This window comes from Pseudophryne corroboree, chromosome 7 (assembly GCF_028390025.1).
Source record: "Pseudophryne corroboree isolate aPseCor3 chromosome 7, aPseCor3.hap2, whole genome shotgun sequence".
Classification (NCBI taxonomy): Eukaryota; Metazoa; Chordata; class Amphibia; order Anura; family Myobatrachidae; genus Pseudophryne; species Pseudophryne corroboree.
The window spans coordinates 356,396,637-356,540,815 of record NC_086450.1 but is presented as its reverse complement, the minus strand read 5'-3'; the positions used below and the strand labels follow the sequence as shown (position 1 = coordinate 356,540,815).

Sequence of the window (144,179 nt, the reverse complement as noted above, 5' to 3'; positions counted from 1 at the left end):
CTGACACACACATATATATATACACACACTGACACACATATGTACACTGATATACACACACATGTATATATATATATATATATATATATATATACTGACACATATGTACACTGATACACACATATATACAGTGTGATAAACACACATATATACACTGTGATTGTATATCTAGACACACATATATACACTGTGATAGACACGTACTGTATAGACACTGTGACACACTCATACACTGAGATACACACACACTGACATATACATATATACACACACACACACACACACACACACACACACACACACACACACACACACACACACTGAGACACACCTATATACACTGTGATAGACACACATATATACACTGTGATAGACACACATATATACACTGTGATAGACACGTACTGTATAGACACTGTGACACACTCATACACTGTGAGATACACATACATACTGACATATACATATATACACACTGTCACACACACACACACACACACACACACACACACACACACACACACACACACACACACACACTGAGACACACCTATATACACTGTGATAGACACACATATATACACTGTGATAGACACGTACTGTATAGACACTGTGACACACTCATACACTGTGAGATACACACACATACTGACATATACATATATACACACTGTCACACACACACACACACACACACACACACACACACACACACACACACACACACACTGAGACACACCTATATACACTGTGATAGACACACATATATACACTGTGATAGACACGTACTGTAGAGACACTGTGACACACTCATACACTGTGAGATACACACACATACTGACATATACATATATACACACTGTCACACACACACACTGAGACACACCTATATACACTGACACACTCACATATACTGTCACACACATATATAACTGATACACACATATGTAAACTGTGATACACACACATATATACACTTTGATACACATGTATGTACACTGTGACACACACATATACGCTGGTATACACACATACTGTCACACCCACATACACTGACACACACACACACACACACACACACACACACACACATATTCAATGGTGGGAACTGTCCGGTCAGCGGTGAGGTCACCCGCGGTCAGCGGCTGACCGCGGGTAACCCCACCGCTGACCGGAAAGTTCCCACCATTGAAACTAATGGAGGGAGCTGTGCGATGCGCTTCTGTCACTTCAGACGCGCACAGAGCCAATCAGGTGAGTGCCACGGAGTGGCGCTTCCTGATTGGCTGAAGAGACACTTCTGTGACAGCTGTCACGGGGGTGTCTCTGCATTCGTGGAAAGGGGTCCCATGTGTAAACATGGGACCCCTTTCAGTCCGTTTGGTCCGGGTGTTCGGTTTGTTGTTTTGCCAAGTACGTGGATTATAATCTGGACCCTGGATCAGGTGAGTATAATTATCTTTTATTTTCAGGTACCCGTGGATTCTACTTGGAGAAGAGGACCGACTGCTTCGTGTCAACATAGGTAAGTATGTGTGTGTCGACATGTGTGAAATAAAGTTTTACTGTCATGGTGTGTGTCTCCTGATTTCATTTGGGTATTTTTTTCCCATTAGAACTACAGGTACAAGCGGGCCCGTTTTTCTCCCAAACTTGTGGTTCTCCAAGTACCAGCTTGCGGGGGAGGCTTGCTGGGACTTGTAGTACTACTGCAAAAAACAATATTCTTTCCATTTTCTCAAGGCTATCAGCCCCCCATCCGCAGCCTTTGGATGGGGGGGACAGCCTCGGGCTTCACCCCTGGCCCTTGGGTGGCTGGGGGGGGACCCCTTGATTGAAGGGGTCCCCACTCCCCCAGGGTACCCCGGCCAGGGGTGACTAGTTGGATATTTAATGCCACGGCCGCAGGGCACTGTATAAAAGTGACCCCCGGCTGTGGCATTATCTGTCCAGCTAGTGGAGCCCGATGCTGGTGTAAAAAATACGGGGGACCCCTACTCTTTTTGTCCCCCCGTATTTTTTGCACCAGCACCAGGCGCAGAGCCCGGTGCTGGTTTTAAAAATACGGGGGATCCCCTGTCCGTTTTTTCCCCGGATTTTTAGAACCAGGCCCTGCTCGAAGAGCCCGAGGCTGGTTATGCTTTGGAGGGGGGACCCCACACAATTTTTTTTCGGGTTTTTCCCATTCCATTTAAAAAAAAAAAATAATAATAATAATAATAATAATAATAATAATAATAATAATAATCTTTTTAAAAATATATAAATAATACTTGTGCCTCCAAAAAAGACAAACCAAGTACCTAATCCCTTCTAATATAAATAGATATGCTATTACCAAAAAAAAAACACCAAAAAAAAAAAACATGTTTTTAAAATTTTTTATTAGATTCCGCCAGAAAACTGTGGTGGATTGAAAATGACCGAAACCGAAACGTTAAGCTGTCAGAACAGGGTCACGTATGTTCTTGATTTTTGAAAAGTCCTAGAGTGCCGCCTATCGTTTGTGATATGTTTGCTTTTTGAAGCTCAGGAGGGCACCAGGCAAGCTGTACATTTTACTACATTGGGAGTGCCGAATATCTACATCTGGTATATATATATATATATATATATATATATATATATATATATATTTGCCTTGGCAGCCCAACCATGCTGGTATCCATAGTTCAGTATAAAAATAAGTAAATCTAATAAATGTATGGTGGTGAAAGAAAAGCCCAGTTTCACTGAAAGAAAGACACTTCTGCATGTTTTGAAATGAAAAAACAAAACAAAACTGAAGAACTGTAGGCAGGCACTGTCCGCCTACTTCGGTGACATCACAAGTTGGACAGAAGTTGGAAGGTTGGTTGGTCTGATGAAAAGTTGGTTAGATGTGTGGAGCACTGGTGAAAAGTTGGTGAGATGTGTGGGGCACTGTTTTAGTTGAACAGACAAGTTGGATGGTTGGAAGTTTGGAGTGTTGGAGAAAAGTTGGTCTGATGTATGGCTAGCTTTACTGTAGAGAGTGAACATACTCTACACATGGATAGAAACATAAGCCTGTTTTGTCTGCATACATAGGGTCTAATTCAGAGCTTTACACAAACCTGATTTCACAGCTGCGTGCTTATCGGCAGTCTACACATGCATCTTGCAATGGTGGTCACAGTTAAAATATATTTGCAATTTGATTGTCAGTAAGGGACTGTTTGGCATAGTTAATAGGGAATGGCAGAAAAAATGCAGGCGTGTCGCAACCGTTTTTGGGGCATTCTTGAAGCTGTGTCAGCGATCCCGTATCCAGCTGCAATTTCATCATCATCTTACCTCCTGCTGCCAATCTGCACAAAGGATTGCTCCCCTACCGGATGTTCGCCCCTTTCTGCAGTTCGTTATCCGTGTCCAACCTCCATACGTCTATCCGGTGGCTCCATGGGACTTGGTTCTAGATGCTCTTCAGCAGCCTTCGTTTGAACCCTTGGAGTCAGTGGATCTGAAATGGTTGACAGCGCAGACCTTATTCCTTCTGGCCAACGCTTCTGCCAGGCGGTTGTCGGACTTTCCTGTCTCCCTCCTTTCCTGATCTTTCATCCGGACAGGGCTGTCCTCCGTACTTGGCCGGGTTATCTCCCTAAATGGTCTCCCGTTTCCACCTTAATTAAGAAATTGTGGTTCCAGCCTTTGTTTCACCACATTTCTCGCAAGGGGACATTTCTTTGGATGTGATCCGAGCTCTCCGTCTTTATTTTGATCGGACCAGTGTTTGTGTAATGTTAATCTATCCTAGTGGTGCCATGTGAGTTATATAGATGTAGCTGCTTGTGATGGGGGTGTGGCTTCCTGTTCAACTTGCCTTGTTCAACATGACTACTTGGAACTAGCATGCAGTGTTTGTCTTCATTTAATACATCTGAAACAACCAGTTCCGTTAGGAAATCAGATTTACTATTCATCCTCTATGGTTTTCACAAAATGTGGTTGGCCAGCTAACAAACAAACTGGCCAGATGGATTTGAATGACTTTCGCACAAGCATACATTCAAGCTGATCTTCCAGTACCAGCTTCCATCTCAGCTCATTCTACTCTCTGTGGGACCTTCATGGGTGGCACGTTCGCTGAACAATTGTGCAAGTCTGCTACGTGGTATTCCATCCACACTGTTCGTAGGTTTTATGCCATTGATACATTTGCCTCCCAGGATGCTTCATTTAGATGCCAGATTCTACTATCCACTCAGGAGCGTCCCTACCCTTGATGTACTGCTTTAGGACATCCCCGATGTTATCCCTGTGGAGCCTTATGGAACCCGAAGAAGAAAAGGAGAGTTATGGTAGACTTACCGTTAACACACTCTTCGAGGTCCATAGGGTCCACAGGGCTCCCACACTGACGCACTTGGCCTATATGCGTTTTTGGCTGGGTCAGTGGTTCCCTTCACCTGTCTGTGAGTGTGTTCTGATGTGTACCATATCGATCTTCTCTCCTATCCTCTTCCTGCTTTGGGCTTGTTAACAAAACTGACCTGCCTGAGCATGGAGGCGGGTATAATGAGGAATGGCCGAGGAATCCTGGGAAATCTGAAAGCTTAACTGTTTGGTACCTGGACCTGATCCATTACCTACAACCCCGATGTTATCCCTGTGGACCCTATGGTCCTCGAAGAAAGACAGTTAAGTCTACCATAACACACACACACGCACGCACGCACGCACGCACACACACAGCGAACAGATAGTCTCCGCCTACAGGGGGAGTGTATTTTAGCTGTGCAAGTGTGCAAACGCATGTGTAGCAGAGCTGTACAAACAGATCTTGTGCAGTCTCTGCGCAGCCCAGGACTTATTCAGCCACTGCGATCACTTCAGCCTGTCCGGGACCGGAATTGACGTCAAACACCCTCCCTGCAAATGCTTGGACACGCCTGCGTTTTTCCAACCACTCCCTGAAAACGGTCAGTTGCCTCCCACAAATGCCTTCTTCCTGTCAGTCACCTTGCGATTGCCCATGGAATTGCTTTTCTCGCATCATTCCGTCGCAGGCAGTTGTTCCCCTATTGCTCAACGGCGCATCTGCGCATTGCGGTGCATACTCATGCGCGGTTCAGACCTGCTCTCAGGCTGCACGAAAACGCAGCCTAGCGATCAGGTCTGAATTACCCCCAATGAACGCTAAATTTCAATGGCTAAAAGACATGAGAGTACAATGCTGTGTAAGCAACAGTGCTGTGTAATACTCTGCAGTCATGCACTGACACCACCTGAGAACACATATATTTCTTCCTAGCCATAAAATAGCCGTTTAACAGCAAATAATCCCATTAGCAAATAAATCAGAGGTTTTTAAATGAGTGCAGGCATTTTAAATACCCTAATTCTTCTTGTAGTAGTTTATGCTCAGTTTCAGTGATTAAACAGCTGGTGGAACTGGAACAGACAATCTTATGTAACTAAACGTATCCTGTTAATTGCAGCCACTGCAGAAGATATACTGTAATACTAGAGATGAGCGCCTGAAATTTTTCGGGTTTTGTGTTTTGGTTTTGGGTTCGGTTCCGCGGCCGTGTTTTGGGTTCGAACGCGTTTTGGCAAAACCTCACCGAATTTTTTTTGTCGGATTCGGGTGTGTTTTGGATTCGGGTGTTTTTTTCAAAAAACACTAAAAAACAGCTTAAATCATAGAATTTGGGGGTCATTTTGATCCCAAAGTATTATTAACCTCAAAAACCATAATTTACACTCATTTTCAGTCTATTCTGAATACCTCACACCTCACAATATTATTTTTAGTCCTAAAATTTGCACCGAGGTCGCTGTGTGAGTAAGATAAGCGACCCTAGTGGCCGACACAAACACCGGGCCCATCTAGGAGTGGCACTGCAGTGTCACGCAGGATGTCCCTTCCAAAAAACCCTCCCCAAACAGCACATGACGCAAAGAAAAAAAGAGGCGCAATGAGGTAGCTGTGTGAGTAAGATTAGCGACCCTAGTGGCCGACACAAACACCGGGCCCATCTAGGAGTGGCACTGCAGTGTCACGCAGGATGGCCCTTCCAAAAAACCCTCCCCAAACAGCACATGATGCAAAGAAAAAAAGAGGCGCAATGAGGTAGCTGTGTGAGTAAGATTAGCGACCCTAGTGGCCGACACAAACACCGGGCCCATCTAGGAGTGGCACTGCAGTGTCACGCAGGATGTCCCTTCCAAAAAACCCTCCCCAAACAGCACATGACGCAAAGAAAAAAAGAGGCGCAATGAGGTAGCTGTGTGAGTAAGATTAGCGACCCTAGTGGCCGACACAAACACCGGGCCCATCTAGGAGTGGCACTGCAGTGTCACGCAGGATGTCCCTTCCAAAAAACCCTCCCCAAACAGCACATGACGCAAAGAAAAAAAGAGGCGCAATGAGGTAGCTGACTGTGTGAGTAAGATTAGCGACCCTAGTGGCCGACACAAACACCGGGCCCATTTAGGAGTGGCACTGCAGTGTCACGCAGGATGTCCCTTCCAAAAAACCCTCCCCAATCAGCACATGATGCAAAGAAAAAGAAAAGAAAAAAGAGGTGCAAGATGGAATTGTCCTTGGGCCAGAACAGACAATCTTATGTAACTAAACGTATCCTGTTAATTGCAGCCACTGCAGAAGATATACTGTAATACTAGAGATGAGCGCCTGAAATTTTTCGGGTTTTGTGTTTTGGTTTTGGGTTCGGTTCCGCGGCCGTGTTTTGGGTTCGAACGCGTTTTGGCAAAACCTCACCGAATTTTTTTTGTCGGATTCGGGTGTGTTTTGGATTCGGGTGTTTTTTTCAAAAAACACTAAAAAACAGCTTAAATCATAGAATTTGGGGGTCATTTTGATCCCAAAGTATTATTAACCTCAAAAACCATAATTTACACTCATTTTCAGTCTATTCTGAATACCTCACACCTCACAATATTATTTTTAGTCCTAAAATTTGCACCGAGGTCGCTGTGTGAGTAAGATAAGCGACCCTAGTGGCCGACACAAACACCGGGCCCATCTAGGAGTGGCACTGCAGTGTCACGCAGGATGTCCCTTCCAAAAAACCCTCCCCAAACAGCACATGACGCAAAGAAAAAAAGAGGCGCAATGAGGTAGCTGTGTGAGTAAGATTAGCGACCCTAGTGGCCGACACAAACACCGGGCCCATCTAGGAGTGGCACTGCAGTGTCACGCAGGATGGCCCTTCCAAAAAACCCTCCCCAAACAGCACATGACGCAAAGAAAAAAAGAGGCGCAATGAGGTAGCTGTGTGAGTAAGATTAGCGACCCTAGTGGCCGACACAAACACCGGGCCCATCTAGGAGTGGCACTGCAGTGTCACGCAGGATGTCCCTTCCAAAAAACCCTCCCCAAACAGCACATGACGCAAAGAAAAAAAGAGGCGCAATGAGGTAGCTGTGTGAGTAAGATTAGCGACCCTAGTGGCCGACACAAACACCGGGCCCATCTAGGAGTGGCACTGCAGTGTCACGCAGGATGTCCCTTCCAAAAAACCCTCCCCAAACAGCACATGACGCAAAGAAAAAAAGAGGCGCAATGAGGTAGCTGACTGTGTGAGTAAGATTAGCGACCCTAGTGGCCGACACAAACACCGGGCCCATTTAGGAGTGGCACTGCAGTGTCACGCAGGATGTCCCTTCCAAAAAACCCTCCCCAATCAGCACATGATGCAAAGAAAAAGAAAAGAAAAAAGAGGTGCAAGATGGAATTGTCCTTGGGCCCTCCCACCCACCCTTATGTTGTATAAACAAAACAGGACATGCACACTTTAACCAACCCATCATTTCAGTGACAGGGTCTGCCACACGACTGTGACTGATATGACGGGTTGGTTTGGACCCCCCCAAAAAAGAAGCAATTAATCTCTCCTTGCACAAACTGGCTCTACAGAGGCAAGATGTCCACCTCATCATCACCCTCCGATATATCACCGTGTACATCCCCCTCCTCACAGATTATCAATTCGTCCCCACTGGAATCCACCATCTCAGCTCCCTGTGTACTTTGTGGAGGCAATTGCTGCTGGTCAATGTCTCCGCGGAGGAATTGATTATAATTCATTTTAATGAACATCATCTTCTCCACATTTTCTGGATGTAACCTCGTACGCCGATTGCTGACAAGGTGAGCGGCGGCACTAAACACTCTTTCGGAGTACACACTTGTGGGAGGGCAACTTAGGTAGAATAAAGCCAGTTTGTGCAAGGGCCTCCAAATTGCCTCTTTTTCCTGCCAGTATAAGTACGGACTGTGTGACGTGCCTACTTGGATGCGGTCACTCATATAATCCTCCACCATTCTATCAATGTTGAGAGAATCATATGCAGTGACAGTAGACGACATGTCCGTAATCGTTGTCAGGTCCTTCAGTCCGGACCAGATGTCAGCATCAGCAGTCGCTCCAGACTGCCCTGCATCACCGCCAGCGGGTGGGCTCGGAATTCTGAGCCTTTTCCTCGCACCCCCAGTTGCGGGAGAATGTGAAGGAGGAGATGTTGACAGGTCGCGTTCCGCTTGACTTGACAATTTTGTCACCAGCAGGTCTTTCAACCCCAGCAGACTTGTGTCTGCCGGAAAGAGAGATCCAAGGTAGGCTTTAAATCTAGGATCGAGCACGGTGGCCAAAATGTAGTGCTCTGATTTCAACAGATTGACCACCCGTGAATCCTTGTTAAGCGAATTAAGGGCTCCATCCACAAGTCCCACATGCCTAGCGGAATCGCTCCGTGTTAGCTCCTCCTTCAATGTCTCCAGCTTCTTCTGCAAAAGCCTGATGAGGGGAATGACCTGACTCAGGCTGGCAGTGTCTGAACTGACTTCACGTGTGGCAAGTTCAAAGGGCATCAGAACCTTGCACAACGTTGAAATCATTCTCCACTGCGCTTGAGACAGGTGCATTCCACCTACTATATCGTGCTCAATTGTATAGGCTTGAATGGCCTTTTGCTGCTCCTCCAACCTCTGAAGCATATAGAGGGTTGAATTCCACCTCGTTACCACTTCTTGCTTCAGATGATGGCAGGGCAGGTTCAGTAGTTTTTGGTGGTGCTCCAGTCTTCTGTACGTGGTGCCTGTACGCCGAAAGTGTCCCGCAATTCTTCTGGCCACCGACAGCATCTCTTGCACGCCCCTGTCGTTTTTTAAAAAATTCTGCACCACCAAATTCAAGGTATGTGCAAAACATGGGACGTGCTGGAATTTGCCCATATTTAATGCACACACAATATTGCTGGCGTTGTCCGATGCCACAAATCCACAGGAGAGTCCAATTGGGGTAAGCCATTCCGCGATGATCTTCCTCAGTTGCCGTAAGAGGTTTTCAGCTGTGTGCGTATTCTGGAAAGCGGTGATACAAAGCGTAGCCTGCCTAGGAAAGAGTTGGCGTTTGCGAGATGCTGCTACTGGTGCCGCCGCTGCTGTTCTTGCGGCGGGAGTCCATACATCTACCCAGTGGGCTGTCACAGTCATATAGTCCTGACCCTGCCCTGCTCCACTTGTCCACATGTCCGTGGTTAAGTGGACATTGGGTACAACTGCATTTTTTAGGACACTGGTGAGTCTTTTTCTGACGTCCGTGTACATTCTCGGTATCGCCTGCCTAGAGAAGTGGAACCTAGATGGTATTTGGTAACGGGGGCACACTGCCTCAATAAATTGTCTAGTTCCCTGTGAACTAACGGCGGATACCGGACGCACGTCTAACACCAACATAGTTGTCAAGGCCTCAGTTATCCGCTTTGCAGTAGGATGACTGCTGTGATATTTCATCTTCCTCGCAAAGGACTGTTGAACAGTCAATTGCTTACTGGAAGTAGTACAAGTGGGCTTACGACTTCCCCTCTGGGATGACCATCGACTCCCAGTGGCAACAACAGCAGCGCCAGCAGCAGTAGGCGTTACACGCAAGGATGCATCGGAGGAATCCCAGGCAGGAGAGGACTCGTCAGAATTGCCAGTGACATGGCCTGCAGGACTATTGGCATTCCTGGGGAAGGAGGAAATTGACACTGAGGGAGTTGGTGGGGTGGTTTGCGTGAGCTTGGTTACAAGAGGAAGGGATTTACTGGTCAGTGGACTGCTTCCGCTGTCACCCAAAGTTTTTGAACTTGTCACTGACTTATTATGAATGCGCTGCAGGTGACGTATAAGGGAGGATGTTCCGAGGTGGTTAACGTCCTTACCCCTACTTATTACAGCTTGACAAAGGGAACACACGGCTTGACACCTGTTGTCCGCATTTCTGGTGAAATACCTCCACACCGAAGAGCTGATTTTTTTGGTATTTTCACCTGGCATGTCAACGGCCATATTCCTCCCACGGACAACAGGTGTCTCCCCGGGTGCCTGACTTAAACAAACCACCTCACCATCAGAATCCTCCTGGTCAATTTCCTCCCCAGCGCCAGCAACACCCATATCCTCCTCATCCTGGTGTACTTCAACACTGACATCTTCAATCTGACTATCAGGAACTGGACTGCGGGTGCTCCTTCCAGCACTTGCAGGGGGCGTGCAAATGGTGGAAGGCGCATGCTCTTCACGTCCAGTGTTGGGAAGGTCAGGCATCGCAACCGACACAATTGGACTCTCCTTGTGGATTTGGGATTTCGAAGAATGCACAGTTCTTTGCTGTGCTGCTTTTGCCAGCTTGAGTCTTTTCATTTTTCTAGCGAGAGGCTGAGTGCTTCCATCCTCATGTGAAGCTGAACCACTAGCCATGAACATAGGCCAGGGCCTCAGCCGTTCCTTGCCACTCCGTGTCGTAAATGGCATATTGGCAAGTTTACGCTTCTCCTCCGACAATTTTATTTTAGGTTTTGGAGTCCTTTTTTTTCTGATATTTGGTGTTTTGGATTTGACATGCTCTGTACTATGACATTGGGCATCGGCCTTGGCAGACGACGTTGCTGGCATTTCATCGTCTCGGCCATGACTAGTGGCAGCAGCTTCAGCACGAGGTGGAAGTGGATCTTGATCTTTCCCTAATTTTGGAACCTCAACATTTTTGTTCTCCATATTTTAATAGGCACAACTAAAAGGCACCTCAGGTAAACAATGGAGATGGATACTAGTATACAATTATGGACTGCCTGCCGAGTGCAGACACAGAGGTAGCCACAGCCGTGAACTACCGTACTGTACTGTGTCTGCTGCTAATATAGACTGGTTGATAAAGAGATAGTATACTCGTAACTAGTATGTATGTATAAAGAAAGAAAGAAAAACCACGGTTAGGTGGTATATACAATTATGGACGGGCTGCCGAGTGCCGACACAGAGGTAGCCACAGCCGTGAACTACCGCACTGTACTGTGTCTGCTGCTAATATATAGACTGGTTGATAAAGAGATAGTATACTCGTAACTAGTATGTATGTATAAAGAAAGAAAAAAAAACCACGGTTAGGTGGTATATACAATTATGGACGGGCTGCCGAGTGCCGACACAGAGGTAGCCACAGCCGTGAACTACCGCACTGTACTGTGTCTGCTGCTAATATAGACTGGTTGATAAAGAGATAGTATACTCGTAACTAGCATGTATGTATAAAGAAAGAAAAAAAAACCACGGTTAGGTGGTATATACAATTATGGACGGGCTGCCGAGTGCCGACACAGAGGTAGCCACAGCCGTGAACTACCGCACTGTACTGTGTCTGCTGCTAATATATAGACTGGTTGATAAAGAGATAGTATACTCGTAACTAGTATGTATGTATAAAGAAAGAAAAAAAAACCACGGTTAGGTGGTATATACAATTATGGACGGGCTGCCGAGTGCCGACACAGAGGTAGCCACAGCCGTGAACTACCGCACTGTACTGTGTCTGCTGCTAATATATAGACTGGTTGATAAAGAGATAGTATACTCGTAACTAGTATGTATGTATAAAGAAAGAAAAAAAAACCACGGTTAGGTGGTATATACAATTATGGACGGGCTGCCGAGTGCCGACACAGAGGTAGCCACAGCCGTGAACTACCGCACTGTACTGTGTCTGCTGCTAATATAGACTGGTTGATAAAGAGATAGTATACTCGTAACTAGTATGTATGTATAAAGAAAGAAAAAAAAACCACGGTTAGGTGGTATATACAATTATGGACGGGCTGCCGAGTGCCGACACAGAGGTAGCCACAGCCGTGAACTACCGCACTGTACTGTGTCTGCTGCTAATATAGACTGGTTGATAAAGAGATAGTATACTCGTAACTAGTATGACTATAAAGAAAGAAAAAAAAACCACGGTTAGGTGGTATATACAATTATGGACGGGCTGCCGAGTGCCGACACAGAGGTAGCCACAGCCGTGAACTACCGCACTGTACTGTGTCTGCTGCTAATATATAGACTGGTTGATAAAGAGATAGTATACTCGTAACTAGTATGTATGTATAAAGAAAGAAAAAAAAACCACGGTTAGGTGGTATATACAATTATGGACGGGCTGCCGAGTGCCGACACAGAGGTAGCCACAGCCGTGAACTACCGCACTGTACTGTGTCTGCTGCTAATATAGACTGGTTGATAAAGAGATAGTATACTCGTAACTAGTATGTATGTATAAAGAAAGAAAAAAAAACCACGGTTAGGTGGTATATACAATTATGGACGGGCTGCCGAGTGCCGACACAGAGGTAGCCACAGCCGTGAACTACCGCACTGTACTGTGTCTGCTGCTAATATATAGACTGGTTGATAAAGAGATAGTATACTCGTAACTAGTATGTATGTATAAAGAAAGAAAAAAAAACCACGGTTAGGTGGTATATACAATTATGGACGGGCTGCCGAGTGCCGACACAGAGGTAGCCACAGCCGTGAACTACCGCACTGTACTGTGTCTGCTGCTAATATATAGACTGGTTGATAAAGAGATAGTATACTCGTAACTAGTATGTATGTATAAAGAAAGAAAGAAAAACCACGGTTAGGTGGTATATACAATTATGGACGGGCTGCCGAGTGCCGACACAGAGGTAGCCACAGCCGTGAACTACCGCACTGTACTGTGTCTGCTGCTAATATAGACTGGTTGATAAAGAGATAGTATACTCGTAACTAGTATGTATGTATAAAGAAAGAAAAAAAAACCACGGTTAGGTGGTATATACAATTATGGACGGGCTGCCGAGTGCCGACACAGAGGTAGCCACAGCCGTGAACTACCGCACTGTACTGTGTCTGCTGCTAATATAGACTGGTTGATAAAGAGATAGTATACTCGTAACTAGTATGTATGTATAAAGAAAGAAAAAAAAACCACGGTTAGGTGGTATATACAATTATGGACGGGCTGCCGAGTGCCGACACAGAGGTAGCCACAGCCGTGAACTACCGCACTGTACTGTGTCTGCTGCTAATATAGACTGGGTGATAAAGAGATAGTATACTCGTAACTAGTATGACTATAAAGAAAGAAAAAAAAACCACGGTTAGGTGGTATATACAATTATGGACGGGCTGCCGAGTGCCGACACAGAGGTAGCCACAGCCGTGAACTACCGCACTGTACTGTGTCTGCTGCTAATATAGACTGGTTGATAAAGAGATAGTATACTACTAATATTATATATACTGGTGGTCAGGTCACTGGTCACTAGTCACACTGGCAGTGGCACTCCTGCAGCAAAAGTGTGCACTGTTTAATTTTAATATAATATTATGTACTCCTGGCTCCTGCTATAACCTATAACTGGCACTGCAGTGCTCCCCAGTCTCCCCACAATTATAAGCTGTGTGAGCTGAGCACAGTCAGATATATATATACATTGATGCAGCACACTGGGCTGAGCAGTGCACACAGATATGGTATGTGACTGAGTCACTGTGTGTATCGTTTTTTTCAGGCAGAGAACGGATATATTAAATAAAACAAACAACTGCACTGTCTGGTGGTCACTGTGGTCGTCAGTCACTAAACTCTGCACTCTCTTCTACAGTATCACAGCCTCAGGTCAATCTCTCTCTCTCTCTCTCAACCCTAATCTAAATGGAGAGGACGCCAGCCACGTCCTCTCCCTATCAATCTCAATGCACGTGTGAAAATGGCGGCGACGCGCGGCTCCTTATATAGAATCCGAGTCTCGCGAGAATCCGACAGCGTCATGATGACGTTCGGGCGCGCTCGGGTTAACCGAGCAAGGCGGGAGGATCCGAGTCTGCTCGGACCCGTGAAAAAAACATGAAGTTCGTGCGGGTTCGGATTCAGAGAAACCGAACCCGCTCATCTCTATGTAATACAACATCAATACTTTATTAAAGTAATTAAGAACGATGGAAGTGATTCAGTTCCATTATTTGAGACATGGCATAAATAAAATGATTGAGAAAGATCTTTAGCCTACAGTATTTTATCTGGCAGGGCTCACATCTAACACAACAAAATAGTCATCCAAACTAAGGGGGTAATTCAGACCTGCAGTCAGAATACCTCCCTCTGCGTTTTCCCACACACTCCTTGAAAATGTTCAGTTGCCACCCACAAATGCCTCTTCCTGTCAATCTCCTTGCGATCGCCCATGCGTTCGGAAGTTTCGCACCATCCCGTCGCTGACCGGCGATCCCTGTTGCTGTGGTTCGTCACGCCTGCGCATTGAGGTTCATGCCAGTCCAGATCTGAGGAGCTGTGAGAAAACACAGCCTAGCGATCAGGTCTGAATTACCCCCTAAAACTCCCAAAGGACACAGCACTGATCTGTGCCTCCGATGCAGCACAGATCCTTTTATACATAACCTCCCCATGCTGGTGCTGTCACTCTGACCTGTTGGGAGTGTAAATCTGGGTACACACTTAGCGATATTCGAACGTTTGATTGAACGGCCAATATATCACGAGCTGGTCATTGGCTGTGTACACACAGTATGTCTGTTAATTATATTTCTCTTACTTCCTAGAGCAGGCATTCCCAACCACGGTCCTCAAGGCACACCAACAGTGCAGGTTTTAGTGATATCCAGGCTTCAGCACAGATGGTTAAATCAAAATAACTGAGGTACTAATTAAGTCACCTGTGTTCAGGCCTGGATATCACTAAAACCAGGACTGTTAGTGTGCCTTGAGGACCGAGGTTGGGAAACACTGTCCTAGAGGATGCTGGGGTCCACATTAGTACCATGGGGTGTAGACGGGTCCACTAGGAGCCATTGGCACTTTAAGAGTTTGAGAGTGTGGGCTGGCTCCTCCCTCTATGCCCCTCCTACCAGACTCAGTTTAGAAAATGTGCCTGGAGGAGCTGGTCACAGCTAGGGGAGCTCTACAGAGCTTTTTTAGTAAAAGAGTGGCGGTGGACACCCTGGTGACTCCGTGGGTGTTCCAGTCGGTGTACGTGTTTCTTCCACTTCCACTCATTCCAAGGATTCTCAAACTCATAAAGAGAACAGGAGTTCAGGCAATCCTCATTGCTCCGGACTGGCCAAGAAGGGCTTGGTACGCGGATCTTCTGGATTTACTGCAAGAAGAGCCGAGGCCTCTTCCTCTTCGGGAAGACCTGCTGCAGCAGGGGCCGTACGCCTATCAAGACTTACCGTGACTACATTTGACGGCATGGAGGTTGAACGCATGATACTAGCTCGGAAGGACATTCCGAACAAGGTTATTCCTACCCTGATACAGGCTAGGAAAGGGGTAACGTCTAAACATTACCATCGAATTTGGATAAAATATGTATCTTGGTGTGAGTCCAAGAAATTTCCTGTGGTGGAGTTTCAACTGGGACGGTTTCTCCTCTTCCTACAAGCTGGTGTGGATATGGGCCTGAGGTTGGGATCTGTGAAGTATCCAGATTTCGACCCTATCCATTTTCTTCCAAAAACAATTGGCTGCCCTCCCTGAGGTTCAGACCTTTTTGAAGGGAGTTCTGCACATCCAGCCTCCCTTTGTACCGCCTATGGCACCTTGGGACCTTAACGTGGTGTTGCAGTTCCTCCAATCAGACTGGTTCGAGCTTCTAAATTTCTTACGTGGAAGGCTGTCACGTTGTTGACTTAAGCTTCTGCTAGACGTGTGTCGGAGTTGGGGGGCTTTGTCCTGTAAAAGCCCATACTTGATCTTCCACGAAGATGGAGCTGAGCTCCGGACACGTCAGCAGTTTCTTCCGAAGGTTGTGTCGGCATTTCATATCAACCAACCTATTGTGGTGCCAGTGACTACTGACTTCTCAATTTCATCAAAGTCCTTGGATGTTGGAAGGGCTCTTAAAATCTATGTGAAGAGGAATGCTTGTCACAGGAAATCGGACTGTTTGTCCTGTATGATCCCAAGAAAATTGGGTGTCCTGCTTCTAAGCAGACTATCTCTCGCTGGATCAGGTTCACTATCCAGCATGCGGATTCTACGGCAGGTTTGCCGTGTCCTACGTCTCTTAAGGCCTACTCTACTCGTAAGGTGGGGTCTTCCTGGGCGGCTGCCCGGTGTGTCTTGGCGTTACAACTTTGCCCCCGGGGTGTCTTGGCGTTACAACTTTGCCGAGCTGCAACTTGGTCTGGGTTGAACATGTTTGCAAAGTTCTACAAGTTCGATACTTTTGGCCTCTGATGATCTGAAGTTCAGTTACTCAGTTCTGCTTGAGCCTCCGCGCTCTCCCTCCCATTCTGGGAGCTTTGGTACATCCCCATGGTAATAATGTGGACCCCAGCATCCTCTAGGATGTAAGAGAGAATAGGATTTTGGTTACGTACCGGTAAATCCTTTTCTCGTAGTCCATAGAGGATGCTGGGCGCCCGTCCAGCGCTTCGTTTTCCTGCAATTGTTATCTGGTTCAGTACAACTTTGTTTTTAGTTAAGTACTGCATTGTTACTTGTTTTCAGCGGTTGCTGAGTTTTTAAGCTAAGTTAGCTTGATGTGCCTTGTATGTGTGAGCTGGTATGAATCTCACCACTATTTGTGTTAAATCCTTCTCTCGAAGATGTCTGTCTCCTTGGGCACAGTTTCTAGACTGAGTCTGGTAGGAGGGGCATAGAGGGAGGAGCCAGCCCACACTCAAACTCTTAAAGTCCCAATGGCTCCTGGTGGACCCGTCTATACCCCATGGTACTAATGTGGACCCCAGCATCCTCTACGGACTACGAGAAAAGGATTTACCGGTAGGTAACTACCATCCTATTTTAATTACCTACCGGTATATCCTTTTCTCGTAGTCCATAGAAGATACTGGACACCCGCCCAGTGCTTCGTTCTTCCTGCACTGTTACTTGGTTAAGTAATGTTGGTTCAGGCGATGCTGTTTCAAGTTTGATTAGCATGGCTTTCCTCTTGTTGTGTGTGTGTGCTGGTTCGGAATCTCACCACTATCCTTATCTATCCTTCTCTTAAAGTATGTCCTTCTCCTCGGGTCTGGTAGTCATAGAGGGAGGAGCCATAAGAGGGGCATAGAGGGAGGAGCCAGCCCTCACTATCAAATTCTTAAAGTGCCTATGGCTCCTAGTGGAGCCGTCTATACCCCATGGTACTAAATGGACCCCAGTATCCACTACGGACTACGAGAAAAGGATTTACCAGTAGGTAATTAAAATCCTTTTTTTTTTTTTTTTTTAACAGACATATTGCATTGGCTGAGGCAGCGTCCACCCGGCTCCAGCAAGCGAGGTCCCGCTTGCTGGAGCCGGGTGGACGCTGCCGTGAGGTCTGGCAGCGGTGCCCCATCCTCCTGCTAAGCTGTGCTGTAGCTGCTTGGTTCCTGCTCTCCCCCGTCTCCTCCTCTCAGCTCCCTCATCTCAATCCAACTTTTTTTTAAATTGGATTGAGATGGTCGTTAGGCCGTTCACTGAATAGGTCCTGTCGAATCCATCCGACAATTTCATGTCGGAATGGATCCGAGTTTAATTGAATATACCCCCTAGGGCCCTTTGACATAGAGTCAGCCTGCAAACCTAACATATTTAACATACAGCGGGCGGAGCTTAGCCGGTCATCTCAGCATTTACAGCACTGAGCAGGGCCGCATCAGAGGCGGGACAGGCAGAGAAAGAGGCGGATTATTGCCCTCAGCACCAGCATTTTGACAGCATCAATCCGGGGAAGCATAGAGGTGCGCCCTGAAAAAGATTGGCATTATTCTTTAAATTCCGTGATGAAGCACGGGTATTCAGCTAGTAGGACATAAAACGTAGCAATCATCAATCAGTGATCAAAAAGTCAGAGCTGTTTGGAAATATGCAGGAGGAAGAGTAGTAGCAGGAGGCATTGATGGTAAAGCACTGTTAATGTATTTTTTTTTTTTTTTTAAATAATGTTTATTGCTTTTTCATAAATGAGGTAACAAACATTTGCAAAAGACAGTATATGGACCAACATGGTCAAGTACAATTAGCAGCGTTTGGGTCAAATAATAAAGTCATAAACGAAACATACAATTGTATTGTGAGATACCCAGTGAAATATAAAGTAGGCTGCAAGTCCATACACTTCTAAAACAGACATCTAAAATCAACATAACAGGGTATAAAGTCAGAAAAAGAGAAGGAATGGGGAAAAAGGTGTGGGGGGGATGAGGGAAGGGCGGTCAACCGAGCAATCTCATGACATACAGGAGCCAGTACCATTTAGAATCAACATTCTATGGAAGTATTCCTAAGGAAGAAGGTCATAAATTGATAAACCGTACATAAGAGATTGGCAGGAATCTCACAGAATGAAACTAGCAGAAGGAGACATTACTAGGTAGTAATATGTTAATTACAAGTTAAGCAGCATTTTCCTATGTAAATACCAGTCTGTGGAATCAAATCGGGCAAAAATCTGGCCTTGAGATACATGTGGAAGAGTACTAATATAAGGGTTCAATTTTTTGTAAAATTTTGCTACGCCACCTTCCGAATCAGCCATGGTAGAAAAGCGATCTATAAACAGAATCTTAAGAAGCGTGGCATGTACTGCTGATAGGGGTGTAGTATGGTATGTCGGCGGCCGGGCTCCCGGCGACCAGCATACCGGCGCCGGGAGCCCGACCGCCGGCATACCGACAGCGTGGCGAGCACAAAATCTGTCGGTATGCCGGCTGTCGGGTTTCTGGCGCCGGTATACTGTGCGCCGGGATCCCGACAGTCGGCAACCTGAAGACCACCCGCTGATAGAGTTGGAGCGTGTTTAGAATGATATTTCTGGAGAATAATCTTTTTTGCAATGGTAAGAGTCAGGAATGGGTAGAGGTGCGAATGGGATATGCCCAAGTTCCAACTGTTAATGTATTTTATTTTAATAGGAGTTTGGGGGGCCCATGTGCTTTGGTAGTTACCCACTTTACCACAACATCAACCCTGATATGAAGATTATTTTATTTGCCATCTTTGTAATGTTGGATCCTGATTGTTTAAACTATAGATTATGTGGCATTTGCCCAGTATATCTGAATGAATGCACTGAGCTATCTACATTAATATTTAATATCCGTTTTAATGTTTAGACATATTCAATAGCAGAGCTATGAGCGATGGAACCAATTAGTGCACCCAATGTAGTAAATATTTATAATGTAATACTGCAGTCGTAAGTAGACAGTGTGGTAATAAATAGGAGTCTGCTTATTTACTGCAGAGAATGAGATTATGTCAGCTCTCAGTCCATCTGGTATTATCACTATAATGTAGTGAGACGGAATTATTTAAATGAGATAAAGGATTGACGGCACATTGAGAGCAACATTCTCTGCTTTGTAGTAAAGTGTCCAGACCCCTTTATCGCCCCGTCATGCACTTATAATAGAAGGCACTTTCTCTCTTCCATTTGTGCTACTATGGGGAAATGCATTTCTAGTTGTCCTGTGACAGGTAATAAAACTCCAGAGCTGCAACTAGAGGGGGGGTTAGGGGGGCACGCGACCTGGGCGCGGAAAAGGAGAGGGCGCCGGCGCGAGGCAGTAAGCGGGAACTACCACTCGTAGTGCAGGACGGTGCAGGGTTGAAGAGGCGCCGTCCCACTCAGCTGCGCTAGGACGCTTTCCGGCGTAGAGGCTAGAGCAGCTTCACGGAAAGTAACAAAGCCGTCGCCTCTGCCAGCGCTGTGTGTGTGACTGACAGCACGCTTCGGAAATGGAGAGGAGGGGGCCCTGACGGACACAGCAGATCAGCACTAAAAGTAGGTAGGGAGAGGCGGGCAGCTATATATGTACAATATGTGTGTGTGCAGTGTACTTTAACCTAATGTGTGTGAGCAGTGCAGTGTAACCCTGTGTGTGTGTGTGTGTGTGTTGAAGCAGTGCAGTGTAACCCTGTGTGTATGTGTGCTTGAACAGTTCAGTGTAACTCTGTGTGTATGTGTGTTGGAGCAGTGCAGTGTAACCCTGTGTGTGTATGTGTGTTGGAGCAGTGCAGTGTAACCCTATGTGTGTGTGCATGTGTTGGAGCAGTGCAGTGTAACCCTGTGTGTGTATGTTGAAGCAGTGCAGTGTAACCCTGTGTGTATGTGTGTTGGAGCAGTGAAGCGTAACCCTGTGTGTGAGTGTGTGTGCTGGAGCAGTTCAGTGTAACCCTGTGTGTATGTGTGTTGGAGCAGTGCAGTGTAATCCTGTGTGTGTATGTGTGTTGGAGCAGTGCAGTGTAACCCTGTATGTATGTGTGTATGTGTGTGTGTGTGTGTGTGTGTGTGTTGCAGCAGTGCAGTGTACTGTGTATTATTGATGGTGTGTACATGTATGGGAGGATGTATTTCTGTATAACGGGGCGGTGGGGGGTGGCACCAAATGACGGTCTTGCCCCGGGTGACAGAGACCCTAGTTTCGGCCCTGAAAACTCAAACACACAAAAATAAAATGTAATAAAGAAAACTAGGTGTAGATTTATTTTATTATATTTTACAAAGACCTGTAGTAGATCTACAGGGCTACACCGACATAGGTGCCGCCACACAGTGCGCAAAACCTGAGTGGGCATCACGGTTGTAGATGCTTGACTGACTGTCTACCCTGCTGCCAACCGGTCTTCCAGACCTTTTCTCGCATTTATCCTGGTTATTTAGAACTTTAATGCAGGCCTCCTTTTTATCACTCCATGTTATAACTACACATTCGCCAAATACCTGATATTGGGCCTAATTCAGGTTGGATCGCAAATCGCGATCCAACTGGAATTTTTGCGGTCGGCCCGTACTGAGCATGCACTTTCTGCAGGGGACTCCAGAAAATGTGATCGCCTCTGTCTGTCAATTAGGCAAAGGCGGTCGCGGGGCAGGCAACGCTCCGTTTCCAGGGAGGAGACGGAGCGTTGCAGGGGCGGTGCGTCGTGAACGGGGGGGCAGAGGCGTACAAATGGGGGGGGGGGGGGGTGTCGGGGGCATGATTGCGGCAGCTACGTGACGTCATTTCTGCTTGTTCAGGGGCCGGTCAGCATGCTGGTCGGCCCCCAGCATGTGATCCAGAGGATAACAAATTCTGCTGATTAGCTGAATTTGCTGTCCTTGCTGAATGAGGCCCATTATCTTTCACAAAGATTTAATAAAATGTATTAATTCTATTATATTTTACTTCGTTAATCACCACTTTTACAGCCTGTATTTTAACCTGGGGTTACATTGTGTTTGTTTTTTTCTGCAGAAAGGTAAATTAATAGCGTGATAATTAGAGTACTGTGGTGAGAAAGAGTTGAATTAGCCTGGGAGCTGAAGGACACTGGGCCTAATTCAGATGTGGTTGTTCTTGCTTCTGCTGTTGCTATCTTTTGCTTTACGCAACTGCGATTATTTGCTGATATGGGGGGTAATTCCAAGTTGATCGCAGCAGGAAATTTTTTAGCAGTTGGGCAAAACCATGGCCCTCATTCCGAGTTGTTCGCTCGCAAGCTGCTTTTAGCAGCGTTGCACACGCTAAGCCGCCGCCTACTGGGAGTGAATCTTAGCATAGTAAAATTGCGAACGAAAGATTCTCAAAATTGCGATTACACACCTCTTAGCAGTTTCTGAGTAGCTTCAAACTTACTCAGCATCTGCGATCAGTTCAGTGCTTGTCGTTCCTGGTTTGACGTCATAAACACACCCAGCGTTCGCCCAGACACTCCTCCGTTTCTTCAGCCACTCCCGCGTTTTTCCCAGAAACGGTAGCGTTTTTTTCGCACACACCCATAAAACGGCCTGTTTCCGCCCAGAAACACCCACTTCCTGTCAATCACATTACGATCACCAGTACGAAGAAAAAACCATGAGTAAAATTCCTAACTGCATAGCAAATTTACTTGGCGCAGTCGCACTGCGGACATTGCGCATGCGCATTCGCGACTAATCGCTCCGTTGCGAGAAAAAAATAACGAGCGAACAACTCGGAATGACCCCCCATGTGCACTGCAGGGGAGGCAGATATAACATGTGCAGAAAGAGATAGATTTGGGTGTGGTGTGTTCAATCTGCAATATAAATTGCAGTTTAAAAATAAAGCAGCCAGTATTTACCCTGCACAGAAACAAAATAACCCACCCAAATCTAACTCTCTCTGCACATGTTATATTTGCCTCCCCTGCAGTGCACATGGTTTTGCCCAACTGCTAAAAAATTTCCTGCTGCGATCAACTTGGAATTACCCCCATGGGCAGAAGCTAACCTGAGTATAGCGACGTCTACTGCTGTCACATCATTTTTGTCAGACGGCATATAACTGCTGATACATCGATATCATTGTCGCAAATCAGGTCATGTAGCAGATTCTGAGTAGCTCTGAAGACGCACAGGTGGAGCTGTTTTCCTGGGACACAGGAGGCTCTCCTGTAGCAAGTAAGTTGGCAACTGCTAATTTATATACACCCAGAAAAGGCTGTCTCAAAGGCCATGACACACCTGCGTTTACCCGACCACACCCTATTACTAGAGATGAGCGCCTGAAATTTTTCGGGTTTTGTGTTTTGGTTTTGGGTTCGGTTCCGCGGCCGTGTTTTGGGTTCGAACGCGTTTTGGCAAAACCTCACCGAATTATTTTTGTCGGATTCGGGTGTGTTTTGGATTCGGGTGTTTTTTTCCAAAAACACTAAAAAACAGCTTAAATCATAGAATTTGGGGGTCATTTTGATCCCAAAGTATTATTAACCTCAAAAACCATAATTTACACTCATTTTCAGTCTATTCTGAATACCTCACACCTCACAATATTATTTTTAGTCCTAAAATTTGCACCGAGGTCGCTGTGTGAGTAAGATAAGCGACCCTAGTGGCCGACACAAACACCGGGCCCATCTAGGAGTGGCACTGCAGTGTCACGCAGGATGTCCCTTCCAAAAAACCCTCCCCAAACAGCACATGACGCAAAGAAAAAAAGAGGCGCAATGAGGTAGCTGTGTGAGTAAGATTAGCGACCCTAGTGGCCGACACAAACACCGGGCCCATCTAGGAGTGGCACTGCAGTGTCACGCAGGATGGCCCTTCCAAAAAACCCTCCCCAAACAGCACATGACGCAAAGAAAAAAAGAGGCGCAATGAGGTAGCTGACTGTGTGAGTAAGATTAGCGACCCTAGTGGCCGACACAAACACCGGGCCCATCTAGGAGTGGCACTGCAGTGTCACGCAGGATGGCCCTTCCAAAAAACCCTCCCCAAACAGCACATGACGCAAAGAAAAAAAGAGGCGCAATGAGGTAGCTGACTGTGTGAGTAAGATTAGCGACCCTAGTGGCCGACACAAACACCGGGCCCATCTAGGAGTGGCACTGCAGTGTCACGCAGGATGTCCCTTCCAAAAAACCCTCCCCAAACAGCACATGACGCAAAGAAAAAAAGAGGCGCAATGAGGTAGCTGTGTGAGTAAGATTAGCGACCCTAGTGGCCGACACAAACACCGGGCCCATCTAGGAGTGGCACTGCAGTGTCACGCAGGATGGCCCTTCCAAAAAACCCTCCCCAAACAGCACATGACGCAAAGAAAAAAAGAGGCGCAATGAGGTAGCTGACTGTGTGAGTAAGATTAGCGACCCTAGTGGCCGACACAAACACCGGGCCCATCTAGGAGTGGCACTGCAGTGTCACGCAGGATGTCCCTTCCAAAAAACCCTCCCCAAACAGCACATGACGCAAAGAAAAAAAGAGGCGCAATGAGGTAGCTGACTGTGTGAGTAAGATTAGCGACCCTAGTGGCCGACACAAACACCGGGCCCATTTAGGAGTGGCACTGCAGTGTCACGCAGGATGTCCCTTCCAAAAAACCCTCCCCAATCAGCACATGATGCAAAGAAAAAGAAAAGAAAAAAGAGGTGCAAGATGGAATTATCCTTGGGCCCTCCCACCCACCCTTATGTTGTATAAACAAAACAGGACATGCACACTTTAACCAACCCATTTCAGTGACAGGGTCTGCCACACGACTGTGACTGATATGACGGGTTGGTTTGGACCCCCCCCAAAAAAGAAGCAATTAATCTCTCCTTGCACAAACTGGCTCTACAGAGGCAAGATGTCCACCTCATCTTCACCCTCCGATATATCACCGTGTACATCCCCCTCCTCACAGATTATCAATTCGTCCCCACTGGAATCCACCATCTCAGCTCCCTGTGTACTTTGTGGAGGCAATTGCTGCTGGTCAATGTCTCCGCGGAGGAATTGATTATAATTCATTTTAATGAACATCATCTTCTCCACATTTTCTGGATGTAACCTCGTACGCCGATTGCTGACAAGGTGAGCGGCGGCACTAAACACTCTTTCGGAGTACACACTTGTGGGAGGGCAACTTAGGTAGAATAAAGCCAGTTTGTGCAAGGGCCTCCAAATTGCCTCTTTTTCCTGCCAGTATAAGTACGGACTGTGTGACGTGCCTACTTGGATGCGGTCACTCATATAATCCTCCACCATTCTATCAATGTTGAGAGAATCATATGCAGTGACAGTAGACGACATGTCCGTAATCGTTGTCAGGTCCTTCAGTCCGGACCAGATGTCAGCATCAGCAGTCGCTCCAGACTGCCCTGCATCACCGCCAGCGGATGGGCTCGGAATTCTGAGCCTTTTCCTCGCACCCCCAGTTGCGGGAGAATGTGAAGGAGGAGATGTTGACAGGTCGCGTTCCGCTTGACTTGACAATTTTGTCACCAGCAGGTCTTTCAACCCCAGCAGACCTGTGTCTGCCGGAAAGAGAGATCCAAGGTAGGCTTTAAATCTAGGATCGAGCACGGTGGCCAAAATGTAGTGCTCTGATTTCAACAGATTGACCACCCGTGAATCCTTGTTAAGCGAATTAAGGGCTGCATCCACAAGTCCCACATGCCTAGCGGAATCGATCCCTTTTAGCTTCTTCTTCAATGCCTCCAGCTTCTTCTGCAAAAGCCTGATGAGGGGAATGACCTGACTCAGGCTGGCAGTGTCTGAACTGACTTCACGTGTGGCAAGTTCAAAGGGCATCAGAACCTTGCACAACGTTGAAATCATTCTCCACTGCACTTGAGACAGGTGCATTCCATCTCCTATATCGTGCTCAATTGTATAGGCTTGAATGGCCTTTTGCTGCTCCTCCAACCTCTGAAGCATATAGAGGGTTGAATTCCACCTCGTTACCACTTCTTGCTTCAGATGATGGCAGGGCAGGTTCAGTAGTTTTTGGTGGTGCTCCAGTCTTCTGTACGTGGTGCCTGTATGCCGAAAGTGTCCCGCAATTTTTCTGGCCACCGACAGCATCTCTTGCACGCCCCTGTCGTTTTTTAAAAAATTCTGCACCACCAAATTCAAGGTATGTGCAAAACATGGGACGTGCTGGAATTTGCCCATATTTAATGCACACACAATATTGCTGGCGTTGTCCGATGCCACAAATCCACAGGAGAGTCCAATTGGGGTAAGCCATTCCGCGATGATCTTCCTCAGTTGCCGTAAGAGGTTTTCAGCTGTGTGCGTATTCTGGAAAGCGGTGATACAAAGCGTAGCCTGCCTAGGAAAGAGTTGGCGTTTGCGAGATGCTGCTACTGGTGCCGCCGCTGCTGTTCTTGCGGCGGGAGTCCATACATCTACCCAGTGGGCTGTCACAGTCATATAGTCCTGACCCTGCCCTGCTCCACTTGTCCACATGTCCGTGGTTAAGTGGACATTGGGTACAACTGCATTTTTTAGGAGACTGGTGAGTCTTTTTCTGACGTCCGTGTACATTCTCGGTATCGCCTGCCTAGAGAAGTGGAACCTAGATGGTATTTGGTAACGGGGGCACACTGCCTCAATAAATTGTCTAGTTCCCTGTGAACTAACGGCGGATACCGGACGCACGTCTAACACCAACATAGTTGTCAAGGACTCAGTTATCCGCTTTGCAGTAGGATGACTGCTGTGATATTTCATCTTCCTCGCAAAGGACTGTTGAACAGTCAATTGCTTACTGGAAGTAGTACAAGTGGGCTTACGACTTCCCCTCTGGGATGACCATCGACTCCCAGCGGCAACAACAGCAGCGCCAGCAGCAGTAGGCGTTACACGCAAGGATGCATCGGAGGAATCCCAGGCAGGAGAGGACTCGTCAGACTTGCCAGTGACATGGCCTGCAGGACTATTGGCATTCCTGGGGAAGGAGGAAATTGACACTGAGGGAGTTGGTGGGGTGGTTTGCGTGAGCTTGGTTACAAGAGGAAGGGATTTACTGGTCAGTGGACTGCTTCCGCTGTCACCCAAAGTTTTTGAACTTGTCACTGACTTATTATGAATGCGCTGCAGGTGACGTATAAGGGAGGATGTTCCGAGGTGGTTAACGTCCTTACCCCTACTTATTACAGCTTGACAAAGGGAACACACGGCTTGACACCTGTTGTCCGCATTTCTGGTGAAATACCTCCACACCGAAGAGCTGATTTTTTTGGTATTTTCACCTGGCATGTCAACGGCCATATTCCTCCCACGGACAACAGGTGTCTCCCCGGGTGCCTGACTTAAACAAACCACCTCACCATCAGAATCCTCCTGGTCAATTTCCTCCCCAGCGCCAGCAACACCCATATCCTCCTCATCCTGGTGTACTTCAACACTGACATCTTCAATCTGACTATCAGGAACTGGACTGCGGGTGCTCCTTCCAGCACTTGCAGGGGGCGTGCAAATGGTGGAAGGCGCATGCTCTTCACGTCCAGTGTTGGGAAGGTCAGGCATCGCAACCGACACAATTGGACTCTCCTTGTGGATTTGGGATTTCAAAGAACGCACAGTTCTTTGCGGTGCTTTTGCCAGCTTGAGTCTTTTCAGTTTTCTAGCGAGCGGCTGAGTGCTTCCATCCTCATGTGAAGCTGAACCACTAGCCATGAACATAGGCCAGGGCCTCAGCCGTTCCTTGCCACTCCGTGTGGTAAATGGCATATTGGCAAGTTTACGCTTCTCCTCCGACAATTTTATTTTAGGTTTTGGAGTCCTTTTTTTACTGATATTTGGTGTTTTGGTTTTGACATGCTCTGTACTATGCCATTGGGCATCGGCCTTGGCAGACGACGTTGCTGGCATTTCATCGTCTCGGCCATGACTAGTGGCAGCAGCTTCAGCACGAGGTGGAAGTGGATCTTGATCTTTCCCTAATTTTGGAACCTCAACATTTTTGTTCTCCATATTTTAATAGGCACAACTAAAAGGCACCTCAGGTAAACAATGCAGATGGATGGATTGGATACTAGTATACAATTATGGACGGGCTGCCGAGTGCCGACACAGAGGTAGCCACAGCCGTGAACTACCGCACTGTACTGTGTCTGCTGCTAATATATAGACTGGTTGATAAAGAGATAGTATACTCGTAACTAGTATGTATGTATAAAGAAAGAAAAAAAAACCACGGTTAGGTCACTGGTATATACAATTATGGACGGGCTGCCGAGTGCCGACACAGAGGTAGCCACAGCCGTGAACTACCGCACTGTACTGTGTCTGCTGCTAATATATAGACTGGTTGATAAAGAGATAGTATACTCGTAACTAGTATGTATGTATAAAGAAAGAAAAAAAAACCACGGTTAGGTGGTATATACAATTATGGACGGGCTGCCGAGTGCCGACACAGAGGTAGCCACAGCCGTGAACTACCGCACTGTACTGTGTCTGCTGCTAATATATAGACTGGTTGATAAAGAGATAGTATACTCGTAACTAGTATGTATGTATAAAGAAAGAAAAAAAAACCACGGTTAGGTCACTGGTATATACAATTATGGACGGGCTGCCGAGTGCCGACACAGAGGTAGCCACAGCCGTGAACTACCGCACTGTACTGTGTCTGCTGCTAATATATAGTCTGGTTGATAAAGAGATAGTATACTCGTAACTAGTATGTATGTATAAAGAAAGAAAAAAAAACCACGGTTAGGTCACTGGTATATACAATTATGGACGGGCTGCCGAGTGCCGACACAGAGGTAGCCACAGCCGTGAACTACCGCACTGTACTGTGTCTGCTGCTAATATATAGACTGGTTGATAAAGAGATAGTATACTCGTAACTAGTATGTATGTATAAAGAAAGAAAAAAAAAAAACCCACGGTTAGGTCACTGGTATATACAATTATGGACGGGCTGCGGAGTGCCGACACAGAGGTAGCCACAGCCGTGAACTACCGCACTGTACTGTGTCTGCTGCTAATATATAGACTGGTTGATAAAGAGATAGTATACTCGTAACTAGTATGTATGTATAAAGAAAGAAAAAAAAACCACGGTTAGGTGGTATATACAATTATGGACGGGCTGCCGAGTGCCGACACAGAGGTAGCCACAGCCGTGAACTACCGCACTGTACTGTGTCTGCTGCTAATATATAGACTGGTTGATAAAGAGATAGTATACTCGTAACTAGTATGTATGTATAAAGAAAGAAAAAAAAACCACGGTTAGGTCACTGGTATATACAATTATGGACGGGCTGCCGAGTGCCGACACAGAGGTAGCCACAGCCGTGAACTACCGCACTGTACTGTGTCTGCTGCTAATATATAGACTGGTTGATAAAGAGATAGTATACTCGTAACTAGTATGTATGTATAAAGAAAGAAAAAAAAACCACGGTTAGGTCACTGGTATATACAATTATGGACGGGCTGCGGAGTGCCGACACAGAGGTAGCCACAGCCGTGAACTACCGCACTGTACTGTGTCTGCTGCTAATATATAGACTGGTTGATAAAGAGATAGTATACTCGTAACTAGTATGTATGTATAAAGAAAGAAAAAAAAAACACGGTTAGGTGGTATATACAATTATGGACGGGCTGCCGAGTGCCGACACAGAGGTAGCCACAGCCGTGAACTACCGCACTGTACTGTGTCTGCTGCTAATATATAGACTGGTTGATAAAGAGATAGTATACTCGTAACTAGTATGTATGTATAAAGAAAGAAAAAAAAAACACGGTTAGGTCACTGGTATATACAATTATGGACGGGCTGCCGAGTGCCGACACAGAGGTAGCCACAGCCGTGAACTACCGCACTGTACACTGGTTGATAAAGAGATAGTAGTATACTCGTAACAACTAGTATGACGACGGTATAAAGAATGAAAAAAAAACCACGGTTAGGTGGTATATAATACAATTATGGTTGGACGGACTGCCTGCCGAGTGCCGACACAGAGGTAGCCACAGCCGTGAACTACCGCACTGTACACTGGTTGATAAAGAGATAGTAGTATACTCGTAACAACTAGTATGACGACGGTATAAAGAATGAAAAAAAAACCACGGTTAGGTGGTATATAATACAATTATGGTTGGACGGACTGCCTGCCGAGTGCCGACACAGAGGTAGCCACAGCCGTGAACTACCGCACTGTACACTGGTTGATAAAGAGATAGTAGTATACTCGTAACAACTAGTATGACGACGGTATAAAGAACGAAAAAAAAACCACGGTTAGGTGGTATATATTATAATACAATTATGGATGGACGGACTGCCTGCCGAGTTCCGACACAGAGGTAGCCACAGCCGTGAACTACCGCACTGTACACTGGTTGATAAAGAGATAGTAGTATACTCGTAACAACTAGTATGACTATGACGACGGTATAAAGAAAGAAAAAAAAAACCACGGTTAGGTGGTATATAATACAATTATGGATGGACGGACTGCCTGCCGAGTGCCGACACAGAGGTAGCCACAGCCGTGAACTACCGCACTGTACTGTGTCTGCTGCTAATATAGACTGGTTGATAAAGAGATAGTATACAATACTACTAATATACTGGTGGTCAGGCACTGGTCACCACTAGTCACACTGGCAGTGGCACTCCTGCAGCAAAAGTGTGCACTGTTTAATTTTAATATAATATTATTTATCATGTACTCCTGGCTCCTGCTATAACAACCTGCAGTGCTCCCCAGTCTCCCCCACAATTATAAGCTTTATATACAATACATTGATGTGCAGCACACTGGGCTGAGCAGTGCACACAGACTGAGTCACTGTGTGACTGTGTATCGTTTTTTTCAGGCAGAGAACGGATATATTAAATAAAACAAACAACTGCACTGTCTCTGGTGGTCACTGGTCACTGTGGTCGTCAGTCACTAAACTCTGTCTGCACTCTGCACTCTCTTCTAATCTACAGTATCACAGCAATCTCTCTCTCTCTCTTCTAAATCTAATCTAAATGGAGAGGACGCCAGCCACGTCCTCTCCCTATCAATCTCAATGCACGTGTGAAAATGGCGGCGACGCGCGGCTCCTTATATAGAATCCGAGTCTCGCGAGAATCCGACAGCGTCATGATGACGTTCGGGCGCGCTCGGGTTAACCGAGCAAGGCGGGAAGATCCGAGTCGCTCGGACCCGTGAAAAAAAAAGTGAAGTTCGTGCGGGTTCGGATTCAAAGAAACCGAACCCGCTCATCTCTACCTATTACCACCTCCAAACATTGGCCTTCATTCCGAGTTGTTCGCTCGCTAGCTGCTTTTAGCAGCATTGCACACGCTAAGCTGCCGCCCTCTAGGAGTGTATCTTAGCTTAGCAGAATTGCGAACGAAAGATTCGCAGAATAGCGAAAATAATTTTTTTAGCAGTTTCTGAGTAGCTCCAGACAACCTCACAAATAGTGATCAGTTCAGTAAGTTTCGTTCCTGGTTTGACGTCACACACATGCCCAGCGTCATGCCAGCCACTCCCCCGTTTCTCCAGACACTATCGCGTTTTTCCCTGGCACGCCTGCGTTTTTTCGCACACTCCCAGAAAACGGCCAGTTTCCGCCCAGAAACACCCACTTTCTGTTAATCACACAACGATCACTTCAACGAGGAAAATTCTTCGTTCGGCCGTGAGTAAATCTACTAAGTTTTGTGTTAAAATACTAACCGCATGCGCACTGCTAACCATGCGCATTCGCATTTTTGCCTTAATCGGCAACGAGCGAACAACTCGGAATGACCCCCATTGTCTTCCTTTCACTCACTTTGCAACTATTTCCTCATTGCGCAATTGCATGTCACTTGTGTTTGCACCCTGCGGCTCAGGTGCATGCGCAGTAAGAAAACAACAGCCGATATGCGTATAATAGCTGCTTTGAAACCACACCTGAATTAGGCCATCTGTAACAGTGGTGCAGATTTTTTTCTTTTTTTTGTGCTTGGAAAAATACATACACATGTATAGAATTTGTCATCCAAAAATAGCTGCTATTATTAGTTATTTATTTATAATGGTAATGTTTATGTAATTTCAAAACCCATATACCCCTTTCACATTGCCAATGCCGGATCCCACCTGGGAATTGGAAACTGGTCCGACTCCTTACCTGGTGGGACCCAGCATTGGACAATAACTGCTGGCTTCCCATTGCCATAGCAGCAGGAAATTTTTTAGCAGTTGGGCAAAACCATGGAGGTCATTCCGAGTTGTTCGCTCGCAAGCGGATTTTAGCAGATTTGCTCATGCTAAGCCGCCGCCTACTGGGAGTGAATCTTAGCATCTTAAAATTGCGACCGATGTATTCGCAATATTGCGATTACACACCTCGTAGCAGTTTCTGAGTAGCTCCAGACTTACTCGGCATCTGCGATCAGTTCAGTGCTTGTCGTTCCTGGTTTGACGTCACAAACACACCCAGCGTTCGCCCAGACACTAGGGATGTGCACTTGAAATTTTTCGGGTTTTGTGTTTTGGTTTTGGGTTCGGTTCCGCGGCCGTGTTTTGGGTTCGACCGCGTTTTGGCAAAACCTCACCGAATTTTTTTTGTCGGATTCGGGTGTGTTTTGGATTCGGGTGTTTTTTTCAAAAAACCCTAAAAAACAGCTTAAATCATAGAATTTGGGGGTCATTTTGATCCCAAAGTATTATTAACCTCAAAAACCATAATTTCCACTCATTTTCAGTCTATTCTGAATACCTCACACCTCACAATATTATTTTTAGTCCTAAAATTTGCACCGAGGTCGCTGGATGACTAAGCTAAGCGACCCTAGTGGCCGACACAAACACCTGGCCCATCTAGGAGTGGCACTGCAGTGTCACGCAGGATGGCCCTTCCAAAAAACACTCCCCAAACAGCACATGACGCAAAGAAGAAAAAAAGAGGCGCAATGAGGTAGCTGTGTGAGTAAGATAAGCGACCCTAGTGGCCGACACAAACACCTGGCCCATCTAGGAGTGGCACTGCAGTGTCACGCAGGATGGCCCTTCCAAAAAACACTCCCCAAACAGCACATGACGCAAAGAAGAAAAAAAGAGGCGCAATGAGGTAGCTGTGTGAGTAAGATAAGCGACCCTAGTGGCCGACACAAACACCTGGCCCATCTAGGAGTGGCACTGCAGTGTCACGCAGGATGGCCCTTCCAAAAAACACTCCCCAAACAGCACATGACGCAAAGAAGAAAAAAAGAGGCGCAATGAGGTAGCTGTGTGAGTAAGATAAGCGACCCTAGTGGCCGACACAAACACCTGGCCCATCTAGGAGTGGCACTGCAGTGTCACGCAGGATGGCCCTTCCAAAAAACACTCCCCAAACAGCACATGACGCAAATAAAAATGAAAGAAAAAAGAGGTGCAAGATGGAATTGTCCTTGGGCCCTCCCACCCACCCTTATGTTGTATAAACAGGACATGCACACTTTAACCAACCCATCATTTCAGTGACAGGGTCTGCCACACGACTGTGACTGAAATGACGGGTTGGTTTGGACCCCCACCGAAAAAGAAGCAATTAATCTCTCCTTGCACAAACTGGCTCTACAGAGGCAAGATGTCCACCTCATCATCATCCTCCGATATATCACCGTGTACATCCCGCTCCTCACAGATTATCAATTCGTCCCCACTGGAATCCACCATCTCAGCTCCCTGTGTACTTTGTGGAGGCAATTGCTGCTGGTCAATGTCTCCACGGAGGAATTGATTATAATTCATTTTAATGAACATCATCTTCTCCACATTTTCTGGAAGTAACCTCGTACGCAGATTGCTGACAAGGTGAGCGGCGGCACTAAACACTCTTTCGGATGATAAGGAGATGAAATTAATATATATATATATATATATATAATATCACTAGTACTGCAGCCGGACAGGTATATATATTTATTATGTAATGACTGATGACGGACCTGCTGGACACTGTCAGCTCAGCACCACCGCAGACTGCTACAGTAAGCTACTATAGTAGTATGTATAAAGAAGAAAGAAAAAAAAAAAAACCACGGGTAGGTGGTATACAATTATGGATGGACGAGCGACTGCCGACACAGAGGTAGCTACAGCCGTGGACTACCGTACTGTGTCTGCTGCTAATATAGACTGGATGATAATGAGATGAAATCAATATATATTATATCACACTAGTACTGCAGCCGGACAGGTAGATATATTTATTATGTAATGACTGATGACGGACCTGCTGGACACTGTCAGCTCTGCAGCACCGCAGACTGCTACAGTAAGCTACTATAGTAGTATGTATAAAGAAGAAAGAAAAAAAAAAAAAAACACGGGTAGGTGGTATACAATTATGGATGGACGAGCGACTGCCGACACAGAGGTAGCTACAGCCGTGGACTACCGTACTGTGTCTGCTGCTAATATAGACTGGATGATAATGAGATGAAATCAATATATATTATATCACACTAGTACTGCAGCCGGACAGGTAGATATATTTATTATGTAATGACTGATGACGGACCTGCTGGACACTGTCAGCTCAGCACCACCGCAGACTGCTGCAGTAAGCTACTATAGTAGTATGTATAAAGAAGAAAGAAAAAAAAAAAACCACGGGTAGGTGGTATACAATTATGGATGGACGAGCGACTGCCGACACAGAGGTAGCTACAGCCGTGGACTACCGTACTGTGTCTGCTGCTAATATAGACTGGATGATAATGAGATGAAATCAATATATATATATATAATATCACTAGTACTGCAGCCGGACAGGTATATATATTTATTATGTAATGACTGATGACGGACCTGCTGGACACTGTCAGCTCAGCAGCACCGCAGACTGCTACAGTAAGCTACTATAGTAGTATGTATAAAGAAGAAAGAAAAAAAAAAACCACGGGTAGGTGGTATACAATTATGGATGGACGAGCGACTGCCGACACAGAGGTAGCTACAGCCGTGGACTACCGTACTGTGTCTGCTGCTAATATAGACTGGATGATAATGAGATGAAATCAATATATATTATATCACACTAGTACTGCAGCCGGACAGGTAGATATATTTATTATGTAATGACTGATGACGGACCTGCTGGACACTGTCAGCTCAGCAGCACCGCAGACTGCTACAGTAAGCTACTATAGTAGTATGTATAAAGAAGAAAGAAAAAAAAAAAACCACGGGTAGGTGGTATACAATTATGGATGGACGAGCGACTGCCGACACAGAGGTAGCTACAGCCGTGGACTACCGTACTGTGTCTGCTGCTAATATAGACTGGATGATAATGAGATGAAATCAATATATATTATATCACACTAGTACTGCAGCCGGACAGGTAGATATATTTATTATGTAATGACTGATGACGGACCTGCTGGACACTGTCAGCTCAGCAGCACCGCAGACTGCTACAGTAAGCTACTATAGTAGTATGTATAAAGAAGAAAGAAAAAAAAAACCACGGGTAGGTGGTATACAATTATGGATGGACGAGCGACTGCCGACACAGAGGTAGCTACAGCCGTGGACTACCGTACTGTGTCTGCTGCTAATATAGACTGGATGATAATGAGATGAAATCAATATATATATATATAATATCACTAGTACTGCAGCCGGACAGGTATATATATTTATTATGTAATGACTGATGACGAACCTGCTGGACACAGTCAGCTCAGCAGCACCGCAGACTGCTACAGTAAGCTACTATAGTAGTATGTATAAAGAAGAAAGAAAAAGAAAAAAACCACGGGTAGGTGGTATACAATATTATATATATATTATATACAATTATATATATATATATATTAAACTGGTGTTGACTGGTGGTCAGGTCACTGGTCACACTATCAGCAACTTGCAAGTAGTACTCCTAAGCAGACAATCACAATATATATTATACTGGTGGTCAGTGTGGTCACAATGGCAGTGTGGCACTCTGGCAGCAAAAGTGTGCACTGTACGTTATATGTACTCCTGAGTCCTGCTCTCAGACTCTAACTGCTCCCCACTGTCAGTGTCTCCCCCACAAGTCAGATAATATACAGTCACACTATCTATCACTTCAGCAAGTAACTAGTACTCCTCCTAATGCTCCCCAAAATTACTACTATGTCTCTCTCTACTGTCTCACTCTCTTCTCTATAAACGGAGAGGACGCCAGCCACGTCCTCTCCCTATGAATCTCAATGCACGTGTGAAAATGGCGGCAACGCGCGGCTCCTTATATAGAATCCGAGTCTCGCGATAGAATCCGAGCCTCGCGAGAATCCGACAGCGGGATGATGATGTTCGGGCGCGCTCGGGTTAACCGAGCAAGGCGGGAAGATCCGAGTCGCTCGGCCCCATGTAAAAAAACATGAAGTTCGGGCGGGTTCGGATTCCGAGGAACCGAACCCGCTCATCCCTACCAGACACTCCTCCGTTCCTCCGGCCACTCCTGCGTTTTTTTCCGGAAACGGTAGCGTTTTTTCCCACACGCCCATAAAACGGCCTGTTTCCGCCCAGTAACACCCATTTCCTATCAATCACATTACGATCGCCAGAACGATGAAAATGCCGTGAGTAAAATTCCTAAGTGCATAGCAAATTTACTTGGCGCAGTCGCAGTGCGGACATTGCGCATGCGCATTAAGCGGAAAATCGCTGCGATGCGAAGATTTTTACCGAGCGAACAACTCGGAATGAGGGCCCATGTTCACTGCAGGTGGAGCAGATATAACATGTGCAGAAAGAGTTAGATTTGGGTGGGTTATTTTGTTTCTGTGCAGGGTAAATACTGGCTGCTTTATTTTTACACTGCAATTTAGATTGCAGATTTAACTCACCACACCCAAATCTATCTCTCTCTGCAAATGTTATATCTGCCTCCCCTGCAGTGCACATGGTTTTGCCCAACTGCTAAAAAATTTCCTGCTGCGATCAACTTGGAATTACCCCCTTTGTTAGCAGTTGGGTAAAAGCATGTGCACTGCAGGGGAGGCAGATATAACATGTGCAGAGAGAGATAGATTTGGGTGTGGTGAGTTCAATCTGCAATCTAAATTGGTTGCACACATGGTTGCAGTTTGGGAAAATTCTCTGGATACAACTGTGGGTCCTCTTTGGGAGTTCCAGTACTCTATTACAATTATTGATCCTTTTCACTGGATATATCTTTTGATACTTCTGTATACATTTATAAAAATTTCAAACTCAGCGTACTGAACTATCCCATTTGTTCAGGTGGATTCACCACTAAAGATATAAAGGCTCTAAGCAGGGTCTGAATAAGAAGTTATTCTTAAGAAGTATTTATTTCTCATAAGATGAGCCTATTTATATTTAAAGGTGGCTCATAATATCATTTATGCAGAATCACTGATATAAGATTTATTCCTACTAGAAATAATAAAAAAAATTGTTGCCCCTGATGAAGTCTAATAGACGAAACTCATTGGTTTTGTCAGCCATTAGCTAGTGATCCGGTTGGTGGAAATACTCCCTTTGTTGAGCTCACACCTTTTTAAGGTGAGGGAGTCTACATATCCATAACACTTACTGGACACTTTTTTGCTGATGGAATTATTAAAAAATGGTTTCTGTATAATATCTTTGAAAGATCTCATGTAAACGATTTTTATGAATATTTTGTTATTAAATATGTTATTCTAATTGGCCTTGGGCCATTTGTTTGGGTGACTTTCTGGTGAGGGGTTATCCATTTTAGGAACCCAGAAAATTACGTCCTGCACAGTATAAGATATACCCACTGGGAAGGATTTCCGTCAAATCTATACAATCAATACAGCGCACTCAGGAATTGATTTTTCTGTTCTATGTTAATTTGAGATTTGGCAACGGAGATCTCACCTGTGGTGCTGCTTTCCTTTTGAGCGCAAGATAAAGATATTTGTGTTGTGTATATATATATACTAGGTGCTTCATCGCGCCCTACGGGCGCTCTTCACACCGTCGCAAGGGGCTACGCCCCCTTAACCCTTGCATGCCTTTCTGGGGTTCAATATTTGTATTATATAAAGTATTACCTGCATTCCTTTGTTAGTGGTTAAATATTGCACAATGAAAGGGCGTGCGATGGTGAAGGAGGCGCAGCCCCTTGCGACGGCGTGAACAGCACCTGCAGGGCACGATGTACAGAATGTAGCGGGTGCGGGGAGGACTGCGGATGGTGTCTGTAGATGCTGCAGGTGGAGGGGGGGCATAAGTGGGGGTGGGGCCCGGATGGGGAAGAGTCGGGAGGTGCTGCGGGTGGGGGAGGGGCAGAGGAGTGGGGGATGCAGATTGGGGAGGGGTCCGGAGGCACTGCAGGTGGGGGAGGGGCAGGGGTGCCATGGGTGGGAGAGGGGCAGGTGTGGGGATGTTGTGGAGGGGTGAAGGGTTCCGGAGGTGCTGTGGGATGGGAAGGGGCGGGAGTGCCGAGGGTGGGGTAGGGGACCGCAGGCGCCATGGGTAAGGGAGGGGAAGGTGCGGGTGGTGCGGCGCATAGGGAAGGAGGTCCAGAGGTGCTGCTGGTGGTGGAGGGGCAGGTGCGGTGGTGCCATTGGTGGGGGAGGGGTGGGTGAGGGGGGGACCGCGGATGGAGGAGGGTGTCTGCAGATGCTGCGGATGGAGGGGGGCAGGTGTGGGGGGAGACATATAAAGGGGGTGGATGGTAGAGGGGGCCTGGAGGTGCTGTGGGTGGTGAAGGGGCGGAGGAGTGGGAGCCGCGGGTGGTGTAGGGGGTCTGGAGGCACAGCATGGGGGGGAGGGGTGGAGGGGAAGGTGCGGAGGTGTGGTGCATTGGGGAGAGGTCTGGAGGCGCTGCGGGTACTGTACCTGCCAAAAAGGTAGTTGGAGGGTATGCAGTAACAGGGCCAGGACAGGGGTGACAGGGTCAGAACAGGGTTGACGGGGCCAGGACAGGGGTGACAGGGTCAGAAAAGGGGTGACGAGGCCAGGACAGGGGCGACGGGGCCAGGACAGAAATGACAGGGACAGGATAGGGGTGACAGGCCAGGGTAGGGGTGGCAGGAACAGGACAGGGGTGACAGGGCCAGTATAGGGTTGACAGGGCAAGCACAGGGGTAACAGGGCCAGGATAGGGGTAACAGGGCCAGCATAAGGGTAACAGGGCCAGCATAAGGGTGACAGGGCCAGCATAAGGGTGAAAGGGCCAGGATAAGGGTGAAAGGGCCAGGATAAGGGTGACAGGGCCAGGATAAGGGTGAAAGGGCCAGGATAAGGGCGTCAGGGCAAGGCCAGGGGTGACAGGGACATGACAGAACACAGGGCACGGGAGAGATTGGTATTAGGAACAAAACAGTGGTGACAGACAGATGTGTCTTACCGGAGTCACTGCTGCTGGCTGCTGCTGTTCCACTCCAACCTGTTGGGATCTGCTGCTGGTGGAGACTTAGCATGGCTGACTCTCTGAGGCTGGAGTCCTGCTTCCTCTGCCCGTCCGCATCCCTCCCCCCCTCCTCAGTCACACACCGCAGACTTCGCGCAGCTGCCGGGCACTGTGGTAAGGGGAGACTGGGAGTGACTGGTTAGCCCCCAGGAGATGCTGCGGCTGGAGGGAGGAGGGGGTCGGAGCCTGCAAGCAGCTCGGACTTCTGCAGCGTTACCCGCCGGCTAAAGTGTGTGAAGGAGCTGGGCGCACCTCACTGTGGGTGGCAGCGCTGCAGCTAGCGGTGGGGTTGCCGGGGCTGGAGATAACAGAGGCAGTACGGAACCTGCACAGCGGCAGGTGCCCCACAAAACTGCAGCTAAGAAGCGTGGAGTGTGCCAGAAAGTGACGCTCCTCCGCGCCAGAGAGGGGGGGGGGGGTCAAGCACACAGTGAGCCGGTGCCCGTCTGTCTGTACGGCATACCCCCTCACACACCCCCATACCTCCCAAATGTCCCGATTTTCGCGGGACAGTCCCATTTTTTTGGGTCTGTCCCGCTGTCCCACCCGCGGGTCGCAGTGTCCCGCGGTAACGGGGGGGGGGGAGGTCAGTTGGAAAGCTCCTGTACTCGCTGTTCTGCTTAGCAGAGCAGCGGTGAATAGTGGAGACAGGGGGTATGGATTAAGGGGGGGCTCCAGCAGCAGAGCCGGATTAAGGGGGGGGCAGGGGGTACGTACCGTTGGCCCCACAGTTTTAGGGGGCCCCCCGGCTCGAGTAGCTCTGTCCCAGCTCAGAAGCCCCCCCCCGTCCTGCCAGCAACAACGGCAGCATTGTGCTACTGTCAGCACACGCTGCTGCGTGTTGGCAGGTCTGTGGTGTTGCAGGGAGGCAGCAGTCTCCCTGCTTTCTTCTGCCTGTGCGGGTGTGTAGGTGGGAGCGACCACCCCCTCTGGATTTACCCCTAGCTGAGGGGCCAAAATTCCATTAAAAAACAAACGAAATTTGGGTAAGGGGGCGTGGCCTCGCGTCCCGCGATTAGGCCACGCCCCCAGCCCACAGCAGGCACAGCAATGAGATAGGGCTCCCCTGTCTCAAGTGCCCTGGCCCCCCCCGGACTCATAATCAGCCCCTGGGGGCATGCCAGCAGCTCACAGAGCGCTGGGCATGCGCCCTCATTGACGAAAACGGGGCCCTCCCGTGAAGCCACGCCCCCTTTTCGCCGAGTGTGTGTCCCTCCTTCTGTCTGAAGAAAGCTCCTGCAGAAAGCTGGGAGGTATGCACCCCTGCCTGTGCCATGCTCATACTATCTGCTTCTGCTCCTAGTCTCCTGTAGATTTGGCCAGATCTGTGACTCATTTGACTAACTCCGCCCACTGTTGTGACTCCGCCCAGCGTTAGCAAATGAATCACAAAGTCACAGATCTGGGCTATTATATAGGAGATATATATATATATATATATATATACAGCGACTCCTAGCATGCAGCGGCACTCAGGGAAAAAAACTTATGGGTATTCCAAACAAGTGGTATTTATTCCATGGTAATAAAAAACAGATCCAACGTTTCGGGGTGCTAACACCCCTTTGTCAAGGTGAACAAAACAGAAGTGAGTGATAAAACAGTGTGCTTACCTTTATAGCTGAAAGGGCGAGCGGCATACACACGGAAGGTTGCCATGGGAACCAGGACGTCTGATGACGCGACGCCGGAATATGTGACCGGAGTCTGCACACTACGTCACCGCACTCACGAGCAGGGCAGGTAGTTCAGAACTGTCCCTGATAATGTTGCTGCACTTCCCGTTCGTGGGATTTCCTCACCCCTTTCAGCTATAAAGGTAAGCACACTGTTTTATCACTCACTTCTGTTTTGTTCACCTTGACAAAGGGGTGTTAGCACCCCGAAACGTTGGATCTGTTTTTTATCACCATGGAATAAATACCACTTGTTTGGAATACCCATGAGTTTTTTTCCCTGAGTGCCGCTGCATGCTAGGAGTCGCTGTATGTACTACAGATTCCAGAGGGCACCGGGGCCGCGTTTATCATGAAGGGTGAGTGCCAATCCGCTGCTGCATATATATATATATATATATATATATATTAGAGATGAGCGCCTGAAATTTTTCGGGTTTTGTGTTTTGGTTTTGGGTTCGGTTCCGCGGCCGTGTTTTGGGTTCGAACGCGTTTTGGCAAAACCTCACCGAATTTTTTTTTTGTCGGATTCGGGTGTGTTTTGGATTCGGGTGTTTTTTTCAAAAAACACTAAAAAACAGCTTAAATCATAGAATTTGGGGGTCATTTTGATCCCAAAGTATTATTAACCTCAAAAACCATAATTTACACTCATTTTCAGTCTATTCTGAATACCTCACACCTCACAATATTATTTTTAGTCCTAAAATTTGCACCGAGGTCGCTGTGTGAGTAAGATAAGCGACCCTAGTGGCCGACACAAACACCGGGCCCATCTAGGAGTGGCACTGCAGTGTCACGCAGGATGTCCCTTCCAAAAAACCCTCCCCAAACAGCACATGATGCAAAGAAAAAAAGAGGCGCAATGAGGTAGCTGTGTGAGTAAGATTAGCGACCCTAGTGGCCGACACAAACACCGGGCCCATCTAGGAGTGGCATTGCAGTGTCACGCAGGATGTCCCTTCCAAAAAACCCTCCCCAAACAGCACATGACGCAAAGAAAAAAAGAGGCGCAATGAGGTAGCTGTGTGAGTAAGATTAGCGACCCTAGTGGCCGACACAAACACCGGGCCCATCTAGGAGTGGCACTGCAGTGTCACGCAGGATGTCCCTTCCAAAAAACCCTCCCCAAACAGCACATGACGCAAAGAAAAAAAGAGGCGCAATGAGGTAGCTGACTGTGTGAGTAAGATTAGCGACCCTAGTGGCCGACACAAACACCGGGCCCATTTAGGAGTGGCACTGCAGTGTCACGCAGGATGTCCCTTCCAAAAAACCCTCCCCAATCAGCACATGATGCAAAGAAAAAGAAAAGAAAAAAGAGGTGCAAGATGGAATTGTCCTTGGGCCCTCCCACCCACCCTTATGTTGTATAAACAAAACAGGACATGCACACTTTAACCAACCCATCATTTCAGTGACAGGGTCTGCCACACGACTGTGACTGATATGACGGGTTGGTTTGGACCCCCCCCAAAAAAGAAGCAATTAATCTCTCCTTGCACAAACTGGCTCTACAGAGGCAAGATGTCCACCTCATCATCACCCTCCGATATATCACCGTGTACATCCCCCTCCTCACAGATTATCAATTCGTCCCCACTGGAATCCACCATCTCAGCTCCCTGTGTACTTTGTGGAGGCAATTGCTGCTGGTCAATGTCTCCGCGGAGGAATTGATTATAATTCATTTTAATGAACATCATCTTCTCCACATTTTCTGGATGTAACCTCGTACGCCGATTGCTGACAAGGTGAGCGGCGGCACTAAACACTCTTTCGGAGTACACACTTGTGGGAGGGCAACTTAGGTAGAATAAAGCCAGTTTGTGCAAGGGCCTCCAAATTGCCTCTTTTTCCTGCCAGTATAAGTACGGACTGTGTGACGTGCCTACTTGGATGCGGTCACTCATATAATCCTCCACCATTCTATCAATGTTGAGAGAATCATATGCAGTGACAGTAGACGACATGTCCGTAATCGTTGTCAGGTCCTTCAGTCCGGACCAGATGTCAGCATCAGCAGTCGCTCCAGACTGCCCTGCATCACCGCCAGCGGGTGGGCTCGGAATTCTGAGCCTTTTCCTCGCACCCCCAGTTGCGGGAGAATGTGAAGGAGGAGATGTTGACAGGTCGCGTTCCGCTTGACTTGACAATTTTGTCACCAGCAGGTCTTTCAACCCCAGCAGACTTGTGTCTGCCGGAAAGAGAGATCCAAGGTAGGCTTTAAATCTAGGATCGAGCACGGTGGCCAAAATGTAGTGCTCTGATTTCAACAGATTGACCACCCGTGAATCCTTGTTAAGCGAATTAAGGGCTCCATCCACAAGTCCCACATGCCTAGCGGAATCGCTCCGTGTTAGCTCCTCCTTCAATGTCTCCAGCTTCTTCTGCAAAAGCCTGATGAGGGGAATGACCTGACTCAGGCTGGCAGTGTCTGAACTGACTTCACGTGTGGCAAGTTCAAAGGGCATCAGAACCTTGCACAACGTTGAAATCATTCTCCACTGCGCTTGAGACAGGTGCATTCCACCTACTATATCGTGCTCAATTGTATAGGCTTGAATGGCCTTTTGCTGCTCCTCCAACCTCTGAAGCATATAGAGGGTTGAATTCCACCTCGTTACCACTTCTTGCTTCAGATGATGGCAGGGCAGGTTCAGTAGTTTTTGGTGGTGCTCCAGTCTTCTGTACGTGGTGCCTGTACGCCGAAAGTGTCCCGCAATTCTTCTGGCCACCGACAGCATCTCTTGCACGCCCCTGTCGTTTTTTAAAAAATTCTGCACCACCAAATTCAAGGTATGTGCAAAACATGGGACGTGCTGGAATTTGCCCATATTTAATGCACACACAATATTGCTGGCGTTTTCCGATGCCACAAATCCACAGGAGAGTCCAATTGGGGTAAGCCATTCCGCGATGATCTTCCTCAGTTGCCGTAAGAGGTTTTCAGCTGTGTGCGTATTCTGGAAAGCGGTGATACAAAGCGTAGCCTGCCTAGGAAAGAGTTGGCGTTTGCGAGATGCTGCTACTGGTGCCGCCGCTGCTGTTCTTGCGGCGAGAGTCCATACATCTACCCAGTGGGCTGTCACAGTCATATAGTCTTGACCCTGCCCTGCTCCACTTGTCCACATGTCCGTGGTTAAGTGGACATTGGGTACAGCTGCATTTTTTAGGACACTGGTGACTCTTTTTCTGAGGTCTGTGTACATTTTCGGTATCGCCTGCCTAGAGAAATGGAACCTAGATGGTATTTGGTACCGGGGACACAGTACCTCCAACAAGTCTCTAGTTGGCTCTGCAGTAATGATGGATACCGGAACCACGTTTCTCACCACCCAGGATGCCAAGGCCTCAGTTATCCGCTTTGCAGTAGGATGACTGCTGTGATATTTCATCTTCCTCGCAAAGGACTGTTGAACAGTCAATTGCTTACTGGAAGTAGTACAAGTGGGCTTACGACTTCCCCTCTGGGATGACCATCGACTCCCAGCGGCAACAACAGCAGCGCCAGCAGCAGTAGGCGTTACACGCAAGGATGCATCGGAGGAATCCCAGGCAGGAGAGGACTCGTCAGAATTGCCAGTGACATGGCCTGCAGGACTATTGGCATTCCTGGGGAAGGAGGAAATTGACACTGAGGGAGTTGGTGGGGTGGTTTGCGTGAGCTTGGTTACAAGAGGAAGGGATTTACTGGTCAGTGGACTGCTTCCGCTGTCACCCAAAGTTTTTGAACTTGTCACTGACTTATTATGAATGCGCTGCAGGTGACGTATAAGGGAGGATGTTCCGAGGTGGTTAACGTCCTTACCCCTACTTATTACAGCTTGACAAAGGGAACACACGGCTTGACACCTGTTGTCCGCATTTCTGGTGAAATACCTCCACACCGAAGAGCTGATTTTTTTGGTATTTTCACCTGGCATGTCAACGGCCATATTCCTCCCACGGACAACAGGTGTCTCCCCGGGTGCCTGACTTAAACAAACCACCTCACCATCAGAATCCTCCTGGTCAATTTCCTCCCCAGCGCCAGCAACACCCATATCCTCCTCATCCTGGTGTACTTCAACACTGACATCTTCAGTCTGACTATCAGGAACTGGACTGCGGGTGCTCCTTCCAGCACTTGCAGGGGGCGTGCAAATGGTGGAAGGCGCATGCTCTTCACGTCCAGTGTTGGGAAGGTCAGGCATCGCAACCGACACAATTGGACTCTCCTTGTGGATTTGGGATTTCGAAGAATGCACAGTTCTTTGCTGTGCTGCTTTTGCCAGCTTGAGTCTTTTCATTTTTCTAGCGAGAGGCTGAGTGCTTCCATCCTCATGTGAAGCTGAACCACTAGCCATGAACATAGGCCAGGGCCTCAGCCGTTCCTTGCCACTCCGTGTCGTAAATGGCATATTGGCAAGTTTACGCTTCTCCTCCGACAATTTTATTTTAGGTTTTGGAGTCCTTTTTTTTCTGATATTTGGTGTTTTGGATTTGACATGCTCTGTACTATGACATTGGGCATCGGCCTTGGCAGACGACGTTGCTGGCATTTCATCGTCTCGGCCATGACTAGTGGCAGCAGCTTCAGCACGAGGTGGAAGTGGATCTTGATCTTTCCCTAATTTTGGAACCTCAACATTTTTGTTCTCCATATTTTAATAGGCACAACTAAAAGGCACCTCAGGTAAACAATGGAGATGGATACTAGTATACAATTATGGACTGCCTGCCGAGTGCAGACACAGAGGTAGCCACAGCCGTGAACTACCGTACTGTACTGTGTCTGCTGCTAATATAGACTGGTTGATAAAGAGATGTCTATGTAACTATGTATGTATAAAGAAGAAAGAAAAAAAAACCACGGTTAGGTGGTATATACAATTATGGACGGACTGCCTGCCGAGTGCAGACACAGAGGTAGCCACAGCCGTGAACTACCGTACTGTACTGTGTCTGCTGCTAATATAGACTGGTTGATAAAGAGATGTCTATGTAACTATGTATGTATAAAGAAGAAAGAAAAAAAAACCACGGTTAGGTGGTATACAATTATGGACGGACTGCCTGCTGAGTGCAGACACAGAGGTAGCCACAGCCGTGAACTACCGTACTGTACTGTGTCTGCTGCTAATATAGACTGGTTGATAAAGAGATGTCGTAGTAGTATGTATGTATAAAGAAGAAAAAAAAACCACGGTTAGGTGGTATATACAATTATGGACGGGCTGCCGAGTGCAGACACAGAGGTAGCCACAGCCGTGAACTACCGTACTGTACTGTGTCTGCTGCTAATATAGACTGGTTGATAAAGAGATGTCTATGTAACTATGTATGTATAAAGAAGAAAGAAAAAAAAACCACGGTTAGGTGGTATACAATTATGGACGGACTGCCTGCCGAGTGCAGACACAGAGGTAGCCACAGCCATGAACTACCGTACTGTACTGTGTCTGCTGCTAATATAGACTGGTTGATAAAGAGATGTCTATGTAACTATGTATGTATAAAGAAGAAAGAAAAAAAAAACCACGGTTAGGTGGTATACAATTATGGACGGACTGCCTGCCGAGTGCAGACACAGAGGTAGCCACAGCCGTGAACTACCGTACTGTACTGTGTCTGCTGCTAATATAGACTGGTTGATAAAGAGATGTCGTAGTAGTATGTATGTATAAAGAAGAAAAAAAAACCACGGTTAGGTGGTATATACAATTATGGACGGGCTGCCGAGTGCCGACACAGAGGTAGCCACAGCCGTGAACTACCGCACTGTACTGTGTCTGCTGCTAATATATAGACTGGTTGATAAAGAGATAGTATACTCGTAACTAGTATGTATGTATAAAGAAAGAAAAAAAAACCACGGTTAGGTGGTATATACAATTATGGACGGGCTGCCGAGTGCCGACACAGAGGTAGCCACAGCCGTGAACTACCGCACTGTACTGTGTCTGCTGCTAATATATAGACTGGTTGATAAAGAGATAGTATACTCGTAACTAGTATGTATGTATAAAGAAAGAAAAAAAAAACCACGGTTAGGTGGTATATACAATTATGGACGGGCTGCCGAGTGCCGACACAGAGGTAGCCACAGCCGTGAACTACCGCACTGTACTGTGTCTGCTGCTAATATAGACTGGTTGATAAAGAGATAGTATACTCGTAACTAGTATGTATGTATAAAGAAAGAAAAAAAAACCACGGTTAGGTGGTATATACAATTATGGACGGGCTGCCGAGTGCCGACACAGAGGTAGCCACAGCCGTGAACTACCGCACTGTACTGTGTCTGCTGCTAATATAGACTGGTTGATAAAGAGATAGTATACTCGTAACTAGTATGTATGTATAAAGAAAGAAAAAAAAACCACGGTTAGGTGGTATATACAATTATGGACGGGCTGCCGAGTGCCGACACAGAGGTAGCCACAGCCGTGAACTACCGCACTGTACTGTGTCTGCTGCTAATATAGACTGGTTGATAAAGAGATAGTATACTCGTAACTAGTATGACTATAAAGAAAGAAAAAAAAACCACGGTTAGGTGGTATATACAATTATGGACGGGCTGCCGAGTGCCGACACAGAGGTAGCCACAGCCGTGAACTACCGCACTGTACTGTGTCTGCTGCTAATATATAGACTGGTTGATAAAGAGATAGTATACTCGTAACTAGTATGTATGTATAAAGAAAGAAAAAAAAAAACACGGTTAGGTGGTATATACAATTATGGACGGGCTGCCGAGTGCCGACACAGAGGTAGCCACAGCCGTGAACTACCGCACTGTACTGTGTCTGCTGCTAATATAGACTGGTTGATAAAGAGATAGTATACTCGTAACTAGTATGTATGTATAAAGAAAGAAAAAAAAACCACGGTTAGGTGGTATATACAATTATGGACGGGCTGCCGAGTGCCGACACAGAGGTAGCCACAGCCGTGAACTACCGCACTGTACTGTGTCTGCTGCTAATATATAGACTGGTTGATAAAGAGATAGTATACTCGTAACTAGTATGTATGTATAAAGAAAGAAAAAAAAACCACGGTTAGGTGGTATATACAATTATGGACGGGCTGCCGAGTGCCGACACAGAGGTAGCCACAGCCGTGAACTACCGCACTGTACTGTGTCTGCTGCTAATATATAGACTGGTTGATAAAGAGATAGTATACTCGTAACTAGTATGTATGTATAAAGAAAGAAAAAAAAACCACGGTTAGGTGGTATATACAATTATGGACGGGCTGCCGAGTGCCGACACAGAGGTAGCCACAGCCGTGAACTACCGCACTGTACTGTGTCTGCTGCTAATATAGACTGGTTGATAAAGAGATAGTATACTCGTAACTAGTATGTATGTATAAAGAAAGAAAAAAAAACCACGGTTATGTGGTATATACAATTATGGACGGGCTGCCGAGTGCCGACACAGAGGTAGCCACAGCCGTGAACTACCGCACTGTACTGTGTCTGCTGCTAATATATAGACTGGTTGATAAAGAGATAGTATACTCGTAACTAGTATGTATGTATAAAGAAAGAAAAAAAAACCACGGTTAGGTGGTATATACAATTATGGACGGGCTGCCGAGTGCCGACACAGAGGTAGCCACAGCCGTGAACTACCGCACTGTACTGTGTCTGCTGCTAATATATAGACTGGTTGATAAAGAGATAGTATACTCGTAACTAGTATGTATGTATAAAGAAAGAAAAAAAAACCACGGTTAGGTGGTATATACAATTATGGACGGGCTGCCGAGTGCCGACACAGAGGTAGCCACAGCCGTGAACTACCGCACTGTACTGTGTCTGCTGCTAATATAGACTGGTTGATAAAGAGATAGTATACTCGTAACTAGTATGTATGTATAAAGAAAGAAAAAAAAACCACGGTTAGGTGGTATATACAATTATGGACGGGCTGCCGAGTGCCGACACAGAGGTAGCCACAGCCGTGAACTACCGCACTGTACTGTGTCTGCTGCTAATATAGACTGGTTGATAAAGAGATAGTATACTCGTAACTAGTATGTATGTATAAAGAAAGAAAAAAAAACCACGGTTAGGTGGTATATACAATTATGGACGGGCTGCCGAGTGCCGACACAGAGGTAGCCACAGCCGTGAACTACCGCACTGTACTGTGTCTGCTGCTAATATAGACTGGTTGATAAAGAGATAGTATACTACTAATATTATATATACTGGTGGTCAGGTCACTGGTCACTAGTCACACTGGCAGTGGCACTCCTGCAGCAAAAGTGTGCACTGTTTAATTTTAATATAATATTATGTACTCCTGGCTCCTGCTATAACCTATAACTGGCACTGCAGTGCTCCCCAGTCTCCCCCACAATTATAAGCTGTGTGAGCTGAGCACAGTCAGATATATATATACATTGATGCAGCACACTGGGCTGAGCAGTGCACACAGATATGGTATGTGACTGAGTCACTGTGTGTATCGTTTTTTTCAGGCAGAGAACGGATATATTAAATAAAACAAACAACTGCACTGTCTGGTGGTCACTGTGGTCGTCAGTCACTAAACTCTGCACTCTCTTCTACAGTATCACAGCCTCAGGTCAATCTCTCTCTCTCTCTCTCAACCCTAATCTAAATGGAGAGGACGCCAGCCACGTCCTCTCCCTATCAATCTCAATGCACGTGTGAAAATGGCGGCGACGCGCGGCTCCTTATATAGAATCCGAGTCTCGCGAGAATCCGACAGCGTCATGATGACGTTCGGGCGCGCTCGGGTTAACCGAGCAAGGCGGGAGGATCCGAGTCTGCTCGGACCCGTGAAAAAAACATGAAGTTCGTGCGGGTTCGGATTCAGAGAAACCGAACCCGCTCATCTCTAATATATATATATATATATATATATTATGGATTCCGGAATGTATTACTTCCTTGTGTGAGTATAGGTTTTTTCCTGTTTGGCCTTCCACAGGATAAAAATAAAACAATGGATCTCTTTCAAATTGGATCTCTTTCAAATTGGAATTGGAATTCTGAAGTGTTAAGTGGTGTGCCACAAGGCTCGGTATTAGGACCGCTATTGTTCAACATTTTCATTAACGACCTAACAGAAGGTCTAGAGAGCATGGTGTAAATTTTTGCAGATGATACCAAATTGTGTAATGCTATAAACACGGAGGAGGATGCTGAGTCTCTTCAGAACGACTTAGTTAAATTAGAAGCATGGAGAATGCGCTTCAACACAGACAAGTGTAAGGTAATGCACTGTGGTAGCAAGAACAAAAATAACACCTACATACTGAATGGGGTAAAATTAGGGGATACTGTACTGGAAAAGGACTTAGGTGTTCTCATAGATAGCAAACTAGGCAGCAGTACGCAAAGTATGATTGCAGCAAAGAAGGCTAATAAGATATTAGCATGCATAAAACGGGGAATTGATGCAAGGGACGAGGGTGTTATACTCCCATTATATAAATCACTGGTGAGGCCACACCTTGAATACTGTGTACAATTCTGGGCACTCTACTACAAAAAGGATATCCTGGAGCTAGAAAAGGTTCAGAGGCGACCAAACTAATTAAGGGCATGGAGGCGCTGGAATACGAGGAAAGGCTTGAAAGACATTTTTACATTGGAAAAGAAGAGACTAGAGGGGACATGATCAACATCTACAAATATATGAGGGGAAAATACACAGAGGTTGCGCGGGACCTGTTTTTGGTTAGATCAACACAGAGAACTCGTGGACACTCGCTCAGGTTAGAGGAGAGGAGATTCCGCACAATACGGCGTAAAGGCTTTTTCATGGTAAGGACAGTACATGTATGGAATTCCCTGCCTGAGGGAGTTGTAATGGCGGACTCTGTCAACACCTTTAAGAATGGGTTAGATAAATTCCTAATGGATAAGGATATCCAGGGTTATGGTGCATAGTCATGCACTATAGTTACTATAAAAAGGGATATAATGCAACAGCTGACATCAGCATCAGTCAACATTTTTGTAGATAAAATAATCCTGCATAGGAGACCACAAATAGGTTGAACTCGATGGACAATTGTCTTTTTTCAACCTTAGATACTATGTTACTATTTTATTCATGTGGTGCAGGGACGTGCAGTCAGGGGAGGCCTCCCCTGTCATTAATGATTAAGATAATATAAAGAAGATACTTATGACACATATTCTGTGTCATAAGTATCTGCTTCATATTAATCCAACCATTGTCCCTGTCTAAATGTGTTTGGGAGGCACCGATCGTGGTGCCTCCCGTTGTGAATGGGGAAAGGTATGGGAGCGGGGGGCGGGCGCAGGCAGGGCCTAGCAATGGGCATTAAAAGCCCATTGAAAATACATGGGAAAGCTTTCATACAGGGACGTGCTTTCAACCCATCAGTGAGGCCACAGTGATTGGCCAGCAGATCCGTCACTGGGTCCGCTGTCAATCACTGTGTGGGCGCGGCGAAGTGGCGGGAGGCGGCGGAGGTGCGGGCAGCGGTGAGAGTATTAGCGGCAGGCCATTCTGCAGAGTTTGGCAGCAGAGCGGTACCACTCCCAGATCCCCGTTTAATTTAACACCCTCTTTGAAATTTTTGTTTTGTTTTTGGTAGACAGCCTCATGTCATGATCGATCTGCACCATGATTTGAAATACACCAATGAGGTGACAGTACAGTACCTTATCAAGATAAGCCAGCCTTTGAGAACTTAGCAAAAGACCTTGAAACTGTTGATTCCTGATATGCCAACTACTAACTGTCTTGATTGTGAACCAAGAGACTGTGTGATTATTTTTATGCTCAGGTTGCCTAATAGACAGGTGAGAAGGACCGTACCAAGTTTAGTTGACCAGCACAATTTCAGTGAATGTAGCCGAGAGAGAGACTTTGGTCCACGCTTCCCATTACAAGAAAGTTGCTAGTCCAGAAGAAGCTCGTAAAGGGAGTGAGATCGCAGAAATATCACTCGAGAATCTGTTCCGTGAAGACTGCGAGTCGGCACTGTTGAACATTACCTGAGTGTATTAAAGGATTTTTAAAAAAAGAGACCAGTCGTTGTAAGATGGATTTGCTACAAGCAAGATTTATTTTGTTCTATCTCTCTTTTTCTTTTGACAAACATTTTGTTCCAGGACATTCTATTTTTGTGAGGGTTCCTGAGGAGTCGAGCGTGGGACTGGAACTGGTTCTGGAGAAAATAGTGATGTCTTTATACTATCCCGGGATCAGCCTATCACTTTGTTTAAAGCCAGAATAAAATCAGAGGTCTTGTAGTTACGGAGTTCAGAGGTAACGTGATAGGCTGTTGTCTGAGGAATATTGTGTTTTGTAGTTACTGCGACCGTATAATTGAAGATGATTACATCCAGAGATGACAGTCAAGTGGTAAGGTTGAATTTGACAGACATCCTTTGAGTGATTATCATTCAGTAGTGGGTAAGGTTTTAAATTAAACGGAATATTAGGTGTGCTCACAGGTACCTGTAAGACAAAAAAATGCAGGATTAGTGCCATATTATTTAGAGTTAGCTGAGATACTTAAATTACACGGAGGAGGGGACTGGTGGGCAAGGAATATAATATAACTAGACTCCCTAGTCTTAAGATCCATCAGTACCATATAGATAAATCCCTGGTATGTTTAAATCTCACCAATCTCAGGAAACCAGGAAATTGGGGGGTAATCAGGAACAATCAGACAATGGCCTATTCACACAGAGCAGATAAAGAACTAATTAATACCATGACTGTATAAAAGATTGTTATATGGTGAAGAAAATTGTATGAGTGGCTCTCCCCGAACTCCGAAAATGTTATATTATCTAGGAGGGTACTAGCCGACATAGTAACCCTTGCTCATGACGAAACAGACCTAGCATACGATCCTGTAATTGAAGCTATAATCAGTTAACAATATCAGCATACCATGACGTAGGTACATGTATATGTGTCTAATTGACCAAGAACAGACATCACAGAGAATTTTGTATAAAATTCCCCAGAAATTCTTACATTTGGTTCAACGAAAATCAACATCCAGTATATGGATCACAACACAGTCCGGCGGGTAAAGGGTGCCTTATCTTTTACCAATTGAACAAATCGATGTCTGCCTTGCGAAATGGATATATAAAAATGTGTTTGCGTCACTCATCTTATTTGTATGTGTTAATATCATAAAAGTGTGATAGTTTCTTAATGACTATCAAAGGGTGGACTGTCGAAGTCAGAAAAATGACACATATAAATGACACACAGAGTGGCGCTTCTCAGTGGCGTCGTAAGGACGCAATTGACGTATGTGGACGCACCATGCTTATTTGCCGCAGATCATGCATAAAGTTGCATGGCGTGCGTGTTGCAGCGTGGTGGGTGTATGTGCAGTAAAAGGCGCAATCACTGAAAAATGCCTTTGTCACTGACCTGGGTTGGGGATGTTGTGGACTCGGGGGTTCTTCCGATGGTCGGGAAAAGGAACCACAGGTAGGTCGGAGCAGGGATGGTCGGATATAGGATTTCCTCATACAAGACTCTAATAGTTAGGTTTGGTAAAAGAATGCTGAGGAACTTTATTAAGGGAAGGGAGCAATACAGCGGCACATGAAAGAATGTGAACTTGTAGGCAATGTCAAAAAGTTACTGAAGAATTCATGAGCAATGATGAAGGACACTGAAGAACTTGTGAGCGATGTTTAAAGACACTGACGAATGAAGAACTTGTGAGCGATGGTAAATGACACTGAAGAATTGTGAGCAATGTTTAAAGACACTGATGAATGAAGAACTTGTGAGCGATGGTAAATGACACTGAAGAATTGGTGAGCGGGGTTTAAGGACACTGATGAATGAAGAACTTGTGAGCGATGATAAATGACACTGAAAAATTGGTGAGCAGTGTTTAAGGACACTGATGAATGAAGAACTTGTGAGCGATGATAAATGACACTGAAGAATTGGTGAGCGGGGTTTAAGGACACTGATGAATGAAGATCTTGTGAGCGATGATAAATGACACTGAAGAATTGGTGAGCGGTGTTTAAGGACACTGATGAATGAAGAACTTGTGAGCGATGATAAATGACACTGAATAATTGGTGAGCGGGGTTTAAGGACACTGATGAATGAAGAACTTGTGAGCGATGATAAATGACACTGAAGAATTGGTGAGCGGGGTTTAAGGACACTGATGAATGAATTACTTGTGAGCGATGATAAATGACACTGAACGCTGGAAGCACTAAGGTTGGTTCAGCCCGCAGGCCTTGCAGAATCCAGGGAGCGCTGGCAACTGCACTGCAGAGGAACACACTAGTTGCTCGGATCACTGGAGACTGTGCTGCAGGAAGGCACCCTGAATGCTAAGTGCACAGGAGTATAGCTGCTGGAAAACACACTGCGTACGGGAGCTCTGGCATCCACTTCAGAAAAGAGACGATACTCAGGCACCAAGGCTCTTCCGGCGTCTGACTTTGAATCTCCCGCCTCCGCTGCATAGGCGGAACAGTCTGATGATGTCACCTGCTCCCCGCCCACGTGATGCCGGGTGTCATGGCGGCACCCCTGCCCCGGAGAACCGCCGGGAGCCGCGCCAGCCAGACGCCGGAGCCCGTGGACCACCGAAGGCGGAGGCCGCAACACAGACCAGCAAGCACGCAGGTGTAAGCGCGGCGAACGCCGCCTCTGGTGTGTAACAGTACCCCCTCCTCGAGGAGTGGCCCCCGGACACTTCCCAGGTTTTGTTGGATGTCTGGAATGGAAGATCCGCACCAGTCGGGGAGCCATAACTTCCGTAGCCTTGACCCAGCTCCTCTCCTCGGGGCCAAAACCTTTCCACTCCACCAAATACTGTAGATTCTTGTGAAGATAACGAGAGTCAAGAATAGCTTTGATTTCAAAGTTCGTTCCAGCTTCAGTCTCTGCAGAGGTTGGCCTCGGGGACTTTGAATGGAACCGGTTTAAAATAAGGGGGCGAAGGAGAGAGACATGGAAGGAATTTGGTATCCGGAGGTGGGAAGGCAATCCCAATTTGCAGACAGCCGGGTTCAGGACTTGTAACACGGGATAAGGACCATTAAACCTCGGAGCGAACTTCATAGTGGGCACCCTTAACCGAAGATTGAGGGTAGAGAGCCATACCCTGTCACCAACCTTATATTGGGGAGCTGCTCGTCGCTTCCTATCCGCAAAGAACTTATAACGGCTGGAGACTCTCTTGAGGTTAGCATGGACTCGACTCCAAATTTGACTGAAGTGCCGGAGAGTAGAGGCTGCAGCAGGAACATCCTCCGGAGGACAAATGGGTAATTCTGGAACTTGGGGATGAAATCCATAATTAATGAAAAATGGGGACTCACCGGTCGAAGAGTGGTACAGATGATTATGGGCAAACTCGGCCCTTGGCAACAGTTCCACCCAATCATCTTGCGAGGGAGAGAGGTAAACACGGAGAAAAGTCTCTAAATCTTGATTGACGCGTTCAGTTTGCCCATTGGTTTGTGGATGGTAAGCGGATGAAAACTTGAGTTTTATTTGTAAGGCTGTACAAAGGGCTCTCCAGAATCTTGCAGTGAACTGTACCCCCCGATCAGAGACGATTTCCTGTGGTAACCCGTGCAGGCGGAAATGTTCCCGGATAAATAACAAAGCCAACTTGGGAGCTGATGGTAACCCAGTCAAAGGTACAAAATGTGCCATCTTAGAGAAACGGTCAATAATTACCCAGACGGTATTGTGACCCTTGGATAGCGGCAATTCAGTGACAAAGTCCATAGAGATATGGGTCCAAGGCCTCTTAGGAATGGACAGTGGATGCAACAACCCCACAGGAGGCAAATTAAGAATTTTGTGCTGAGCACACTGAGGACATGAGTTGACATAACTTTGAATATCCTTCTTCATAGTGTCCCACCAGTAAGATCTTCGTAGAAACTCCCACGTCTTTTGAACTCCAGGATGACCGGAAAACTTGGAAATATGAGCCCACTGCAACAACCTTGGTCGGAATTTAGCTGGCACAGACATTCTCCAAGGAGGAGGACCCAGAGCGGTGGGAGCTGCTGAAATAGAAACTGGACTGAGAATCAAAGCATTTTCAACGGGGTTCTCCTCATCTGAAGCCGTCAAGGAGCGAGATAAAGCATCAGCTTTGGTGTTAAGCGTCCCGAACCGGTACTTAATGACAAACGAGAATCGAGTGAAGAAGAGCGCCCATCTAGCTTGAAGGGGATTCAAGCACTGGGCTGTCTTGAGATACAGCAAGTTCTTGTGGTCGGTATAAATCATAATTAGGTGTTTAGCACCTTCCAATAGATATCTCCATTCTTCCAGGGCAGATTTTATTGCCAAGAGTTCCTGATCTCCGATGGTGTAGTTTTGTTCAGCAGGAGACAACTTGCGAGAATGGCAACCACATGGATGCAACTTCCCATCAGAGGAGTACTGTGAGAGCATGGCACCGATGCCGACCGAGGAAGCATCGACCTCCAAGAAGAATGATTTTGAAAAATTCGGTTGCTGGAGTACCGGAGCGGACATAAAGGCTACTTTCAACTGGGTGAACGCTGCTACAGCTTCAGAAGACCAGTGACTTGGGTCAGACCCCTTTTTGGTTAGAGCAGTAATAGGTGCCACAATGGTAGAGAATCCCTTTATGAATTTCCGGTAGTAATTCGCAAAACCCATAAATCTTTGTACCGCTTTCAAAGAAAGAGGCTGAGTCCAGTCCCGAATAGCAGTGAGTTTTTCCGGGTCCATGCGAAGCTCCGTACCTGAGATGACGTAACCAAGAAATGGAATTGAAGGAACATCAAAGGTACATTTGGAGATCTTACCGTAGAGATGATTCCTTTGTAGACAAAGAAGTACCTCCTTGACCTGAATTCTATGCTCCGTGAGATTCTTAGAAAATATCAGAATGTCATACAAGTATACCACTACACTTAGGTATAACATATCTCGGAAGATTTCATTCACAAAACCTTGGAAGACGGCAGGGGCATTACTGAGCCCAAACGGCATTACCAGATATTCGTAATGCCCATCTCTGGTATTGAAGGCCGTCTTCCATTCGTCCCCCTGTCGAATACGAATCAAATTATAAGCTCCCCTTAAGTCGAGCTTCGTGAAGACATGGGCTCCGCGAACCCTATCAAATAATTCCGTGATGAGCGGCAAAGGATATTTGTTCTTAATGGTGAACTCATTTAAGCCGCGGTAGTCAATGCATGTCCTCAACCCTCCGTCCTTCTTCTTCACAAAGAAGAAGCCGGCTCCCACCGGTGAAGAAGAGGGGCGAATGAATCCTTTCTGCAGATTAGACTTGATATAGTCCGACATGGCTTGGGTCTCGGGCAATGACAAAGGATAAATGCGCCCCCGGGGTGGCATCTTCCCTGGGATGAGCTCAATGGGACAGTCCCAGGGTCTATGGGGTGGTAACTGATAGGCCGCCTGTTCCGAAAACACGTCTGCGAACTCCCGATAGGCCTCCGGAATGAGCTCCTCATCCGACTTGGAAGATACACAGAGCGGATAGACAGGAGGGAGACAATTAGAATGACAGAATGAACTCCAAGATATTATTTGTGATGACTTCCAGTCGACATGAGGGTTGTGTACCTTAAGCCAAGGAAGACCAAGAACCAGATCGTGAGGCATCTCCCGAATCACTAGGAACTCCAGATGTTCTTGATGTAGAACTCCAACCTGCAGTTTGATTGGCACTGTGCGACTTGAAATAAGACCGTTAGAAATTTGGGTACCATTGATGGCAGTCAGCGTAATAGGTCGTTCGACGGATTGTAACTGTAAACCCAGTTTTTGAACGCAAGAAAGAGAAACAAAATTCCCTATCTAGCGATGACTGCCCTCTGGGATATGGGTGATGTATACTGGCTGTGATTGTTTCTTATGTAACTGTAACACTGTAACCCTATCTTATATATGTTATACTGAATGGTATACTGTACATATGTTATTTTGTATTCATATCTTTTTAATATCAAATACATTTTATATATCTGAGCGTTGGACCTCAGTAAATCATGTGTGCGACTACTTGCTTTCTCTTAAGAGACATAGTGCTGCGACATTCAGCGCACTATTATTGTATATGGTAATAAGACACAACTTGCGTCCGCAGTATATAATAACACTGGTATTTAAATGTTTATTTAAAATAATGGAATTTCACAGTTTATACATGACAGCGGAAGCAGCTCACTCCTGCTGCGTGCCCACTGCCTGATAATTGTTGTGAGCATTTGCGGAGTGTGTTGGGTACACACTTGAGCGATGTGTAACGAGCAAAAATGTCGGCCCAACGTATTGGAACCTGCGTACATATTGAGCAGTGTCAGTGAAGAACGGAACGATCATGGTATGTCTTTCATTCGTATAGTACAGGATGCTAGCGATAGTGGCTGTTTTGATGTGCAGCACATCAAACCTGACAACATCGCTTGCGCCCGTGGGCACCCCGCACATTAGGCATATGCCCTGCCCAATATGTGCCGTTGTGAGTGATATGTCTTTATGATCCGCCAGATCAGATGACATATTGCTCAGTGTGTACACAGCTTTAGTTAGCTTTGTTGTATATGCAGTTGATTTTTCAATTACTGTGGATGTCATAAAATACCAGGAGCCAAAAAGCAGTCTGATATGAAATGTACTTTATAACCTGATATGCTACATAAAAATATTGCTATTGTATGGGATTGTCAAAGAACAAAAACACCATTAACAATGCCTGGGAAACATACAGTATGAAGTAGAGATGTGCACTTGAAATTTTTCGGGTTTTGTGTTTTGGTTTTGGGTTCGGTTCCGCGGCCGTGTTTTGGGTTCGACCGCGTTTTGGCAAAACCTCACCGAATTTTTTTTGTCGGATTCGGGTGTGTTTTGGATTCGGGTGTTTTTTTTTAAAAAACACTAAAAAACAGCTTAAATCATAGAATTTGGGGGTCATTTTGATCCCAAAGTATTATTAACCTCAAAAACCATAATTTCCACTCATTTTCAGTCTATTCTGAATACCTCACACCTCACAATATTATTTTTAGTCCTAAAATTTGCACCTAGGTCGCTGGATGACTAAGCTAAGCGACCCTAGTGGCCGACACAAACACCGTGCCCATCTAGGAGTGGCACTGCAGTGTCACGCAGGATGGCCCTTCCAAAAAACACTCCCCAAACAGCACATGACGCAAAGAAAAAAAGAGGCGCAATGAGGTAGCTGTGTGAGTAAGATAAGCGACCCTAGTGGCCGACACAAACACCGGGCCCATCTAGGAGTGGCACTGCAGTGTCACGCAGGATGGCCCTTCCAAAAAACCCTCCCCAAACAGCACATGACGCAAAGAAAAAAAGAGGCGCAATGAGGTAGCTGTGTGAGTAAGATAAGCGACCCTAGTGGCCGACACAAACACCGGGCCCATCTAGGAGTGGCACTGCAGTGTCACGCAGGATGGCCCTTCCAAAAAACCCTCCCCAAACAGCACATGACGCAAAGAAAAAAAGAGGCGCAATGAGGTAGCTGTGTGAGTAAGATAAGCGACCCTAGTGGCCGACACAAACACCGTGCCCATCTAGGAGTGGCACTGCAGTGTCACGCAGGATGGCCCTTCCAAAAAACCCTCCCCAAACAGCACATGACGCAAAGAAAAAAAGAGGCGCAATGAGGTAGCTGTGTGAGTAAGATAAGCGACCCTAGTGGCCGACACAAACACCATGCCCATCTAGGAGTGGCACTGCAGTGTCACGCAGGATGGCCCTTCCAAAAAACCCTCCCCAAACAGCACATGACGCAAAGAAAAAAAGAGGCGCAATGAGGTAGCTGTGTGAGTAAGATAAGCGACCCTAGTGGCCGACACAAACACCGGGCCCATCTAGGAGTGGCACGCAGGATGGCCCTTCCAAAAAACCCTCCCCAAACAGCACATGACGCAAAGAAAAAAAGAGGCGCAATGAGGTAGCTGTGTGAGTAAGATAAGCGACCCTAGTGGCCGACACAAACACCGTGCCCATCTAGGAGTGGCACTGCAGTGTCACGCAGGATGGCCCTTCCAAAAAACATTCCACAAACAGCACATGACGCAAAGAAAAATAAAAGAAAAAAGAGGTGCAAGATGGAATTGTCCTTGGGCCCTCCCACCCACCCTTATGTTGTATAAACAGGACATGCACACTTTAACCAACCCATCATTTCAGTGACAGGGTCTGCCACACGACTGTGACTGAAATGACGGGTTGGTTTGGACCCCCACCAAAAAAGAAGCAATTAATCTCTCCTTGCACAAACTGGCTCTACAGAGGCAAGATGTCCACCTCATCATCATCCTCCGATATATCACCGTGTACATCCCCCTCCTCACAGATTATCAATTCGTCCCCACTGGAATCCACCATCTCAGCTCCCTGTGTACTTTGTGGAGGCAATTGCTGCTGGTCAATGTCTCCACGGAGGAATTGATTATAATTCATTTTAATGAACATCATCTTCTCCACATTTTCTGGATGTAACCTCGTACGCCGATTGCTGACAAGGTGAGCAGCGGCACTAAACACTCTTTCGGAGTACACACTTGTGGGAGGGCAACTTAGGTAGAATAAAGCCAGTTTGTGCAAGGGCCTCCAAATTGCCTCTTTTTCCTGCCAGTATAAGTACGGACTGTGTGACGTGCCTACTTGGATGCGGTCACTCATATAATCCTCCACCATTCTTTCAATGGTGAGAGAATCATATGCAGTGACAGTAGACGACATGTCCGTAATCGTTGTCAGGTCCTTCAGTCCGGACCAGATGTCAGCATCAGCAGTCGCTCCAGACTGCCCTGCATCACCGCCAGCGGGTGGGCTCGGAATTCTGAGCCTTTTCCTCGCACCCCCAGTTGCGGGAGAATGTGAAGGAGGAGATGTTGACAGGTCGCGTTCCGCTTGACTTGACAATTTTCTCACCAGCAGGTCTTTCAACCCCAGCAGACTTGTGTCTGCCGGAAAGAGAGATCCAAGGTAGGCTTTAAATCTAGGATCGAGCACGGTGGCCAAAATGTAGTGCTCTGATTTCAACAGATTGACCACCCGTGAATCCTTGTTAAGCGAATTAAGGGCTCCATCCACAAGTCCCACATGCCTAGCGGAATCGCTCCGTGTTAGCTCCTCCTTCAATGTCTCCAGCTTCTTCTGCAAAAGCCTGATGAGGGGAATGACCTGACTCAGGCTGGCAGTGTCTGAACTGACTTCACGTGTGGCAAGTTCAAAGGGCATCAAAACCTTGCACAACGTTGAAATCATTCTCCACTGCGCTTGAGACAGGTGCATTCCACCTCCTATATCGTGCTCAATTGTATAGGCTTGAATGGCCTTTTGCTGCTCCTCCAACCTCTGAAGCATATAGAGGGTTGAATTCCACCTCGTTACCACTTCTTGCTTCAGATGATGGCAGGGCAGGTTCAGTAGTTTTTGGTGGTGCTCCAGTCTTCTGTACGTGGTGCCTGTACGCCGAAAGTGTCCCGCAATTCTTCTGGCCACCGACAGCATCTCTTGCACGCCCCTGTCGTTTTTAAAAAAATTCTGCACCACCAAATTCAAGGTATGTGCAAAACATGGGACGTGCTGGAATTTGCCCATATTTAATGCACACACAATATTGCTGGCGTTGTCCGATGCCACAAATCCACAGGAGAGTCCAATTGGGGTAAGCCATTCCGCGATGATCTTCCTCAGTTGCCATAAGAGGTTTTCAGCTGTGTGCGTATTCTGGAAAGCGGTGATACAAAGCGTAGCCTGCCTAGGAAAGAGTTGGCGTTTGCGAGATGCTGCTACTGGTGCCGCCGCTGCTGTTCTTGCGGCGGGAGTCCATACATCTACCCAGTGGGCTGTCACAGTCATATAGTCCTGACCCTGCCCTGCTCCACTTGTCCACATGTCCGTGGTTAAGTGGACATTGGGTACAGCTGCATTTTTTAGGACACTGGTGAGTCTTTTTCTGAGGTCTGTGTACATTTTCGGTATCGCCTGCCTAGAGAAGTGGAACCTAGATGGTATTTGGTAACGGGGGCACACTACCTCAAGAAATTGTGTAGTTCCCTGTGAACTAACGGCGGATACCGGACGCACGTCTAACACCAACATAGTTGTCAAGGCCTCAGTTATCCGCTTTGCAGCAGGATGACTGCTGTGATATTTCATCTTCCTCGCAAAGGACTGTTGGACAGTCAATTGCTTACTGGAAGTAGTACAAGTGGTCTTCCGACTTCCCCTCTGGGATGACCATCGACTCCCAGCAGCAACAACAGCAGCGCCAGCAGCAGTAGGCGTTACACGCAAGGATGCATCGGAGGAATCCCAGGCAGGAGAGGAATCGTCAGAATTGCCAGTGACATGGCCTGCAGGACTATTGGCATTCCTGGGGAAGGAGGAAATTGACACTGAGGGAGTTGGTGGGGTGGTTTGCGTGAGCTTGGTTACAAGAGGAAGGGATTTACTGGTCAGTGGACTGCTTCCGCTGTCACCCAAAGTTTTTGAACTTGTCACTGACTTATTATGAATGCGCTGCAGGTGACGTATAAGGGAGGATGTTCCGAGGTGGTTAACGTCCTTACCCCTACTTATTACAGCTTGGCAAAGGCAACACACGGCTTGACACCTGTTGTCCGCTTTTCTGTTGAAATACCTCCACACTGAAGAGCTTTTTTTTTGGTATTTTCACCAGGCATGTCAACGGCCATATTCCTCCCACGGACAACAGGTGTCTCCCCGGGTGCCTGACTTAAACAAACCACCTCACCATCAGAATCCTCCTGGTCAATTTCCTCCCCAGCGCCAGCAACACCCATATCCTCCTCATCCTGGTGTACTTCAACACTGACATCTTCAATCTGACTATCAGGAACTGGACTGCGGGTGCTCCTTCCAGCACTTGCAGGGGGCGTGCAAATGGTGGAAGGCGCATGCTCTTCACGTCCAGTGTTGGGAAGGTCAGGCATCGCAACCGACACAATTGGACTCTCCTTGTGGATTTGGCATTTCGAAGAACGCACAGTTCTTTGCGGTGCTTTTGCCAGCTTGAGTCTTTTCAGTTTTCTAGCGAGAGGCTGAGTGCTTCCATCCTCATGTGAAGCTGAACCACTAGCCATGAACATAGGCCAGGGCCTCAGCCGTTCCTTGCCACTCCGTGTGGTAAATGGCATATTGGCAAGTTTACGCTTCTCCTCCGACAATTTTATTTTAGGTTTTGGAGTCCTTTTTTTACTGATATTTGGTGTTTTGGATTTGACATGCTCTGTACTATGACATTGGGCATCGACCTTGGCAGACGAAGTTGCTGGCATTTCATTGTCTCGGCCATGACTAGTGGCAGCAGCTTCAGCACGAGGTGGAAGTGGATCTTGATCTTTCCCTAATTTTGGAACCTCAACATTTTTGTTCTCCATATTTTAATAGGCACAACTAAAAGGCACCTCAGGTAAACAATGGAGATGGATGGATACTAGTATACTTATGGATGGACTGCCGAGTGCCGACACAGAGGTAGCTACAGCCGTGGACTACCGTACTGTGTCTGCTGCTAATATAGACTGGATGATAATGAGATGAAATCAATATATATATATGTATGTATATATAATATCACTAGTACTGCAGCCGGACAGGTAGATAATATATTTATTAGGTAATGATGACTGATGACGGACCTGCTGGACACTGTCAGCTCAGCAGCACCGCAGACTGCTACAGTAAGCTACTATACTATAGTAGTATGTACAAAGAAGAAAGAAAAAAAAAAACCACGGGTAGGTGGTATACAATTATGGATGGACTGCCGAGTGCCGACACAGAGGTAGCTACAGCCGTGGACTACCGTACTGTGTCTGCTGCTAATATAGACTGGATGATAATGAGATTAAATCAATATATATATATGTACGTATATATAATATCACTAGTACTGCAGCCGGACAGGTAGATAATATATTTATTAGGTAATGATGACTCATGACGGACCTGCTGGACACTGTCAGCTCAGCAGCACCGCAGACTGCTACAGTAAGCTACTATACTATAGTAGTATGTACAAAGAAGAAAGAAAAAAAACCACGGGTAGGTGGTATACAATTATGGATGGACTGCCGAGTGCCGACACAGAGGTAGCTACAGCCGTGGACTACCGTACTGTGTCTGCTGCTAATATAGACTGGATGATAATGAGATGAAATCAATATATATATATGTATGTATATATAATATCACTAGTACTGCAGCCGGACAGGTAGATAATATATTTATTAGGTAATGATGACTGATGACGGACCTGCTGGACACTGTCAGCTCAGCAGCACCGCAGACTGCTACAGTAAGCTACTATACTATAGTAGTATGTACAAAGAAGAAAGAAAAAAAAAAACCACGGGTAGGTGGTATACAATTATGGATGGACTGCCGAGTGCCGACACAGAGGTAGCTACAGCCGTGGACTACCGTACTGTGTCTGCTGCTAATATAGACTGGATGATAATGAGATGAAATCAATATATATATATGTATGTATATATAATATCACTAGTACTGCAGCCGGACAGGTAGATAATATATTTATTAGGTAATGATGACTGATGACGGACCTGCTGGACACTGTCAGCTCAGCAGCACCGCAGACTGCTACAGTAAGCTACTATACTATAGTAGTATGTACAAAGAAGAAAGAAAAAAAAAAAAACCACGGGTAGGTGGTATACAATTATGGATGGACTGCCGAGTGCCGACACAGAGGTAGCTACAGCCATGGACTACCGTACTGTGTCTGCTGCTAATATAGACTGGATGATAATGAGATGAAATCAATATATATATATGTATGTATATATAATATATTATCTACCTGCAGCCGGACAGGTAGATAATATATTTATTAGGTAATGATGACTGATGACGGACCTGCTGGACACTGTCAGCTCAGCAGCACCGCAGACTGCTACAGTAAGCTACTATACTATAGTAGTATGTACAAAGAAAAAAAAAACCACGGGTAGGTGGTATACAATTATGGATGGACTGCCGAGTGCCGACACAGAGGTAGCTACAGCCGTGGACTAACGTACTGTGTCTGCTGCTAATATAGACTGGATGATTGATAATGAGATGAAATCAATATATATATGTATGTATATATAATATCACTAGTACTGCAGCCGGACAGGTAGATAATATATTTATTAGGTAATGATGACTGATGACGGACCTGCTGGACACTGTCAGCTCAGCAGCACCGCAGACTGCTACAGTAAGCTACTATACTATAGTAGTATGTACAAAGAAGAAAGAAAAAAAAAAAACCACGGGTAGGTGGTATACAATTATGGATGGACTGCCGAGTGCCGACACAGAGGTAGCTACAGCCGTGGACTAACGTACTGTGTCTGCTGCTAATATAGACTGGATGATTGATAATGAGATGAAATCAATATATATATGTATGTATATATAATATCACTAGTACTGCAGCCGGACAGGTAGATAATATATTTATTAGGTAATGATGACTGATGACGGACCTGCTGGACACTGTCAGCTCAGCAGCACCGCAGACTGCTACAGTAAGCTACTATACTATAGTAGTATGTACAAAGAAGAAAGAAAAAAAAAAAAACCACGGGTAGGTGGTATACAATTATGGATGGACTGCCGAGTGCCGACACAGAGGTAGCTACAGCCGTGGACTAACGTACTGTGTCTGCTGCTAATATAGAGTCTAGACTGGATGATAAATTATTGATAATGAGATGAAATCAATATAATATCACTAGTACTGCAGCCGGACAGGTACTATATATATTTATTATGTAATGACTGATGACGGACCTGCTGGACACTGTCAGGTCAGCACAGCACCGCAGACTGCTACAGTAAGCTACTATAGTAGTATGTATAAAGAAGAATGAAAAAAAAAAAACCACGGGTAGGTGGTATACAATATTATATATATATATATATTATATACAATTATATATATATATATATATATATATATTAAACTGGTGGTGATTGATTATTAAACTGGTGGTCACTTCAGGTCACGTTGCAACTTGCAACTAGTACTCCAAGGCCTAAGCAGACAATCACAAAATATATTATTATACTGGTGGTCAGTGTGGTCACAACAATGGCAGTGTGGCACTGACTCTGGCAGCAAAAGTGTGCACTGTACGTTATATGTACTCCTGAGTCCTGCTCTCAGACTCTAACTGCTCCCCACTGTCAGTGTCTCCCCCACAAGTCAGATAATACACTTACAGTCACACTATCTAATCTATAAATATCACTTCAGCAAGTAGTATAGTAGTATACAGTATAGTAGTACTCCTCCTAATAATGCTCCCCAAAATACTGTGTCTCTCTCTTCTCTAAACGGAGAGGACGCCAGCCACGTCCTCTCCCTATGACTCTCAATGCACGTGTGAAAATGGCGGCGACGCGCGGCTCCTTATATAGAATCCGAGTCTCGCGATAGAATCCGAGCCTCGCGAGAATCCGACAGCGTGATGATGACGTTCGGGCGCGCTCGGGTTAGCCGAGCAAGGCGGGAAGATCCGAGCCTGCTCGGACCCGTGTAAAAAAACCTGAAGTTCGGGCGGGTTCGGATTCAGAGGAACCGAACCCGCTCATCTCTAGTATGAAGCAGCAAGAGGGTATGCAGGAAGGAGGACAATATAAGAATGAGGCAAATGTTGGCTCTCTAACTATGCGCTGTAGTCCCACTGAAGGTCATATCCATGTAACACAAGTCGTCAGTCATTTTGCAAGACAAATATTTTGCCTGCTGGAATTATTCAGACTGTTCCTTTCTCAGAATCAGGCCCTATTTATCACAAAAAATAACGCCATCAGTGGAACAAATTTAGCAGGTTTCTTATTGACACAGGAATGGGATCGGTATGAAATACCTACAATCAAAATCCCGACAGCAATTGACCGACGTTCAAAATCCCGACAAGGTCAAAATCCCGACATGGACAAAATACCGACATTTAAAATACTGACAAGGTTAAAATACTGACATGTAAAATGTTGACAGGTCGACATGCAGACACGAGTTTTCATTTTGTGTGTGTGTATGTCAACATAGGTCAACATGGACACCATATAAGTGTACCGCGTCCCCTCGCATGGCTCGCTGCGCTTGCCATGCTTCGGGCACACTATTATATTCCCCCTCCAGGTCCACTGGGATGGTAAAGTATGAACAAGTCGGTTTCAATGAAAAAATGATGTTGACTTTTTGATCTGTTGACCGATTATAAATGTCGGTATTTTGACCTTGTCGGTATTTTAAATGTCGGTATTTTGACCTTGTTGGGATTTTGACTGTCGGTCAATTGCTGTCGGGATTTTGATTGTCGGTAAATTGACTGCATCCCACAGGAACTAATCACTGGTTTAAGCAGAGGAATATAGGTCCTAATTCAGACCTGATTTCTGTGCTGCAAATTACATTGTCCTGCGATCAGATAGTCCCTGCCCAGGGGGAGTGAAAATTTGCCCCGTGCAAGTGTGCGAATGCATGTGTACGCTGTGCGAAAATTCCCCTAAGTCAGCGGACAGCTACAAAACCGTTCGCCTCACAGTCATCATTGAATGTTTTTCCCATTCTGTGCGGGGGATCAGTATGATTAACCTACAATAAAAATCCCGATGGTCAAAATACTGACAACAATTGACCGATGGTCAAAATACCGACATTTAAAATGTCGTCAGATTGCAAAGTAGACACAAGTTTTATTTAAAAATTGGTGTGTATGTTGACATGGACACCGTATAAGTGTACAGGGTCCCCTTGCATGCTTCGGGCACTATTATATTCCCTCTCCACGTCTACTGGAATGGTATAGTATGAACAAGTCAGTTTCAAAAACTCGTGAAAAACTCATGTCGATTTTTCGATCTGACGTAATTTTTCACTGTCGAGATTGTAATATCTGTATTTTGACCTTCTCGTTATTTTGATCATTGGTCAATGGTTAACGGTATTTTGACCGTCGGGATTTTGATTGTAGGTAAATTGACCGCATCCCCTGTGCAGTGTGTGCAGTCTGTGTGTAGCTCAATACTTGCCCCTCCAGTGCTAAGAAATCAGGCTGATGGGGGCCGGAGTTGACGTCACACACCCTCCCTGAAAACTTTTGGGAACGCCTGCGTTTTTCCAGACACTCCCAAAAAACGTCCAGTTACCACCAACAAACGTCCTCTTCCTGGCAATCACCTTACGAATGGCCGTGCAATCTAAATTTTCGCACCATCCTGTCGCTGTTTGGCGACCCGCCTGTGCATTGCGTTGCATACGCATGCGAGGTAGTTCAATAATCGCCTGCCGTGCGAAAACGCACAGCAGCGATCAGGTCTGAATTGGGCCCATAGTATCTCAGGCTTTCCCATATGGAGGTAATAGTAATTGTTTTTAGGGCTGCAGAGAGCTAGGCAACTTTTAGTAGATGTGACCTAATTGTGGGAGGCGCACCCAATGAAGAAAATATTAGGAAAAAGTATCTGCACATTCAACAGAGGTGGGTGAGCCTCCCTAGCCCCACTGGAGCCCAGCACACTGCAGTGTGTGTTGGTGGTGCGAGACTGCTTCTGACAGATAATAGGGGGCAGCGGTGGACCCGGTCCCTGCTTGGCCCCTCCAACGCCTAGACCCAGGTAATTAGTGCCCCCCCCCTTCTTGGCGGCCCTGATTGTACCATCATGAAGTTGGCAATTTTAGACATTTTAAAGGGGCCAATACATCTAGGACCAGTATGATCTAAAGTAGTATAAGTTAAGGTGGTCTAAGCCTGATGTTTCCCGTAGACAACCACACTCTGGGGTAGTATGTTTTACAGATAGAGCTTAAAGTTATTCACTTGCTGCCAAGTAGGTGTTACTGTGCAGCGTCTGAGAATTTCACCGTATTCTAAGTGTTCTGAGGGCATGTGTTAGGTGCGTGAGTGGAATTGTGGCCCGCTCATTGGTGACTGTAGGCAGGGACCCATCTGATTTCAGGCAGACCTCATGCACAAAGGATAGGGCTGGTGCAAATGCAAGCTGATATTGATAATTTCAGAAGTAGATGTACAGGGGCAGTGTGGCCGCATAGATGAAGATCTGCATGTGTGCCAGACATGTGACCAACTCGGAATCAGGCCCTCTATTTCCTATTTTGAACTTGAAGACTATACCTCTGTGCCAATCACCACAGTACTTTTACTGAGAGACAGTCCCTAGATCAGTGAAACCTGCGCCTTCCTCCACACTGTTGTCACACTTTGGGGTCAATTCAGTTCAGCGCGGATGGAATAGCGCTTGGAAGGAGCTTCCAGTGCTATTCAATTCAGCGCGGTTATGTTGGAGAAGGCTGGTACTTACACACTAAACAGGGTGTTTAGTCGCGAGAACAAGTATTCTTTGACTTTATGTGCCCGGCACGATGTTGTTTCCGCCGCACTAAGGACAGAAAACAGCTTTGTGCCAGTACTTTTGTCACATTTCTGCAAATTCTCTCGTCGGGCATCACATCACGCTGAAATGAATGACTCGGGGGCTCCCTCCCGGCGCTATTCAATTCACGCTGAATTGAATTGACCCCTTTGAGAGAGACTTCCCAACTCTGCAACATATACCATCTGTACCAGGATACAGTACCTATTCAAAGAAAAATATGGGGAGACCTTGTACGAAGAACCAGCCTGAGTCAGATGTGGACGGAGGAGGTATCGCTGGGGCTTACATGGAAGCAGCAGCGATAGCACTAATATGGTAATGCAGCAGGAGGCGTCATGCCCCTGCATACATCACTGTTTCGAGCTGTGTCCTAGTACACAACATGGGATCAGCTGCGACACGAACGGGCGGTGGCATGACCCATGGACTTGCACAGGCTGGCCTCCGCAACAGCTACAAATAGGTCACGAAATCTTCATCTGATGGAGCTTCTGGCCCAGTGACAAAATGCCTTTGATTTGGGACGGTGACATCGATGACAATACTGTATACTTCTGTTTTTTGGGAATGGAGGTCGCCGCTGTCCCCTCCCTGCCCCCAAACGGCATCAGACTGTCAACCACTGCTTGAACTTTCTCCCAGTTTGGCAGAATAGCCTTGCTCATGTGTGTGCGGTCTAAACACTGAAGAGAGTGGAAGCCCTTTGGATGCCCTCTGCATGACGGGAAATGGGGACGTGAACATGCCTTTGGCAGTAACCCTCCTCCCAGATGTTGGGAGGTTTAAAAGTACTACATTTTTCTGCTGCGGGCTCCACTGGGCTCCACAAGGATAGACATAGGGGTGTAGAGTAGGATCTTGGTCCGAGGCACCAACAGGCTGAAAAGCTTTGACTGTTCCCAGAATGCATAGCGCCGCCTCCTCTATAACCCCGCCTCCCTGCACAGGAGCTCAGTTTTGTAGTTGGTGCCGCAGATAGCAGGCACATAACAGAGGGGCTGCTCCAGGCAGCCCTAAGAAGAGCCTTTTTGAAGAAAAAGTGAAGACTACAAGGGCAGCAGCGGTGTGTAAATGTCAGAAGACATTCACTGCTGCAGCTCCAGCTCTCCCCAGCGGCACTGTACACTCCCGAGCTCTGGTTGCCGGGTAACTACAGCAGGAGGCTCCGGTTTTCTTCCATGGTCAGGCACACACGACGGGGGCTCTCCGGGATCGCGTGGCCGCGCTTCGGGAGGTGGTGAGTGGGTCCCGCTTGCAGGACCCGTACTTTATCGCGATCCGGCGCGGTCAGTGGGAGGCAGGCCACGCGCGCTGGTGGTGGACACTGTGGCAGTACAGGCGATCCCACTAGATCACCAGGGCATGGGTGCAGGTCAGGTTTTCCCTTAAAACCATTTTAATAGTAGCCCACAGTACCCGGTGGTTTTGCCAGCAGGGGGATAAGGCTTAGACCTGGAGCCCCTCCCCCAGCTCCAGGGCGCCATTTCCCGCAAATGTTCCTGCCCTGGAGCTGCATATCTGTCTCTCCCTCACTCCCTGTCAGTGTCTGGGCGCCATTTCTCTCAGCTACACTGTTCCTGGGACTGCTTGGGCAAATCCTCCTGTGTAAAGCCGCCTGGTTGTCAGCGCTGTGACTTTACATGACACTTAAGTATTCTACCTGCCTATTAGACAGTGTTAGTTAAGAAAGAGTGCATTTAGCCAGGGTTTTCTAGTACAATTACTCTGTGATATACATCCAGTTCTTACTGTGCAGTGTTATATCTATTGACTACATAGCTATATAAGCTGGTCCAGTGCAGTATTATTGTTAGTAATAACCTCTGCATTGTACAACTGTGACCAGGGGCGGATCCAGAAGAAAATGATAGGGGGGGCACCATGGAAGGGGCAAGTACATTTGTGTGCGGCTTCGGTGCATGTGAGGTGGCGCTTCTTATACAATGCCCACAGTTGTAGCCCTCATTATGCAATGTCCACTGTACTGGTAGTGCCCCTTATATAGACCCCATAGTAGTGGTGTCCTTTATGCAATGCCCGTATTGCTCCCAGTAGTAATGTTGCCTGTAGTAATGCCCCCAGTCATTATGCCCCCAGTGGTAATGCCCCTGCAGTTATGACCCCAGTAGTTTACCTCCCCCCTTTAGTTTAGCCTCCCAGTGGTAATGCCCCCACTAGTTTAGCCACCAGTAGTAATGCCCCCCTGTAGTTTGCCCCATTGTAGTTTAGCCCCTGTAGTTATGCCCCCCTTATAGTTTAGCCTCCAGTAGTAATGCCCCCAGTAGTTTGGCCCCCCTGTAGTTTAGCCCCCAAGTAGTAATGCCCCTGTAGTTTAGCCCCCAAGTAGTAATGCCCCTGTAGTTTAGCCCCCAAGTAGTAATGCCCCTGTAGTTTAGCCCCCAAGTAGTAATGCCCCTGTAGTTAAGCCGCCAGTAGTAATGCCCTCCTGTAGTATGCCCCCAGTAGTTACCACCTTTGTAGTTGGCCCCCAGTAATAATGTCCCCCAGTAGCTTGCCCCCAGTAGATGCCCCCCAGTAGTTTGCCCCCAGTAGATGTCCCCCAGTAATAATGTCCCCCAGTAGCTTGCCCCCAGTAGATGCCCCCCAGTAGTTTGCCCCCAGTAGATGTCCCCCAGTAATAATGTCCTCCAGTAGTTTGCCCCCAGTAGTAATGCCCCCTAGGACTTTGCCCCCAATAGATGACCCCCCAGTAGTAATGCCCCCAGTAGATACCCCCCAGTAATAATGCCCCCAGTAGCTGCCCCCAATAGATGACCCCCCCAGTAGTAATGCCCCAAGTAGATGCCCCTCAGTAATAATGCCCCCAGTAAAAATGTCCCCCATTAGGTGCCCCCAATAGATGACCCCCCAGTAGTAATGCCCCCTGTAAGTGCCACCCAGTAATAATGCCCCCAGTAGCTGCCCCCCCAGTAGTGATGCCCCCAGTTATAATGCCCCCAGTTATAATGCCCCCAGTAGTAATCCCCCCCCCAGTAGTAATGCCCCTTGTTGATGCGCCCCCAGTAGTAATGTCCCCCCGTAGTTTTCCCCCAGGAGATGCCCCCGCTGCATTAAGGAAGAAAAAAACATAATACTTACCGAGCCCCGTTCCCGCGCCGCTGCAGTCCTCCTCCTGGCTGGCGTCCTCTCCTCAGTACTATGAGAGAGACGTCATGACTGACGTCTCTCCCATAGCGCACGGCGCAGTGACAGCGCCGGAAGCCGGAGCTCAGTACTGAGCTCCGGCTACCGCTGTGCAGGGAGAAGGGCGCCTGCTGGTAACACAATCTCAGCGGGCGCCCGTCATCTCCCTGTGCGGCGCCGACGCCGCGGGGGGGATGGGGACGGGGGGAGGCCACAAATGACAGGGGGGGCACGGGCCCGAGTGCCCCCCCCCCTGGATCCGCCACTGACTGTGACTATGGGGGTAATTCGAAGTTGATCGCAGCAGGATTTTTGTTAGCAATTGGGCAAAACCATGTGCACTGCAGGGGAGGCAGATATAACATGTGCAGAGAGAGTTAGATTTGGGTGTGGTGTGTTCAATCTGCAATCTAATTTGCAGTGTAAAAATAAAGCAGCCAATATTTACCTTGCACAGAAATAAAAGAACCCACCCAAATCTAACTCTTTCTGCACATGTTATATCTGCCTCCCTTGCAGTGCACATGGGGGGTCATTCCGAGTTGTTTGCTCGTTATTTTTTTCTCGCAACGGAGCGATTAGTCGCTAATGCGCATGCGCAATGTCCGCAGTGCGACTGCGCCAAGTAAATTTGCTATGCAGTTAGGTATTTTACTCACGGCATTACAAGGTTTTTTCTTCGTTCTGGTGATCGTAATGTGATTGACAGGAAGTGGGTGTTTCTGGGTGGAAACTGGCCGTTTTATGGGTGTGTGCGAAAAAACGCTACCGTTTCTGGGAAAAACGCGGGAGTGGCTGGAGAAACGGAGGAGTGTCTGGCCGAACGCTGGGTGTGTTTGTGACGTCAAACCAGGAACGACAAGCACTGAACTGATCGCACTGGCTGAGTAAGGGTGCATACACACGGTGAGATTCGGACTTATCCGATTCTCACCGTGCGACAGGGGGCCGGGTCGGCACTTAGCCAGTATCGCAAGCACATAATGAGTGTGCTTGCGATGCTGGCTATGTGCGATTTTGGCTAAGTGTCAATCCTGATTATCTCTTCTATAGAGATAGTCAGGATTGACTTGCCTGCACAGCCTATTTTTTCGGCCGATGCCGACCGCGCGGGGCCGCGCATCGGCATCGGATCGGGATCGCAAGGTGACTGTCACCTTGCGATCTGCACTATCTTTTCTTCCGATTCTGACTATATAGTCAGAATCGGAAGAAAAAATCGACCCGTGTGTAGAGATGAGCGGGTTCGGTTCCTCGGAATCCGAACCCGCCCGAACTTCATGTTTTTTTTCATGGGTCCGAGCGACTCGGATCTTCCCGCCTTGCTCGGTTAACCCGAGCGCGCCCGAACGTCATCATGACGCTGTCGGATTCTCGCGAGACTCGGATTCTATATAAGGAGCCGCGCGTCGCCGCCATTTTCACACGTGCATTGAGATTGATAGGGTGAGGACGTGGCTGGCGTCCTCTCCATTTAGATTAGAAGAGAGAGAGTGAGATTGATTTGAGACAGAGACACTTGATTTACTGGAGCTTAGGAGTACTGTAGAGAGTGCAGAGTTTAGTAGTGACTGACCACAGTGACCACCAGACAGTGCAGTTTTATTTAATATAATCCGTTCTCTGCCTGAAAAAAACGATACACAGTGACTCAGTCACATACCATATCTGTGTGCACTGCTCAGCCCAGTGTGCTGCATCATCTATGTATATATCTGACTGTGCTCACACAGCTTATAATTGTGGGGGAGACTGGGGAGCAGTGCCAGTTATAGGTTATAGCAGGAGCCAGGAGTACATATTATTAAAATTAAACAGTGCACACTTTTGCTGCAGGAGTGCCACTGCCAGTGTGACTGACCAGTGACCTGACCACACTGACCACCAGTATAGTTAGTAGTATACTATATTGTGATTGCCTGAAAAAGTTAAACACTCGTCGTGTGACTTGTGTGGTGTTTTTTTTTTTATTCTATAAAAAACTCATTCTGCTGACAGACAGTGTCCAGCAGGTCCGTCATTATATAATATATACCTGTCCGGCTGCAGTAGTGATATATATATATTTTTTATATCATTATTTATCATCCAGTCGCAGCAGACACAGTACGGTAGTTCACGGCTGTAGCTACCTCTGTGTCGGCACTCGGCAGTCCATCCATAATTGTATACCACCTACCCGTGGTTTTTTTTTCTTTCTTCTTTATACATACATACTACATCTCTTTATCAACCAGTCTATATTAGCAGCAGACACAGTACAGTAGTCCACGGCTGTAGCTACCTCTGTGTCGGCACTCGGCAGTCCATCCATAATTGTATACCACCTACCCGTGGTTTTTTTTTCTTTCTTCTTTATACATACATACTACATCTCTTTATCAACCAGTCTATATTAGCAGCAGACACAGTACAGTACGGTAGTCCACGGCTGTAGCTACCTCTGTGTCGGCACTCGGCAGTCCGTCCATAATTGTATACCACCTACCCGTGGTTTTTTTTTCTTTCTTCTTTATACATACATACTACATCTCTTTATCAACCAGTCTATATTAGCAGCAGACACAGTACAGTAGTCCACGGCTGTAGCTACTTCTGTGTCGGCACTCGGCAGTCCATCCATAATTGTATACCACCTACCCGTGGTTTTTCTTTCTTTCTTCTTTATACATACATACTACATCTCTTTATCAACCAGTCTATATTAGCAGCAGACACAGTACAGTACGGTAGTCCACGGCTGTAGCTACCTCTGTGTCGGCACTCGGCAGTCCGTCCATAATTGTATACCACCTACCCGTGGTTTTTTTTTCTTTCTTCTTTATACATACATACTACATCTCTTTATCAACCAGTCTATATTAGCAGCAGACACAGTACAGTAGTCCACGGCTGTAGCTACCTCTGTGTCGGCACTCGGCAGTCCATCCATAATTGTATACCACCTACCCGTGGTTTTTTTTTCTTTCTTCTTTATACATACATACTACATCTCTTTATCAACCAGTCTATATTAGCAGCAGACACAGTACAGTACGGTAGTCCACGGCTGTAGCTACCTCTGTGTCGGCACTCGGCAGTCCGTCCATAATTGTATACCACCTACCCGTGGTTTTTTTTCTTTCTTCTTTATACATACATACTACATCTCTTTATCAACCAGTCTATATTAGCAGCAGACACAGTACAGTAGTCCACGGCTGTAGCTACCTCTGTGTCGGCACTCGGCAGTCCATCCATAATTGTATACCACCTACCCGTGGTTTTTTTTTTCTTTCTTCTTTATACATACTACATCTCATTATCAAACAGTCTATATTAGCAGCAGACACAGTACGGTAGTCCACGGCTGTAGCTACCTCTGTGTCGGCACTCGGCAGTCCGTCCATAATTGTATACCACCTACCCGTGGTTTTTTTTTCTTTCTTCTTTATACATACTACATCTCATTATCAACCAGTCTATATTAGCAGCAGACACAGTACGGTAGTCCACGGCTGTAGCTACCTCTGTGTCGGCACTCGGCAGTCCATCCATAATTGTATACCACCTACCCGTGGTTTTTTTTTCTTTCTTCTTTATACATACTACATCTCATTATCATCCAGTCTATATTAGCAGCAGACACAGTACAGTACGGTAGTCCACGGCTGTAGCTACCTCTGTGTCGGCACTCGGCAGTCCGTCCATAATTGTATACCACCTACCCGTGGTTTTTTTTTTCTTTCTTCTTTATACATACTACATCTCATTATCAACCAGTCTATATTAGCAGCAGACACAGTACGGTAGTCCACGGCTGTAGCTACCTCTGTGTCGGCACTCGGCAGTCCATCCATAATTGTATACCACCTACCCGTGGTTTTTTTTTCTTTCTTCTTTATACATACATACTACATCTCTTTATCAACCAGTCTATATTAGCAGCAGACACAGTACAGTAGTCCACGGCTGTAGCTACCTCTGTGTCGGCACTCGGCAGTCCATCCATAATTGTATACCACCTACCCGTGGTTTTTTTTTCTTTCTTCTTTATACATACATACTACATCTCTTTATCAACCAGTCTATATTAGCAGCAGACACAGTACAGTAGTCCACGGCTGTAGCTACCTCTGTGTCGGCACTCGGCAGTCCATCCATAATTGTATACCACCTACCCGTGGTTTTTTTTTCTTTCTTCTTTATACATACATACTACATCTCATTATCATCCAGTCTATATTAGCAGCAGACACAGTACAGTACAATAGTCCACGGCTGTAGCTACCTCTGTCGGCACTCGGCAGTCCATCCATAATTGTATACTAGTATCCATCCATCTCCATTGTTTACCTGAGGTGCCTTTTAGTTGTGCCTATTAAAATATGGAGAACAAAAATGTTGAGGTTCCAAAATTAGGGAAAGATCAAGATCCACTTCCACCTCGTGCTGAAGCTGCTGCCACTAGTCATGGCCGAGACGATGAAATGCCAGCAACGTCGTCTGCCAAGGCCGATGCCCAATGTCATAGTACAGAGCATGTCAAATCCAAAACACCAAATATCAGTAAAAAAAGGACTCCAAAACCTAAAATAAAATTGTCGGAGGAGAAGCGTAAACTTGCCAATATGCCATTTACCACACGGAGTGGCAAGGAACGGCTGAGGCCCTGGCCTATGTTCATGGCTAGTGGTTCAGCTTCACATGAGGATGGAAGCACTCAGCCTCTCGCTAGAAAACTGAAAAGACTCAAGCTGGCAAAAGCACCGCAAAGAACTGTGCGTTCTTCGAAATCCCAAATCCACAAGGAGAGTCCAATTGTGTCGGTTGCGATGCCTGACCTTCCCAACACTGGACGTGAAGAGCATGCGCCTTCCACCATTTGCACGCCCCCTGCAAGTGCTGGAAGGAGCACCCGCAGTCCAGTTCCTGATAGTCAGATTGAAGATGTCAGTGTTGAAGTACACCAGGATGAGGAGGATATGGGTGTTGCTGGCGCTGGGGAGGAAATTGACCAGGAGGATTCTGATGGTGAGGTGGTTTGTTTAAGTCAGGCACCCGGGGAGACACCTGTTGTCCGTGGGAGGAATATGGCCGTTGACATGCCTGGTGAAAATACCAAAAAAATCAGCTCTTCGGTGTGGAAGTATTTCACCAGAAATGCGGGCAACATTTGTCAAGCCGTGTGTTCCCTTTGTCAAGCTGTAATAAGTAGGGGTAAGGACGTTAACCACCTCGGAACATCCTCCCTTATACGTCACCTGCAGCGCATTCATAATAAGTCAGTGACAAGTTCAAAAACTTTGGGCGACAGCGGAAGCAGTCCACTGACCAGTAAATCCCTTCCTCTTGTAACCAAGCTCACGCAAACCACCCCACCAACTCCCTCAGTGTCAATTTCCTCCTTCCCCAGGAATGCCAATAGTCCTGCAGGCCATGTCACTGGCAATTCTGACGAGTCCTCTCCTGCCTGGGATTCCTCCGATGCATCCTTGCGTGTAACGCCTACTGCTGCTGGCGCTGCTGTTGTTGCTGCTGGGAGTCGATGGTCATCCCAGAGGGGAAGTCGTAAGCCCACTTGTACTACTTCCAGTAAGCAATTGACTGTCCAACAGTCCTTTGCGAGGAAGATGAAATATCACAGCAGTCATCCTGCTGCAAAGCGGATAACTGAGGCCTTGACAACTATGTTGGTGTTAGACGTGCGTCCGGTATCCGCCGTTAGTTCACAGGGAACTAGACAATTTATTGAGGCAGTGTGCCCCCGTTACCAAATACCATCTAGGTTCCACTTCTGTAGGCAGGCGATACCGAGAATGTATACGGACGTCAGAAAAAGACTCACCAGTGTCCTAAAAAATGCAGTTGTACCCAATGTCCACTTAACCACGGACATGTGGACAAGTGGAGCAGGGCAGGGTCAGGACTATATGACTGTGACAGCCCACTGGGTAGATGTATGGACTCCCGCCGCAAGAACAGCAGCGGCGGCACCAGTAGCAGCATCTCGCAAACGCCAACTCTTTCCTAGGCAGGCTACGCTTTGTATCACCGCTTTCCAGAATACGCACACAGCTTAAAACCTCTTACGGCAACTGAGGAAGATCATCGCAGAATGGCTTACCCCAATTGGACTCTCCTGTGGATTTGTGGCATCGGACAACGCCAGCAATATTGTGTGTGCATTAAATATGGGCAAATTCCAGCACATCCCATGTTTTGCACATACCTTGAATTTGGTGGTGCAGAATTTAAAAAAAAACGACAGGGGCGTGCAAGAGATGCTGTCGGTGGCCAGAAGAATTGCGGGACACTTTCGGCGTACAGGCACCACGTACAGAAGACTGGAGCACCACCAAAAACTACTGAACCTGCCCTGCCATCATCTGAAGCAAGAAGTGGTAACGAGGTGGAATTCAACCCTCTATATGCTTCAGAGGTTGGAGGAGCAGCAAAAGGCCATTCAAGCCTATACAATTGAGCACGATATAGGAGGTGGAATGCACCTGTCTCAAGTGCAGTGGAGAATGATTTCAACGTTGTGCAAGGTTCTGATGCCCTTTGAACTTGCCACACGTGAAGTCAGTTCAGACACTGCCAGCCTGAGTCAGGTCATTCCCCTCATCAGGCTTTTGCAGAAGAAGCTGGAGACATTGAAGGAGGAGCTAACACGGAGCGATTCCGCTAGGCATGTGGGACTTGTGGATGGAGCCCTTAATTCGCTTAACAAGGATTCACGGGTGGTCAATCTGTTGAAATCAGAGCACTACATTTTGGCCACCGTGCTCGATCCTAGATTTAAAACCTACCTTGGATCTCTCTTTCCGGCAGACACAAGTCTGCTGGGGTTGAAAGACCTGCTGGTGAGAAAATTGTCAAGTCAAGCGGAACGCGACCTGTCAACATCTCCTCCTTCACATTCTCCCGCAACTGGGGGTGCGAGGAAAAGGCTCAGAATTCCGAGCCCACCCGCTGGCGGTGATGCAGGGCAGTCTGGAGCGACTGCTGATGCTGACATCTGGTCCGGACTGAAGGACCTGACAACGATTACGGACATGTCGTCTACTGTCACTGCATATGATTCTCTCAACATTGAAAGAATGGTGGAAGATTATATGAGTGACCGCATCCAAGTAGGCACGTCACACAGTCCGTACTTATACTGGCAGGAAAAAGAGGCAATTTGGAGGCCCTTGCACAAACTGGCTTTATTCTACCTAAGTTGCCCTCCCACAAGTGTGTACTCCGAAAGAGTGTTTAGTGCCGCCGCTCACCTTGTCAGCAATCGGCGTACGAGGTTACATCCAGAAAATGTGGAGAAGATGATGTTCATTAAAATTAATTATAATCAATTCCTCCGCGGAGACATTGACCAGCAGCAATTGCCTCCACAAAGTACACAGGGAGCTGAGATGGTGGATTCCAGTGGGGACGAATTGATAATCTGTGAGGAGGGGGATGTACACGGTGATATATCGGAGGATGATGATGAGGTGGACATCTTGCCTCTGTAGAGCCAGTTTGTGCAAGGAGAGATTAATTGCTTCTTTTTTGGGGGGGGTCCAAACCAACCCGTCATATCAGTCACAGTCGTGTGGCAGACCCGGTCACTGAAATGATGGGTTGGTTAAAGTGTGCATGTCCTGTTTATACAACATAAGGGTGGGTGGGAGGGCCCAAGGACAATTCCATCTTGCACCTCTTTTTTCTTTTATTTTTCTTTGCGTCATGTGCTGTTTGGGGAGGGTTTTTTGGAAGGGCCATCCTGCGTGACACTGCAGTGCCACTCCTAGATGGGCCCGGTGTTTGTGTCGGCCACTAGGGTCGCTTATCTTACTCACACAGTCAGCTACCTCATTGCGCCTCTTTTTTTCTTTGCGTCATGTGCTGTTTGGGGAGGGTTTTTTGGAAGGGCCATCCTGCGTGACACTGCAGTGCCACTCCTAGATGGGCCCGGTGTTTGTGTCGGCCACTAGGGTCGCTTATCTTACTCACACAGTCAGCTACCTCATTGCGCCTCTTTTTTTCTTTGCGTCATGTGCTGTTTGGGGAGGGTTTTTTGGAAGGGCCATCCTGCGTGACACTGCAGTGCCACTCCTAGATGGGCCCGGTGTTTGTGTCGGCCACTAGGGTCGCTTATCTTACTCACACAGTCAGCTACCTCATTGCGCCTCTTTTTTTCTTTGCGTCATGTGCTGTTTGGGGAGGGTTTTTTGGAAGGGCCATCCTGCGTGACACTGCAGTGCCACTCCTAGATGGGCCCGGTGTTTGTGTCGGCCACTAGGGTCGCTTATCTTACTCACACAGTCAGCTACCTCATTGCGCCTCTTTTTTTCTTTGCGTCATGTGCTGTTTGGGGAGGGTTTTTTGGAAGGGACATCCTGCGTGACACTGCAGTGCCACTCCTAGATGGGCCCGGTGTTTGTGTCGGCCACTAGGGTCGCTTATCTTACTCACACAGCTACCTCATTGCGCCTCTTTTTTTCTTTGCGTCATGTGCTGTTTGGGGAGGGTTTTTTGGAAGGGACATCCTGCGTGACACTGCAGTGCCACTCCTAGATGGGCCCGGTGTTTGTGTCGGCCACTAGGGTCGCTTATCTTACTCACACAGCGACCTCGGTGCAAATTTTAGGACTAAAAATAATATTGTGAGGTGTGAGGTATTCAGAATAGACTGAAAATGAGTGTAAATTATGGTTTTTGAGGTTAATAATACTTTGGGATCAAAATGACCCCCAAATTCTATGATTTAAGCTGTTTTTTAGGGTTTTTTGAAAAAAACACCCGAATCCAAAACACACCCGAATCCGACAAAAAAAATTCGGTGAGGTTTTGCCAAAACGCGGTCGAACCCAAAACACGGCCGCGGAACCGAACCCAAAACCAAAACACAAAACCCGAAAAATTTCCGGCGCTCATCTCTAGTGTACACACCTTAAGTCTCGAGCTACTCAGAAACTGCACAGAGAAGTCTTTTCACAATATTGCGAATCTTTCGTTCGCAATTTTACTATGCTAAGATTCACTCCCAGTAGGCGACGGCTTAGCGTGTGCAAAGCTGCTAAAAGCAGCTTGCGAGCGAACAACTCGGAATGACCCCCATGGTTTTGCCCAATTGCTATAAAAAATCCTGCTGCGATCAACTTGGAATTACCCCCTATATGTGTGTGCATTAGCTTGCTGAGTGGTTTCCATTTCGTGTCTCTCACTCAACTTGCTATCCCTATATTCTGTAACCTGAGGGGGCTTGGTGCGTCAGGTTTATTTATATAGGATTTTCACAAGATATACTTTAATACGTATTTTTCTCTGTGATTTTAGTCACCATATCTCTCCTATATCTCTGCTTGTGCTGACTACACTGCGCAGGGGTTTGGGTAAGAGGTATTGTGCTGCTGCCAATTGTTCTGTGTTACCTGATACTGCAAGTTATATCATGTCTGCTTCTGAAGGTAACGGTTCTGGGGCGGAACACACTGCAGGTGTTGCTGAAGCCACAGATCCATATGAGGAGAATATAGCAACTGTGGGCTCTGGTTCTGGGGGCTCCTTGCCCCCCAGTGGGACTGTGGCAACGGAGGTACATAATGACCCACCGTGGGCTGCTTTTTCCATGCTTCTGCATATGCTAGTTAATAAACTAACACCCCTATGGGACCCCCTATGCCGGTACAACCGTATGTGGTCCCTGCAGCTAACCCGCCGTGGGCGGACAATTTATCTGCTCAATTGAAGAAGTTGAACCAGTCCTTGACTACTAAAAAGTCTGACCCTTGCTCGCCCAAGCCCAAGGGGTCCTCTAAGCGAGCTCTTATCTCCTCACAATCCACTGCTGTCACTGACACCTCGTCTGATGAAGATGGCACTTACACTGACCCCACAGATTCTGACACAGATACTGCTGATGGGGAGGGTAGTTCACATGTGGATGTTCCTGATCTTTTGGAGGCTATTAAGTTGATTTTACAGATTACGGATGATCCCGAGCCATCCGTCCCTCCTAAGAAACCCGATAGGTTAAAGCGTCAGAAGGTGGTTAAACAAGTTTTACCTCAATCTTACCACCTAGTGGATATATGTCAGGAACCCTGGGAAAACCCGGGTAAGAAGTTTGTGCCTCAAAAGAAGATGCTAGCTCTCTATCCCCTCACGCCAGAGCTGTCTAAAAATTGGGAAACGCCTCCTCCAGTAGACTCATATGTGGCTAGGATGGTGGTTTCCTCAGCTCTACCTGTCACTACCGTCACGTCTCTAAAAGAGCCTATGGATAAACGTGTGGAGGGTTGCCTGAAAGCGATTTACACCCTCACGGGTGCTGCACAAAGGCCCACTATTGCAGCAACATGGGCTGCAGAGGCTATTGAAGCATGGGCCTTGGAGTTAGAAGCTGAAATCTCTTCTGACCATGCTAGACAATGTTTGTCATATATTGTCACAGCTTCTCACTATATTAAAGAGGCGGCTTCTGATGCCGGTATCCTAGCAGCCGAGGCCTCTACTACATCAGTCCTGGCTTGCCGGATATTGTGGCTGAGATCCTGGTCTGTGGATCTGGACTCTAGAAAAACCCTGGAGGTACTCCCTTTCAAGGGAGATATTCTGTTTGGGGAGGACTTAAATAAGATTGTGGCTGACTTGGCTACTGCCAAAACTGCCTGCCTGCCAAGTACCGCTCCTTCTGTGTCGAAGGCTAAAGGTACTTCCTTTCGCCCCTTTCGTCCTTCAGGTAAAGCAAAAGGTCAGCCGTACAACAAGCAGGCCTGCACTTCCAAACCTGGTAAGCCAAAGCCCAAAAGAGCCTGGGCGGCCCGTCAGCCAGCTTCCAAGACCGATAAGCCTGCCGCCATAGCCTTCAAAAACCGACCCCCTCATCGATTTTGCCGGACAGACGTCCCGTTGGACGAGACAAAGGCAAACACTCTACATTTGGTGGTACAGACCCTCCTGGATACAGGAGTCGTAGTACAGGTGCCTCTTGTGCAGAGGGGCCGGGGTTACTATTCTCCGCTGTTTCTAGTCCCGAAACCGAATGGGTCTTCCCGGCCCATCCTCAACCTCAAGGCATTGAACAGGTTTGTGAAAGTTTCCAAGTTCTGTATGGAAACCCTTTGCTCTATAGTTCTGGCCTTGAAACCTAGGGACTACATGGTCTCCCTGGACATACAGGATGCTTACCTGCATATTCCTATAGCAGCGTCACATCAACAATACCTGAGGTTTGCGATTGGCAACCTCCATTACCAGTTTCGGGCGTTACCTTTTGGTTTAACTATGGCTCCGCGTGTCTTCACCAAAGTTATGGCAGTGATGACGGTGGACGACTTGTTAATCCTGGCAAATTCCCCAGAACTTCTCCTACGTCATCTGGATATGACTGTCCGGTTTCTACAAGCCCACGGGTGGCTCATCAACTGGAAGAAATCTTCCCTGGTCCCAGCTCAGAGCATGGTGCACCTGGGAGCGCTATTGGACACTCACAACCAGAGGTTGTTCTTGTCTCAGGAGAAAGTCCTGAAGCTTCAGGACAGGATTCGTTGCTTCCTTTCTCGTCCGCAAGTGTCGATACATTCGGCGATGCAGGTGCTGGGCCTCATGGTGTCAGCATTCGACATGGTGGAGTATGCTCAATTCCATTCTCGCCCCCTCCAGAGGCTGATTCTAGCCAAGTGGGACGGCCTGCCTCACCGGATCAGGTCTCACATGATCTCATTGACTACGGAGGTCCGTCTGTCGCTACTCTGGTGGTTCCAGGACCGACAATTGTGCACGGGCCGTCCCATCTGGATATCCAACTGGATCCTGTTGACGACAGATGCCAGTCTAAGAGGTTGGGGAGCGGTGCTGGAGCAACACTCCCTTCAGGGTCGGTGGACCAAGGAGGAATCCCTCCTCTCGATCAACATTCTGGAATTGCGGGCGGTCTTCAATGCGTTGAACCTGGCCCAGCATTTAATTCAGAACCGTCCTGTTCAAGTACAGTCGGACAACGCCACCACAGTGGCTTACATAAATCATCAAGGCGGCACTCGAAGCCGTTTGGCAATTAAGGAAATCTCACGGATTCTTCATTGGGCAGAACGCCATCTACCGGCCATATCGGCAATATTCATTCCGGGAGTCCTGAATTGGGAAGCAGACTTTCTCAATCATCAGGACGTACATGCCGGCGAGTGGGGCCTCCATCCAGAAGTGTTTCTACTCCTAGTGGAAAAATGGGGCCTTCCAGACGTAGATCTGATGGCGTCTCGACACAATCACAAGGTTCCGGTCTTTGGAGCAAGAACAAGGGATCCTCAAGCAGCATTCGTGGATGCGCTGACGGTGCCGTGGAGGTTTCGGCAGCCGTACGTGTTCCCTCCGGTGTCACTCCTGCCCAGGGTAATTCGGAAGTTCAAGCAAGAAAAAGGAAATCAGCTTCTCATAGCTCCAGCGTGGCCCAGACGGCACTGGTTCTCAGACCTGCAAGGCCTATCGTCAGAGCGTCCAATTCTACTTCCACAACGCCCAGACCTTCTCGTTCAGGGCCCCTGTGCCTACCAGGACCTAGCCCGACTGTCTTTGACGGCGTGGCTCTTGAAGCTTCCGTCTTGAGGGCTAAAGGGTTTTCTGAGGCGGTCATTCAAACTATGTTGCGGGCCCGGAAACCGTCTTCGGCTCGGATTTACTATAGGGTCTGGCATTCTTTCTTTGTTTGGTGCGCATCTAACGATTATGACGCTTCCAAGTTTAGTATAGCCAAGTTGTTGGCTTTTCTTCAGCAGGGCCTGGACTTAGGCCTGCGTCTGGCCTCCCTCAAGGTTCAAATATCTGCCTTGTCGGTGTGGTTTCAGAGAAAAATTGCGACCTTACCTGATGTGCATACCTTTACTCAGGGTGTGTTGCGTATCCAACCTCCCTATGTCCCGCCTGTGGCTCCTTGGGACTTGTCGGTGGTTTGGGGGCGTTACAAGAGTCTCCGTTTGAACCTCTTGGCTCAGTTGATCTTAAGTGGCTTTCCCTTAAGGTGGTGTTTCTGCTGGCTATTGCTTCAGCTAGAAGAGTGTCGGATTTGGGTACCTTGTCCTGTAGTTCCCCATATCTGATATTTCACTGAGACCGGGAGGTTCTTAGGACTCGTCCCGGATATTTACCTAAGGTGGTTTATTCGTTCCACCTTAACCAGGAGATTGTGGTTCCGGCACTAGTTTCTCCTGATTTGTCTCCCAAAGAGCGGTCTTTGGATGTGGTACGGGCTCTCCGTATCTATGTGAAGAGAACTGCTTCGATTATAAAATCTGATTCTCTCTTTGTGTTGTTTGGATTTCACAAACGGGGCTGGCCTGCTCACAAGCAGACTTTGGCCAGATGGATTAGAATGGTGATTGCACATACTTATGTGAGGGCTGGTCTATCAGCTCCTGCTCACATTACGGCCCATTCTACTCGGTCTGTTGGACCTTCTTGGGCGGCCCGCCATGGTGCGACCCTTGAACAATTGTGCAAGGCGGCTACGTGGTCCTCTGTGAACACGTTCATAAGGTTCTATGCCTTCGATACTGCCGTTTCCCAGGATGCTTCCTTTGGATGCAGGGTTCTTGTGCCCGCTACAGTGCGTCCCCTCCCATAAGGAACTGCTTTAGGACATCCCCTATGTCTTTCCTTGTGGAGCCCAGTGTACCCCGCAGCAGAAAACGAGTTTTATGGTAAGAACTTACCTTTGTTAAAACTCTTTCTGCGAAGTACACTGGGCTCCACAAGGCACCCACCCTGACGCACTTAGCTTCTTTGGGTTGGTATGGCATTAGCCGCTGACACTTCTCCTGTCGTGAGAGTGTGGTGTATGTGGCTACTAACTGTTGTCGTCTCTTTTCCTGCTACTGCATTGGGCTGGTTAACTAAAAACTGAGCTCCTGTGCAGGGAGGCAGGGTTATAGAAGAGGCGGCGCTATGCATTCTGGGAACAGTCAAAGCTTTTCAGCCTGTTGGTGCCTCGGATCAAGATCCTACTCTACACCCCTATGTCTATCCTTGTGGAGCCCAGTGTACCTCGCAGAAAGAGTTTTAACAAAGGTAAGTTCTTACCATAAAACTCGTTATCTAATATGAATGCACTGTGGAAAAACATAGGCCCTCATTCCGAGTTGTTCGCTCGTTGCCGAGTTTCGCTATATTGCGATTAGTCGCTTACTGCGCATGCGCAAGGTTCGCAGAGCGCATGCGCATAGTTATTTTACTCACGGCATAACAAGAAATTTTCATCGTTCTGGTGATCGGAGTGTGATTGACAGGAAGTGGGTGTTTCTGGGCGGAAACTGGCCGTTTTATGGGAGTGTGCGAAAAAACGCTGGCATTTCTGGGAAAAACGCGGGAGTGTCTGAAGAAACGGGGGAGTGTCTGGGCGAACGCTGGGTGTGTTTGTGACGTCAAACCAGGAACGAAAAGGACTAAACTGATCGCAGTGGCAGAGTAAGTCTCGAGCTACTCAGAAACTGCTAAGAATTTTCTATTCGCAATTCTGCTAATCTTTCGTTCGCAATTCTGCAAAGCTAAGATTCACTCCCAGAGGGCGGCGGCTTAGCGTGTGCAATGCTGCTAAAAGCAGCTAGCGAGCGAACAACTCGGAATGAGGGCCTTAAAGTGTTAATTAACGAGTTAAGTGTTAGTGTGAAAGATGCATTTTGCATACTGTAATGTTTTTATTCCAAAATAATAAAATAGCGAGAGCGGGATGTACTAAGCAGTAACACAGTGGTAAAACCTATTACCGGCTTGTTGTCTTTTCTCATATGTTCTATCCTCGGCCTGCCTCGGTTTCAGTTGCTTTCGCATCTCCTGTTACACGTGACGTCTTTGGCACGGTACCTGCTCTCATAGGCGGCCGTGTAACAGGTGATGCGGAAGCACCTGACAGCACGGCAGGCAGAGGATAGAACATATGGGAAAAGACTCTAGCACTCCAGCATGAGGGACATACACTGCCCCCTCTACTGCCGGCCCACGCAGGGCCGGTGCAAGGTTTCTCGGCACCCTAGGCAAAACTTCGGCCTTCTGCCCGTTCCACCGGGTGGTCTTCTGGTTGCCGAATGTCGGGGATCCCGGCGCACAGTATACCGGCGCCGGAATCCCGACACCCGGCCTACCGACACATATTCTCCCTCGTGGGGGTCCACGACCCCCCTGGAGGGAGAATAAATAGCGTGGTGCGCTTAGCGTGTCACCGTGCCTGCAGCGCGGCGAGCGCAGCGAGCCCGCAGGGGGCTCATTTGCGCTCGCCACGCTGTCGGTATGCCAGCGGTCGGGCTCCCGGCGCCGGTATGCTGGTCGCTGGGAGCCCGGCCGCCAGCATACCATACTACAACCCCTTCCCCCTACCCACCCTTCAGATGAAAGGCATGTTGCTCTCACCCCCTCCCCCCTACTCTGGTAAATGTCTGCTGTTCTATCCCCCCAAAATCTGTGTGCATGCTGTTGCTGATCCCCCCAGACTGTGTGCATGCCTGCTCTTTATCTCCTCCCCCCACCCCCTCACCACACCGCTGCTCTCGCCCTCTTTCCTTATCAATGCAGAGAATGTACTGTGCAGCCACCTTACCTGCAGGCTGCAGTGCAGAGTTGAAACTGAGTAGTCTGTGAAAGAGCCTGGAATGAAGAGCAGTACTGCATGTCACCCCCAGCCAGGACTCCAGGAGCTGTCACAGTTACTGCCTGTGCCGGGTGGAGCTGGAGCTGGAGGCTGCAATACGGGAGCTTAGCAGTCACGGCTACTGTAAGATACGCATTCTGGGGGATTGCAGTGGCTGTAAAAGGTAGGGCAGCTGTAGCAGGCCGTCCCCTCAGGTCCCGGCGCCCCTAGGCAGCTGCCTAAAGCTGCCTAGTGGAAGCTCCGGCCCTGGGCCCACGCTATCCCTCAGACTTTCCCCCGGTAACAAAAATGCAAGTTTCAGGCCTGCAATGATCAGTGATCGCAAAAACGTGCTACAGTGCGTATTTTACCCCAGAATTGATGGTGGGGACACAAAAATAAAGAAATGCCGGGTTCCTCAGGACGCGCTGTGACCCGCAGCACTGTCCTGTGCTGTCAGTCAGGTATCCACAACAACAGACGGAGGAACTTGGAAGAGGCAGAGATCATGAAGAGTATGATCTCCCGTTCTCCCCTCATCCTCTGCTCTGCATGACCCTGCCTCCTCCACGAATAACGGCTGCAGATGCCCTCCCTCCGCAAGTAGCATGACTCAACCCGCTGCTCCTTGGCAGCCCACTGGACATCCGCCCGGCTGACTCCGTTGCTGTATATGGTATCCGGACTCCAGGTCGACACCACTTAGGTCGACACCACTTAGGTCAACACTGCAAATAGGTCGACACAGACAACAGGTCGACAGGAAAAAAGGTCGACGTGAGTTTTTCACTTTTTTTTTTTTTACTTTTTCATACTTTACGATCCACGTGGACTACAATTGGGAACAGTAACCTGCCCGAAGTTCACTCCCCATGCGAGGGGACACGGTGCACTAATTGGGGTTCCCGGTCACATTACGAAGAAAACGACACCAAAAACACATAAAAGACACGTTGATCTTTTTTCCTGTCGACCTTGTTCATGTCAACCTTTTGTCTGTGTTGACCTATTTGCAGTGTCGACCAACTGCTGTCGACCTACTTGGTGTCAACCCTGAGTCCCAGATCCGCTGTATATACCCCAGGAGGGGGCAGTTCGGTCCCTGTGCCCCGGCTGGATGCTGCCGCCTCTCTCCCCGCTGATTCCCCTCATCTCTCTCCCCACCCAGGTGGCCGCCCCCTCCGTGTTTTCCGCTCTCCCCTGGCCGCATCCTCTGACTCCAGGCTGGCAGTGGTGTAGGCCTCGTGCCGATCCCCGGACTATACCCCCCGGCTTGACTCCACTGTCCATGGAGGAGCCCAGAGTGCTCTTTTTATGGGTACGTGGTGGGGGCCTGGTCCCTGGAGGGTGTTGGTATGGTGGTGCTTCCCAATGGGGGCTTCAGGCTGCACTCTCTCCTGCCTCTCTGTCCCTACTCCCTTCTACCTCTGTCCCTACTCCCTGGTGCCTCTCTCTGTCCCTATTCCCTGTTACCACTGTCTCTACTGCCTGGTGCCTCTCTCTGTCCCTATTCCCTGCTACCTCTGTCCCTACTGTCTGGTGCCTCTCTCTGTCCCTACTTCCTGCTACCTCTGTCCCTACTACCTGGTATATCTCTCTGTCCCTACTCCCTGCTACCTCTGTCCCTACTGCCTGGCGCCTCTCTCTGTCCCTATTCCCTGCTACCTCTGTCTCTACTGCCTGGTGCCTCTCTCTGTCCCTATTCCCTGCTACCTCTGTCCCTACTGTCTGGTGCCTCTCTCTGTCCCTACTTCCTGCTACCTCTGTCCCTACTACCTGGTATATCTCTCTGTCCCTACTCCCTGCTACCTCTGTCCCTACTGCCTGGCGCCTCTCTCTGTCCCTTCTCCCTGCTACCTCTGTCCCTACTCCCTGGTGCCTCTCTCTGCCTTTACTCCCTGCTACCTCTGTCCCTACTCCCTGGTGCCTCTCTCTGTCCCTACTCCCTGCTACCTCTGTCCCTTTTCCCTGGTGCCTCTCTCCCTACTCCCTGCTACCTCTGTCCCTACTTCCTGGTGCCTCTCTCTGACCTTACTCCCTGGTGCCTCTTTCTGTCCCTACTCCCTCTGTCCCTACTCCCTGGTGCCTCTCTCTGTCCTTACTCCCTGCTACCTCTCTCTGTCCCTACTCCCTGCTACCTCTGTCCCTACTCCCTGCTACCTCTGTCCCTACTCCCTGGTGCCTCTCTCTGACCTTACTCCCTGGTGCCTCTCTCTGTCCCTACTCCCTGCTACCTCTGTCCCTACTCCCTGGTGCCTCTCTCTGTCCTTACTCCCTGCTACCTCTCTCTGTCCCTACTCCCTGCTACCTCTGTCCCTACTCCCTGCTACCTCTGTCCCTACTCCTTGGTGCCTCTCTGTCCTTACTCCCTGGTGCCTCTCTCTGTCCTTACTCCCTGCTACCTCTCTCTGTCCCTACTCCCTGCTACCTCTGTCCCTACTCCCTGCTACCTCTGTCCCTACTCCCTGGTGCCTCTCTCTGTCCCTACTCCCTGCTACCTCTGCCCCTACTCCCTGGTGCCTCTGTCCCTACTCTGTGCTGCCTCTCTATGTCTCTACTCCCCGCTGCCTCTCTCTGTCCCTACTCCCTGGTACCATATAAAATGTGTATAATGATATAATCTGCTCTACCTGGCGCAGTGTGTATAGAACACTAACTAGCGCAATGTGTATAACGTGCTCTACCTGGTGCAATGTGTATAACGTGTTCTAACTGGCGCAATGTGTGTAATGTGCTCTCCCTGGTGCAATGTGTATAACGTGCTCTACCTGGTGCAATGTGTATAGGGTGTTCTACCTTGTGTAATGTGTATAACGTGATCTACCTGGTGCAGTGTGTGACGTGCTCTACCTGGTGCAATGTGTATAATGTGTTCTAACTGGCGCAATGTGTATAATGTGCTCTACCTGGTGCAATGTGTGTAAAGTGCTCTACTGGTGCAATGTGTATAGGGTGTTCTAACTGGCGCAGTCTGTATAACGTGCTCTACCTGGTGAAATGTGTATAACGTGCTCTACCTGGTGAAATGTGTATAACGTGCTCTACCTGTGTGGTGTAATGGGAATTGGTACTATTATGTGGCCATGCTCTTTTTCCATGAAGCCACACCCCTAAATTTTGGGGGTGTGCTTACGGCGCGCACTGTTCTTAATTTAAAATATGGGAGGGGGAGCACCAATTTACTTTCTGCCAAAGGGTACCGAAATGTCTAGTTACAGCTCTGGTGCAGAGTGTCGTGTATGCTACACAGCCCAGCAGCATTGTCACCCCCTCCCTCCCCCTTGCAACACTTTTGTAGTATCCAAGTCAAGTCTGTTTGTATATTTGAATAATTAGTAAGATTAATATGAACCTTCATTCCGATGGGACCCAGAAAAGGACAGATAGGACCCCAATTTATAAAAGTGAGGGGTCCTTGGGACCCACTTTTTTGGGGGCTCAGCGCAAGCACTGATGATGATCTAACACTGCCAGTGATTGCTATACAACTTGTTTGCTTGACACTCTCGCATCCAGCTACATGGCGGCAACTACACCAGCAGACTGACCACATATACTCACCTACCAAATGATGGCAATCTCATACTATTTTCCAGGGCCACCTTAAATTTCCAATCTGCCCCTGTTGTGTATATTCTATGCTACATGGCATTTGGATAAGGCCTGTTAGGGTTTGCAAGTGTTCATTTTGCATAATTACCATACATAATACTTCACTTATCTTTGCTTAGGAAATACATTTTCCCAATACTAATGCTGTATACCACGGGCCATTTAAATTGGCTAAAGGAAGACACAGGAGCACTTTGTACAAGAAGTGGGTATGAACACATTAACGGAAGTGGTCACATTATAGGGGAGTGTTTGGTACATTGAAAGTAGTAAGCTGCTCCCGACTCTCCTCCAGTCTCAACCCCTAATAACACCCTTCAAATGCCACGGGCTCCAAGGGTGATGACATCATATTTGCCTACTGTCCTGGAACAGCCATGAAGCTCACGAAAATCAGGTGCAGTTCCCAGGGAAAAGTAGGCAAGTCTCCCAGATTTGGCCTCTTCCAGCCCCCCAGCCACCCACTTGCGAGTGAAATGGACGGACCCGGCGAGCAATAATGTGATACGCATTGAATCGAGTCATCATAGCCAGGCCCCCCACTTTACAATGCCAGTAATCTGGCGTTGCATAGCAGGGGGCATGGCTACAATAATGCGATTGCAGGGCTTCCTTAGTGGCATCACTCCCCCCTCCCAGCACCACCCCCTATACCAAGCTACACTCCTTGCATCCCTAAGGTGGACGCAACTATGGATGACATACATATCAATTTAAAATGAAGTCTCATGGGATGACAGAACAGTGCTCAAATTGAGATAGTTCTGGTGACACAGGTACAGGTGGTAGCTATGGTGAGGTGCAGAGTACATAATATTGTTTTCTCTTACGTCCTAGAGGATACTGGGGTCCACATTAATACCATGGGGTATAGACGGGTCCACTAGTAGCCATGGGCACTTTAAGAAATTAATAGTGTGGGCTGGCTCCTCCCACTATGCCCCTCCTACCAGACTCAGTTTAGAAAATGTGCCCGGAGGAGCCGGTCACGCTTTGGAGAGCTCCTGAAGAGTTTTCTGCTTTTATTTTTAATGGTTGTTATTTTCAGGCAGGGCTGTTTAGGCAACAGCCTGACTGCTTCGTGGGACGGAGGGGGGAGAATGGCCCAACCTCCTTAGAGTTAATGGTCCCGTTTCTCTGCTGACAGGACACTGAGCTCTTGAGGGAACTATTCGCAAGCCATACCATGGTGCAGCGCAGTGGCGTAAGTTCGTCACAGTTGCCCGGAGGCAAGAAAAATATTGGTGCCCCCCTATTTCCTATATTAACAATAAATCTATGCAGTGCCGTTTCTTGCGGCGGGCGAGCCGTGCAACCGCACGGGGCGCCCGCCGCGGCACTTTGCGTGTCCTTGTCTGCTCCTCCTTCCTCTTCCCGAGCACTCCTGCTCGGGGGGCGGAGTTTCGTGGAATGACGCGATTGCGTCATGACGTCACGACGCAATCGCGTAATTCCGTGAAACCACGCCCCCCGAGCAGGAGTACTCGGATGATGGATGAGGAGCAGACTACCTGGAAGGAGGAGGCGGCCGGCGCGAGGGAGGTGAGGCGGCCCGACTTCGAAGAGCGGGAAGGTTCTGTATATGTAAGTAGTCTCTCTCTCTCCCCCCCTTCCTCCCCCCCCCCACTTGACACCTGCCTGCCGCACTGTATTTAATGGGGACACCTGTCTCTTACACTGTATTTAATGGGGACACCTGCCTGCCGCACTGTATTTAATGGGGACACCTGCCTCCCGCACTGTATTTAATGGGGACATCTGCCTGCCGCACTGTATTTAATGGGGACATCTGCCTACCGCACTGTATTTAATGGGGACACCTGCCTGCTGCACTGTATTTAATGGGGGCACCTGCCTGCCGCACTGTATTTAATGGGGACACCTGCCTGTCGTAGTGTATAAAATGGGGACACCTGCCTGTCGTAGTGTATAAAATGGGGACACCTGCCTGCGTAGTGTATAAATAGGGGACACCTGCCTGCCATACTGTGTAAAAAGGGGACACCTGCCTGCCGTACTGTGTAAAATGGGGACATGTGCCTGCCGCACTGTGTAAAATGGGGACACCTGCCTGCGTAATGTGTAAAATGGGGACACCTGCCTGCCGTAATTTATAAAATGGGGACACCTGCCTGCGTACTGTTTAAAAAGGGGACACCTGCCTGCCGTAATGTATAAAATGGGGACACCTGCCTGCGTAATGTGTAAAATGGGGACACCTGCCTGCCATACTGTGTAAAATGGGGACACTTGCCTGCCGTGATGTGTAAAATGGGGACACCTGCCTGCCATACTGTGTAAAATGGGGACACCTGCCTGCCGTACTGTGTAAAATGGGGACTTTAGATTTTTTATTTTTCCCTGTGGTGGCCGTGATGATATCAGATGAGGCCACGCCCACTTTAACGAGGTCACGCCCATTTTAATGAGGGGGGGTGCATTTTGAAATCTCGCATTGGGAGCCAAATTGGCTAGAAACAGCCCTGAATATATGTATGTAATATGTATGTGTGCGTATATATATATATATATATATATATATATATATATATACATACATATGTGTGTGTGTGTCTGTGTGTGTGTGGAGTGTTCTGAAAAAAAAGTATATACTGTATTTAATTTATACATTTAATTGTCTTTTATTTTAAATCACACATTTCTTAGCAGTCATACCTAGGATTAGAAACCATGACCTGTTAGACTAACAGCAGATGCTTTACTGATGGAGTTATTTGCTGCTGTAGAGGAAGCATGAGAATTCTGACTTTATGAAGTTACATGTAATTGTCAGAGAAGTAACTTCATATAGTTAGAATTCTCATATTTCCTATACAGGAACAAACAGCTTCATCAGTAAGGTTTCTGCTTCCAGTGTAATAGGTTGTGGTTTCTAATCCTGGGTGTGATACTTGTAAAATGTGTATATTCAGTATAATAAAGAGGGTGTGACTTGTAAGGTGCAGGTACCAGTGAGGAAGTTGGCCACTGAAAAGACATCGACAGCTATCAATTAACTTAATTCAATGGTGTCACAGAATGGGAGGAGAAGTGCCCCCCTTCAGAGTAGAAGCCCGGCGGCAGATGACTCCGTTGCCTCCCAGAGTTCTGCCTCTGGTGCAGCGTACCCTCCCGCAGCATGCCACCACCCCCTACCAGAGCTTGAAGAGTTGCGAGTACAGCACCGGTGACCCGGATAGCGGGTCACCGGCGGGAATGGCGGCACTAGGGTAGGAGGCTCAGACGGACACACGCTGCGGCGGGTCCCGCTGTGAGGGGCGCGTTGGGCCACCCAAGATACCCACACTGGCCAACTCCTATTAACAAGCGTTTCTACACTGTGTTAAGTAAAAATTACCTCAGGGCCAGTATAAAATAAACGCCGGAAGCCGCGCACCATTTTAGGGAGCGGGGCTTCCCACTGAGCGGATCCAGCGGCTCTCCGGCGCCATTTCCCTCTGCAGCTCAGACAAGCACTACACAGGAACGCGCAGCTCCTCCATCTGGACCCCAAGTCTCCTCAGCGGTACCAGGGAGTCTTAGAGGGGGGGGGGGAGCAGTGTACATATTACAAGTATTATTCAGGTGTTTGATTATTGTATCCCAGCTTAGTTTTGCTATTGCTACAGGGGCGCTGTGTGGCTGACTCTGAATTCTGGGTCTCTCTGTGTGTGTAGGGGTCCCTTTACAATCATGTCCAGGGACTGTGTTTCTTGTACAGCTGAATGTCTCTCATCTCCTGGGGACTCACTACCCTGTACTCTGGATAGTGTTCACTCCCAGTCCAGTGGGGCTGAACCCCCGTGGTTGGCTTCCATCAGTGGTGCAAGTAGAAATATTTTCTGCTGCGGGGTACACTGGGCTCCACAAGGAATAGACATAGGGAGTGTAGAGTAGGATGTTGATCCGAGGCACCAACAGGCTGAAAAGCTTTGACTGTTCCCAGAATGCATAGCGCCGCCTCCTCTATAACCCCGCCTCCCTGCACAGGAGCTCAGTTTTGTAGTTGGTGCCGCAGATAGCAGGCACATAACTGAGGGGCTGCTCCAGGCAGCCCTAAGAAGAGCTTTTTTGAAGAAAAAGTGAAGACTACAAGGGCAGCGGCGGTGTGTAAATGTCAGAGACATTCACTGTTGCAGCTCCAGCTCTCCCCAGCGGCGCTGTACACTCCCGAGCCCTGGTTGCTGGGTAACTAACTAACTACAGCAGGAGGCTCTGGTTTTCTTCATGGTCAGGCACACACGACGGGGGCTCTCCGGGATCGCGTGGCCGCGCTTCGGGAGGTGGTGAGTGGGTCCCGCTTGCAGGACCCGTACTTTATCGCGATCCGGCGCGGTTAGTGGGAGGCGGGCTGCGCGCGCTGGCGGTGGACACTGTGGTAGTACAGGCGAACCCACTAGATCACCAGGACATGGGCGCAGGTCAGGTTTTCTCTCTAAACCATTTTAATAGTAGCCCACAGTACCCGGTGGTTTTGCCAGCAGGGGGATAAGGCTTAGACCTGAAGCCCCTCCCCCAGCCCCAGTGCGCCATTTCCCGCAAATGTTCCCGCCCTGGAGCTGCATATCTGTCTCTCCCTCACTCCCTGTCAGTGTCTGGGCACCATTTCTCTCAGCTTCACTGTTCCTGGGACTGCTTGGGCAAATCCTCCTGTGTAAAGCCGCCTGGTTGTCAGTGCTGTGACTTTACATGACACTTAAGTATTCTACCTGCCTTTTAGACAGTGTTAGTTAAGAAAGAGTGCATTTAGTCAGGGTTTTCTAGTACAATTACCCTGTGATATACATCCAGTTCTTACTGTGCAGTGTTATATCTATTGACTACATAGCTATATATATATATATATATATATATATATATATATATATATAAATAAGCTAGTCCAGTGCAGTATTATTGTTAGTAATAACCTGCATTGTACAAACTGTGACTATCTGTGTGTGCATAAGCTAGCTGAGTGGTGTTCATTTTGTGTCTCTCACTCAACTTGCTATCCCTATATTCTATAACCTGAGGGGGCTTGGTGCGTCAGGTTTTATATTTATATAGGATTTTCACAAAGATATACTTTAATACGTATTTTTCTCTGCGATTTTAGTCACCATATCTCTCCTTTATCTCTGCTAGTGCTAACTACACTGCGCAGGGGTTTGAGTAAGAGGTATTGTGCTGCTGCCAATTGTACTGTGTGGCCTGATACCGCAAGCTACATTATGTCTGCTTCTGAGGGTAACGGTTCTGGGGCTGAACACACTGCCGGTGTTGCTGAAGCCACAGACCCCTATGAGGAGAATATAGCAGCTGTGGGCTCTGGTTCTGGAGGCTCCTTGCCCCCCAGTGGGACTGTGGCAACGGAGGTACTTAATGACCCACCGTGGGCCGCTTTTTCCACGCTTCTACATATGCTAGTTAATAAACTAACACCCCCTATGGGACCCCCTATGCCGGTACAACCGTATGTGGTCCCTGCAGCTAACCCGCCGTGGGCGGACGACTTATCTGCTCAATTGAAGAAGTTGAACCAGTCCCTGACTACTAAAAAGTCTGACTCTCGCTCGCCCAAGCCCAAGGGGTCCTCTAAGCATTTCTTATCTCCTCACAATCCACTGCTGTCACTGACACTTCGTCTGATGAAGACGGCACTTACACTGACCCCACAGATTCTGACTCAGATTCTGCTGATGGGGAGGGTAGTTCACATGTGGATATTCCTGATCTTTTGGAGGCTATTAAGTTGATTTTACAGATTACGGATGATCCCGAGCCATCCGTCCCTCCTAAGAAACCAGATAGGTTCAAGCGTCAGAAGGTGGTTAAACAAGTTTTACCTCACTCTGACCACCTAGTGGATATACGTCAGGAACCCTGGTAAAACCCGGGTAAGAAGTTTGTGCCTCAAAAGAAGATGCTGGCTCGCTAACCCCTCGCATCAGAGCTGTCTAAAAATTGGGAAACGCCTCCTCCAGTAGACTCACATGTGGCTAGGATGGTGGTTTCCTCAGCTCTACCTGTCACTACCGTCACATCTCTAAAAGAGCCTACGGATAAACGTGTGGAGGGTTGTCTGAAAGCGATTTACACCATCACGGGTGCTGCACAAAGGCCCACTATTGCAGCAATAAAAACAAAAGAATCAGCTGCGCAAATTAGCAGGGAAAAAGATATTGAAAAGGAATTAGAGAGCCGATGTATAAATATGATAGATTTAATAACTAAAAATAATAATAGCTAAAATGTGACAATACACCAATAAAAATGAAAGCACACCTTGACTCAATGTATCAAATTCAATAGACACCAGCTGTGTCAGTTCTCTAGATAGAAAAGTCCACTGAAATTAAAGTCCAGCTGATGTTTAAAGCTGTGAGTGGTAATAGCCGCAGAGCTGGAGGCTGGAGGTACAGTGAATAACCATATGGATGAATGTCCCAAATATTCAGATTGCGGGTAAACTCGGTGTTGAACACAGTGTAATACCTCTCCTTTTGTGGGCTGGTTCCAGAGCCGAGCGTCCTCGGCGAGGTGTCCTGCAGTGCCCACTGATGCGACTGCCGCAATGGAGAGGGAACCGTGAGTTCACTGGCGGAGAGCCGTATGATGATGTGAACGGCTGGAGGGAGAGACCCAAGTCCGCGGCTATTCAGAAATCTCTGTGGAGAGTATGAGGCGACTAGCGGGGAGAACAAACCCGCAGTTACTTCCAAGAACGGTTACCTTGGCAAGGTGTGCTGGAGGAGGCGTGGCCTAACGCGTTTCGTCACGTGACCCGTGACTTTATCAAAGGAGTATACCAGCCTCAGCCCAAGTCAGTATTTAAAGCAGAGTGGCTAATCATGCAAAGGTGTTAGACATTTATAAAATCACTCTTAATTAGATACATCGGCTCTCGAGATAAATACTGACTTGGGCTGAGGCTGGTATACTCCTTTGATAAAGTCACGGGTCACGTGACGAAACGCGTTAGGCCACGCCTCCTCCAGCACACCTTGCCAAGGTAACCGTTCTTGGAAGTAACTGCGGGTTTGTTCTCCCCGCTAGTCGCCTCATACTCTCCACAGAGATTTCTGAATAGCCGCGGACTTGGGTCTCTCCCTCCAGCCGTTCACATCATCATACGGCTCTCCGCCAGTGAACTCACGGTTCCCTCTCCATTGCGGCAGTCGCATCAGTGGGCACTGCAGGACACCTCGCCGAGGACGCTCGGCTCTGGAACCAGCCCACAAAAGGAGAGGTATTATACTGTGTTCAACACCGAGTTTACCCGCAATCTGAATATTTGGGACATTCATCCATATGGTTATTCACTGTACCTCCAGCCTCCAGCTCTGCGGCTATTACCACTCACAGCTTTAAACATCAGCTGGACTTTAATTTCAGTGGACTTTTCTATCTAGAGAACTGACACAGCTGGTGTCTATTGAATTTGATACATTGAGTCAAGGTGTGCTTTCATTTTTATTGGTGTATTGTCACATTTTAGCTATTATTATTTTTAGTTATTAAATCTATCATATTTATACATCGGCTCTCTAATTCCTTTTCAATATCTTTTTCCCTGCTAATTTGCGCAGCTGATTCTTTTGTTTTTATTGTCTTCAATCAAACACCCACATAGTGTTTTTCAGCTGCGCATTTATCAGGGGAATTTGATTTATTCAGTCCGTGAGGCGCTGTTAAAGCAGTTTATTGTTGTTTTTGTACCACTATTGCAGCAACATGGGCTGCAGAGGCTGTTGAAGCATGGGCCTTGGAGTTAGAAGCTGAAATCTCTTCTGACCATGCTAGACAATGCTTGTCATATATTGTCACAGCTTCTCGCTATATTAAAGAGGCGGCTTCTGATGCCGGTATCCTAGCAGCCAAGGCCTCTACTACGTCAGTCCTGGCTCGCCGGATATTGTGGCTGAGATCCTGGTCTGTGGATCTGGACACTAGAAAAACCCTGGAGGTACTCCCTTTCAAGGGAGATATTCTGTTTGGGGAGGATTTAAATAAGATAGTGGCTGACTTGGCTACTGCTAAAACTGCCTGTCTGCCAAGTACCACTCCTTCTGTGTCGAAGGCTAAAGGTATTTCCTTTCACCCCTTTCGTCCTTCAGGTAAAGCAAAAGGTCAGGCGAACAACAAGCAGACCCGCACTTCCAAACCTGGTAAGCCAAAGCCCAAAAGAGCCTGGGCGGCCCGTCAGCCAGCTTCCAAGACCAATAAGCCTGCCGCATGACGGGGCGGGCCTTCCCCATGGTGGATCCCAGGGTGGGGGGGCCCGCTTCTAGGGTATACCCAGGAATGGTTGAAGACCACTTCAGATGCCTGGGTACGGGAAGTCGTCACTCGAGGTTACGCCATAACCTTCAAAAGCCGACCCCCTCATCGATTTTGCTGGACAGACGTCCCGTTGGCCCAGACAAAGGCAAACACTCTACATTCGGTGGTACAGACCCTCCTGGATACAGGAGTCGTAGTACAGGTTCCTCTTGCGCAGAGAGGCCGGGGGTACTATTCTCCGCTGTTTCTAGTCCCGAAACCGAATGGGTCCTCCTGGCCCATTCTCAACCTCAAGGCATTGAAACGGTTTGTGAAGGTTTCCAAGTTCCGTATGGAAACCCTTCGCTCTATAGTTCTGGCCTTGGAACCTGGGGACTACATGGTCTCCCTGGATATACAGGATGCTTACCTGCATATTCCTATAGCAGCGTCACATCAGCAATGCCTGAGGTTTGCGATTGGCAACCTCCATTACCAGTTTCGGGCGTTACCTTTTGGTTTAACTACGGCACCACGAGTCTTCACCAAGGTCATGGCGGTGATGACGGTGGTACTCCGCCGTCAAGGGGTCAGGATACTGCCGTATCTGGACGACTTGTTAATCTTGGCAAATTCCCCAGAACTTCTCCTACGTCATCTGGATATGACGGTCCGGTTTCTACAAGCCCACGGGTGGCTCATCAACTGGAAGAAATCCTCCCTGGTCCCTGCTCAGAGCATGGTGCACCTGGGAGCACCATTGGACACTCACAACCAGAGGTTGTTCTTGTATCAGGAGAAAGTCCGGAAGCTTCAGGACAGGATTCGTTGCTTCCTTTCTCGTCCGCAAGTGTCGATACATTCGGCAATGCAGGTGCTGGGCCTCATGGTCTCAGCATTCGACATGGTGGAGTATGCTCAATTCCATTCTCGCCCCCTCCAGAGGCTAATTCTAGCCAAGTGGGACGGCCTGCCTCACCAGATAAGGTCTCACATGATCTCATTGACTCCGGAGGTCCATCAGTCGCTGCATTGGTGGCTCCAGGACCAACGATTGTGCAGGGGCCGTCCCTTCTGGATATCCGACTGGGTCCTGTTGACGACAGATGCCAGTCTCAGAGGTTGGGGAGCGGTGCTGGAGCAACACTCCCTTCAGGGTTGGTGGACCAAGGAGGAGTCCCTCCTCTCAATCAACATTCTGGAGATTTGCGGGCGGTCTTCAATGCATTGGACCTGGCCCAGCATTTAATTCAGAACCGTCCTGTTTAAGTACAGTCGGACAACGCCACCACAGTGGCTTACATAAATCATCAAGACGGCACTAGAAGCCGTTTGGCAATGAAGGAAGTCTCACGGATTCTACATTGGGCAGAACGTCATCTACCGGCCATATCGTCAATATTCATTCCGGGAGTCCTGAATTGGGAAGCGGACTTTCTCAGTCGTCAGGACGTACATGTCGGCGAGTGAGGCCTCCATCCAGAAGTGTTTCAACTCCTAGTGGAAAATGGGGCCTTCCAGACGTAGATCTGATGGCGTCTCGACACAATCACAAGGTTCCGGTCTTCGGAGCAAGGACAAGGGATCCTCAAGTAGCATTCGTGGATGTGCTGGTGGTACCGTGGAGGTTTCGGCTGCCGTACGTGTTCCCTCCGGTGTCACTCCTGCCCAGGGTAATTCGGAAGTTCAAGCAAGAAAAAGGAGTTCTGCTTCTCATAGCTCCAGCATGGCCCAGACGGCACTGGTTCTCAGACCTGCAAGGCCTATCGTCAGAGCCACTGTGTCTACCAGGACCTAGCCCGGCTGTCTTTGATGGCGCGGCTCTTGAAGCTTCCGTCTTAAGGGCTAAAGGGTTTTCTGAGGTGGTCATTCAAACTATGTTGCGGGCCCAGAAACCGGCTTCGGCTCGGATTTACTATAGGGTCTGGCATTCTTACTTTGTTTGGTGCGCATCTAACGATTATGACGCTTCCAAGTTTAGTGTAGCCAAGTTGTTGGCTTTTCTTCAGCAGGGCCTGGACTTAGGCCTGCGTCTGGCCTCCCTCAAGGTTCAAATATCTGCCTTGTCGGTGTGGTTTCAGAGAAAAATTGCGACCTTACCTGATGTGCATACCTTTACTCAGGGCGTGTTGCGTATCCAACCTCCCTATGTCCCGCCTGTGGCTCCTTGGGACTTGTCGTGGTTTTGGAGGCGTTACAAGAGTCTCCGTTTGTTCCTATTGGTGCCTTGTCCTATAGTTCCCCATATCTGAATTTCACCGTGACCGGGCGGTTCTTAGGACTCGTCCCGGATATTTACCTAACGTGGTTTCTTCATTCCACCTTAACCAGGAGATTGTGGTTCCGGCACTTGTTTCTCCTGATCTGTCTCCCAAAGAGCGGTCTTTGGATGTGGTACGGCTCTCCGTATCTATGTGAAGAGAACTTCTTCTATTAGGAAATCTGATTCTCTCTTTGTGCTGTTTGGATTTCACAAACGGGGCTGGCCTGCTCACAAGCAGACTTTGACCAGATGGATTAGAATGGTGATTGCACATGCTTATGTGAGGGCTACTTTATCAGCTCCTGCTCACATTACGGCCCATTCGACCTTCTTGGGCGGCCCGCCGTGGTGCGACCCTTGAACAATTGTGCAAGGCGGCTACGTGGTCCTCTGTGAACACGTTCATAAGGTTCTATGCCTTCGATACTGCCGCTTCCCAGGATGCTTCCTTTGGATGCCGGGTTCTTGTGCCCGCTACAGTGCATCCCCTCCCATAAGGAACTGCTTTAGGACATTCCCTATGTCTATCCTTGTGGAGCCCAGTGTACCCCGCAGCAGAAAACGAGTTTTATGGTAAGAACTTACCTTTGTTAAAACTCTTTCTGCGAGGTACACTGGGCTCCACAAGGCGCCCACCCTGACGCACTTAGCTTCTGTGGGTTGGTATGGCATTATCCGCTGACACTTCTCCTGTCGTGAGAGTGTGGTGTATGTGGCTACTAACCATTGTTGTCTCTTTTCCTGCTACTGCATTGGGCTGGTTAACTAAAAACTGAGCTCCTGTGCAGGGAGGCGGGGTTATAGAGGAGGCAGCGCTGTGCATTCTGGGAACAGTCAAAGCTTTTCAGCCTGTTGGTGCCTCGGATCAAGATCCTACTCTACACACCCCTATGTCTATTCCTTGTGGAGCCCAGTGTACCTCGCAGAAAGAGTTTTAACAACGGTAAGTTCTTACCATAAAACTCGTTTTCTTAGTGGTACTGAATGCCAAAAAATGGGTGTGGCCATGTGTTGCGAGGGGCGAGGCTATATGGTGCTAGTGGGAGTGGCTACATGACACTAGCGGCGTGGCTACACAACAGCCCCTTTTTTTAATCTTGAGGCAAGGCTAAAAATATATAATAATGCCTCCAGTATAATAGAAATATATAGTGATACCTCTAGTATAATAGAAATATATAGTAATGCCCCCAATTTAATAACAATATATAGTAATGCCTCCATTATAACAGGAAAATACAGCCACTGTCGCACTCCCAGTAACCCTGACCATGGTCTTGTTGCTTTGTGGTACATTCTAATTGTGGTAATGGCAAAGTGTGTGGCAGGTGGTACTGCGTACCTGCTGCCAAATTCTTATGGGTACTCCCAGGGGCGTCAGAACGTTTTTCAGTTGGGAGGGCAAGATAAAATCTCAGTTTGGCGCCCCTAATTTATGGAAACCTTAGACGGGTCACTTGTACCTGTACGGAACTCTATGGAGCAGCTGGGAGTGAGTGACCACTTATATACATTATGTCTGGTAGAGCCTCTTACACACATTATGCCTGACAGAGCCCATTATATACATTGTAGAGCGCCCCCTCTCCTCATTCCTCTCTCCTCTCCTTCTCATTCCTGTGCTCCACTTCCCTACCCCTTCCCCACGGTCAGTAACAATGCAGCTGAGAAAAAAAATTGTATTTTCTCTGGTACACAAAATAGGGTCAGTCTTAACAATTAGTACATTTGTGGGGCGCTTCCCACACCCCAGTGAGCAGTAACAAAAAGAATTGTGTATCAATTGTTCCAGGCGCACCCTTCTGAGATACACCCACAACATTGCATCAATACTACAGATTAATTGGGCAAACTAATTCAGGCATAAACAGATATTGAGGGTCATTCAGACCTGATCACTCGCTAGTGTTTTTCGCTGCACTGCGATCAGGTCAGAACTGCGCATGCATATGCACCGCAATGCGCATGCACGGGTACAAAGCGGATCGTTGCTGTGTGATGGGTTTTACGAAGAATCCGTTCGCACAGCCGATCGCAAGAAGATTGACAGGAAGAAGGCGTTTGTGGGTGGCAACTGACCATTTTCTGGGAGTGTTTGGAAAAATGCAGGCATGTCCAAGCGTTTGCAGGGCGGGTGTCTGACGTCAATTCCGGGACCGGACAGGCTGAAGTGATCGCAGCGGCTGAGTAAGTTCTGGGCAACTCAGAAACGGCACAAAACTTTTTTATACCGCTCGGCTGCACATGCGTTCGCACAATTGCAAAGCAAAAATACACTCCCCTATAGGCGGCGACTATCTGCTCGCAGCAGTGCAAAAACCCCTAGCGAGCGGTCAGGTCTGAATTAGGCCCATAATGCAGTAATTATATACGTTCCTGTCATAGGCTTTTTCCTTTGCATGTAATTCCAACTTTAGGCGCTTCTCATGCAGATCCCTTTTTCCCTTGTGATGTCACTCATAGGGGGGTACACATGGAGAGATCCGTTTTTAAAATCTAAGCAATCTGACTAGATTGCTTAGATTTTAAGCATGGATCTCTCGTGTGTATGCCCCCAGCAATAGTGATGCGTGGCCCCGTGCGTCGCTATCGCCGGTGCTAGATAGGCCTGCATGCAGAGCCGGATTAACAATGGGGCGGGTGGAGCTGCAGCTCCAGGCCCCCCCATGAAAATAGGCCCACACCACCAAGGAGGAGCCGCTGGAGTCAGGAAAAAAATATTTTCCTGTCACCACCAGCGGCCGTCCGAGGCTCCGCTCTGCCCATTCAAACCCCACCACCACCAACAACTTTCACACCCCGTACATACTTTCAAAGGGCGGCGCAATGGAAGGCTTCACCAAGCCTTCTATGCGCCGCATAGTGTGCCTCGGCGTCCCCCTTCTTTGCGCGACATGATGTCACATAGATGCGGCCACGCAGGGCTCTGCGCGGGTACGTCAGATGACCATGGAGACTGAAGACGGGAGCCGCCACTGTGGATCCTCCTGACTGCCGTGGCTGCATGTTGCTCTACACTGAGAGCACCTGGCCTTCCTGTCAGCGCCGAGACCTGGATGGTGTAAGCCTGGAGGAGGACGGAGGTGCGCCGAGTCATAGGAACAGAGAAGAGAGCAGGTAAGGGTGGAGACCAAAACACTAAAACTACGAAGGGGGAGATGAGGAACAGCATAATGGTCACAGTGGTGTGGGGGGCATAATAAAGGATACAGGGGGGTGCATAATGGACAGGAATAATAATGGCCACAGAAGGGGAACAAATAGCAATGGACACAGGAGGGGTTCACATAATAATGGCATGGGGGGGGGAGAAGGGGGCATAATAATGGACAGAGGGGGTACCAATATTAATGGACACAGAGGGGGGGGGTGTGGGACATAATAATGGACATGGGGGGCATAATAATGGACACAGAAGAGGAACAAATAGCAATGGACACAGGAGGGGTTTACATAATAATGGCATGGGGGGGAGAAGGGGGCATAATAATGGACAGAGAGGGGGTACCAATATTAATGGACACAGAGGGGGGTGGTGTGGGACATAATAATGGACAGAGGGGGACAACAACATAATAAAGGACATGGGGGGCATAATAATGGACACAGAAGGGGAACAAAAACCAATGGACACAGGAGCTGATGACATAATAATGGACACGGGGACACACTGTAAAATATTACTGGTATATATTTGCAATTTATGAAAAATTTATGGGAGGCTTCTCTTTATACAAATAAAACACTTTATTATCCTAAACACATAAAACCTATACAAAAACACAAATAGCAAAGCCCTTTTTAACTAAATTAGCTTATTCATATAGGGTGTAAATGATTTCATCCGTTGTAGGAAAAATATATTATAATAAGTTCATACAAAAAAATCCACTTCTATATATTGCAGATTAATAATATAGGATAAGTTACCAGACCATACTCACGGAGAAAAGGATTCTTCACAGTAAGAGCAGTAAGAATTTGGAATTCTCTCCCAGAGAAGGTAGTTATGGTGGATTCAACCAATAAGTTTAAAAATGGATTAGATAAATTCGTAGCAGAAAAAAATATCCAGGGATACAGCATTTAATATATATATATATATATATATATATATATATAAGGACACAAAAGCTGGCACTCCGGATAATGGACAATATTTGCCCCGGTGCCTTCACTTATCTGTATTGCGGCAGACATATATATAAAAAAAATGTAATATAGGTTGAATTCGATGGACATTTGTTTTTTTTCAACCTCAACAACTGTAACTATGTAACTAAGTTTAGTTCATTAGTAGGAGACTCTTAGATGGAAATCGTCTCATAAAGTTTGCATGTTCAAGTACCGGCCGGATACACCAGCTCCCGACACGCTTTTGGATTGTTGCGCCACCGAGCAAATATGGTACTGTAGGTTAATGAGCCGGAGAGGATGAAAATATCACCACAGATACGTATCTGGAGATCACTATATCTGCTTAAGCTTTCTGAGCACTACCATACCTGCTTGAAATGGTGCGCTACAACGGGCGGGGGTTTGTTCAAGACAACAATACATTGGGGATATCCTCATTCTGCACTATCCAGCACACTAACTGATTTCAACAATCCACAAGCGTGTCGGGTGCCGATGTGGCCGGCCAGAACCTGAACTTACTAATTTAAGAGACAAAGGGGGTAATTCCGAGTTGATCGCTCGCTACGGATTTTCGCAGGGCAGCGATTATGGCAGAATGGGGCTCATCTGCGCATATGTATGCACCGCAATGCACAGGCGCGGTGTACAAGTACAAAGAGCTTTGTGGTTTTGCACAGGTTCTAGCGACGCTTCCAGTCGCACTGGCAGTCGCAAGGAGATTGACAGGAAGTGGGAGTTTCTGGGTGTCAACTGACCGTTTTTTGGTGGGAGTGTTTGGAAAAACGCAGGCGTGGCCGGGCATTTGCTGGGCGGGTACTGATGTCATTACCGTGTCACTCGTCGCAACAATCATCGCACAGGATAAGTAACTACAGGGCTGGTCTTGTTTTGTACAAAATGTGTTTGCAGGCGCTCTGCTGCACAGGCGTTCGCACTCCTGCAAAGCGAAAATACACTCCCCCGTGGGCGGCGACTATGCGTTTGCACGGCTGCTAAAAGCAGCTAGCGAGCGACCAACTCAGAATCAGGGCCAATTTCCAGCTAAGAGTCTCCTACTAATGAACTAAGGGTGTAATTCAGAGTTGATCGCAGCAAATTTGTTAGCAGTTGGGCAAAACCATGGGGGTCATTCCGAGTTGATCGCACGTAGCAACTTTTTGCTGCTCATGCGAACAACTAGACGCTGCCTATGGGGGAGTGTATTTTAGCATAGCAAGGCTGCAATCGCTTGTGCAGCCCTGCTATGCTAAAAAAGTTTTGTGCAAAACACGACTAGCCCTGCAGTTACTTACCCTGTGCAATGGATCCAGCGATGAAGGTCCCGGAATTGACGTCAGACATCCGCCATCCAAATGCCTGGACACGCCTGCGTTCGCTGCTCCACTCCCAGAAAATGGTCAGTTGATGCCCCGGAACGCCTTCCGCCTGTCACTCTACTTGCGATCGCGTCAGCGATCACCTTTTTCGTTATTCTTGACGTTGCCCAGCGAGCAACGACGCGCATATGCATTGTGTCCAGCGCACCTGCGCAGAACCAACCCGTTCGCACCGTTGCGACAAACAGCAGTGTGCGAACGGGTCGGAATGACCCCTCATGTGCACTGCAGGTGTGGCAGATACAGTATAACATTTGCAGAGAGAGTTAGATTTGGGTGGGTTACATTGTTTCTGTGCAGGGTAAATACTGGCTGCTTTATTTTTACACTGCAATTTTAGATTTCAGTTTGAACACACCCCACCCAAATCTAACTCTCTCTGCACATGTTACATCTGCCCCCCCTCCCCCTCCCCCGCAGTGCACATGGTTTAACCCAACTGCTAACAAATTTGCTGCTGCGATCAACTGAATTACTCCCTAAACGTGGTCTGGTAACTTATCCTATATTATTCATCTGCAATGTATATAAGTGGATTTTTTGTATGAACTGTTATTGTAATATATTTTTCCTACAGCGGGTGAAACCATTTAAACCCTATATGATTAAGCTAATTTAGCTAAAAAGGGCTTTGATATTTGTGTTTTTATATACAGTATGTCTCTGTGACTTTTGTGTAGGTTTTATATGTGTTCAGGATAATAAATATTGTTTTATTTGTATAAAAAGAAGATTCCTATCAATTTTATCGATAGGCAAATATATACCAACAATATTTTGCTTTTGGGGTTTTATTTTTTTTGTCAGATCTTTGAAAGGGTATTTGTGTGTCTGTTGTGTGGTCAGGGCATGATGGCGAATGAGGGGTATTTGTGTGTCGTGTGGTCAGGGCATGATGGTGAATGAGGGGTATTTGTGTGTCTGTTGTGTGGTCAGGGCATGATGGCAAGGGAGTGGTGGTGAGAGGAATTACAGATGCTTATGGGTTAGGGAGTGTTGGTGAATTTCAGCATTTGAGTGATGGTATCTATGAGTAGTAGGTAAGAGGTTCTGTATACAGCATTGATTGTTGGGCGACAAGTATTCAAATGGGTGGTGGGTAAGGTAGTGTAGCACAAGCAGCAATACTTACAACTGTGCCTGCCTTTGTGCAATATGTGCCTATTACCAAAGGTGACTACTATCAAGCTACCAAAATGTGTTTGTGGAGGCGGGGGCATATATATGTGAAGAGGGGAGGGACATTGAGGTGGCCGAAAGTAGCCAGTACTATGCCCATCATGGTGATAGACATACCTCCTGTACAGATCATTCCCCAAAGCACTGGTTATCCCCTCCACATCATTAGTCACACCCCCGTGGTGTTGGTCACACCCCTTTTGGTGGCACACAATAGGCCCTTCATAAATTTCAGCTCCAGGCCCATGTGGACCTTAATCTGGCACTGCCTGCATGCAGGCACAACCTAGCACATCGCTCATTTCACTCGCTGGGTGAAATGAGCGCGCCCCCCCCCCCCTTGCTCAGCACACATCGCGCTGTGCTGAGCGGGGGGAGATATGTGTGCTGAGCGGTCTGTGACAGATCACTCAGCACACATCTCTCTAGTGTGTACTGCCCTATAGTCATCATATCAAAAAACTATATGGAGATCTCTGTGATTATATGGTCTAGAAGACCTTTTTTATAGAATTTTTACACTGTTTTTTTACGTGTAATTTTTTTATGTGATGTATGGAATTTCTGTCTGTTTGGTTGTCCAAATTAAAAAAACGTATTGCATGAGACCTCCATATATTCTTGTTTTTTATATGATGACTATGGGGGTCATTCCGAGGTGATCGCTCTCCGCCGTTTTTCACAGCGCAGCGATCAGTTAAAAAAATGGCAAAACTGCGCATGCATATGCCCCGCAATGTGCAGGAGCGTCGTACGGGTACAAAGTGGATCGTTGCTGAGCGATGGATTTAATGAAGAATCCATTCGTACAGCCGATCGCAAGAAGATTGACAGGAAGAAAGCGTTTAAGGGTGTCAACCGACTGTTTTCAGGGAGTGGTTGGAAAAACGCAGGCATGTCGAAGCGTTTGGAGGGCGGGGTGTGACGTCAATTCCAGGACCAAAAAGACTGAAGTGATCGCAAGGGCTAAGTAAGTCCAGACCTACTCAGAAACTGCACAAACTGTTTTTGCAGAGCTCGGCTGCATAGGCGTTCGCACACTTGCAAAGCGAAAATACACTTCCCCATGGGCGGCGACTATGCATTTGCACGGCTCCTAAAATAAGCTAGCGAGCGATCAACTTGGAATGACCCCCTATGAGTGATACCTTTTTTGCAAGGGAAAAAGGTATCTGCATCAGAAGCTTACAGTTGGAATTACATGCAAAGCAAAAAAGCCTATGACAGGAATGTATATAATTACTGCATTATGGGGGTCATTCCGACCCGATCGCACACTGCACTTCTTCACAGCAGTGCGATTGGGTTGGAACTTCGCATGCTAACGAAGAAAGTGGTCGCAGCGGCGACTGCAAGAAGATTGACAGGAGGAAGGCGGAACCGGGCATCAACTCACCGTTTTCTGGGCGTGGAGATCCACACGCAGGCGTGTCGAGGCGTTTGGAGGGCGGATATCTGACGTCAATTCCGGGACCTGCATCGCTGGATTGATCGCACAGGGTAAGTAACTCTTACCCTGGTCTTGTGCTACACAAAACTTTTTTTGCATAGCAGGGCTGCACAAGCGATCGCAGCCTTGCTATGCAAAAATACACTCCCCCATAGGCGGCGTCTAGTTGATCGCATGGACTGCAAAAAGTGGCAGCGTGCGATCAACTCGGAATGAGGGCCTATATCTGTTTATGCCTGAATAAGTTTGCCCAATTGATCTGTATTATTGATGCAATATTGTGGGTGTATCTTAGAAGGAAGCAACTGTGCAGCTGCTTACCTCCGTTGTCACCTCACTGGCAGCACATCGCAGAGCTCAGACACTGGCAGAGACAACTTGGGGGGTAGAGAACACGTGGCAGGCAGCTTCATCCCTGCCCGCGCTGTATTAGCAACGGTGCGTCCAACACCACTGCTATTACTTTACACAGCGTGTAGCCAGGGCCGGCCCGAGCCTATTTATTTTTAGTAAGCAAAAAAAAATATTTCTGGAGCCCTTTGATGGGATAAACTTCTTAAATGGACAGTGTGTGCCATAAAAAGAGGTGTGGTCTCACAAGAAAAGGGCATGGCCAGATACTTTTACCCCAATCTTCTGTGCCAGATTCACATATGCCCCCAGTACCAGATACACATATGGCCCCAGTGCCAGATTCACATATGCCCCCAGTACCAGATACACATAAGGCCCCAGTGCCAGATTCACATATGCCCCCAGTACCAGATACACATATGGCCCCAGTGCCAGATTCACATATGCCCCCAGTACCAGATACACATATGACCCCAGTGCCAGATACACATATGACCCCAGTGCCAGATACACATATGACCCCAATGCCAGATACACATATTTCCCCCAGTGCCAGATATGCATATGCTCCAAGTGCCAGATACGCATATGATCCCACTGTCAGATATGCATACGTCCCCACAGTGCCAGATACGCATACGTCCCCACAGTGCCAGATACGCATACGTCCCCACAGTGCCAGATACGCATACGTCCCCACAGTGCCAGATACACGAATGCCCCCACAGTGCTAGATACACATATGCTCCCAGAGTGCTAGATACGCAGATGCCCCCACAGTGCCAGCTACGCAGATGCCCCCACAGTGCTAATTATGCCCCCGCAGTGCCAGATATGTCTGCACAGAGCAAGATACGCAGATGCCCCCACAGTGCCAGATACGCATATGCTCCCACAGTGCCAGATACGCAGATGCCCCCAAAGTGCCAGATATGTCCGCACAGAGCCAGATACGCAGATGCCCCCACAGTGCCAGATATGCGGAAGCCCACACAGTGGCAGATATGCCTCCACAGTGCCAGATATGCCCCCACAGTGCCAGATATACCCCCACAGTGCCAGATACGCAGATGCTCCCACAGTGCCACATATGCCCCCACAGTGTCAGATACGCAGATCCCCCCACGTTGCCAGATATGCCCCCACAAAGCCAGATATGCAGATGCCCCCACAGTGCCAGATACGCAGATGCCCCCACAGTGCCAGATACGTAGATGCTCCCACAGTGCCAGATATGCACCCACAGTGCCAGATAGGCAGAAGCTCCCACTGCGCCAGATATGCACCCACAGTGCCAGATACGCAGATGCCCCCGCAGTGCCAGATACGCGAATGCCCCCACAGTGCTAGATACACATATGCTCCCAGAGTGCTAGATACGCAGATGCCCCCACAGTGCCAGATACGCAGATGCCCCCACAGTGCCAGATATGCCCCCACAGTGCCAGATATGTCTGCACAGAGCAAGATACGCAGATGCCCCCACAGTGCCAGATACGCATATGCTCCCACAGTGTCAGATACGCAGATGCCCCCAAAGGGCCAGATACGCAGATGCCCCCACAGTGCCAGCTACGCAGATGCCCCCACAGTGCTAATTATGCCCCCGCAGTGCCAGATATGTCTGCACAGAGCAAGATACGCAGATGCCCCCACAGTGCCAGATACGCATATGCTCCCACAGTGCCAGATACGCAGATGCCCCCAAAGTGCCAGATATGTCCGCACAGAGCCAGATACGCAGATGCCCCCACAGTGCCAGATATGTGGAAGCCCACACAGTGGCAGATATGCCTCCACAGTGCCAGATATGCCCCCACAGTGCCAGATATACCCCCACAGTGCCAGATACGCAGATGCTCCCACAGTGCCACATATGCCCCCACAGTGTCAGATACGCAGATCCCCCCACGTTGCCAGATATGCCCCCACAAAGCCAGATATGCAGATGCCCCCACAGTGCGAGATACGCAGATGCCCCCACAGTGCCAGATACGTAGATGCTCCCACAGTGCCAGATATGCACCCACAGTGCCAGATAGGCAGAAGCTCCCACTGCGCCAGATATGCACCCACAGTGCCAGATACGCAGATGCCCCCGCAGTGCCAGATACGCGAATGCCCCCACAGTGCTAGATACACATATGCTCCCAGAGTGCTAGATACGCAGATGCCCCCACAGTGCCAGATACGCAGATGCCCCCACAGTGCCAGATATGCCCCCACAGTGCCAGATATGTCTGCACAGAGCAAGATACGCAGATGCCCCCACAGTGCCAGATACGCATATGCTCCCACAGTGTCAGATACGCAGATGCCCCCAAAGGGCCAGATACGCAGATGCCACCACAGTGCCAGATATGTCCGCACAGAGCAGATACGCGGAAGCCCACACAGTGCCAGATATGCCCCCACAGTGCCAGATATACCCCCACAGTGTCAGATACGCAGATCCCCCCACGTTGCCAGATATGCCCCCACAGCGTCAGATACGCAGATCCCCCACGTTGCCAGATATGCCCCCACAAAGCCAGATATGCAGATGCCCCCACAGTGCCAGATACGCAGATGCCCCCACAGTGCCAGATACGTAGATGCTCCCACAGTGCCAGATATGCCCTTACAGTGTCAGATACGCAGATGCCCCCACAGTGCCAGATATGCCCCCACAAAGCCAGATACGCAGAAGCCCCCACAGTGCCAGATGGGCAGAAGCCCCCACTGTGCAAGATATGCACCCACAGTGCCAGATACGCAGATGCCCCCGCAGTGCCAGATACACGAATGCCCCCACAGTGCCAGATACGCAGATGCCCCCACAGTGCCAGATATGCCCCCACAGTGCCAGATATGTCTGCACAGAGCAAGATACGCAGATGCCCCCACAGTGCCAGATACGCATATGCTCCCACAGTGCCAGATACGCAGATGCCCCAAAGTGCCAGATACGCAAATGCCACCACAGTGCTAGATATGTCCGCACAGAGCCAGATACGCAGATGCCCCCACAGTGCCAGATACGCGGAATCCCACACAGTGCCATATATGCCTTCACAGTGCCAGATATGCCCCCACAGTGCCAGATATGCCCCCACAGTGCCAGATACGCAGATGCTCCCACAGTGCCAGATATGCCCTCACAGTGTCAGATACGCAGATCCTCCCACGTTGCCAGATATGCCCCCACAAAGCCAGATATGCAGATGCCCCCACAGTGCCAGATACGCAGATGCCCCCACAGTGCCAGATACGTAGATGCTCCCACAGTGCCAGATATGCACCCACAGTGCCAGATAGGCAGAAGCTCCCACTGTGCCAGATATGCACCCACAGTGCCAGATACGCAGATGCCCCCGCAGTGCCAGATACGCGAATGCCCCCACAGTGCTAGATACACATATGCTCCCAGAGTGCTAGATACACAGATGCCCCCACAGTGCCAGATACGCAGATGCCCCCACAGTGCCAGATATGCCCCCACAGTGCCAGATATGTCTGCACAGAGCAAGATACGCAGATGCCCCCACAGTGCCAGATACGCAGATGCCCCCAAAGTGCCAGATATGTCCGCACAGAGTCAGATACGCGGAAGCCCACACAGTGCCAGATATGCCCCCACAGTGCCAGATATGCCCCCACAGTGCCAGATATACCCCCACAGTGCCAGATACGCAGATGCTCCCACAGTGCCAGATATGCCCCCACAGTGTCAGATACGCAGATCCCCCCACGTTGCCAGATATGCCCCCACAAAGCCAGATATTCAGAATGCCCCCACAGTGCCAGATATGCAGATGCCCCCACAGTGCCAGATACGTAGATGCTCCCACAGTGCCAGATATGCCCCCACAGTGTCAGATACGCAGATGCCCCCACAGTGCCAGATATGCCCCCACAAAGCCAGATACGCAGAAGCCCCCACAGTGCCAGATAGGCAGAAGCCCCCACTGTGCAAGATATGCACCCACAGTACCAGATACGCAGATGCCCCTGCAGTGCCAGATACGCGAATGCCCCCACAGTGCTAGATACACATATGCCCCCAGAGTGCTAGATACGCAGATGCCCCCACAGTGCCAGATACGCAGATGCCCCCACAGTGCCAGATATGCCCCCATAGTGCCAGATATGTCTGCACAGAGCAAGATACGCAGATGCCCCCACAGTGCCAGATACGCATATGCTTCCACAGTGCCAGATACGCAGATGCCCCCAAAGTACCAGAAACGCAGATGCCACCACAGTGCCAGATATGTCCGCACAGAGCCAGATACGCGGAAGCCCACACAGTGCCAGATATGCCCCCACAGTGCCAGATATGCCCCCAGTGTCAAATACACAGATGCCCCCACAGTGCCAGATATGCCCCCACAGTGTCAGATACGCAGATGCCCCCCACAGTGCCAGATATGCCCCCACAGTGTCAGATATGCAGATGCCCCCACAGTGCCAGATATGCCCCTACAGAGCCAAATACACAGATGCCCCCACAGTGCCAAAAACACATACCTCCACAGGATGCCTGGTGGGCGGGCAGGAGCAGGCGAGCGAGCGGGCGGCACCTGCACTTTCAAACAGTCTGCATTGTCCGGCCTCAGCACAGTTTGAGCATATGTAATGAGCGGCGTGACGTCATGATGCTTCGCCGCTCATTACATATGCATAATCGATGCGGCAGTACATGTCTTTTTTCCATCCAGCAGGGTCTTTCACACACAACGGCTTTGAGCTGTGTGTGATGCTGTGCGCATGCGCAGCAGCAGACACTGCTTGAAAAAAACCCATTGTGTGTGAAAGCTCCCCTTCACACACACGGTACACTGCCTTCAAAGACGGCCCAGCCCCGGCCCGGCAGCCGGACCTTCCAGTGGATATTTCCAGCTGCAACCTGGCAGCCGGGCCGGGGCCGTGCAGTGTGAAAGGACCCAACCCCTCACACTGGCCCTCATTCCGAGTTGATCACTCGCTAGCTGCTTTTAGCAGCAGTGCAAACGCTAAGCCGCCGCCCTCTGGGAGTGTATCTTAGCTTAGCAGAAGTGCGAACGACAGGTTAGCACAACTGCTTGAAAAAATGTTCATGCAGTTTCTGAGTAGCTCCAGACCTACTCCTACCTAGCGATCACTTCAGACTGTTTCGTTCCTGGTTTGACGTCACAAACACGCCCTGCGTTCGGCCAGCCACTCCCCCGTTTCCCACGCCACTCCTACGTTTTAACCTGACACGCCTGCGTTTTTTAGCACACTCCCGGAAAACGGCCAGTTACCACCCAGAAACACCCACTTCCTGTCAATCACTCACCGATCAACAGAGCGACTGAAAAGAGTCGCTCGCTCTTGTGTAAAACTGCATAGTTTTGTGTGAAAGTAGTTGGTGCGTGCGGCCCGTGTGCATGCGCAGAAATGCTGATTTTTTGCCTGATCGCTGTGCTGCAAACAACGGCAGCTAGCGATCAACTCGGAATGACCCCCTCTGTTAATTACAATACCGGCATGGCTTTTTCCCGGCCGGCAAAAGCCAGCGCGTGTGTTTCAGCCCTTACTTGTTTAAGTATTGTTGTTGGTTCAGCCGTCGCTGTTCCTATTCAAATTGGGTTAGCTTGTCTTTCCTCTTGTTGTGTGTTCTGGTTCGACTCTCACCACTGTTCAGTTAAATCCTTCTGTTTGGTAGGAAGGGAATAGAGGGAGGAGCCAGCCCACACTATTCATTTCTTAAAGTGCCCATGGCTGCTAGTGGACCCGTCTATACCCCATGGTACTAATGTGGACCCCAGCATCCTCTACGGACTACGAGAAAAGGATTTACCGGTAGGTAATTAAAATCCTATTTTTACACCTCGGAGAGACTGGCAGTGTTCCCTACTGAATACTAATTAATTGCATGAATTTATGACATTTTGTTCAGGGGCATATTAAGAGAAGAGGGGGCCCGTGTGCAGTGATTTTCCGTGCAATTTCCCTATGGCCGCTGTGTCATTTTCACTGTGGTTTGTGCAGTACTGCTGCAGCCAAGCGAGACTCTGGAGAGGTATTGATGTGATGGATGAAGGTCGTGCACTGTGGGCCCCCCTGTACCCTAAGGCCAGTGTACACCCCACACCCTGAACCTATTATAGACGCCACTGAATTTGTTCCAACATGCAAACATGAGTTATTTGTTTTGCAGGACAAGATTATTTAAATGAGAACTGCAGTTACAGGGCTGCTGCCTGCTTTGTGGGAAGGTGCACAATTTATTTCTCTCAGCAGAAAGGCTTGACTTTTCTACCACCTGGTGGTGATTAAGTTTAGTGCTACCGCTCAAATTACTGTACAATCTAAGAAGCACTGTATGCAGAAGGCCTCGTACAACGTGTTTTTTTTTACATGACAAACATAGAATTACATATGCATGTTGTGTAGGATACATTTGTGTATGCCCAGATCTACATTAAGGTACATCAAATGCAATTCTGCTAATGTCTACTCTGCATATGTGTTATACGGCTTTGTGATTGCAGTGTTGCTAATGTGATTTTAGTACCCAATTAATTTACAGCGGTATTCCTCTTATGGTCGTGCTCAAACAAGTGAAAGTGGAGGATCATTTTAAGAGTAGATAAGTAAGTTAAAAAAAATGTCCCATAACTGGCGAAATATAGTACAGCAATCATTGGCGGCTCCTACCTGCTGTATTGAGGGGTGCTGCCCACACCTCCCGTGGCTCAGCCCACACCTGCTGCTGTGTGGCAACAGGGAGTAAAGAAGAAATAAAACTCTGCATGCTCAGAGTAGGGAAAGAAAGGGAAAACCCCAAAAACCACAGGCTTGCTCATGTGCACTTGCTTCTATGGATTGTATTGTCTGCAGCCCATAGAAGCATATTACTGCTGTCCGGCGAACCTGCGCTTGCGCACCCTCCCCCCCCTTCTCCCCAGCAGCTTCTAGGGACTCCATCGACTGCAGAAAGGCTGCCATTTGGAAGCACTATCTGCCGATAGAGGTCCAGTATGTGATTAGCAGATAGTGCTTCCAATTAAATGCTTTATATAGCAGCGATCCAATATGGCTGCTGATTAACAGCTGTGCGTAATTACCCTACCAGACTATTGCATCAATTTCTTAAATGTAAAGAAGATAAAATACTTTTGGAGGCAAGCCTATAATTCATATCTATCCAGTTTTGAAATACTTTCAGTACAATACAATTATTATAAAAGGAAATAATTGGATTTTAATTACCTACCAGTAAATCCTTTTCTCGTAGTCCGTAGAGGATGCTGGGGTTCCATTTAGTACTATGGTGTATAGATGGGTCCACTAGGAGCCATGAGCACTTTAAGAGTTTAATAGTGTGGGCTGTCTCCTCCCTCTATGCCCCTCCTACCAGACTGAGTCTAGAAACTGTGCCAGAGGAGACGGACATACTTTGAGAGAAGGAAAAATACAGATAGTGTTTAGATTCACACCAGCTCACACATAACAAAAGGAAAGCAAAGCTAACCAACTTGAAACGATTCAGCAAAGACTGAACCAACAATACTTAAACAAGTAACAATGCAGGAATACGAAGCACTGGGCGGGCGCCCAGCATCCTCTATGGACTACGAGAAAAGGATTTACCGGTAGGTATATAAAATCCTATTTTCTCTTGTGTCCTAGAGGATGCTGGGGTTCCATTTAGTACCATGGGGATGTACCAAAGCTTCCAGTACGGGAGGGCTAGTGCGGAGGTTCCTGCAGAACAGATTGACCAAACTTCAGGTCCTCAAAGGCCAAAGTATCAAACTTGTAGAACTTAGCAAACGTGTTCGACCCTTACCAAGTAGCTGCTCGGCAAAGCTGTAAAGCCGAGACACCCCGGGCAGCCGTCCAGGAAGAACCCACTTTACGAGTAGAGTGGGCCTTAACAGAATTTGGACACGGCAAGCCTGCCGTGGAATAAGCATGCTGGATTAAACCTGATCCAGCGAGAAATCGTCTGCTTAGAAGCAGGACACCCAACCTTGTTGGGATCATAAAGGACAAACAGAGCGTCCGATTTCCTGGGACGAGAATTTCTCTTCACATATATTTTCAAAGCCCTCACAACATCCAAGGACTGTGAGGTAATTGAGGAGTCATTAACCACTGGCACCACAATAGGTTGGTTGATGTCTAGCAGATGCCAATGCCAACAGTGTGACCGCCTTCCAAGTAAGAAACTTGACGTCCACCTCCTGTAAAGGCTCAAACCAATCCGAACATTAATATCCCAAGGTGCCGTAGGAGGCACAAAGGGTGGTTGGATGTGCAGAACCCCTTTCAAGAATGTCTGAACCTCAGGGAGAACAGCCAGTTGTTTCTGGAAGAAAATGGACAAGGACGAAATCTGGACCTTTATGGAGCCCAATCGTAGGCCCACATCCACACCTGCTTGCAGAAAGAGGAGAAACCGTCCCAGTTGAAACTCCACTGTAAGAAACTTCTTGGATTCACACCATGACACATACTTTTTCCAAATCCGATGGTAATGTTTAGACGTTACTCCCTTCCTAGCCTGTATCAGGGTAGGAATAACCTTGTTCGGAATGCCCTTCTGAGCTAAGATCTGGCGTTCAACTGCCATGCCATCAAACATAGCCACGGTAAGTCTTGATAGGCGAACGGCCCCTGTTGTAGAAGGTCCTCGTGAAGAGGATGATCCTCCATCAGTAATACCAGAAGATCCGCGTACCAAGCCCTTCTTGGCCAGTCTGGGGCAATGAGGATCGCCTGAAGTCTTGTTCTTTTTATTAGTTTGAGAATCCTTGGGATGAGTGGAAGTGGAGGGAACATATACACTGACTGAAACACCCACGGAGTTACCAGTGCGTCCATCGCCACTGCTTTTGGGTCTCTAGACCTGGAACAGTACCTCCGAAGCTTCTTGTTGAGGCGAGAAGCCCCATTCTCCGGGTGGAGGCCCTATTCTCCTGGATGGAAATCGTGTCAGCTGAGGAAGTCCGCTTCCCAGTTGTCCACTCCTGGAATGAAGATCGCTAACAGCACCACCGCGTGCTTTTCTGCCCAGAGGAGTATTCTTGTTACCTCTGACATTGCCGCTTTGCTCTTTGTTCCGCCCTGTCGGTTTATGTAGGACACTGCCTTGACATTGTCCGACTGAACCTGGATGGCCTGATCTTGCAGAAGATGTGCCGCTTGTAGAAGGGCGTTGTATATGGCCGTTAGTTCCATAATGTTTATCGAAAGGATGGATTCCAGACTTGACCACTTTCCTTGGAAGTTTTCCCCTTCGGTGACTGCTCCCCATCCTCTGAGACTTGCATCCGTGGTTAGAAGGATCCATTTCTGAATCCCGAACCTGCGGCCCTCGAGTAGGTGAGAAGTTTGCAGCCACCAGAGTAGTGAAATTTTTGCTTTCGGAGACAGGCGTATCCGCTGGTGCATGTGAAGATGTGATCCCGACTATTTGTCCAGGAAATCCATTTGGAAGGACCGTACATGGAATCTTCCGTACTGTAGAGCCTCGTAGGAGACTACCATCTTCCCCAGAAGGCGAATGCACTGAGGAACCGATACCCTGGGCTGACTTCAGGACATCCCGTACCATTGATTGGATCACCAACGCTTTCTCCACCGCTAGAAACACCCTCTGCACTTCCGTGTCGAGCATCATCCCCAGGAAGGGCAGTCTCCTTGTTGGCTTCAAATGTGATTTTGGAAGGTTCAGGATCCACCCATGATCCTGGAGTAGTCGAGTTGAGAGAGCAATACTCTGCATCATCCTCTCCCTGGAAGATGCTTTTATCAGCAGATGATCCAGATATGGAATTTTGTTCACTCCCTGCCTGCGGAGTAGCATCATCTTCGCCATGACCTTGGTGAACACCCTCGGTGCTGTGGAGAGGCCAAATGGCAGTGCCTGGAACTGATAGTGACAGTCCAGCAGCATAAATCTGAGATAAGAAATAGAAAGAAATTATTGCGCCACGTGTGTTCACCAACGTTTACTTATCCTGAATGTGGATTGTACCAAACAAATGGATCTGACACTCCCTAAGAATTTAAAAGGGCGTCTGCTTACCCCCAAACAGGGATGGCGGTTCCCTGTGTCGTAAATTTGGTACACAATTGGGGGGAGGGGGTTTAGCGACCAATGGTGTCTAAAAGAACTCACACTTTAGGTGAATAATTAAAAATATAAAATACAGTTTATTCACGTATAAATTTAAAACAACAAATCTTTTTCTAAAAAATGGGATAAAAAGTATACACACATACAATATAATACCAGTTAAAATGAATAAATAATAAAAGATTCCTTAACTTGGTATGCAGTCACTGCCAGATAGCCCAACGCGTTTCGTCAATCAGACTTCATCAAGGGGTGATCTGAGATAAGCCTGGTGAGGCGGCCAGATCAGAATGTGAAGGTACGCATCCTTGATATCCAGAGATACCAGGAATCCCCCCCTCCTCCAGACCTGAGATCACCGCTCTCAGAGACTCCATCTTGAATTTGAATTCCCTCAAGTAGGGGTTCTATGACTTTAGGTTTAATATCGGCCTTACCGAACCATCCGATTATGGTACCACAAACTGGTTTGAGTAATAACCCTTGTGTTTTAGGTGAGTTAGAACTGGAACAATGACATTTGTTTGAACCAATTTTTGAATGGCTTCCTGCAGGATAGCACTGTCTGTCAGCGAAGCTGGTAAGCCTGATTTGAAGAATCTGTGAGGTGGGAGTTATTGAAACTCCAGTCTGGGCAACAATATGTTTTAGGCATGATGACGCCCAGATGTGATTGAAATCTCTTAAGGTGTGTACACACGGTAAGATATTTTCTTCCGATTCTGACTATATAGTCAGAATCGGAAGAAAATATAGTGCAGATCGCAAGGTGACAGTCACCTTGCGATCCCGATCCGATGCCGATGCGCGGCCCCGCGCGGTCGGCATCAGAAGAAAAAATAGGCTGTGCAGGCAAGTCAATCCTGACTATCTCTATAGAAGAGATAGTCAGGATTGAAATCGCACATAGCCAGCATCGCAAGCACAGTTATTATGTGCTTGCGATACTGGCTAAGTGCCGACCCGGCCCCCTGTCGCACGGTGAGAATCGGATAAGTCCGAATCTCACCGTGTGTATGCACCCTAAGTCTCGCTCCCACCTGCCCGATCTCCAGTCTGGGAGGTCCACTGTCATGCTGAAGATTTTGAGGAAGCAGAACCTGGTTTCTGTTCCTGAGAACCTGTTGGTGCAGGTTTTTTGGTATTTCCCCGACATCCTCTAAAGAAAGTGGAAGGGGGTTTGGATTTTTTTAATTTTGCAGTCCGAAAGGACTGCAGTGTAGACATAGGATAAGATTTCCTAGTTGGTGGTGCTGCTGAGGGAAGAAAGGTTGACTTACTCGCAGTTGCCGTGGAGATCCACGCATCCAATGCGTCCCCAAACAGAGCCTGACCTGTGAAGGATAGGTTCTCCACACTTTTCTTGGATTCTGCCAGTGGCGCACGCAGGGGGGGGTTTCCGAGTACCTAGAAACCCCCCCTGATGAGACAGACTTTTTGTTTTTGAGACGGAGACAGCAGTGTCTCCGTAAAAGCCGCGACCGCATTCGCGACCGCGGAACTACTGCAGCAGAGAGCTACGTACAGTAGCTCTCTGCAGAGCCGGATTAACTGTGGTGCTCTGGGGACCGATTTGCGGCACAGGGCTGTGCTCCCCACTGACAGCTGCTACTCACAGCCCCCAGCACTGTGCTCCACCTGCCCCTGCCCAACAAGAAGAACCCGCCCGCATGTTACGTAAATATACTGTGCTGTACACTCCTCCTGTACAGCGTCTTGCCGTCTCTCCTGTTCCAGCTCTCCTCATGTGCGCTCTCTCCTGCTCCCGCTCCTCACAATCCTAGGATTCCAGGCAGGTAAAGGCTAAACGCGATGCTATGGGGGAGTGTGTGTGAAAGGGGGGGGGGGGGTTGTCAGAATTGTTTGGGTTATTTTGTTAAATGAATCCCTGCCTTCACACGTGTGTGTGTGTGTATATATATATATATATATATATAGATTGATATATAAATAGATTGATAGATAGATAGATGCACACATACATACAGGAAGGATGCTGTGGAACTTAGAGACTTGTTATGAAAAAATATATTTAAAAAATCGACACATCAAAATACCAATGTTTCGGGGGCCCATGGCCCCTTTATCCACACCTGCCTATGGGACCTGAAATGTTGGTATGTTGATGTGACGATTTTTTGAAATATGTTTCTCCATCACAAGTCTCTAGTTTTTACAGCATCCTTCATGTTTATAGCTCTCTTAAGGTCCATACACACTTAACGATAAAATGAGCGACGTCGCTCATTTCCCCCCTCCTTGATCGACGTCGCTCATTTTATCGTCAAGTGTGTATGCCGCCAGCGACGACCGATGCACGGCCACGCGGGTCGGCAACGATCGTCGCTGTCGGTAGGGCATGCATGAAGGATGTGGACTGTCGTCCACGACCTTCATGCAGGGCTGGCGGGGGCGTGACGTCACTGAGCGATATGAGCGGTCATATCGCTCAGTGTGTACAGTCGGCCGCCGACTGGCCGGCCTGGGTGGGGGAGAAATTAGATGATGTCGCTCACAGAGCGACATTGTCTAATGTGTATGGACCTTTACACTGAAGGCAATGGGGCAATTACCATTGAAGTAAGTTGAGTGCCGGACTAATATCATACAGTGTGTGTGTGTGTGTGTGTGTGTGTGTGTATATATATATATATATATATATATATATATACTTTTTTTTAATCCAAATTACCCAATATTCCTTAGATCAAATGATACAGTGTGTATCTCGTACGTGTGTGTAAATATATATATTGAGGAACAGAGACCGAACTGTATCTACTACATATCAGATCAGATAAGCTATTTTTACATTATTTTGATGTATGGGTATTTGCTTTGTTTTTTAACAATTAAACTGGTGTTAAAACTTTATTACACTATTTCGGCTACCTTCTTTCTTTTCATTGGTGATCATTGAGTATTAGAAGTACCATGAGGTTCTGGAGCTGAAGGGAGAAATCTATCCAGTTCGGAAATTCCCATTTTGAGAGCGTGCGATTTAATTAAGTGGTTAACTCCACTCATGATGGTACAGTACTTACGTTTTTCTAAGGGTGTTATTGAACTGGTGGAGGTTTTCATTTGAAGGATCCTAATATATTGCACTAGTAGGCGCTGTTTTCACCTTCTTTCTAGATCCATCAAAACAGACCGACTGAACACCGGTCACCTGGATTACGGCGGCCACCCTGTCAGAGGGAGTGTGGATTGGAGACAGAGAAATTGGACATTACCACTGTCTCTGGACTAAGACTCTCTTTATTTTCACTCATTTGGTGTAGCGCTAAGTACCACCTTTTCACCGATATATATATATATATATATATATATATTATGATTTTTAACATTTTATGCCTTAGGGCCCACCTGTCTTAAATTCCCCGGGCCCCCCAAAGCCTTAATCCAGCTCTGTCTCGCTGCATAGAGAATGTCAGGGCGGGCGTGGGGGTGGGGGAAGGTGCTGGCTGTGCATGCTCAGCGACAGCCACAGCAGCTCCCTCTGTCCTCACAGTGACTGCTGCCAGTCTGCTCCTGCCTCCCAGACCATGGTGCCTGGTATGTATAACATATACAGTATGTACAGCAGGGACGTGCAGTCAGGGGAGGCAGGGGAGGCAGTGCCTCCCCTGTCATTAATGATTCAAATAATAGAAAGAAGATACTTATGACACATATTCTGTGTCATAAGTATCTTCTTTTTATTATGGGAATCATTTTAGAGTGTAAATACCTGTGTAAATGTGGTTGTGCGGCACCGAGAACGATGCCTCCCGCTGCCCATTGAAATTGGCCGGAGGCAGGGGCGGGCAGGGGGCGTGACCAAGCTGAGGGCTGTAAAAGCCCATCACAAAAAGGGGCGCGGTCTAAGGAAAAGGGGCGTGGCTTCACGGGAGGACCCGCGATCGCGAGCCACGCCCCCGTTTTCGTCACTGAGGGGGCATGCCCAGCGCTCTGTGAGCCGCTGGCATACCCCCTCTCCCTCTGACTTCAGTGAATAGACGCTGTGCGCATGCGCACAGCGTCTGTTCACCGCTGCTCTGCTAAGCAGGGCAGCGACAGACAGAGCCTCCCAACTGCCCCCCCCCCCCACCGCGGGACACTGTGGCCCGCGGGTGGGACAGCGGGACAGTCCCCAAAAAACGGGACTGTCCCGCGAAAATCGGGACAGTTGGGAGGTATGGAAATATGTGGTAAGTTACAGGCAGCTCCTAAATTATTAATACAATTTAGATGTACACAACACCTTCCTGCCCAACCTAGAGCTACACACTTCAATAAGGATCAAGAAAAGATGTCACCTAACGTGTATATTTGAATAAAAGCTTGTGTGGTCGGCAGTGTATCTCACTTTCCCCGTCACCCTCTCCCTGGCATCACCCTCCCAGTCACCCTCTCCCTGGCATCACCCTCCTCATCACCCTCTCCCTGGCATCACCCTCCCAGTCACCCTCTTCCTGGCATCACCCTCCCCGTCACCCTCTCCCTGGCATCACCCTCTCCCTGGCATCACCCTCCCCGTCACCTTCTCCCTGGCATCACCCACTGCTGTCACCCTCTCCCTGGCGACCCTCTCCCTGTCGTCACGCTCTTCCTGGCATCACGCTCTTCCTGTCACCCTCTCCCTGGCGTCACCCACTCCGTCACCCACTGCTGGCTATTTTGTTGTCCAGGACTTCCATTAACTTAATAGCGCCGCATCCACGGTGCTATTAAGTTAATGGAAGCCCTGGACAATAAAATTGCATTCATGTCCTCCTCCCCCTCCCAGTCCCAAACACTATTTTTTTTCCCTATAAAAATGTACAATATATCACAAGTATGATGAGCAGGCAGGCAGCTGGCATTGGTGACATCGAGCTGAGATGCAAATGAGTGGCGGAGGGCTGGGTCAGTTGATGGTGGGCAAGTTTGTAAGACATTGGCGGTGGCAGCGGGCATCGGCTCAGGGGCAGTAGCGGGCATTAGTTCGGCGGCGGTAGGGGTCATCGGCAGGATTCGGCGAACATTAAGGCTGCAGTGCCTCACCAGCCACTAACCTCACCGCACGCCACTGATGTACAGTATACTGTGTATGAAGTTTGCGTGTTTGTATGTATTTGTAGGCATGTATTTATGTAAGTACGTGTGTTTGTGTGCTTGTGTATGTATGTGTATGTATGTATGAATTTGTGTGCTATCTATATATGTGTGTACATATATAAATAAATATACATACATACATACATACGGAAACCCCCCGACTAAATCCTGCGTTTGCCCCTGGGTAATATGCGCCAGTGCATTAAGGTATAACACGTGTAAGGTGGGGAGCAGACCTAGTACATTCTGCATGTTAGTATCCACACTGATTTCACTTTATTATACTGTACTGATGTTATACTGTAGCCATATAATCACCTATGGATTATGCCCTGAGAGTGGAGGAATTGCACCCCACATACGATCTCGGCAGCATAGAACCTTGCAGTGGCGATGTTAAGGCGGCCTTTCCTCCGGTGGAGTTGGTGGAAATCTCCCCCACTTGCGTGTTCCATGCCCAATAGCACATGCTCCTGTTTATAGTACAATAAGTACATGCAAATCAGTTCCAATGTTCGCTATAGTAGTGTTTCTTATTTAAGATACAAGATAATGCAGACACTTTGGGCCTGATTCAGACCTGATCGCAGCAGCAAATTTGTTAGCTAATGGCCAAACCAAGGGCCTAATTCAGACCTGATCGCTCACTAACTATTTTTTGCAGCGCTGCGATCAAATAATTGCCGCCTACAGGGGAGTGTATTTTAGATTTGCAAGTGTGCGATCGCATGTGCAGCCAAGTGGTACAAAAAGAGTTTGTGCAGTTTCTGAGTTGCCCAGGACTTACTCAGCTGCTGCGATCACTTCAGCCTTTTTAGGACCGGAATTGACGTCAGACACCCGCCCTGCAAACGCTTGGACACGCCTGCGTTTTTCCTACCACTCCCAGAAAATGGTCCGTTGACACCCACAAATGCCTTCTTCCTGTCAATCTCCTTGCGATCGGCCGTGCAAATGGATTCTTCGTAAAACCCATCGCCCAGCAACGATTCGCTCTGTAGCCGTACAACGCGCCTACGTATTGCAGTACATACGCATGCGCAGTTCTGACCTGAGCGCAGCGAAAAAACCTAGCATGCTATCGGGTCTGAATGACCCCCCAAGTGCACTGCAGGGGGGGCAGGTGTAATGTGCAGAGAGAGTTAGAATTGAGTGGGTTTGTTTTGTTTCTGTGCAGGGTAAATACTGGCTGCTTTATTTTTACACCATACTTGCCTACTTTCTGGCAGCTCTCTCCGGGAGAGAGCTGCCAGGACGGCTCAGTGGAGGGGCTGGGCTGGACAATGACGCGTGGAGGATGCGGAACGGGGCAGGGCGGAGGAGGGTAGGAGGCGGAACGAGGGCTGGGTTACAGCGTCACATCGTCTAAATCACGCCCTCCGCTCTGTAATGCCGCTATAACCTGCATTTTACAGCAGGGGGCGTGACTATGATGACGCGATTTAACAAGAATTGCGTCATCTACTATCCGGACCGCCCACTTTACTCTCAAAGTGGGCGGCCGGGCAGGGGGAAACTGAAAAACCGTGAGACTTGTCTGCTCTTCCGTGGGGCCGGGAGGGTCACCCGAATTTCGGGAGCCTCCCGGCCATTCCGGGAGAGTAGGCAAGTATGTTTTACACTGCAATTTAGATTTCAGTTTGAACAACCCCCACCCAAATCTAACTCTCTCTGCACGTTGTATCTGCTCCCCTTGGCACTGCATATGGTTTTGCCCATTAGATAACAAATTTGCTGCTATGATCAGGTCTGAATTACCCCCTCAGGCCCTTAGACAGATGAGGAAACAGAGAAGCATCTAGCAGAGAGGTGAGTAGTGCTTATAACCACCGTACAAGGGGGGTCATTCAGAGTTGTTCGCTCGCTAGCAGATTTTAGCAGCATTGCACACGCTAGGACGCCGCCCTCTGGGAGTGTATCTTAGTTTAGCAGAATTGCGAACGAAAGATTAGCAGAATTGCAAATAGATAATTCTTAGCAGTTTCTGAGTAGCTCCGGACCTACTCACAGATTGCGATCAGCTCAGCCCGTTTCATTCCTGGTTTGACGTCACAAACACGCCCTGCGTTCGGCCAGCCACTCCCCCGTTTCTCCAGACACTCCCGCATTTTATCCTGGCACGCCTGCATTTTTCCGCACACTCCCTGAAAACGGCCAGTTTCCGCCCAGAAACACCCACTCCCTGTCAATCACACTCCGATCACTTCAACGATAAAAATTCTTCGTTCGGACGTGAGTAAATCTACTAAGTTTTGTGCTAAAATACTTAGCGCATGCACACTGCGTACCATGCGCATGCGCATTCTTGCCTTAATCGCTCCGTTGCGAGAATCGGCAACGAGCGATCAACTCGGAATGACCCCCAAGCAAAGAAACTGCTGTTAGCAGAGTTTCCAGTTTAGGACATCCCATCTACGTCCTCTTATGTGTGAGCCCAGTAAGTACACTCCTCAGGTTTCCCCACTATTGGGAAAGGCCTATGGCATATGTAAGCTAAGGAAACTGCCAGGTCCCAGCAATGGAGGAGTGGACAGGCTGGAGATTAAACACTGCAGCTACTTGGACAGACAGTACGGCCAAACACTCAGGTGCAACATTCACTCCCAATTCCTGTCTGTTTTCCATACTCTTCTGCCACACTGACATCACACAACGTGTAAATGACATAATAAACCTGTAGATTTTAACACAAAAGTCATGCCTTATTCATCATTCCTGTTACTTTGCACAGGGCTGTGATGTGAAAGGACAGGTACAGTGGGCCTAATTCAGCATGAGCAGCATCTGCGATGCGTTCGCATGCTGAAGCCCCCGTACAGTGTGCACACGCGCAGGAGCCGTACTGCGTGTAGTCACACAATTAGATGCAATGGCATCTCACGCGAACGCCTCTGCCTGATTGACAGGCAGAGGCATTCATGCGGCGGGTGGGGATGATGAAGCAACATTTTGGAGGCATTGACGCGGCGTTGGGGGGCGCAGTCCGTACAACGGAGGCGTGTTCGGACCATTTGCGGAGCGAGTCACAGCAGCTGCCTCATGTCACACGCGGCCGCTGAGACCAAAATCATGGCGGCCAGGCTAATGCCCTCGCAGCTAGGAGGCAGGGGTCACCCCTAAACATGTGAGCACTTCGCTGTGTAGCAATGCGCTTGCATTTTAGTGGGGGGCAGGACCCGGCATGCAGGGCGTCCTTGCCCTGTGCTGGGCAGCCCCCCGAATGCTACAGGAATGAGTTGTAATTTTGCATATTTTCACAAACTACGACTCATGCTGAATTAGGCCCAGTGGCCATATGGCTCAGTAATCCCTATATCACCAAGTGCTGTAGGTACAGTAGGCATGCATTGCTGGAAATTAGGAGGGGAGGTTACTGTTCAGCAGAGAAGGAAAAGTCACAGCAGAGGAAAGTGAGGATATATGGTATGGATAAGGGTAGGTGTCAGTAAGGAGGCAGTCACAGCAGTACCTTGGTCTGCAGTGCAAAGTGGGCATGGATGAGGAAGTCGCTGCCAGCTGCAAGTTCTAGCACTCTGCTCTCCACCAACGCTTGCTCCCGGCCCTCCATTAGCAGATCTCTTTTACTAATGATTTTCACAGCCAAATCCGGCCCACCACGGGCGTCTGCGGCCAGTAGGACCTAGAGGAGACATTACAGGGTGAGCCTGATACACAGCACATGCACATAAAAGCATCTACGCTCAGGCATACATACCTTTCCAAAGCTGCCCCGGCCTATCTGATGGTAGAATGATAGTCTCCGGATGGTGAGCGAGACATCATCTCTGAGGCAGCTTGGCTGAGTGTTGCTGATTCCTAATGGCATGAGAGAGGGAGATACGAGAACTAATCACCATTTGCCATATAGGGCCTTATTCAGCGAACACATTTTGCCGAGTTGTGGTCTAGTGCGTGCGTGCCGGGCCCGTTCTGCACGTGCGTTGGCTGGGAAATGCGATTGCATCACATTGATGTGAACGCATCTGCCTAATTGACAGGCAGAGTTGTTTCCAGGGTGTGAACATGGGGGCATGGCATAAAAACATGGCTGACCCGAGCCTTTTTCGGGAAGTCGGTGTGATGTCACATGTGGCCGCTGTGAAAGGAGAAATGGCGGTGGTCCGACTGCCTACGGAGCCTAGCTGCATATGCAATGGGTCAACCCTAATTTCCAGTTTGCGATGCAATCTCAATTGATTTGTGACTGCATCGCTGGCTGCTGATTAGTATGCTGGGCAGCCTTGCCCTGTGCTGGGCGGCCCCCAGCATTCGATCGTATGCCACCACTGATACTGAATAAGGTTGTAAATAAGGTGTGTATGTATGAGTGCTCAGGTGTTTGTGTGGGTATAACACTGGGTTCCTCTACCTGCTCTATCCTGAGCACATGCAGCACTGGTCTTGCTCTTTCTGCGCTTCTTACTTCTCCCTCCGTCCTCCACCTCTGCCCTGCTTCCTTTCTCTCCACATCGCCCCTCACTCCTTCTCTCCACGTCTCCTGTCTCCCTCTCCTCCTGCTCCCAGCTAGATGGTAACTTTCTCTTCTTATCCATCCTTTTGCTGAATATCTTGTGCTCCTCCTCATCAGCGTGAGCGGCGATGCTACTCTTCTCCATCTTACTCTGCTGCTGCCACTTCTCTGCTCCAACTGTCCACCAGTGGCAGTTACTGAGTGGTTGCTATGGCGACAGCTGCATCATTCAAAAAACCAACATGGTGCCCTGGCATGTGAGCGACGGTTACCTGGCCATGTGTCTATGCTACATGTATGGCGCATGTGTACATGTAACATCCATTGGCGAGATGAGGGAAATGATCACTGGGGCACAGAGGGGTTTCCTAGTTTATGTGGTGGCAGTAAGTTTATGCAGATTGAGTCTACCACTAATAGGTACCACTAATAGGTCATATTTTCCCAACCCCCTAGCTGGTGCACACGTGTAGCTATTACTAAAACATGTTTAGAAAAAAACATATTTCTAACAGCACTGTAACATTTTGGTTGCTGGCATGAAAATGTATTTTTAACCAAATACTAAGTAGTATTTCTCTAACGTCCTAAGTGGATGCTGGGGACTCCGTAAGGACCATGGGGAATAGCGGCTCCGCAGGAGACTGGGCACATCTAAAGAAAGCTTTAGGACTAACTGGTGTGCACTGGCTCCTCCCCCTATGACCCTCCTCCAAGCCTCAGTTAGATTTCTGTGCCCGACGAGAAGGGTGCACACTAGGGGCTCTCCTGAGCTCTTTGTGAAAGTTTTAGTTTAGGTTTATTATTTTCAGTGAGACCTGCTGGCAACAGGCTCACTGCATCGAGGGACTAAGGGGAGAAGAAACGAACTCACCTGCGTGCAGAGTGGATTGGGTTTCTTAGGCTACTGGACATTAGCTCCAGAGGGACGATCACAGGTTCAGCCTGGATGGGTCCCGGAGCCGCGCCGCCGGCCCCCTTACAGAGCCAGAAGAGCGAAGAGGTCCGGAAAATCGGCGGCAGAAGACGATCCTGTCTTCAGATAAGGTAGCGCACAGCACCGCAGCTGTGCGCCATTGCTCTCAGCACACTTCACACTCCGGTCACTGAGGGTGCAGGGCGCTGGGGGGGCAGCGCCCTGAGACGCAATAAATCGATAAAAACCTTATATGGCTAAAATAAATGCATCACATATAACTCCTGGGCTATATGGATGCATTTAACCCCTGCCAAAACATACAGAAAAACGGATGATAAGGACGCCGAGAAAGGGGCGGAGCCTATCTCCTCAGCACACTGGCGCCATTTTCCCTCACAGCTCAGTTGGAGGGAAGCTCCCTGGCTCTCCCCTGCAGTCACTACACTACAGAAAGGGGTTAAAAAAGAGAGGGGGGCACAAATTAGGCGCAGTATAAACAATACAGCAGCTATAAAGGGAAAAACACTTATATAAGGTTATCCCTGTATATATATAGCGCTCTGGTGTGTGCTGGCAAACTCTCCCTCTGTCTCCCCAAAGGGCTAGTGGGGTCCTGTCCTCTATCAGAGCATTCCCTGTGTGTGTGCTGTGTGTCGGTACGTTTGTGTCGACATGTATGAGGAGAAAAATGATGTGGAGACGGAGTAGAGTGTCTGTAATAGTGTTGTCACCCCCTAGGGGGTCGACACCTGAGTGGATGTACTGTTGAAATTGCGTGACAGTGTCAACTTTGTATTAAAGACAGTGGTTGACATGAGACAGCCGGCTACTCAGCTTGTGCATGTCCAGACGTCTCATACAGGGGCTCTAAAGCGCCCGTTACCTCAGATACAGACGCCGACACGGATACTGACTCCTGTGTCGACGGTGAAGAGACAACCGTGATTTCCAATAGGGCCACACATTGCATGATTGAGGCAATGGAAAATGTTTACACTTTTCTGATAACATGAATACCACCAAAAAAAGGGGTATTATGTTTGGTGAGGAAAAACTTCCTGTAGTTTTCCTGAATCTGAGAAATAAAATGAGGTGTGTGATGATGCGTGGGTTTCCCCCCGATAACAATTGATAATTTCTAAAAAGTTATTGGCAGTATACCTTTTCCCGCCAGAGGTTAGGGTGCGTTGGGAAACACCCCCTAGGGGGGATAAGGCGCTCACACGCTTGTAAGAACAAGGGCTCTATCCTCTCCTGAGATGGCCGCCCTTAAGGATCCTGCTGATAGAAAGCAGGAGGGTATCCTAAAATGTATTTACACACATACTGGTGTTATACTGCGACCAGCAATCGCCTCAGCCTGGATGTGCAGTGCTGGGTTGGCGTGGTCGGATTCCCTGACTGGAAATATTGATATCCTAGATAAGGACAGTATATTATTGCCTATAGAGCAATTAAAAGATGCATTTCTATATATGCATGATGCACAGCGGAATGTTTGCCGACTGGCATCAAGTATAAGTGCGTTGTCCAATTCTACCAGTAAAATGGTCAGGTGATGCGGATTCCAAACGGCATTTGGAAGTATTGCCTTACAAAAAAAAAAGGGGATGTACCCTTGGTCGCCTCTCAAAATAAGACGCCGTATTATCAGGCGCAGTCCTGGTTGGCAAGCGGACAAAAGGGTTCCTCTTTTCTGCACGTGACAGAGGGAGAGGAAAATGGCTGCAGAGATTAGCCAGTTCCCAGGAACAGAAACCCTTTTCTGCCTCTGCAAAGCCCTCAGTATGTCGCTAGGGCTTTACAAGTTCAGGCACGGTGGGGGCCTGTTCTCAATGAATTTCAGTGCGCAGTGGGCTCACTCGCAAGTAGACCCCTGGATCCTTCAGGTAATATTTTCAGGGGTACAAATTGGAATTCGAGACATATTCCCCTCGCCGTTTCCAAAAGTCTGTTTTACCGACAGGGAGGCAGTTTTGGAAGCCATTCACAAGCTGTATTCCCAGCAGGTGATAATTAAGGTACCCCTCCTGCAACAGGGAACGGGGTATTATTCCACACTATTGTGGTACCGAAGCCAGACGGCTCGGTGAGACCGATTTTAAAATCTAAAATCTAAAATCTTTGAACACTTACATACAGAGGTTCAAATTCAAAATTGAGTCACTCAGAGCAGTGATTGCAAACCTGGAAGAAGGGGACTACATGAGGTCTCGGGACATCAAGGATGCTTACCTTCATGTCAAAATGTACCCTTCTCACCAAGGGTATCTCAGGTTATGGTACAGAACTGTCACTATCAGTTCAGACGCTGCCGTAGGGATGGGCCACGGCACCCCGGGTCTTTACTGAAGTAATGACCGAAATGATGATATTCCTTCGAAGGAAGGGAATTTTAGTTATCCTTTACTTGGACGATTCCCTGATAAGGGTAAGATCCAGGGAACAGCTGGAGATCGGTGTAGCACTATCTCAGGTAGTGTTGCGGCAGCACGATTGGATTCTCAATATTCCAAAATCGCAGCTGGTTCCGACGACTTGTCTTCTGTTCCTAGGGATGATCCTGGACACAGTCCAGAAAGAAGGTGTTTCTCCCTGAGGAGAAAGCCAGGGAGTTATCCGAGCTAGTCAGGAACCTCCTAAAACCGAACCAAGAGTGCATCAATGCACAAGGGTTCTGGGTAAAAATGGTGGCTTCCTACGAAGCAATCCCATTCGGCAGATTCCACGCAAGACTTTCCAGTGGAACCTACTGGACAAATGGTCCGGGTCGCATCTTCAGATGCATCAGCGGATAACCCTGTCACCAGGGACAAGGGTATCCCTCCTGTGGTGGTTGCAGAGTGCTCATCTTCTAGAGGGCCGCAGATTCGGCATCAGGACTGGGTCCTGGTGACCACGGATGCCAGCCTGCGAGGCTGGGGAGCAGTCACACAGGGAAGGAATATCCAGGGCTTAGGGTCAAGCCTGGAGACATCACTTCACATAAATATCCTGAAGCTAAGGGCCATTTACAATGCTCTAAGCTTAACAAGACCTCTGCTTCAAGGTCAGCCGGTGTTGATCCAGTCGGACAACATTACGGCAGTCACCCACGTAAACAGGCAGGGTGCCACAAGAAGCAGGAGGGCAATGGCAGAAGCTGCAAGGATTCTCCGCTGGGCGAAAAATCATGTAATAGCACTGTCAACAGTATTCATTCCGGGAGTGGACAACTGGGAAGCAGACTTCCTCAGCACGACCTCCACCCGGGAGGGTGGGGACTTCACCCAGAAGTCGTCCACATGATTAAAAAACTCGACAGGTATTGCCCCAGGTCAAGAGACCCTCAGGCAATAGTTGTAGACGCTCTGGTAACACCGTGGGTGTACCAGTCAGTATATGTGTTCCCTCATCTGCCTCTCATACCCAGGGTATTGAGATTGATAAGATGGAGAGGAGTAAGCACTATATTCGTGGCTCCGGATGGGCCAAAAAGGACTTGGTAACCGGAACTTCAAGAGAGGCTCACGGAGGATCCGTGGCCTCTACCTCTAAGAAGGGACCTGCTCCAGCAAGGACCCTGTCTGTTCCAAGACTTACCGCGGCTGCGTTTGACGGCATGGCGTTTGAACACCGGATCCTGAAGAAAAAAAGGCATTCCGGATGAAGTCATTCCTATCCTGATCAAAAGCCAGGAAGGATGTAACCGCAAAAACATTATCACCGCAATTGGCGAAAATATGTTGAGTAGTGCGAGGCCAGTAAGGCCCGACGGAGGAAATTCAACTGGGTCGATTCCTGCATTTCCTGCAAACAGGAGTGTCTATGGGCCTGAAATTGGGGTCCATTAAGGTTCAGATTTCGGCCCTGTCAATTTTCTTCCAAAAAAGAACTGGCTTCAGTCTCTGAAGTTTAGACGTTTGTAAAAGGGGTACTGCATATACAGCCTCCTTTTGTGCCTCCAGTGGAAATTTGGGATCTCAATGTAGTTTGGGTTCCAAAAGTCACATTGGTTTGACCACTTAAATCTGTAGAGTTAAAATATCTCGCATGGAAAGTGGTCATGCTGTTGGCCCTGGCCTAGGCCAGGCGCGTGTCAGGATGGGCGGCTTTATCCTGTAAAAGCCCTTATCTGATTTTCCATTCGGACAGGGCGGAATTGAGGACTCGTCCTCAGTTTCTCCCAAAGGTGGTTCCAGCGTTTCACCTGAACCAACCTATTGTGGTGCCTGCGGCTACTAGGGACTTGGAGGAATCCAAGTTGCTGGATGTTGTCAGGGCCCTGAAAATATGTTCCAGGACGGCTGGAGTCAGGAAATCTGACTCGCTGTTTATCCTGTATGCACCCAACATGCTGGGTGCTCCTGCTTCTAAGCAGACTATTGCTCGTTGGATTTGTAGTACAATTCAGCTTGCACATTCTGTGGCAGGCCTGCCACAGCTAAAATCTGTAAAAGCCCGTTCCACAAGGAAAGTGGGCTCATCTTGGGCGGCTGCCCGAGGGATCTCGGCTTTACAACTTTGCCGAGCAGCTACTTGGTCAGGGGCAAACACGTTTGCTAAATTCTACAAATTTGATACCCTGGCTGAGGAGGACCTGGAGTTCTCTCATTCGGTGCTGCAGAGTCATCCGCACTCTCCCGCCCGTTTGGGAGCTTTGGTATAATCCCCATGGTCCTTACGGAGTCCCCAGCATCCACTTAGGACGTTAGAGAAAATAAGAATTTACTTACCGATAATTCTATTTCTCGTAGTCCGTAGTGGATGCTGGGCGCCCATCCCAAGTGCGGATTGTCTGCAATACTTGTACATAGTTATTGTTACAAAAATCGGGTTATTATTGTTGGGAGCCATCTTTTCAGAGGCTCCTCTGTTGTCATACTGTTAACTGGGTTCAGATCACAAGTTATACGGTGTGATTGGTGTGGCTGGTATGAGTCTTACCCGGGATTCAAAATCCTTCCTTATTGTGTACGCTCGTCCGGGCACAGTTTCCTAACTGAGGCTTGGAGGAGGGTCATAGGGGGAGGAGCCAGTGCACACCAGTTAGTCCTAAAGCTTTCTTTAGATGTGCCCAGTCTCCTGCGGAGCCGCTATTCCCCATGGTCCTTACGGAGTCCCCAGCATCCACTACGGACTACGAGAAATAGAATTATCGGTAAGTAAATTCTTATTTTAGTACTGTGTGTGCAGAGCCTTGCACTGACCTGTTGTGCCAAAGATGGCTTTGAGATTTTCATCTCCACAGAATCTTGGTTAGATAGTATTTGAGGTGGTGTCTTGAACGGCAGAAGAGGGAGCAATAGCAGCGAAGTATCAATGCCCAGTTACACAGCTAAGGGGGGCATAGCCAGGTTGTCCTTTAACCAGAAAGGTGTATAGATACAATATTATATATAAAGGTGGTTCAATAAATAAGGTATCAAGACCACTCATTGCGTTAATTTATTTAAGTCATACAGATAAGTATAATCTATAGTATGACCTTGGTACAGATTATTTTTCCACATCGTCCCCATACTTGTATAAGCATTTCTTCCAGTGGTACACCAAGACATCTATCCCCACATAGAAGAAATCAGTGTCAAGCGCCTGTACCCTGGTTGCTCATGAACGATGGTGTGCACAGCACCCACTGAGATGTTTAGTCAGTAATATCACTATCTCGAATGCTTCTGTCCTCCTGAATCAGACCTTCAGTGCGGCACAAATTGTCATCTGTGGTGGATGTGCTTGGCCGGCCAGATCGTTGCTCATCATGAAAGCCTGTCCTGTCATTATCAAATGCAGTGCACCAAACCCATACCTCCCAACTGTCCCGATTTTCGCGGGACAGTCCCGTTTTTTGGGGACTGTCCCGCTGTCCCACCCGCGGGCCGCAGTGTCCCGCGGTGGGGGGGGGGGGCAGTTGGGAGGCTCTGTCTCTCGCTGCCCTGCTTAGCAGAGCAGCGGTGAATAGACGCTGTGCGCATGCGCACAGCGTCTATTCATTGCAGACAGAGGGAGAGGGGGCATGCCAGCAGCTCACAGAGCGCTGGGCATGCCCCTTCAGTGACTAAAACGGGGGCGTGGCTCACGATCGCGGGTCCTCCCGTGAAGCCACGCCCCCTTTCGTAGGCCACACCCCTTTTTGGGAGCGCGCGCGTGTGTCCCTCTTTACAGAAGGAAAAAGTTGGGAGGTATGCCAAACCCAAACCTGTTTCCGTGACATGACGTTATCATCGTACACCCTGACAAGCTGGTGATGAATACAGCTGCTGATGTGCCTTTGAGACACAGAAATCTTATCACACTACGCACCTCAATGTGTGACCATGTTCCGCCAGCCCCACCATCTTACATCTGATGTTGGGACAGTATGACAGATATGAGGCGCAGTCTAATGGCCGTGAGAAGAAGCAGTGGTCTACCTGCTCTGGTCTTGCGGGAAATTAGAATTAAATAGAGAACATTACACTCATGAGAGGTCTTGTTAATTTACTTTGTTTTTAATGAACTTTATACTTTGTAATAAAAAACATTACATTTCTGCAGCTGGGTACACTGGGATTCCACAGGGAATACATCAGGATGTAGAGTTGAATCTTGATCCGAGGCACCAACAGGCTAAAGCTTTGACTGTTCCCAGGATGCATTGCACCGCCTTTTCTATAACCCGCCTCCAGGCACTGGAGCTCAGTTTGTAAGTTGGAGCCTGCAGTGCCAGTCACTTACAGGTGGGGTTGCGCTAGGCAGTCCTGAAAAGAGCTTTTTAGGAAGACTTCAAGGGCTGCAGCACTATTTATGTCAGTCTGACATTTTGTGGTACGGCTCCATCACCCCCCAGCAGCGCTGCATACTCCCACTGCCGGGTTCCTGGTAGAGATGAGCGGGTTCGGTTCGTCAAGATACGAACCCCCTCGAACTTTTTATTTTACACGGTTCCGAGGCAGCCTCGGATCTTCCCGCCTTGCTCGGTTAACCCGTGCGCGCCCGAACGTCATCATCCCGCTATCGTATTCTCGCGAGATTCGTATTGCATATAAAGAGCCGCGCATCGCCGCCATTTTCACTCGTGCATTGGAGATGATAGCGAGAGGACGTGGCAGCGTTCTCTCAGTTTCTGTGTTCAGTGTGCTGCAAATATCTGTGCTCAGTGTGCTGCAAATATCTACGTTCTCTGCCTGAAAAACGCTCCATATCTGTGCTGCATTGTAGAATATAGTAGGAGGACAGTGCAGAATTTTGCTGACCACCAGTATATATATAGCAGTATGGTACAGTAGTCCATTGCTCTACCTCTGTGTCGTCAAGTATACTATCCATCCATACCTGTGCTGCATTGTAGTTGTGCGCAGTATATAGTAGGAGGACAGTGCAGAATTTTGCTGACCACCAGTATTATATATAGCAGTACGGTACAGTAGTCCATTGCTCTACCTCTGTGTCGTCAAGTATACTATCCATCCATACCTGTGCTGCATTTTAGTTGTGCGCAGTATATAGTAGGGGGACAGTGCAGAATTTTGCTGACCACCAGTATATATATATATAGCAGTATGGTACAGTAGTCCATTGCTCTACCTTTGTGTCGTCAAGTATACTATCCATCCATACCTGTGCTGCATTTTAGTTGTGCGCAGTATATAGTAGGAGGACAGTGCAGAATTTTGCTGACCACCAGTATATATATATATAGCAGTATGGTACAGTAGTCCATTGCTCTACCTTTGTGTCGTCAAGTATACTATCCATCCATACCTGTGCTGCATTTTAGTTGTGCGCAGTATATAGTAGGAGGACAGTGCAGAATTTTGCTGACCACCAGTGTATATATATATAGCAGTATGGTACAGTAGTCCATTGCTCTACCTCTGTGTCGTCAAGTATACTATCCATCCATACCTGTGCTGCATTTTAGTTGTGCGCAGTATATAGTAGGGGGACAGTGCAGAATTTTGCTGACCACCAGTATATATATATATAGCAGTACGGTACAGTAGTCCATTGCTCTACCTCTGTGTCGTCAAGTATACTATCCATCCATACCTGTGCTGCATTTTAGTTGTGCGCAGTATATAGTAGGAGGACAGTGCAGAATTTTGCTGACCACCAGTATATATATATATATATATATATAGCAGTACGGTACAGTAGTCCATTGCTCTACCTCTGTCGTCAAGTATACTATCCATCCATACCTGTGCTGCATTGTAGTTGTGCGCAGTATATAGTAGGAGGACAGTGCAGAATTTTGCTGACCACCAGTATATATATAGCAGTACGGTACAGTAGTCCATTGCTCTACCGCTGTGTCGTCAAGTATACTATCCATCCAAACCTGTGCTGCATTGTAGTTGTGCGCAGTATATAGTAGGAGGACAGTGCAGAATTTTGCTGACCACCAGTATATATATAGCAGTACGGTACAGTAGTCCATTGCTCTACCTCTGTGTCGTCAAGTATACTATCCATCCATACCTGTGCTGCATTTTAGTTGTGCGCAGTATATAGTTGGGGGACAGTGCAGAATTTTGCTGACCACCAGTATATATATATATATAGCAGTACGGTACAGTAGTCCAATGCTCTACCTCTGTGTCGTCAAGTATACTATCCATCCATACCTGTGCTGCATTTTAGTTGTGCGCAGTATATAGTAGGGGGACAGTGCAGAATTTTGCTGACCACCAGTATATATATATATATATATATATATAGCAGTACGGTACAGTAGTCCATTGCTCTACCTCTGTGTCGTCAAGTATACTATCCATCCATACCTGTGCTGCATTTTAGTTGTGCGCAGTATATAGTAGGAGGACAGTGCAGAATTTTGCTGACCACCAGTGTATATATATATAGCAGTATGGTACAGTAGTCCATTGCTCTACCTCTGTGTCGTCAAGTATACTATCCATCCATACCTGTGCTGCATTTTAGTTTTGCGCAGTATATAGTAGGAGGACAGAGCAGAATTTTGCTGACCACCAGTATATATATAGCAGTACGGTACAGTAGTCCATTGCTCTACCTCTGTGTCGTCAAGTATACTATCCAGCCATACCTGTGCTGCATTTTAGTTGTGCGCAGTATATAGTAGGAGGACAGTGCAGAATTTTGCTGACCACCAGTATATATATATATATATATATATATAGTCAAAAACGATGTGCGGCACTCAGGAATGTAGAAGTAAATTAACACCAGCGGTCTGTCAACGTTTCAATTTTACTAGAAAATTGTCATCAGGATAAATACAGCAATAGAAAAACTCACCTTATATCCCAGACACCAAAGTGAAGTGCAGTGTGCATCGCTCGTCCGGCGGGGACCCGCTCGGCCGCTGCGGCGCTGAAAGATGACGTCATCGAGTATTGCGCGATGCACGTCAGTGAACCCGTCACCATGGAAACCCGTAGTGTTACTCCTGGGATGAACTAAACAACATAGAGACATAGTAGCTATGTTAAGCCTCACAAATCGAAGTCAAGTAAGAAATGTATATGAAATTGTCATGAGAGCATGCATGGCTGCAAGAGAGATGAGAGGGATTATTGCTCTATATTATGAGTGCAAGTGTATTGGCACATATAGTGCCTGAGGCTCTTCATTTATTTAGACATGTTTAATGATAAATGTCTGTTTGTGATAGAAAAGAGCACTAATGTTGTAAGTTTGTTCATGTAACTGTGTGATTGTTAATAAAGCACATGCAAATAGATGAACTGTCTCTACACCTAAAAATGTGTGTAAGAGATGTGTTAAAAAATCATGTTATGGAATAATCAGATGTCTGCACAGATTACATGAGCTAGATTAGAGAAAAAGGAAAGGAAGCTAGAGGAGAGTGAGAACAGAGCAAACGGGAGAATCTAGGGACCAGCATAAAGGGATGTTTAGAGATCATGGTTAGAAAAAACAAGACAGTGGTAATGATTCATTGAGTCCCTTCGGTGTAATTACATCCAATTTAAAAATCCATCGTGATTCACATTTGAGCAAAGACTTGTGTCTATCTCCACCTCTGATGTTGGCAGGTATGTGATCAATCATGCGGTATCGTAAACTCGCCAGGGAATGTTTAAAAGTCACAAAATGACGTGCAACTGGCTGATCACTCTTTCCTTTAGTTAAGGCCAGTCTAATGGCTGATCTGTGGGCGGTCATTCTTTCTTTAAACTTCCTCTTTGTTTTGCCTATGTAGGTCAAGCCACAGGGGCAAATTATTTGATAAATCACAAAGGAAGATTCACAGGTTAGATGATGTTTGATAAATATTTTGTAGCCCAAATGTGGATGGTAGAAAGTATCTCCAGCAATGAGATATTGGCACGTTGTACACGTGCATCTAAAGCAGCCCCGTTTGCAGGCTGTGAACATAGCTGGTCTGTCAATGGTGGTTCTGGTGGAAATGTCTGTTTTGACCAGTGAATCTCTAAGGTTTCTGGACCGGCGATAACAAGGCATAATGTTAGTGTCCTGTAAATTCAATTTATTGTCAGTTTGAATAAGATGCCAGTGTTTTTTGGTGATTTTATTGGTTTCCACTGAAGCCACATTGAAGGTGCTTTTCCAGATGAATTTGGATGATGTAGTGGCCTTGGACTTCTTCTGTAGTAATGAATTTCTGTTCATAGCTAGCACTTTCACTTTAGTCTCCTGCAGTTGCTTAGAATTATATCCACGTAAGATGAAACGATTGATGAGATCATCAATTTGTACAGCTGCTTGCTTTATATCTGAATTGATTCTGTGGATCCTAATCATTTGCGAGTATGGAAGACCAAATTTGAGGCCTCTAGGATGACAACTTGCATTGTGCAAGAAGGTGTTCCTGTCCGTTGGTTTAGTGAACACCGTGGTGTTAATACTTGTATTCACAATAGATATCCTAACGTCAAGGAAATCTATAGTGTGTTGGTCCATCTTATAGACCAATTTCACTGGACTGGAGGAGGTATTATGAGCATCCAGTATATTCTGCAGTGTATTTTGAGGACCTTTCCATATAATGAACAGATCATCTATATATCTCTTGTATAAGATGATATTAGATGAGACATTGATGTCAGAGAAGAAAATGTCCTGTTCCACTTCAACCATGTATATGTTTGCATAGGTGGGGGCCACGGCCGATCCCATGGCACACCCCCTTTGTTGTAGATAGAACTTGTTGTCAAACAAAAAGAAATTTTTTGTTAATACCAGTTCCAAGAGATGAACCAAGATCTCACTGTGTGCTGGATCAATCTTCAGTTCATTCAACAAAACCTTCTTGACTGCATGAAGTCCCACTGGGTGTGGAATAATTGTATATAAGCTGGTAACGTCAGCTGTTACCAGCCATGCATCTGGAGGAATGGGTCCTATGTCACTTAATTGGTTGAGTAAAGATGTTGTATCCATCAGGGTGTGAGGATGTTGTTGTACATACGGCTGAAGAATGGAATCCAGAAATACTGAGGTAGGCTGGAATAATGAGCCCCTGGCCGAGATAATTGGTCGCCCTGGAGGGGGATTAATCCCCTTGTGGATCTTAGGGACTGTATATAGAATAGGAACCACTGGGTGTTCTGGGAGAAGTCATTTCATGATCTCCTCTGTGATGATCCCTGCATCACAGGCCCTCAGTAGTGCTTCTTTCAGTTCTTTCAGAAATATTGACGTTGGGTTACCATTCAGCCTTATGTATACACCCGGTTCCTCCAGTTGATGATAAATTTCAGCCCGGTAATCAACTATGTCTTGCAGGACAATAGCTCCGCCCTTGTCTGCCGGGCGAATGATTACTTGCTTGTTGTTTGATAAGTTGTGAAGAGCCTCTGATTCAGATTTAGATAAATTATGCTTAAATACCTTATTGGTTGCTGTGAGGTGTTGTGACTCCAGGTCCACTAGACGCATGTATGTTTTGATGCTCGCGTTGTTAGATAATGGATCAAAGGTAGATGGTGGTTTAAATTGCATCAATTTTGAAGGTATATTGCTGGAACCTTGCATGGATGTCTCAGCAAAATGTTCCTTCAGTTTCAACTTGCGATGAAGTTGATTTTTCGCAACTTGCCAATCCAGGGCATCAATTGGAGCCGTCGGGACAAATGATAGACCTTTAGATAATAGCCTACGTTCGCTGGAAGAGAGTTCATAATGGGATAAGTTAACAATTACCTCCGCTTGTTTGGCGCGGGTGGTTTCTTTCCACCTGCGACTGCGTTTGTACTGGCCCCCTCTTCGGGTTGCTTTGCTCTGCGAGGTCTTGCTTCGCGGGTGCCTACTCCTAAAGGGGCAGCTCCCTTAGGGCGGTTTGAAGGTAAGTCCTGGTCACTATTCGTGCTCTGGCCTTCCGCTGATGTTTCAGTATCCAAATCGGTTCGCGGATAACGTCGTCGTCTAAAGAATGGTTTTCTTTTTGTACCAGGATCATTCCCAGAGAGCCATCTATAAACTTGATGGTTCTCATAATCCTGGTCTACCTTGTCAAATTTAGCTTTTTTGAATTTAATTAGATCCCGCTTATATATGGCTAATTGGTTCTCCAATTTTGCCAGCCAGTCGTTCTCTGAATCAGCAATCAGTATGGGAAGATGTTTCACTTCATATTTGTTGATTTTCTGTTTGGAGTTGTCCACCTCCAGGTTGGCTTGCTCAATTACCAACAACATAAGATCTGCTGAGCATTTATTTAAAATGGAGATCCATTTACGGCAAAATGCCGGGTTGAATCTGCCAATGGTGGGACAATTCCTCACCCTAAACCCCCTTGGGATTTTTTTGGCCCGGTGATAGTCACTCAATGTGATGGCATGATAAGTAAAGTCGATTTCTTTCTTTTTCATGCGAAGCAGATCTCTATATATTGCTTCCGGCGCCAGGGCTTCGGCCTGAGTCCATAGTTGTTCTTTGTGTAATATGGCTTCTGTATCTGACTCGGAGTAGCTGAAGTATTCCTGTAAAGGAATCAGTGCTGGATTGAATAGGTTCTCATCTCCTTGTGGTGGATGCTCCATGGTAATTTTTCAGGAGTATATATATATATATATAGCAGTACGGTACAGTAGTCCATTGCTCTACCTCTGTGTCGTCAAGTATACTATCCATATCTGTGCTGCATTGTAGTTGTGCGCAGTATATAGTCGGAGGACAGTGCAGAATTTTGCTGACCACCAGTATATATATATATATATATATATATAGCAGTACGGTACAGTAGTCCATTGCTCTACCTCTGTGTCGTCAAGTATACT

The 144,179-nt window shown here is 47.7% G+C and overlaps 1 protein-coding gene across 2 annotated transcripts; it reads right to left on the bottom strand.

Annotated features, from left to right (window-relative positions):
* Window positions 1–51,684: 51,684 nt before the first annotated feature.
* LOC134943693 (protein kinase C delta type-like) lies at window positions 51,685–130,226 on the bottom strand. 2 transcript variants are annotated; one of them, XM_063932398.1, is made up of 5 exons: window positions 129,951–130,226; window positions 129,297–129,397; window positions 129,051–129,221; window positions 125,900–126,054; window positions 51,685–52,069 (listed from the first exon to the last, which is right to left on the bottom strand). In XM_063932398.1, exons 1-5 carry the CDS (start codon window positions 130,195–130,197, stop codon window positions 52,060–52,062), a joined length of 684 nt encoding a protein of 227 aa, XP_063788468.1. In that variant the 5' UTR covers window positions 130,198–130,226; the 3' UTR covers window positions 51,685–52,059. The 2 variants fall into 2 exon arrangements, with proteins under 2 accessions (XP_063788468.1, XP_063788467.1); XM_063932397.1 differs by lacking the exon at window positions 125,900–126,054.
* Between the last annotated feature and the right edge of the window lie 13,953 nt (window positions 130,227–144,179).

Excerpts from the sequence above, each read along its gene's own strand:
- LOC134943693 (XM_063932397.1), bottom strand. The coding sequence starts at position 130,197 with ATGGAGAAGAGTAGCATCGCCGCTCACGCTGATGAGGAGGAGCACAAG. Across the intron at positions 129,398-129,950 it reads ATGTGCTCAGGATAGAGCAG|GAATCAGCAACACTCAGCCA; the intron begins GTAGAGGAACCC and ends TCATGCCATTAG. Across the intron at positions 52,070-129,050 it reads ACTTTGCACTGCAGACCAAG|GTACCTGTGAGCACACCTAA; the intron begins GTACTGCTGTGA and ends TTTGTCTTACAG.